Source organism: Zeugodacus cucurbitae, chromosome 3 (genome assembly GCF_028554725.1).
Source record: "Zeugodacus cucurbitae isolate PBARC_wt_2022May chromosome 3, idZeuCucr1.2, whole genome shotgun sequence".
Taxonomy (NCBI): domain Eukaryota; kingdom Metazoa; phylum Arthropoda; class Insecta; order Diptera; family Tephritidae; genus Zeugodacus; species Zeugodacus cucurbitae.
In genome coordinates this window covers 38,232,992-38,377,170 of record NC_071668.1, presented here as the reverse complement: position 1 = coordinate 38,377,170, position 144,179 = coordinate 38,232,992, and the positions used below count along the sequence as shown (strand labels likewise).

Below are 144,179 nucleotides of genomic sequence, written 5' to 3'. Positions count from 1 at the left end.
CATTCGATTAGTTTAGTTTAGTTTTAACAAAAATGAGTTCCGTCGGAACTCGTTCAATAAATATTTATAAGAATTTGAACTCTCAATTTCGAACAGAAAAATAAAGAACATATTCAGTCTGTAAATATATATTTCGTTTACAGGTTAATAATTGTTGTATATAATGGAAATATTTAACAGGCACAACCTTGCCTCTAATAGACTGTGAACAGATTTGATTAACCACTCTGCAAGACAGGTACCTCGGTGAAAAGCCAGGTACAATGAAAGTTTTTATGCGATTCTTAAGGACGATCCCTAATGGGATCCTATGTTCCAAATTTCACTTTCATAACTTTATTTATGGCTTAGTTATGACACTGTATAGGTTTTCGGTTTCCACCATTTTGTGGGCATGGCAGTGGACCGATTTTGCCCATTTTCGAAAGCAACCTCCTCAGGGTGCCAAGGAACATGTGTTCCAAGTTTCATTAAGATATCTTAATTTTTACTCAAGTTATCGCTTGCCCGGACAGACGGACGGACAGACATCTGGATTTCAAATCCACTCGTCATCCTGATCATTTATGTATATATATTAAGTAAAAGGAATATACAATATGAAAGGTATAAGGTTTTAAATGATAATTAAACAAACATATTTTTATTAATTTTCAATTTGATTTAGGCATTAATAGCAGAAAATGTCTTTGAACTTGAAGAATGAGTATGGAAATCTATTGAAAGCAGCCAGCATAGAGTAAATCAAAACATCTTCTTTTTATTTTTTAATTATTTCTTCAATGTATTATATCTTATTTTTATACTCTCGCAACAAAGTTGCAACGAGAGTATTATAGTTTTGTCCACATAACGGTTGGTTGTAAGTCCTAAAACTAAACGAGTTAGATATAGGGTTATATATATAACAAGTAAGGAAGGGCTAAGTTCGGGTGTAACCGAACATTTTATACTCTCGCAATTTATTTATTTAACTTTATTAATATTATATAATATACAATTTGACCCAAATATTCGTCATATATATTGTATAAATTCCATTGAAAGTTGGAAACCATAATATTAGGTTAGAAGCACCGAGGTCCCCGTGTTCGATATATGGGGCCTTGAAAACCTATGGTCCGATTTTGGCGACTTTTAAAATGGGACTGCCACACTATAAACATAGTATTTGTGCAAAGTTCTGCACCGATATCTTCACTAGTGCTTACTTTATATATTGTAAAGTAAACGATTCGGATCGACTTCAAAGTTCTGGTATATAGGAAGTAGGCGTGGTTGTGAAGCGATTTGGCCAATTTTCACAACATATTATTGGGAGATAAGGAAACTATTACAAACCAAGTTTCATTGAAATCGGTCGAGTAGTTCATGAGATATGGTTTTTGACCCATAAGTGGGCGATGCCACGCCCATTTTCCATTTTGTAAAAAAACCTGAGTGCAGCTTCCATCTGCCATTTCTTATGTGAAATTTAGTGTTTCTGACGTTTTTCGTTAGTGAGTTAACCCACTTTTAGTAATTTTCAACCTAACCTTTGTATGGGAGGTGGGCGTGGTTATTATCCGATTTCAACTATTTTCATGGGGTGGGGTGGGGTACGTGAGAGAATCGACTACCGAAAGTTTGGTTTATATAGCTTTATTGGTTTACGAGTTATATACAAAAAACCTATTTGTCACGCCCTCCCTAATGTGATCCTATGTTCCAAATTTTATTTTCATAACTTTATTTATGGCTTGGTTATGACACTGTATAGGTTTTCGGTTTTTGCCATTTTGTGGGCGTGGCAGTAGACCGATTTTGCCCATTTTTGAAAGCAACCTCCTCAGGGTGCCAAAAAATGTGTGTTCCAAGTTTCATTAAGATATCTTAATTTTTACTCAAGTTATCGCTTGCACGGACAGACGGACGGACAGACATCCGGATTTCAAATCCACTCGTCATCCTGATCATTTATATATATATAACACCATATCTAACTCTTCTATTTCTTGGTGACACAAACAACCGTTATGTGAACAAAACTATAATACTCTGTGCAACAGGTTGCGAGAGTATAAAAATTATCAGGGTGACGTGAAAAGTTCAAATCCGGATGTCTGTCTGTCCGTCCGTCCGTGCAAGCAGTAAAAATAAGATATCTTGATGAGATATCTTGATGAAACTTGGAAGACGTATATCTTGGCACCATAAGAAGGTTAAGTTCGAAAATGGGCGTAATAGGACCACTGCCACGCCCACAAAATGTCGAAAACCGAAAAAAATTTGGTATGAAGGATAGCACTATGAAGGGGCATATGTGGATGTATTTTTTTTGGGAAGTGGGCGTGGCCCCGCCCCCTACTAAGTTTTCTGTACATATATCGGAAACTACTTAAGTTATATCAAGGAAACTTTCTAGAGTCGTTTCTTTTAGGTACTACCTTAAACAGGCCAAAAATGGAGGAAATCGGATTATAACCACCATGTTGAAAACTACTAAAAGTGGGTTAACTCACTAACGCAAAACGCCAGAAACATTAAATTTCACATAAAAAATGACAGATGGAAGCTGCACTCAGATTTTTTACAAAATGGAAAATGGGCGTGGCATCACCCACTTATGGGTCAAAAACCATATCTCAGGAACTACTCGACCGATTTCAACTTGGTTTGTAATAGTTTCCTTAGATCCCAATGATATGTTGTGAAAATAGGTCAAATCGCTTCACAAACACGCCTACTTCCTATATACCAGAACTTTGAAAACGATCTGAATCGTTTACTTTACAATATATAAAGTAAGCACTAGTGTAGATATCGGTGCAGAACTTTGCACAAATACTACGTTTATAGTGTAGCAGCCCCATTCTAAAAATTGCCGAAATCGGACCATAGGTTTTCACGGCCCCATATATCGAACATGAGGACCTCGGTGATTCTAACATAATATTATGGTTTCCAACTTTTAATGGATTTTATACAATATATATGACGAATATGTGGGTCAAATTGTATAATATTAATAAAGTTAAATAAATAAATTGCGAGAGTATAAAATGTTCGGTTACACCCGAACTTAGCCCTTCCTTGTTATAAAATGAATCAAAATAATTATTTCTAAGTTTATTGCGAAGTTTGCAAATATCTGAAAAGGGTAATAAAAAGAGAAAAGTAAGCTGGATATAAAAGTATATTCTAAAAAAAATTTCCGATTTCTTTAATTTTTGGACTGCATTAGGAAGTGGCTAAAAAAACGACTGCAGAAAGTTTGGTTTATATAGCTCTATTGGTTTGCGAGATATGTACAAAAAACTTAGTAGGGGCGGGGCCACGCCCACTTTTCCCAAAAAATTACATTCAAATGTGCCCCTCCGTAATGCGATCCTATGTTCCAAATTTTATTTTCATAACTTTATTTATGGCTTAGTTATGACACGGTATAGGTTTTCGGTTTCCGCCATTTTGTGGGCGTAGCTGTGGACAGATTTTGCCTATTTTTGAAAGCAACCTCCTCAGGGTGCCAAAAAATGTGTGTTCCAAGTTTCATTAAGATATCTTAATTTTTACTCAAGTTATCGCTTGCACGGACAGACGGACAGACGGACGGACAGACATCCGGATTTCAAATCCACTCGTCATCCTGATCATTTATATATATATAACCCCATATCTAACTCTTTTATTTCTTGGTGACACAAACAACCGTTATGTGAACAAAACTATAATACTCTGTGCAACAGGTTGCGAGAGTATAAAAATGATCAGGGTGACGAGAAAAGTTCAAATCCGGATGTCTGTCTGTCCGTCCGTCCGTGCAAGCTGTAACTTGAGTAAATAAAGATATCTCATCTTTTTGAAACTTGGAAGACTTATATCTTGGCACCATAAGAAGGTTAAGTTCGAAAATGGGCGTAATCGGACCACTGCCACGCCCACAAAATGTCGAAAACCGAAAACACTTAAAGTGTCATAACTAAGCTATAAATAAAGCTATGGAAGTAAAATTTGGTATGAAGGATAGCACTATGAAGGGGCATATGTGGATGTATTTTTTTTGGGAAGTGGGCGTGGCCCCGCCCCCTACTAAGTTTTCTGTACATATATCGGAAACTACCTAAGTTATATCAAGGAAACTTTCTAGAGTCGTTTCTTTTAGGTACTACCGCAAACAGGCCAAAAATGGAGGAAATCGGATTATAACCACCATGTTGAAAACTACTAAAAGTGGGTTAACTCACTAACGAGAAACGTCAGAAACACCAAATTTTACATAAGATATGGCAGAAAGAAGCTGCACTGAGATTTTTTTACAAAATGGAAAATGGGAGTGGCGTCGCCAATTATGGGTCAAAAACCATATCTCAATTCGGTATATAACACTTTCTTGACACCCTGATGACACTGGTGGAATATGGGCGAAATCGGTTCACAACAACGCCTACTTCCCATATAACTCAATTTTGAATCCTTCTGATTCGTTCACTTTATAATGTATTCATAAGGAACCAATGAAGATAGCGGAATAAAACTTTACACAAATACTGTATTTGAGCTGTGACATCACTTGTGGAAAAATTGTCAAAATCGTACCATGACTTTTCAAGGCCCCTGATATCGAACAAGAAGAACTCAGTGCCTAAGGTTAAATTTTCACCGAAAATATAGGTAAATCCCTCAGATATTTTAATGTAATTCATTCCCTCTGAATTTTTTTCTTATAACAGTTTCTCCCTGTACTTGAAATGGTAAAAATCGGGTCATAACTTGCCCCAGATCCCATATACCTAATTATAAGTAATATTAAATAAAGTGAGCGTATAGTCTTCGATACATTGTATCTTGGTGGTGAAAACGAGTGAAATCGGTTTATGAATTACCACAGTCCCCATATACTATTTATGATGATTTTCGTTATTCTATTCGACCCTTTATGCCGAATATATGGGTCGAATTGTGTTATCTTTACAAAATTACAAAATTAATTGCGAGAGTATAAAATGTTCGGTTACACCTGAACTTAGCCCTTCCTCACTTGTTATGTATGTTTTTTTTAAGCAATGAATATTAGAACAAAAATTATAGGTGTTATAAAATGAATCAAAAGAATTATTTCTACACTTTAAAGGAATTTTCAATTTTGACAGGTTTTCATTCATAACTGACAAGTTTCACATTTGATAAATTCATGGTCAGTACTATAAAAGACAGAGACTGAAGAGTACAGATGTATATTTCATTAATTCCAAATAGTAATGTGTTGGAGAGAGTTGCACTGTCACACGTATACGTTTGTTTACATCAGTGTGTTCACGATACCCTTAAGAAAATGATAGAAACTTTGTTCTACGTGCTGACGTAATTTTGATCAGCTTTTGACTATCATATGAGCGGCAATCTAATCTGTTTCTATCAGTCCTATGATTGGAGACGCTGTTGTTGAAGTATCGTTGTGTCACTATTAAAGCAATGTCTAAGGTGGTATCCAGCTTAAGTTTAAGTTTTTACGAAGTTTGCAAATATCTGAAAAGAGTAATAATAAAAAGAGAAAAGTAAGCTGGATATAAAAGTATATTCTAAAAAAAGATTTTATGTTTAGTACAACACCAGGAGATAGCGAACCCGATCCCCCAATCGATGACGATGGAACAGATGTTCTATTACCCGACCATGAAGAAATTCGAATAGCAATTACCCGCGTGAAGAACAACAAAGCAGCGGGGGCCGATAGATTACCGGCAGAACTATTCAAATACGGCGGCGAAGAACTGATAAGGTGCATGCATCAGCTTCTTTGCAGAATATGGTCGGAAGAAAGCATGCCTGACGATTGGAATCTCAGTGTGCTCAGCCCAATCCATAAAAAGGGAGATCCCACAATCTGCGCCAGATACCGTGGGATCAGCCTCCTAAATATCGCATACAAGGTTCTATCGAGCGTACTGTGTGAAAGACTAAAGCCCACCGTCAACAAACTGATTGGACCTTATCAGTGTGGCTTTAGACCTGGAAAATCGACAACTGACCAGATATTCACTATGCGCAAAATCTTGGAGAAGACCCGTGAAAAGAGTATCGACACACACCACCTTTTTGTCGATTTTAAAGCTGCTTTCGACAGCACGAAAAGGAACTGCCTTTATGCCGCGATGTCTGAATTTGGTATCCCCGCAAAACTAATACGGCTGTGTAAGTTGACGTTGAGCAACACCAAAAGCTCCGTCATGATTGGGAAGGACCTCTCCGAGCCGTTCGATAACAAACGAGGTTTCAGACAAGGTGACTCACTATCGTGCGACTTCTTTAACCTGATGCTGGAAAAAATTATAAGAGCTGCAGAGCTAAACCGAGAAGGTACAATCTTCTACAAGAGTGTACAGCTCCTGGCGTACGCCGATGATATTGATATCATCGGAAGCAACAACCGCGCCGTTTGTTCTGCTTTTTCCCGCATGGATAAGGAGGCGAAGCGAATGGGTCTGGAGGTGAATGAGGACAAGACGAAATATCTCCTGTCATCAAACAAACAGTCGGCGCATTCGCGTCTTGGCTCCCACGTCACTGTTGACAGTCATAACTTCGAGGTCGTAGATAATTTCGTATACCTGGGAACCAGCATCAACAACACGAACAATGTCAGCCTCGAAATCCAGCGCAGAATAACTCTTGCCAACAGGTGCTACTTTGGACTGAGTAGGCAATTGAACAGTAAAGTCCTCTCTCGACGAACCAAATTCAAGCTCTACAAGTCGCTTATCATTCCTGTCCTGCTTTACGGTGCAGAATCTTGGACGAAGTCAACATCAGATGAGACAACACTAGGAGTTTTCGAGAGGAAAATTTTGCGCAAGATTTACGGTCCTCAGAACATTGGCAACGGCGAATACCGCAGACGATGGAACGATGAGCTGTACGAGTTATACGACGACATTGACATAGTTCAGCGAATAAAAAGACAGCGGCTACGCTGGCTAGGTCAGGTTGTCCGAATGGACGAAAACACTCCAGCCCTGAAAGTGTTCGATGCAGTACCCGCCGGAGGAAGCCGAGGAAGGGGAAGGCCTCCACTCCGTTGGAGGGACCAGGTGGAGAGCGACCTGGTTACACTTGGGATCTCCAACTGGCGCCGAACTGCGAAGGAGAGAGAGAGGTGGCGCACTATCGTCGATTCGGCTATAACCGGCTAAACGGTTGCAACGCCAATCACATATACATATGTAAGGTTTGATATTATCAACTCACCCATCTGCCTAAAGTGGCATACTCCTTGTTCTGCTTCTCTTTTTAGTTTTGCATGTTTGTGTTTGCATGTACGCACCAGATGTGCGTTGCAGCTCGCTTTGCCTTCCAAGACAATTTTCTGCAGTTATATTCCTTTAAAATTTCCTGCAGCACCCACTCAAACATAGTACCGCTCTGTATATTTAATATAAATATAAAATAATATCGGTAACAAATTATTAATATGCGGCCATGGCGTCGACTAACTACCGAGAATCCTATTTAAATACAAATAGTTAGTATTGTGTACATATGTGTTGTTAAAAGCTGAAAAACATGTGTAGTGTAGTATGAGTTAGCTCCGTATTGTAGGGATTGAACTAGAGGCATTGCCAGTTCATCGTTTATTCATTCATAATGATTAGGTTTTTCCAAAAAAAGTAGTTATGTTGGAATTACGGGATAATGCGTTCTTGCGTTATTGTAAACTGTTTGTAAATTATATAATGCAACTCTGGTCATCAGCTTTTTTATTGTCTTGTTCGTTGCATTCGATTAGTTTAGTTTAGTTTTAACAAAAATGAGTTCCGTCGGAACTCGTTCAATAAATATTTATAAGAATTTGAACTCTCAATTTCGAACAGAAAAATAATGAACATATTCAGTCTGTAAATATATATTTCGTTTACAGGTTAATAATTGTTGTATATAATGGAAATATTTAACAGGCACAACCTTGCCTCTAATAGACTGTGATTTGATTAACCACTCTGCAAGACAGGTACCTCGGTGAAAAGCCAGGTACAATGAAAGTTTTTATGCGATTCTTAAGGACGATCCCTAATGGGATCCTATGTTCCAAATTTCACTTTCATAACTTTATTTATGGCTTAGTTATGACACTGTATAGGTTTTCGGTTTCCACCATTTTGTGGGCGTGGCAGTGGACCGATTTTGCCCATTTTTTTTGCCCTCCTCAGGGTGCCAAGGAACATGTGTTCCAAGTTTCATTAAGATATCTTAATTTTTACTCAAGTTATCGCTTGCCCGGACAGACGGACGGACAGACATCTGGATTTCAAATCCGCTCGTCATCCTGATCATTTATGTATATATATTAAGTAAAAGGAATATACAATATGAAAGGTATAAGGTTTAAAATAATAATTAAACAAACATATTTTTATTAATTTTCAATTTGATTTAGGCATTAATAGCAGAAAATGTCTTTGAACTTGAAGAATGAGTATGGAAATCTATTGAAAGCAGCCAGCTTAGAGTAAATCAAAACATCTTCTTTTTATTTTTTAATTATTTCTTCAATGTATTATATCTTATTTTTATACTCTCGCAACAAAGTTGCAACGAGAGTATTATAGTTTTGTCCACATAACGGTTGGTTGTAAGTCCTAAAACTAAACGAGTTAGATATAGGGTTATATATATAACAAGTAAGGAAGGGCTAAGTTCGGGTGTAACCGAACATTTTATACTCTCGCAATTTATTTATTTAACTTTATTAATATTATATAATATACAATTTGACCCACATATTCGTCATATATATTGTATAAATTCCATTGAAAGTTGGAAACCATAATATTAGGATAGAAGCACCGAGGTCCCCGTGTTCGATATATGGGGCCTTGAAAACCTATGGTCCGATTTTGGCGACTTTTAAAATGGGACTGCCACACTATAAACATAGTATTTGTGCAAAGTTCTGCACCGATATCTTCACTAGTGCTTACTTTATATATTGTAAAGTAAACGATTCGGATCGACTTCAAAGTTCTGGTATATAGGAAGTAGGCGTGGTTGTGAAGCGATTTGGCCATTTTTCACAACATATTATTGGGAGATAAGGAAACTATTACAAACCAAGTTTCATTGAAATCGGTCGAGTAGTTCCTGAGATATGGTTTTTGACCCATAAGTGGGCGATGCCACGCCCATTTTCCATTTTGTAAAAAAAACCTGAGTGCAGCTTCCATCTGCCATTTCTTATGTGAAATTTAGTGTTTCTGACGTTTTTCGTTAGTGAGTTAACCCACTTTTAGTAATTTTCAACCTAACCTTTGTATGGGAGGTGGGCGTGGTTATTATCCGATTTCAACTATTTTCATGGGGTGGGGTGGGGTACGTGAGAGAATCGACTACAGAAAGTTTGGTTTATATAGCTTTATTGGTTTACGAGTTATATACAAAAAACCTATTTGTCACGCCCTCCCTAATGTGATCCTATGTTCCAAATTTTATTTTCATAACTTTATTTATGGCTTGGTTATGACACTGTATAGGTTTTCGGTTTTGCCATTTTGTGGGCGTGGCAGTGGACCGATTTTGCCCATTTTTGAAAGCAACCTCCTCAGGGTGCCAAAAAATGTGTGTTCCAAGTTTCATTAAGATATCTTAATTTTTACTCAAGTTATCGCTTGCACGGACAGACGGACGGACAGACATCCGGATTTCAAATCCACTCGTCATCCTGATCATTTATATATATATAACCCCATATCTAACTCTTCTATTTCTTGGTGACACAAACAACCGTTATGTGAACAAAACTATAATACTCTGTGCAACAGGTTGCGAGAGTATAAAAATTATCAGGGTGACGTGAAAAGTTCAAATCCGGATGTCTGTCTGTCCGTCCGTCCGTGCAAGCAGTAAAAATAAGATATCTTGATGAGATATCTTGATGAAACTTGGAAGACGTATATCTTGGCACCATAAGAAGGTTAAGTTCGAAAATGGGCGTAATAGGACCACTGCCACGCCCACAAAATGTCGAAAACCGAAAACACTTAAAGTGTCATAACTAAGCTATAAATAAAGCTATGGAAGTAAAATTTGGTATGAAGGATAGCACTATGAAGGGGCATTTGTGGATGTATTTTTTTTGGGAAGTGGGCGTGGCCCGCCCCCTACTAAGTTTTCTGTACATATATCGGAAACTACTTAAGTTATATCAAGGAAACTTTCTAGAGTCGTTTCTTTTCGGTACTACCTTAAACAGGCCAAAAATGGAAGAAATCGGATTATAACCACCATGTTGAAAACTACTAAAAGTGGGTTAACTCACTAACGAAAAACGCCAGAAACATTAAATTTCACATAAAAAATGACAGATGGAAGCTGCACTCAGATTTTTTACAAAATGGAAAATGGGCGTGGCATCACCCACTTATGGGTCAAAAACCATATCTCAGGAACTACTCGACCGATTTCAACTTGGTTTGTAATAGTTTCCTTAGATCCCAATGATATGTTGTGAAAATAGGTCAAATCGCTTCACAAACACGCCTACTTCCTATATACCAGAACTTTGAAAACGATCTGAATCGTTTACTTTACAATATATAAAGTAAGCACTAGTGAAGATATCGGTGCAGAACTTTGCACAAATACTACGTTTATAGTGTAGCAGCCCCATTCTAAAAATTGCCGAAATCGGACCATAGGTTTTCACGGCCCCATATATCGAACATGAGGACCTCGGTGATTCTAACATAATATTATGGTTTCCAATTTTTAATGGATTTTATACAATATATATGACGAATATGTGGGTCAAATTGTATAATATTAATAAAGTTAAATAAATAAATTGCGAGAGTATAAAATGTTCGGTTACACCCGAACTTAGCCCTTCCTTGCTATAAGATGAATCAAAATAATTATTTCTAAGTTTATTTCGAAGTTTGCAAATATCTGAAAAGAGTAATAAAAAGAGAAAAGTAAGCTGGATATAAAAGTATATTCTAAAAAAAATTTCCGATTTCTTTCATTTTTGGACTGCATTAGGAAGTGGCTAAAAAAACGACTGCAGAAAGTTTGGTTTATATAGCTCTATTGGTTTGCGAGATATGTACAAAAAACTTAGTAGGGGCGGGGCCACGCCCACTTTTCCCAAAAAATTACATTCAAATGTGCCCCTCCGTAAAGCGATCCTATGTTCCAAATTTTATTTTCATAACTTTATTTATGGCTTAGTTATGACACGGTATAGGTTTTCGGTTTCCGCCATTTTGTGGGCGTAGCTGTGGACAGATTTTGCCTATTTTTGAAAGCAACCTCCTCAGGGTGCCAAAAAATGTGTGTTCCAAGTTTCATTAAGATATCTTAATTTTTACTCAAGTTATCGCTTGCACGGACAGACGGACGGACAGACATCCGGATTTCAAATCCACTCGTCATCCTGATCATTTATATATATATAACCCCATATCTAACTCTTTTTTTTCTTGGTGACACAAACAACCGTTATGTGAACAAAACTATAATACTCTGTGCAACAGGTTGCGAGAGTATAAAAATGATCAGGGTGACGAGAAAAGTTCAAATCCGGATGTCTGTCTGTCCGTCCGTCCGTGCAAGCTGTAACTTGAGTAAATAAAGATATCTCATCTTTTTGAAACTTGGAAGACGTATATCTTGGCACCATAAGAAGGTTAAGTTCGAAAATGGGCGTAATCGGACCACTGCCACGCCCACAAAATGTCGAAAACCGAAAACACTTAAAGTGTCATAACTAAGCTATAAATAAAGCTATGGAAGTAAAATTTGGTATGAAGGATAGCACTATGAAGGGGCATATGTGGATATATTTTTTTTGGGAAGTGGGCGTGGCCCCGCCCCCTACTAAGTTTTCTGTACGTATATCGGAAACTACTTAAGTTATATCAAGGAAACTTTCTAGAGTCGTTTCTTTTAGGTACTACCGTAAACAGGCCAAAAATGGAGGAAATCGGATTATAACCACCATGTTGAAAACTACTAAAAGTGGGTTAACTCACTAACGAGAAACGTCAGAAACACCAAATTTTACATAAGAAATGGCAGAAAGAAGCTGCACTGAGATTTTTTTACAAAATGGAAAATGGGAGTGGCGTCGCCAATTATGGGTCAAAAACCATATCTCAGGAACTACTCGACAGATTCGAATGAAATTCGGTATATAACACTTTCTTGACACCCTGATGACACTGGTGGAATATGGGCGAAATCGGTTCACAACAACGCCTACTTCCCATATAACTCAATTTTGAATCCTTCTGATTCGTTCACTTTATAATGTATTCATAAGGAACCAATGAAGCTAGCGGAATAAAACTTTACACAAATACTGTATTTGAGCTGTGACATCACTTGTGGAAAAATTGTCAAAATCGTACCATGACTTTTCAAGGCCCCTGATATCGAACAAGAAGAACTCAGTGCCTAAGGTTAATTTTTCACCGAAAATATAGGTAAATCCCTCAGATATTTTAATGTAATTCATTCCCTCTGAATTTTTTTCTTATAACAGTTTCTCTCTGTACCTGAAATGGTAAAAATCGGGTCATAACTTGCCCCAGATCCCATATACCTAATTATAAGTAATATTAAATAAAGTGAGCGTATAGTCTTCGATACATTGTATCTTGGTGGTGAAAACGAGTGAAATCGGTTTATGAATTACCACAGTCCCCATATACTATTTATGATGATTTTCGTTATTCTATTCGACCCTTTATGCCGAATATATGGGTCGAATTGTGTTATCTTTACAAAATTACAAAATTAATTGAGAGAGTATAAAATGTTCGGTTACGCCTGAACTTAGCCTTTCCTCACTTGTTATGTATGTTTTTTTTAAGCAATGAATATTAGAACAAAAATTATAGGTGTTATAAAATGAATCAAAAGAATTATTTCTACACTTTAAAGGACTTTTCAATTTTGACAGGTTTTCATTCATAACTGACAAGTTTCACATTTGATAAATTCATGGTCAGTACTATAAAAGACAGAGACTGAAGAGTACAGATGTATAGTTCATTAATTCCAAATAGTAATGTGTTGGAGAGAGTTGCACTGTCACACGTATACGTTTGTTTACATCAGTGTGTTCACGATACCCTTAAGAAAATGATAGAAACTTTGTTCTACGTGCTGACGTAATTTTGATCAGCTTTTGACTATCATATGAGCGGCAATCTAATCTGTTTCTATCAGTCCTATGATTGGAGACGCTGTTGTAGAAGTATCGTTGTGTCACTATTAAAGCAATGTCTAAGGTGGTATCCAGCTTAAGTTTAAGTTTTTACGAAGTTTGCAAATATCTGAAAAGAGTAATAATAAAAAGAGAAAAGTAAGCTGGATACAAAAGTATATTCTAAAAAAAGATTTTATGTTTAGTACAACACCAGGAGATAGCGAACCCGATCCCCCAATCGATGACGATGGAACAGATGTTCCATTACCCGACCATGAAGAAATTCGAATAGCAATTACCCGCGTGAAGAACAACAAAGCAGCGGGGGCCGATAGATTACCGGCAGAACTATTCAAATACGGCGGCGAAGAACTGATAAGGTGCATGCATCAGCTTCTTTGCAGAATATGGTCGGAAGAAAGCATGCCTGACGATTGGAATCTCAGTGTGCTCTGCCCAATCCATAAAAAGGGAGATCCCACAATCTGCGCCAAATACCGTGGGATCAGCCTCCTAAATATCGCATACAAGGTTCTATCGAGCGTACTGTGTGAAAGACTAAAGCCCACCGTCAACAAACTGATTGGACCTTGTCAGTGGGGCTTTAGACCTGGAAAATCGACAACTGACCAGATATTCACCATGCGCCAAATCTTGGAGAAGACCCGTAAAAAGTATCGACACACACCACCTTTTTGTCGATTTTAAAGCTGCTTTCGACAGCACGAAAAGGAACTGCCTTTATGCCGCGATGTCTGAATTTGGTATCCCCGCAAAACTAATACGGCTGTGTAAGTTGACGTTGAGCAACACCAAAAGCTCCGTCATGATTGGGAAGGACCTCTCCGAGCCGTTCGATACCAAACGAGGTTTCAGACAAGGTGATTCACTATCGTGCGACTTCTTTAACCTGATGCTGGAAAAAATTATAAGAGCTGCAGAGCTAAACCGAGAAGGTACAATCTTCTGCAAGAGTGTACAGCTCCTGGCGTACGCCGATGATATTGATATCATCGGAAGCAACAACCGCGCCGTTTGTTCTGCTTTTTCCCGCATGGATAAGGAGGCGAAGCGAATGGGTCTGGAGGTGAATGAGGACAAGACGAAATATCTCCTGTCATCAAACAAACAGTCGGCGCATTCGCGTCTTGGCTCCCACGTCACTGTTGACAGTCATAACTTCGAGGTCGTAGATAATTTCGTATACCTGGGAACCAGCATCAACAACACGAACAATGTCAGCCTCGAAATCCAGCGCAGAATAACTCTTGCCAACAGGTGCTACTTTGGACTGAGTAGGCAATTGAACAGTAAAGTCCTCTCTCGACGAACCAAATTCAAGCTCTACAAGTCGCTTATCATTCCTGTCCTGCTTTACGGTGCAGAATCTCGGACGAAGTCAACATCAGATGAGACAACACTAGGAGTTTTCGAGAGGAAAATTTTGCGCAAGATTTACGGTCCTCAGAACATTGGCAACGGCGAATACCGCAGACGATGGAACGATGAGCTGTACGAGTTATACGACGACATTGACATAGTTCAGCGAATAAAAAGACAGCGGCTACGCTGGCTAGGTCAGGTTGTCCGAATGGACGAAAACACTCCAGCCCTGAAAGTGTTCGATGCAGTACCCGCCGGAGGAAGCCGAGGAAGGGGAAGGCCTCCACTCCGTTGGAGGGACCAGGTGGAGAGCGACCTGGTTACACTTGGGATCTCCAACTGGCGCCGAACTGCGAAGGAGAGAGAGAGGTGGCGCACTATCGTCGATTCGGCTATAACCGGCTAAACGGTTGCAACGCCAATCACATATACATATGTAAGGTTTGATATTATCAACTCACCCATCTGCCTAAAGTGGCATACTCCTTGTTCTGCTTCTCTTTTTAGTTTTGCATGTTTGTGTTTGCATGTACGCACCAGATGTGCGTTGCAGCTCGCTTTGCCTTCCAAGACAATTTTCTGCAGTTATATTCCTTTAAAATTTCCTGTAACACCCACTCAAACATAGTACCGCTCTGTATATTTAATATAAATATAAAATAATATCGGTAACAAATTATTAATATGCGGCCATGGCGTCGACTAACTACCGAGAATCCTATTTAAATACAAATAGTTAGTATTGTGTACATATGTGTTGTTAAAAGCTGAAAAGTGTAGTGTAGTATGAGTTAGCTCCGTATTGTAGGGATTGAACTAGAGGCATTGCCAGTTCATCGTTTATTCATTCATTCGTGGCATCACCCACTTATGGGTCAAAAACCATATCTCAGGAACTACTCGACCGATTTCAACTTGGTTTGTAATAGTTTCCTTAGATCCCAATGATATGTTGTGAAAATAGGTCAAATCGCTTCACAAACACGCCTACTTCCTATATACCAGAACTTTGAAAACGATCTGAATCGTTTACTTTACAATATATAAAGTAAGCACTAGTGAAGATATCGATGCAGAACTTTGCACAAATACTACGTTTATAGTGTAGCAGCCCCATTCTAAAAATCGCCGAAATCGGACCATAGGTTTTCACGGCCCCATATATGGAACATGAGGACCTCGGTGATTCTAACATAATATTATGGTTTCCAACTTTTAATGGATTTTATACAATATATATGACGAATATGTGGGTCAAATTGTATAATATTAATAAAGTTAAATAAATAAATTGCGAGAGTATAAAATGTTCGGTTACACCCGAACTTAGCCCTTCCTTGTTATAAAATGAATCAAAATAATTATTTCTAAGGTTATTTCGAAGTTTGCAAATATCTGAAAAGAGTAATAAAAAGAGAAAAGTAAGCTGGATATAAAAGTATATTCTAAAAAAAATTTCCGATTTCTTTCATTTTTGGACTGCATTAGGAAGTGGCTAAAAAAACGACTGCAGAAAGTTTGGTTTATATAGCACTATTGGTTTGCGAGATATGTACAAAAAACTTAGTAGGGGCGGGGCCACGCCCACTTTTCTCAAACAACCGTTATGTGAACAAAACTATAATACTCTGTGCAACAGGTTGCGAGAGTATAAAAATGATCAGGGTGACGAGAAAAGTTCAAATCCGGATGTCTGTCTGTCCGTCCGTCCGTGCAAGCTGTAACTTGAGTAAATAAAGATATCTCATCTTTTTGAAACTTGGAAGACGTATATCTTGGCACCATAAGAAGGTTAAGTTCGAAAATGGGCGTAATCGGACTACTGCCACGCCCACAAAATGTCGAAAACCGAAAACACTTAAAGTGTCATAACTAAGCTATAAATAAAGCTATGGAAGTAAAATTTGGTATGAAGGATAGCACTATGAAGGGGCATATGTGGATGTATTTTTTTTGGGAAGTGGGCGTGGCCCCGCCCCCTACTAAGTTTTCTGTACATATATCGGAAACTACTTAAGTTATATCAAGGAAACTTTCTAGAGTCGTTTCTTTTAGGTACTACCGTAAACAGGCCAAAAATGGAGGAAATCGGATTATAACCACCATGTTGAAAACTACTAAAAGTGGGTTAACTCACTAACGAAAAACGCCAGAAACATTAAATTTCACATAAAAAATGACAGATGGAAGCTGCACTCAGAAGAAAGCATGCCTGACGATTGGAATCTCAGTGTGCTCTGCCCAATCCATAAAAAGGGAGATCCCACAATCTGCGCCAAATACCGTGGGATCAGCCTCCTAAATATCGCATACAAGGTTCTATCGAGCGTACTGTGTGAAAGACTAAAGCCCACCGTCAACAAACTGATTGGACCTTATCAGTGTGGCTTTAGACCTGGAAAATCGACAACTGACCAGATATTCACCATGCGCCAAATCTTGGAGAAGACCCGTGAAAAGAGTATCGACACACACCACCTTTTTGTCGATTTTAAAGCTGCTTTCGACAGCACGAAAAGGAACTGCCTTTATGCCGCGATGTCTGAATTTGGTATCCCCGCAAAACTAATACGGCTGTGTAAGTTGACGTTGAGCAACACCAAAAGCTCCGTCATGATTGGGAAGGACCTCTCCGAGCCGTTCGATACCAAACGAGGTTTCAGACAAGGTGATTCACTATCGTGCGACTTCTTTAACCTGATGCTGGAAAAAATTATAAGAGCTGCAGAGCTAAACCGAGAAGGTACAATCTTCTACAATAGTGTACAGCTCCTGGCGTACGCCGATGATATTGATATCATCGGAAGCAACAACCGCGCCGTTTGTTCTGCTTTTTCCCGCATGGATAAGGAGGCGAAGCGAATGGGTCTGGAGGTGAATGAGGACAAGACGAAATATCTCCTGTCATCAAACAAACAGTCGGCGCATTCGCGTCTTGGCTCCCACGTCACTGTTGACAGTCATAACTTCGAGGTCGTAGATAATTTCGTATACCTGGGAACCAGCATCAACAACACGAACAATGTCAGCCTCGAAATCCAGCGCAGAATAACTCTTGCCAACAGGTGCTACTTTGGACTGAGTAGGCAATTGAACAGTAAAGTCCTCTCTCGACGAACCAAAATCAAGCTCTACAAGTCGCTTATCATTCCCGTCCTGCTTTACGGTGCAGAATCTTGGACGAAGTCAACATCAGATGAGACGACACTAGGAGTTTTCGAGAGGAAAATTTTGCGCAAGATTTATGGTCCTCAGAACATTGGCAACGGCGAATACCGCAGACGAAGGAACGATGAGCTGTACGAGTTATACGACGACATTGACATAGTTCAGCGAATAAAAAGACAGCGGCTACGCTGGCTAGGTCATGTTGTCCGAATGGACGAAAACACTCCAGCCCTGAAAGTGTTCGATGCAGTACCCGCCGGAGGAAGCCGAGGAAGGGGAAGGCCTCCACTCCGTTGAAGGGGCCAGGTGGAGAGCGACCTGGTTACACTTGGGATCTCCAACTGGCGCCGAACTGCGAAGGAGAGAGAGAGGTGGCGCACTATCGTCGATTCGGCTATAACCGGCTAAACGGTTGCAACGCCAATCACATATACATATGTAAGGTTTGATATTATCAACTCACCCATCTGCCTAAAGTGGCATACTCCTTGTTCTGCTTCTCTTTTTAGTTTTGCATGTTTGTGTTTGCATGTACGCTCCAGATGTGCGTTGCAGCTCGCTTTGCCTTCCAAGACAATTTTCTGCAGTTACATTCCTTTAAAATTTCCTGCAACACCCACTCAAACATAGTACCGCTCTGTATATTTAATATAAATATAAAATAATATCGGTAACAAATTATTAATATGCGGCCATGGCGTCGACTAACTACCGAGAATCCTATTTAAATACAAATAGTTAGTATTGTGTACATATGTGTTGTTAAAAGCTGAAAAGTGTAGTGTAGTATGAGTTAGCTCCGTATTGTAGGGATTGAACTAGAGGCATTGCCAGTTCATCGTTTATTCATTCATTCGTGGCATCACCCACTTATGGGTCAAAAACCATATCTCAGGAACTACTCGACCGATTTCAACTTGGTTTGTAATAGTTTCCTTAGATCCCAATGATATGTTGTGAAAATAGGTCAAATCGCTTCACAAACACGCCTACTTCCTATATACCAGAACTTTGAAAACGATCTGAATCGTTTACTTTACAATATATAAAGTAAGCACTAGTGAAGATATCGATGCAGAACTTTGCACAAATACTACGTTTATAGTGTAGCAGCCCCATTCTAAAAATCGCCGAAATCGGACCATAGGTTTTCACGGCCCCATATATGGAACATGAGGACCTCGGTGATTCTAACATAATATTATGGTTTCCAACTTTTAATGGATTTTATACAATATATATGACGAATATGTGGGTCAAATTGTATAATATTAATAAAGTTAAATAAATAAATTGCGAGAGTATAAAATGTTCGGTTACACCCGAACTTAGCCCTTCCTTGTTATAAAATGAATCAAAATAATTATTTCTAAGGTTATTTCGAAGTTTGCAAATATCTGAAAAGAGTAATAAAAAGAGAAAAGTAAGCTGGATATAAAAGTATATTCTAAAAAAAATTTCCGATTTCTTTCATTTTTGGACTGCATTAGGAAGTGGCTAAAAAAACGACTGCAGAAAGTTTGGTTTATATAGCACTATTGGTTTGCGAGATATGTACAAAAAACTTAGTAGGGGCGGGGCCACGCCCACTTTTCCCAAAAAATTACATTCAAATGTGCCCCTCCGTAATGCGATCCTATGTTCCAAATTTTATTTTCATAACTTTATTTATGGCTTAGTTATGACACGGTATAGGTTTTCGGTTTCCGCCATTTTGTGGGCGTAGCTGTGGACAGATTTTGCCTATTTTTGAAAGCAACCTCCTCAGGGTGCCAAAAAATGTGTGTTCCAAGTTTCATTAAGATATCTTAATTTTTACTCAAGTTATCGCTTGCACGGACAGACGGACGGACAGACATCCGGATTTCAAATCCACTCGTCATCCTGATCATTTATATATATATAACCCCATATCTAACTCTTTTATTTCTTGGTGACACAAACAACCGTTATGTGAACAAAACTATAATACTCTGTGCAACAGGTTGCGAGAGTATAAAAATGATCAGGGTGACGAGAAAAGTTCAAATCCGGATGTCTGTCTGTCCGTCCGTCCGTGCAAGCTGTAACTTGAGTAAATAAAGATATCTCATCTTTTTGAAACTTGGAAGACGTATATCTTGGCACCATAAGAAGGTTAAGTTCGAAAATGGGCGTAATCGGACTACTGCCACGCCCACAAAATGTCGAAAACCGAAAACACTTAAAGTGTCATAACTAAGCTATAAATAAAGCTATGGAAGTAAAATTTGGTATGAAGGATAGCACTATGAAGGGGCATATGTGGATGTATTTTTTTTGGGAAGTGGGCGTGGCCCCGCCCCCTACTAAGTTTTCTGTACATATATCGGAAACTACTTAAGTTATATCAAGGAAACTTTCTAGAGTCGTTTCTTTTAGGTACTACCGTAAACAGGCCAAAAATGGAGGAAATCGGATTATAACCACCATGTTGAAAACTACTAAAAGTGGGTTAACTCACTAACGAAAAACGCCAGAAACATTAAATTTCACATAAAAAATGACAGATGGAAGCTGCACTCAGAAGAAAGCATGCCTGACGATTGGAATCTCAGTGTGCTCTGCCCAATCCATAAAAAGGGAGATCCCACAATCTGCGCCAAATACCGTGGGATCAGCCTCCTAAATATCGCATACAAGGTTCTATCGAGCGTACTGTGTGAAAGACTAAAGCCCACCGTCAACAAACTGATTGGACCTTATCAGTGTGGCTTTAGACCTGGAAAATCGACAACTGACCAGATATTCACCATGCGCCAAATCTTGGAGAAGACCCGTGAAAAGAGTATCGACACACACCACCTTTTTGTCGATTTTAAAGCTGCTTTCGACAGCACGAAAAGGAACTGCCTTTATGCCGCGATGTCTGAATTTGGTATCCCCGCAAAACTAATACGGCTGTGTAAGTTGACGTTGAGCAACACCAAAAGCTCCGTCATGATTGGGAAGGACCTCTCCGAGCCGTTCGATACCAAACGAGGTTTCAGACAAGGTGATTCACTATCGTGCGACTTCTTTAACCTGATGCTGGAAAAAATTATAAGAGCTGCAGAGCTAAACCGAGAAGGTACAATCTTCTACAAGAGTGTACAGCTCCTGGCGTACGCCGATGATATTGATATCATCGGAAGCAACAACCGCGCCGTTTGTTCTGCTTTTTCCCGCATGGATAAGGAGGCGAAGCGAATGGGTCTGGAGGTGAATGAGGACAAGACGAAATATCTCCTGTCATCAAACAAACAGTCGGCGCATTCGCGTCTTGGCTCCCACGTCACTGTTGACAGTCATAACTTCGAGGTCGTAGATAATTTCGTATACCTGGGAACCAGCATCAACAACACGAACAATGTCAGCCTCGAAATCCAGCGCAGAATAACTCTTGCCAACAGGTGCTACTTTGGACTGAGTAGGCAATTGAACAGTAAAGTCCTCTCTCGACGAACCAAAATCAAGCTCTACAAGTCGCTTATCATTCCCGTCCTGCTTTACGGTGCAGAATCTTGGACGAAGTCAACATCAGATGAGACGACACTAGGAGTTTTCGAGAGGAAAATTTTGCGCAAGATTTATGGTCCTCAGAACATTGGCAACGGCGAATACCGCAGACGATGGAACGATGAGCTGTACGAGTTATACGACGACATTGACATAGTTCAGCGAATAAAAAGACAGCGGCTACGCTGGCTAGGTCATGTTGTCCGAATGGACGAAAACACTCCAGCCCTGAAAGTGTTCGATGCAGTACCCGCCGGAGGAAGCCGAGGAAGGGGAAGGCCTCCACTCCGTTGAAGGGGCCAGGTGGAGAGCGACCTGGTTACACTTGGGATCTCCAACTGGCGCCGAACTGCGAAGGAGAGAGAGAGGTGGCGCACTATCGTCGATTCGGCTATAACCGGCTAAACGGTTGCAACGCCAATCACATATACATATGTAAGGTTTGATATTATCAACTCACCCATCTGCCTAAAGTGGCATACTCCTTGTTCTGCTTCTCTTTTTAGTTTTGCATGTTTGTGTTTGCATGTACGCACCAGATGTGCGTTGCAGCTCGCTTTGCCTTCCAAGACAATTTTCTGCAATTATATTCCTTTAAAATTTCCTGCAGCACCCACTCAAACATAGTACCGCTCTGTATATTTAATATAAATATAAAATAATATCGGTAACAAATTATTAATATGCGGCCATGGCGTCGACTAACTACCGAGAATCCTATTTAAATACAAATAGTAAGTATTGTGTACATATGTGTTGTTAAAAGCTGAAAAACATGTGTAGTGTAGTATGAGTTAGCTCCGTATTGTAGGGATTGAACTAGAGGCATTGCCAGTTCATCGTTTATTCATTCATAATGGTTAGGTTTTTCCAAAAAAAGTAGTTATGTTGGAATTACGGGATAATGCGTTCTTGCGTTATTGTAAACTGTTTGTAAATTATATAATGCAACTCTGGTCATCCGCTTTTTTATTGTCTTGTTCGTTGCATTCTTTAGAACGTTTAGTTTTAACAAAAATGAGTTCCGTCGGAACTCGTTCAATAAATATTTATAAGAATTTGAACTCTCAATTTCGAACAGAAAAATAAAGAACATATTCAGTCTGTAAATATATATTTCGTTTACAGGTTAATAATTGTTGTATATAATGGAAATATTTAACAGGCACAACCTTGCCTCTAATAGACTGTGAACAGATTTGATTAACCACTCTGCAAAACAGGTACCTCGGTGAAAAGCCAGGTACAATGAAAGTTTTTATGCGATTCTTAAGGACGATCCCTAATGGGATCCTATGTTCCAAATTTCACTTTCATAACTTTATTTATGGCTTAGTTATGACACTGTATAGGTTTTCGGTTTCCACCATTTTGTGGGCGTGGCAGTGGACCGATTTTGCCCATTTTCGAAAGCAACCTCCTCAGGGTGCCAAGGAACATGTGTTCCAAGTTTCATTAAGATATCTTAATTTTTACTCAATTTATCGCTTGCCTGGACAGACGGACGGACAGACATCTGGATTTCAAATCCACTCGTCATCCTGATCATTTATGTATATATATTAAGTAAAAGGAATATACAATATGAAAGGTATAAGGTTTAAAATAATAATTAAACAAACATATTTTTATTAATTTTCAATTTGATTTAGGCATTAATAGCAGAAAATGTCTTTGAACTTGAAGAATGAGTATGGAAATCTATTGAAAGCAGCCAGCTTAGAGTAAATCAAAACATCTTCTTTTTATTTTTTAATTATTTCTTCAATGTATTATATCTTATTTTTATACTCTCGCAACAAAGTTGCAACGAGAGTATTATAGTTTTGTCCACATAACGGTTGGTTGTAAGTCCTAAAACTAAACGAGTTAGATATAGGGTTATATATATAACAAGTAAGGAAGGGCTAAGTTCGGGTGTAACCGAACATTTTATACTCTCGCAATTTATTTATTTAACTTTATTAATATTATATAATACACAATTTGACCCACATATTCGTCATATATATTGTATAAATTCCTTTGAAAGTTGGAAACCATAATATAAGGTTAGAAGCTCCGAGGTCCCCGTGTTCGATATATGGGGCCTTGAAAACCTATGGTCCGATTTTGGCGATTTTTAGAATGGGACTGCCACACTATAAACATAGTATTTGTGCAAAGTTCTGCACCGATATCTTCACTAGTGCTTACTTTATATATTGTAAAGTAAACGATTCGGATCGACTTAAAAGTTCTGGTATATAGGAAGTAGGCGTGGTTGTGAAGCGATTTAGCCAATTTTCACAACATATTATTGGGAGATAAGGAAACTATTACAAACCAAGTTTCATTGAAATCGGTCGAGTAGTTCCTGAGATATGGTTTTTGACCCATAAGTGGGCGATGCCACGCCCATTTTCCATTTTGTAAAAAAATCTGAGTGCAGCTTCCATCTGCCATTTCTTACGTGAAATTTAGTGTTTCTGACGTTTTTCGTTAGTGAGTTAACCCACTTTTAGTAATTTTCAACCTAACCTTTGTATGGGAGGTGGGCGTGGTTATTATCCGATTTCAACTATTTTCATGGGGTGGGGTGGGGTACGTGAGAGAATCGACTACAGAAAGTTTGGTTTATATAGCTTTATTGGTTTACGAGTTATATACAAAAAACCTATTTGTCACGCCCTCCCTAATGTGATCCTATGTTCCAAATTTTATTTTCATAACTTTATTTATGACTTAGTTATGACACTGTATAGGTTTTCGGTTTTGCCATTTTGTGGGCGTGGCAGTGGACCGATTTTGCCCATTTTTGAAAGCAACCTCCTCAGGGTGCCAAAAAATGTGTGTTCCAAGTTTCATTAAGATATCTTAATTTTTACTCAAGTTATCGCTTGCACGGACAGACGGACGGACAGACATCTGGATTTCAAATCCACTCGTCATCCTGATCATTTATATATATATAACCCCATATCTAACTCTTTTATATCTTGGTGACACAAACAACCGTTATGTGAACAAAACCATAATACTCTGTGCAACAGGTTGCGAGAGTATAAAAATTATCAGGGTGACGAGAAAAGTTCGAATCCGGATGTCTGTCTGTCCGTCCGTCCGTGCAAGCAGTAACTTGAGTAAAAATTGAGATATCTTGATGAAACTTGGAAGACGTATATCTTGGCACCATAAGAAGGTTAAGTTCTAAAATGGGCGTAATCGGACCACTGCCACGCCCACAAAATGTCGAAAACCGAAAACACTTAAAGTGTCATAACTAAGCTAGAAATAAAGCTATGGAAGTAAAATTTGGTATGAAGGATAGCACTATGAAAGGGCATATGTGGATGTATTTTTTTGGGAAGTGGGCGTGGCCCCGCCCCCTACTAAGTTTTCTGTACATATATCGGAAACTACTTAAGTTATATCAAGGAAACTTTCTAGAGTCGTTTCTTTTAGGTACTACCTTAAACAGGCCAAAAATGGAGGAAATCGGATTATAACCACCATGTTGGTAACTACTAAAAGTGGGTTAACTCACTAACGAAAAACGCCAGAAACATTAAATATCACATAAAAAATGACAGATGGAAGCTGCACTCAGATTTTTTACAAAATGGAAAATGGGCGTGGCATCACCCACTTGTGGGTCAAAAACCATATCTCAGGAACTACTCGACCGATTTCAACTTGGTTTGTAATAGTTTCCTTAGATCCCAATGATATGTTGTGAAAATAGGTCAAATCGCTTCACAAACACGCCTACTTCCTATATACCAGAACTTTGCACAAATACTACGTTTATAGTGTAGCAGCCCCATTCTAAAAATCGCCGAAATCGGACCATAGGTTTTCACGGCCCCATATATCGAACATGAGGACCTCGGTGATTCTAACATAATATTATGGTTCCCAACTTTTAATGGATTTTATACAATATATATGACGAATACGTGGGTCAAATTGTATAATATTAATAAAGTTAAATAAATAAATTGCGAGAGTATAAAATGTTCGGTGACACCCGAACTTAGCCCTTCCTTGTTATAAAATGAATCAAAATAATTATTTCTACACTTTAAAGGAATTTTCAATTGTGATAGGTTTTCATTCATAACTGACAAGTTTCACATTTGATAAATTCATGGTCAGTACTATAAAAGACAGAGACTGAAGAGTACAGATGTATAGTTCATTAATTCCAAATAGTAATGTGTTGGAGAGAGTTGCACTGTCACACGTATACGTTTGTTTACATCAGTGTTTTCACGATACCCTTAAGAAAATGATAAAAACTTTGTTCTACGTGCTGACGTAATTTTGATCTGCTTTTGACTATCATATGAGCGGCAATCTAATCTGTTTCTATCAGTCCTATGATTGGAGACGCTGTTGTTGAAGTATCGTTGTGTCACTATTAAACCAATGTCTAAGGTGGTATCCAGCTTAAGCTTAAGTTTTTACGTAGTTTGTAAATATCTGAAAAGAGTAATAAAAAGAGAAAAGTAAGCTGGATATAAAAGTATATTCTAACAAAGGATTTTATGTTTAGTATATACATATGTAAGGTTTGATATTATCAACTCACCCATCTGCCTAAAGTGGCATAATCCTTGTTCTGCTTCTCTTTTTAGTTTTGCATGTTTGTGTTTGCATGTACGCACCAAATGTGCGCTGCAGTTCGCTTTGCCTTCCAAGACAATTTTCTGCAGTTATATTCCTTTAAAATTTCCTGCAGCACCCACTCAAACATACTACCGCTCTGTATATTTAATATAAATATAAAATAATATCGGTAACAAATTATTAATATGCGGCCATGGCGTCGATTTTGAACGGTTCATTGTAGTACCTGCATCTCTTTCTTATACATACCAAAATTCTGGTTAATGAATGTTGCCACCCTAACTACCGAGAATGTGTAGTGTAGTATGAGTTAGCTCCGTATTGTAGGGATTGAACTAGAGGCATTGCCAGTTCATCGTTTATTCATTCATAATGGTTAGGTTTTTCCAAAAAAAGTAGTTATGTTGGAATTACGGGATAATGCGTTCTTGCGTTATTGTAAACGGTTTGTAAATTATATAAGGCAACTCTGGTCATCAGCTTTTTTATTGTCTTGTTCGTTGCATTCTTTAGAACGTTTAGTTTTAACAAAAATGAGTTCCGTCGGAATTCGTTTAATAAATATTTATAAGCATTTGAACTCTCAATTTCGAACAGAAAAATAAAGAACATATTCAGTCTGTAAATATATATTTCGTTTACAGGTTAATAATTGTTGTAAATAATGGAAATATTTAACAGGCACTACCCTGCCTCTAATAGACTGTGAACAGATTTGATTAACCACTCTGCAAGACAGGTACCTCGGTGAAAAGCCAGGTACATTATATACATATGTATAACGTATTGAATAGTTGAAAAAATTTTGCTATCGGACAAAGGCTGGAGGAAGAGTGGCGAATGTCAAATACCCCATGCGGCCTGGAAATGTAAACTGCGCACATTATGTGAGCACTCTTTTGGTTTCTTTAGTAGTTTTTGTAAGATCAGTTCTTGCATTAATTTCCCTAGTACTAGATTCATCCAATTTCTGGGAGGAGGGTTTCTATAAAATTTGTAGTAAAATTTGAACTTTTACAACATAAAAGTTTGTGATAATTACCTTATGTTTCAGGAATTCTAAATCTAGCACGGGCAACGTTCTAGTCTTAACATCCATACTCGTGCTGTAGTATTTCCATTGAACTAATTTCGGTGAATCCATGTCCTTGTAAAGCGATACAACAACATCAACGTGATTCATCAATACAAGGTGAAAATGAATCAAAAAAGTCCTCCTAATTAAACATACAAGAAGTTTTTAAATTTCTATGATCACAAACATTAACTTAAATTTACCCTTTAATATCTGTGTTTTAGCTGCTAATGGCACTGCCAACTGTGGTGCCGGTAAGTCCAAAAATACTGCCCTCTAGCTCACTGGCAAAACCCAGTTGACACACGTCTCGATGATAAACGGTTACAAAAGCACCTAAACCATGTCGTTCCACTTCTTCACATGCATGTGTTGACCAAAAAGTTTAATTGCACGTAAAAAAAGTGACATTAAACCTAATATCTCGTGTGTAAATGATTTGTGTCCGTTTGCATCCATAGTTCTGGATTTGCTTGCAGCACATATTCCAACGCTTCGAAAGTTCTACACTGCTACTATAAGTGATACCAATTAGGTTGCGTAACTTTAACGCGCCGTATTAGGTTTGAAATATCTGTATGGAAAATTAATTAGAATTTAAGGCAAGATAATATTAGCTGCCATCGATTGGTGACGTCTCTGCTCGCTATCTTTGGGCGCTGCTCGCCTGTCAAAAATTTTACATGTGAAAGCAACAACAAAGATATCTAGTTGAATTCGTGCTGGAGAGTATGCGAATACCTCATTAAAATTTCAATCGTCGCTTGCTGAGTGCTACCAAGTTTTGTTTTACACATTTTATAACCATTTTACTATTGTGAACGGCTCAAAGGACAAATTACTGTTAAAATAAAAAAAATTGTTATACACAAATTCGAAATTGAAAATGGCAGGGGAAGATAAATCGTAAGTATTTTTGTATTGAATTTATTGTATAATAAACTGTAATAAAAATTAAATTTGTTGTAGAAAACGTAAGACGTGGACGGTGGTAGAAACCAAGGGGCTACTAAAATGCTACTTAACCGGAAGAGAAGAATTTCTCCATCAAAGAAAAAACGCAACGCATACGCTCATATTTTGGAGGACATGCTGGCACAAGGCTTCACCGTAAGTTAAAAGTTTATATATATATTTTTGTAAAAACTGTATGTAATTATTTTCATTAGAACTCTTCAACAACAGTGATAGCATTAGCAGAATAAAATGCGCACTTTGCTATCGGCGTATAAAACGGCCAAAGACAATGCCAGGAGAACGGGTGCATCTCCCTGTATTGCTCCATATATGGAATAATTCTCTATAAAGACAAGTGGAAGTCTCTTTTTTATAATACATGACAGACTAGCAATAATTTCAAAAAGTGCAGAGAATAATTTTTCCATGTTATTCTTACGGGAAATAGAAACACGCGATGCGGACAGTCTTAATATTAATATTAAGGGCTCAAATTTTAACTGGCATCTTATTTCGTTGAATTGAAACTTTTAAGCCTGTTTGCAAGAATTTTTTTTTTTTTTTTACTCACCCTAGTATATATCAATATTAATGAATTTTTGTTACTTTTTTAATGTGTATATAGCAATTCTAATGAATTTTTGATATTTTTTTATAGTTTTTATGTGTATATATCAATATTAATGAATTTTTGTTACTTTTTTAATGTGTATATATATAGAATTTAAATGAATTTTTGATAAGTTTTTATAATTTTAAGATAATGAATTCATGAAATTTTTATTTTGTTTCATTCATGTAATGAATGTAATAAACCAATTTGAAATAAAAAGAAGTTGTTTTGTTTAAATTTCATGTTTTTATTTATATTAAGTTATGGTGTTGCAAATATTGAAATAATTCATCTCGCCTACTACTATTTGTTTGTTGATCAACTTCATGGGACTCATCTTGTAAACTGTTTTCTAAATCTTCATCTTGGTCATTTTCAATACTTAAATCATCGAGAGTTATACATATATTATGGAGAACACAAGCACTAACAATTATATTCACTACAAAACAAATATTTGATTGTTCAGTAAAATGTAATATTCTTCTAAATCTTGTTTTTAACAAACCAAAAGCATTTTGCTTCAGCTATACCAACCAATTTGTAGCAGGATATGCTGAATCGCCCAAAATGAAAGCTTCATTTGGAAATAGTCTCTCTGAATCTGTCTGCGCTAATGCAAAAATATGCGATCTACGAAGAACTCTGCTGTCATGAAGAGAACCAGGTTCACCACAAGTTACATCTTCGAATCTTTTATCAGCATCCACAACTGCTTTAAGCACTATACTATAGGTATGCTTTCTATCGAAATAATTTTCTTTATTTTCTCTAGGAGCTTTTATACGGATATGAGTGCAGTCTATACAACCGATAACATTTGGTAAACCACATCTTGCCTCAAACTTTCTTTTTGTTGCAACTGCGAGAGTACTGTTAGCCACCGAACGTATTCGTGAGAAATCGATATAACCCAACTAGTCACACCCGATACTATAGTCCAAGCAGTTGAAGAAGACACTCCGAACAAATTAGCAAGCTGCCGAAAAGTGACGGTGTTACTGATGTACCAAATATAAATATACATTTTTTTTCTAGGTGGTACAATTTCTCTTCCATCAGTACTTGTTTTGGGCTCAATGCTATTTGTATATTTCTCTGAAAGAAAGAATGCCCAATTAAATTTGTTAAGTCAATAAAAAGAAAATATGCGTCCATAAATACATGTATGTATATATGTATGTTATTGGCATTCAACCGTTTAGCCGGTTATAGCCGAATCGCTGAGAGCGCGCCACTCTTCTCTTTCCTTCGCAGTTCGACGCCAGTTGGAGATTCCAAGTGTAACCAGGTCGCTCTCCACCTGGTCCCTCCAACGGTGTGGAGGCCTTCCCCTTCCTCGGCTTCCTCCGGCGGGTACTGCATCAAACACTTTCAGGGCTGGAGTGTTTTCGTCCATTCGAACAACATGGCCTAGCCAGCGTAGCCGCTGTCTTTTTATTCGCTGTACTATGTCAATGTCGTAGTATAACTCGTACAGCTCATCGTTCCATCGTCTGCGGTATTCGCCCTTGCCAATGTTCTAAGGACTATAAATCTTGCGCAAAATTTTCCTCTCGAAAACTCCTAGTGTCGTCTCATCTGATGTTGACTTCGTCCAAGATTCTGCACCATAAAGCAGGACGGGAATGATAAGCGCCTTGTAGAGTTTGATTTTGGTTCGTCGAGAGAGTACTTTACTGTTCAATTGCCTACTCAGTCCAAAGTAGCACCTATTGGCAAGAGTGATTCTGCGCTGAATTTCGAGGCTGACATTGTCGGTTTTGTTGATACTGGTTCCCAGGTATACGAAATTCTCTACAACTTCAAAGTTATGACGGTCAACAGTGACGTGGGAGCCAAGACGCGAGTGTGCTGACTGTTCGCTTGATGACAGAAGATATTTCGTCTTGTCTTTCCATGCGGGAAAACGCAGAACAAACGGCGCGGTTGTTGCTTCCGATGATATCAATATCATCGGCATACGCCAGGAGCTGTACACTCTTGTAGAAGATTGTACCTTCTCTATTTAGCTCTGCAGCTCGTATTATTTTTTCCAACATCAAATTAAAGAAGTCGCACGATAGTGAATCACCTTGTCTGAAACCTCGTTTGGTATCGAACGGCTCGGAGAGGTCCTTCCCAAATATGGCGGAGCTTTTGGTGTTGCTCAACGTCAACTTACACAGCCGTATTAGTTTTGCGGGGATACCAAATTCAGATATCGCGGCATAAAGGCAGCTCCTTTTCGTGCTGTCGAAAGCAGCTTTAAAAGCGACAAAAAGGTGGTGAGTGCCGATCCTCTTTTCACGGGTCTTCTCCAAGATTTGGCGCATGGTGAATATCTGGTCAGTTGTCGATTTTCCAGGTCTAAAGCCACACTGATAAGGTCCAATCAGTTTGTTGACGGTGGGTTTAAGTCTTTCACACAGTACGCTCGATAGAACCTTATAGGCGATATTTAGGAGGCTTATCCCACAGTAATTGGCACAGTTTGTGGGATCTCCCTTTTTATGGATTGGGCAGAGCACACTGAGATTCCAATCGTCGGGCATGCTTTCTTCCGACCATATTTTGCAAAGAAGCTGATGCATGCACCTTATCAGTTCTTCGCCGCCGTATTTGAATAGCTCAGCCGGTAATCTATCGGCCCCTGCCGCTTTGTTGTTCTTCCGGCGGGTAATTGCTATTCGAATTTCTTCATGGTCGGGTAATGGAATATCTATTCCATCGTCATCGATTGGGGAATCGGGTTCGCCATCTCCTGGTGTTGTACTTTCACTGCCATTCGGCAGGTCGGAGTAGTGTTCCCTCCATAATCCCAGTATGCCCTGGACATCGGTTAAAAGATTACCACCTTGGTCTCTACATGAGGATGCTTCGGTCTTGAAACCTTCGTTAAGTCGCTTCATTTTTTCATAAATTACCTCTGGCTGCCAGCTTCTCAAGCTCTTCGTACTCACGCATTTCGGCCTCTTTCTTTTTTTGTCTGCAGATGCGTCTCGCTCCCCTCTTCAGCTCTCGATATTTATCCAATCCCGAACGTGTTGTGGTCGTTTGCAACGTTGCGAGGTAGGCAGTCTGTTTTCACTCCGCTGCGAGGCGGCATTCCTCATCGTACCAGCTGTTTTTTTTTACTTTTCCGAAAGCCAATGGTTTCGGTTGCAGCGGTACGCAGTGAGTTTGAGATGCCGTTCCACAGTTCCCTTATACCGAGATGCTGATGAGTGCTCCCAGAGAGCAGGAGTGCAAGTCGAGTAGAGTATTTCGTGGCTGTCTGTTGCGATTGCAGCTTTTCGACGTCGAACCTTCCTTGTGTTTCTAAAACACTGGAGACATGTCTTCCGTCAGCCAAGTAACTTAGTGTATTTTCTTATGCTGGAATCTGGTACTACAGACGACCATATTACGGGCCCCAGCGAAGTCGATCAGCGTCAGGCCGTTTTGCGATGTTTCGTCATGGAGGCTGAATTTTCCGACTGTTGTGCCAAAGACACCTTCTTTACCCACCCTGGCGTTAAAATCGCCAAGCACGATTTTGACATCGTGGCGGGGGCAGCGCTCGTAGGTACGTTCTAGGCGCTCATAGAAAGCATCTTTGGTCACATCGTCCTTCTCTTCCGTTGGGGCGTGGGCGCAAATAAGCGATATGTTGAAGAACCTCGCTTTTATGCGGATTGTGGCTAGACGTTCATCCACCGGGGTGAATGCCAGGACTCTCTCCCACCACAAATCCAACACCAAATTTGCGCTCATTTATATGGCCGCTGTAGTAGATGTCACAAGGACCCACCTTCTTCCGTCCTTGTCCCGTCCATCGCACTTCTTGGATGGCGATGATGTCAGCCTTTAGTTGTATGAGGACATCAACCAGCTGGGCAGAGGGATCCTTCCCAATTAAGGGTCCGGACATTCCAGGTGCATGACCTTAAATCCTTATCCTTAAAACGTTTGCAGGGGTCGTCATCAAAAGGGGGGTGTCTCATCCGAGGCTTTCGTCGATTTTTCATTGGTACTTCGTTTTTATGTGGTGGGTCCCAAACCCTACGCACAACCGCGGGAGCGGGGTCGCCTTCTCACTTTAGCTCGCCTTCCAAAATGCCAAGGTCGAACGCCGCAATCTCATGTGCGATTTGAATTCATTCTCACCATAGCCATCAATGATTCCGCAAAAGTTTTGTCATTTAGAGGTTTCCTCCCTTTCCGATTCCTCAGAGCTTGATGAAGATTCCGAGCTGGAGCTAGATGGCACTTCATCTAAAAATGCTAGTATACCAGCACTCCCAATCGTAAGCTCCTCTTCATTTTGTAAATACTGAGAAACCTGCACAATAATTTATTAGTAAAAATACAATACATTACATATGTTTAAAAAACTTTCTTACCAAATTAAAATACAAAAAATGTTTTCCATTTTCGTTTTTAACATAAAACTATTCTATCTTTTCCAACTTTGAAAATTAAATTGTTTTGTTAGCGAACTGTCAAAGACTTCAGTGCGCCCAAGTATAGACAATTCGATTTCAGTGTTGCCAGTTCGTATAAAAATTTGGAAAGTTTGTTCGATTGGCTTGTCTATAGCAGTTAGCCAATCGATGACAGCTATTATTATATTCACCATTTATTTAAGTATTCAATTGTTTCGTCCTTGATGTTTACCATTGTCGGCGTAGCTTCTATTGCGTGCTTCGAATTGACAGTGCGATGAGGTATTACTGTATCACCCTCTTCAATTCCATATTTTGGCTTTAGAAAACTTTTATTTTACGTTTTACTTATTTAAAAATGCATTATTCAATAATTTAAACTTTATTTAGGCTGCAGATCTCTGATTTAAATAAAACATGCAAAATAATACTTCGCAATTAACCACGATATAGCTCAAAACAAAACTTGTTCAAATACACGAGAACTTTGTTTCTTTCTATCATTCAGGGAGCTGTACGAGAGAAGATTTGAGGTAAATGTTTATGCACATTTTGCCGTTTGTTGCATATGTGTGGTAAAACAATTATTTCATTGTCAAATATCATAAAAGGCTAATTTTAAATTATTACATTGCCCAAATTAACTATAATTTATGTGGGATGGCCGAATAAATTGTTGAGTAAAAACACCACATTTTATATAAAAGAATTAACAATTACAACTTTATTTAATTATTGGTATGACCGCAAAGAAATAATAAAAGGTAAAAAATTAATAAGCGATCACGTCCGCTGTGATCTGCTGTGGTCTTGCGCGGTCCGTGGTTGTCGGTGGTCTGTCTGTTTGTCTGTCCTTAATTAGTCTTCGTTTCTACTGTTTCTTTGTCATTCCAGTCCGTTCACTACTGTCACATCTGTTCCCTACACAGTGTTGTATTTATATTTGAGTCTTATTGTCCGTTTACACAGTCCTATATTCGGCTATCCTGGCTGTTCATTCGGCCCCGAATGATGGGTTCCACTTCTTCATAAATTCAGCAACTGTTATCGTCCATCTTGGTCGTTCATGATCACCGATCTTCTCGACTTCATATCTTCCATGTGCCATCTTCTTTACAATTCTATATGGCCCGAAGAATTTTGCTTTAAGTCTCAATCCTGCTCCATACTGCGTTCGCTTGATGGCTACTAGCTCGTTTTTATTATAGTCGACCTCTGTTCTTCGCCTTTTGTTGAATGTTCTCCTATTTTCCTGCTGAATCCTAGCGATATTATGTCGGGTCTCCCGACGAATTACCTCGCGTTCTGCATCGAGTTCTTCGATGGCTGATTCCTCCAGCAGTTCGAGTAAATGTGGTATTCCTTTCAATCGCATCTTAAGTCCAGTCACAATTCTAAAACGTGATTGTTTGGTGCTTCTTGGCGGCGTGCTGTTGATTATTTTCTGCACACGATCCACGTGCTTGTACCAGTTTCCAGAACTCTCGTTTAACAACTTAGCTATCATTGGAATAATAATCTGGTGCATGCGCTCTACTTGCCCATTTGCTCGTGGCACTCCCGTAGCTATTAATAAATGCTGGATTTCCTCATCCTCGCAGTACTGTTTGAAAAAATTCGACGTAAAGGCCTCGCCTCTGTCTGTTTAAATATTTTTTTCCACTGCTTCTTCCGTTTTCTTGATGGAAAAGTGTCCTTGCCTATGTGCCATGTTGATGATTTCGTTTTCCATAACTGATGGAACTACCAGGAGTTCTCTTATTGAATTCTTATACAGTACACCAGTCTTGTAGGAACACTGCCCAACGAGAACCTCTTAATGGCACATCTTGTTTCCGCATCGTCATTGCGAATGCATTACAATCTGTTACTATCTTAAAACTTATCCACAACAAATATACTCTCCACTTCTTAAGTACTTCTATAATCGCTAGTACCTCGAGTTCGTACGAATGGTACTTTTCCTATGCTGGTTTTGTCTTCGGATTCATGTATTGAACTGATCGTCGAAATCCTTCTGAAGTAGCACTGCTCCATACCCAGACATACAATCGTCTGTATGTACCTCAGTCACTGCTTTCGGATTGTATAACATTAGGGCTGGTGTGCTGATCAATGCTGACTTCCACTTCTGTCAGCGCAACTCGAACTTAGCCTCTTTCCTGAGTAGATCCAAATCTTCTAAAGTATGAAGTCAATCCCAGGAATATCAGCAAAGCCTTCTGATCATGTGGCAATGGGAAATTCCTAATCGATTTCGATTTTGCATCAGAGGGTTTTATTGAACCTATAACATAGCCTAGAAAGTCTATTTTACTTATAAGAAACTGACATTTGTCCCATTTTATCCGCAAACCAAATTCTTCAGCTCTTTGTAGAACTCGTTCTAAACTGTGTACGCCTTCAGTGTAATCCTTCGAGGGAATAACTAAATCGTCCATGTAAGCCACCACAGTATCGTCTTGTATAAGATCTTTAAATACTGCTGAAATAAATCTTGCAAAATCTTTCGGTGAATTCGAAAGGCACGTATTGGAATTCATATTGTCCATTGTGTGTAATGAATGCGGTGTACTTCCTCGAAGTTGGCTCCACTGGGACATGGAAAAATCCATTCCAAGATCTAGTGTCTTAAAAACATTAGCACCCTGAAACTTTTCGATAACATCGTCGATATTTGGCATCGGGATGTTATCGCGAACTATCTTTCTGTTTAATCGCCGATAATCGCAACACAAACGTTTCCTTCCATCTTTCTTCGAAACTAACACCACTGGTGACGCATAATTTGCATTGCTGGGTTTAATGATCCCATCCTTCAACCACTCCTTAACTTTTTCATCCACTTCCTGTCTATCGGTGTGTGACATCCGTCTGTGATTTTCGTATACTGGGGTGTCATCTGAAAGTAAGATCTTCATCTCTACTGACAAATTCGAATTGCTTGTAGGCTTATAATTCGCTCCCATTCTTTTTACTATAGTTGCTTGCTCTTTGTTGAGGTGTGAAAAATCGCATAGGTACCTTCTACATTCCTGCGACCGTACACAGGGTTCCAAACTCTTCGCTCAGTTCAGCAATCCTGTTATCACCTTCATCAATTGGGTTGTTCCTAGCGTCAGTGCCTATCTCCGCAGTCTTATGAACCAACTTCGAGCTCGCTTCTGAAATCTTGAACTCTCTTGGCTCCTTAGCCACAACAACGCCCTCGCTCTCATTGGTTGCTACTTCCAAAGCCCTTCTATCATGGATTCGCTTGCGATACTTCCTCACAGCTTCCATATACTGCTCCTTACTTCACGCACCCTGCCAGGCTCCTCGCAGGGTTCCTTTAGCCAAACGTGAAGTTGTAAGCCCGACTATACGTGAAATGAGCGATAGTGGCATAATTGAACTATCATCGAGTCGATGGAGTTCACTTGTATTACTTGCGAAGAAGAAAAATGGTAACATGAGGTTCTGCGTGGACTACAGAAAGTTGACGTCACGAAGAAAGACAGTTATCCATTACCTAGAATAGATGACACTCTAGACTCGCTATCAGGCACGAATTGGTTTTCAACACTCGATTTGAAAAGTGGCTATTGGCAAGTGGAAGTAAACGAAGAAGACAAAGAAAAGACGGTTTTCAGCGTTGGAGATGGTTTATGTCAATTTACTGTAATGCCCTTTGGGTTATTTAACGCTCCTGCCACTTTTGAGAGACTTATGGATCAAGTGTTAAAAGGATTGCACTGGAAGACATGTTTGGTATACCTTGACGATATCATTGTGTTGGGTAAGAGTTTTGATGAGCACCTCAAGAACTTGGAAGAGGTTTTTTAACTCAGAGCCAGCGCTGGCTTAGAACTGAGCCAGAAGAAGTGTTCACTATTCAAGAAGGAAGTGAGTTATTTAGGACAGAAAGTCACAACGAAGGGCAATTGGTACAGCTCAAGAAATGATAGAGGCAGTAAAGGATTGGCCCAGACCTCAAAATTTACATGAATTGAGGAGTTTCCTTGGACTTACCGACAATTCGTTCCAAATTTCGCCAGCATAGCTAGAAGCCTCCATGAACTCACGAAGAAGAACAAAGCCTTTGAATGGAATTGACCTTCCAAACTCGGAAGGAGAGATTATGTACTGCGCCAATGTTAGCATATCCAATTCCAGGCTCAACGTTCGTCTTGGACACGGATGCTAGTGGCTATGCAATAGGAAGCGTTCTATCACAAGTGATTGACGGGAATGAGAAAGTGGTCGCGTATTATAGCCTGACGATAAGTAAGCCAGAGAAGAATTATTGCGTAACGAGAAGAGAATTACTGGAATATGTGCATCAATAATTGGGTAACAAGGTATGGTGTTCCAATAGAAGTACAGTCTGACCAAGGAAGGAATTTCGAATCAGCTCTAATCCAGGAAATGTGCCAAAAATTGGGTATTTGGAAAACTCATACAACAGCCTTACATCCACAATCCGATGGAATGGTAGAACGTTTCAATCGAACTTTAGAAGAACATCTAAATAAGGTGGTAAACAAGTATCAAAACCCACAACGGAAGAAAGGACTGTCTCCTAAATTTCAATGCAGTTGGGAAGGACCATACCAGGTTGTTAAACGGATAAAATATGTAGTGTACCGCATACAAACAATTTGTAGACCTTGGAATAAAATGAAGGTGGTTCATCTAGAACGGCTTGCAGCATTTGGTTCTGGAAGTATGTCTAATCGGGACGATCAGACTTAAGTGGAGGACAGTGTAACGAAAATTACACCAGAACAAACTAGAATTGACAATTGAAATCGATAACTTGCCAGATCAATCTTCACATCGATATTCGTAGTTGCCAGAATGTTCGAGTGGCGATGTATCGCTTACAATCGACTATATAAGGGCTGCCGGACTAGCAGCAACACACAGTTCTAATTAGAGAGTTGCCGAGTAATGTGCAAGAAATTAGAAGTAAGGAGTTGTAAACTAGTATAACGAGTATTAAAGTGTTAAGTTATTTGAATTAGAAGTAAAGATTAGTGTATAGCCATTAAAGTGTGATGTGCTGAACACATAGAAGACGACAAGCGACGAGCGACATCTGTCAAATATTAAAATACACGCGTTCTTATGGGCACAGATTTTTTGACAACAGCACGACTACGCGACAACAGGATTGTAGTTGTCGTTGTCGCCAAATTAGAAATGTTTCTAATCTTGCCGACGACAATGGCCGCTGTTGAGCTGCCACTAATATGTGAAATGTAAAAGTGTTCAAAATTCTCACAAGTATGACGTTATTTTGCCAGCAGAAACGTAAAATAGCTTTGATATGTCATTTAAAATAACAATCGATTATTTAAAACAAATAAATCGACCATTTTTTGCGTAAATAATTTCACTTTAAACTAAATATGAAAATTTTATTGAATTGAGAGTGTTAGTACGGCAAAAATGAAATTGCTGCTTGATATGTCGCTGCCGTCTTCAAAATGTTCAAGACGCTGGCTTCAAAGCGACATTTGTGATCAGCCGTCGCTACGTCGTGTCGTGTCGTCGTCTTTGTGTTCAGCACTTGACTTTTATTTGACAATCCGGTGATCGAACTCAAGGTAGAGTTTCAGCGTTAACGATTTATTTTGGAAATCCGTTACAATATTTATTTTTGCTATTGTACGAAATCTGGAGGAAGAGTGGCAAATGTCAAATTCTCCGTGTGGCCTGGAAAACTAGGCGACGCCTATTATGTGAGGACTCTTTCGGTTTCTTTAGAAGTTTTAGACTAGAACTAGATTCATCCAATTTCTGGGAGGAGGGTTTCTATAAAATATAAAGTAAAATTTGAATTTTTACAACATAAAAGTTGGTAATAATTACCTTATGTTTTAGGATTTCTAAATCTAGCACGGGCAAAGAAGTTTTTTATGATCACAAACATTCACTTAAGTTTACCCTTTAATTTCTGTATTTTAGCTGATAATGGCACGACCAACTGAGGTGCCGATAAGTCCAAAAATACAGCAACTGTTTTGCCCTCTAGCTAATTGGCAAAACCCAGTAGATACACGTCGCGATGATAAACGGTTACTAAAGCACCTAAGGGGCCATCCATAAATTACGTCACACGAATTTAAGGACTTTTTAACCCCTCTCCCCCTCCTTGTCACATTTTGAACTCAACCAAACACCCCCCCCCCCCCCCAGAGCCAGACCAGCCAGTCGTCCAGCACCCAGGTCCGCAGCAGAGCGTTATACGATATTGCCCTAAATTTTGAAATGTGATGTCACAAAGCTTTTGATTATGCACATTTTGCCCTTTTTTGCATATGTGTGTATGTAGTGCTGATATTAACATTTCTTTAAATGTGTTGGAGTTTCAGTACCCATGACTTGCTGGACATGTAGCGATATGGTTAGCCAAAACTTAACTAATAAACGTCACCTATAAGCTCAGTATATATAGAAGAAAACCTTTGGTTTGTTTACATTATTTTTCATCTTTTAACACATAACCCAGGCGTACTTGGGTTGTGTGCTACGCTGTTTTTGCTGCAATTGAGGTAATTAGGGCGATGTGCTAGCATTTAATCTTCAAAAAAAATTTAAAATCTGCCCTACAAGACGGAGCTGACTCATACACCACTACACATGCAAATTTGTTCAGCTTTTACCAATACATACACATTGCTAACATTTTGTAGTTAAGTGGCAATCTCGGTAGTTAGAGCAGCAAAATTCATTAACCCTAATTTTTGTATGTGTAAGAGAGAGATACAATGAACCGTTCAAAAATCGCCGACATGGCCGCTGTTTATTTGAAAATTAAATTTTAAGTGAGTGGATGTAAGTGCGTTTTAAATATTTCTTTTATTTTGTTAAGTGTTTTTGGAATATATAACAACAACAATGGAAAATAACATGGTAAATATAAATGCGTATATGTGCATGTTGAGTTAGTGCGTATTAAGATGTACATACATATGTACAATTACATACATATGTGTTAAAAAGTTGTTTATTTTTTGTTTAGTTATTACAAGCATTAAGCTCTGTAGATATATATATATATATATATATATACGTTTGTTTTTCAGCATTACTTATATTTTCATTATCCATTTCAGATATTGAAAACACAAATCTGCTTACGCGGTTATAGCCGAGTCCACAACAGCGCGCCACGCATCTCTCCTTTTGTTAGTTAGGCGTCAAATGGTAATTCCAAGTGAAGACAGGTCCTTCTTCACCTGGTCCTTCCATCGGAGTGAAGATCTCCCTCTTCCTCGGCTTCCACCAGCGGGTACTGCATCTAACACTTTCAGAGCTGGAGCATTTTCGTCCATTCGAACAACATGACCTAGCCAGCGTAGCCGATGTCTTTTTATTCGCTGAACTATGTCAATGTCGTCGTATAAATCGTACAGCTCATCGTTCCATCGTCCGCGGTATTCGTCGTTGCCAATGTTTAAGGGACCATATATCTTCCGCAAAACCTTTCTCTCGAAAACTCCTAGTGCCGTCTCATCGGATGTTGACACCGTCCACACTTCTGCACCATAAAGTAGGACGGGAATGATGAGGGACTTGTAGAGTTTAGTTTTTGCTCATCGAGAGAGGACTTTACTTTTCAATTGCCCACTCAGACCATAAACACAAATACTTTGCACAAATGGAGAATTACAATAGCTACAACTTTCCTAAGGTTTGTACTACTAATACAAATATATTCATATTTTCTAATCGTTAATAACAATTTATATTTATAATATTTTTTAGGCATGATAAACAAGACAACAACAAATCCCATCGGACATTTAGATTAGCAGTTGCACAACCTCTTTCCGACGAGCTGAACCCTTTTATGATGTTCATATGAGATAGGATTGTGTGGAATTGACATCAAACAATATTGGTTGAGTAGTTTCGTTGGAACCTTACAGAATAGTTATAAGGAAATCGTTCGCGTTTAGTACTAATGTATTCATTTTGAATTATGAATTGATATAAATTATGAATTAAATTTAAATGTAAAATATTGTTAAATTATACAAATGAATGTTCGAATACTAATAACAGTCGTAATAGTAGTTGAATTTTATTTGTATTGTGTAACAACAACTACAAAAAATAAAAATTTAAGAATTAATACTAACTTTATTTGTAAAATATTAAATTTATAAATGATAGTTGCAAAAACGTTTGTAAAAATTAAAGTTCACTTTGTACTGAAATGCTAACATTTAAAAATTAATCTATAATGATTATTAAAATTTTAAAATATTATACCATACTAATTTATAAATGTAAATACATCATACAATTATAATAAATAAATAAAAATAAAAATAAAGCAATTTACATTTTTAATTTTAAAACGGAAAAGTAGGTGACGTATTAATGAAGACCAATGAACCAAATTTAAGTAACGAAACGGTGACCCAACAAATGACCAATACCTGTGATTAAAGGGTTACCCTGCAAATGATAAATCGAACAGTCTCCACTGATAGATGCCTCATTAAAAAAAAACTACTACAGGGGGCTCTGCTAACCACAGAGTGACATATGTATGCCTTTCCAAAACAAAGAAAAATTAGAGCAGAAAGACATATGCAGCATTGGTACCAAAATCAATGAGAGAGAGCGAGCAAGATAATATCACCGACATGCCGTAAAAGAGGAGAAATAGTAACTTTTTTCCTGCTGCTAGAACAAAAGAGACCAAGAAAATAATACAAGCTTTCTTTACCGATAACCAATATTCCATAACAAGAGTAACTCTACTCGTCTTGCAGGGTGATGTACAGCACTTAAATAATAATGTCACTGTAGTATTATATGTTATTTATTGCTAAGATAGTAATATTTTAGGTTTATATGTATAATGCGATTCAAGTATTTGTTGAATATTAAATTTAAAAAAATCATACCTGGGTTGGTAGTACTCCATTTGGCCCCTTAAATTTTTTTAAATTGAATATTACCAACGGTTATAGTATTTATATTAGTACCTCGGTGATGGTAGGCACCTTGTCGTTAGTGCAGAGGCTTAGCCGCACACACCTCGCCATCGGCTGAGTGTGAGTGTGGTGACCAAGAGCTATCACCTCCCAATCCAGGGTGTTATGCGTACCGATTGGCCGATTTGCAGCCGGGAGGTAAATTCGGCTGTAATATAACGGCGTCTTCTCAATACCGGGCCACCTTGGGAAGTAACTGTGGCCTTACCGCGCTACGGGGCGCTGGCGCGGCGGATTTTTGGATTCCCCATCAGAAACTTAGACCGCGATGCTCGGCTACACCCCCAAAGGTAACGGAAACAGCAAGGATAAAGGACTAAAGGAAAAACCAACCCACCCAGTAGTGTCGTCTAAGGAGGCAGCTAAGGGGGAACCACCCGTACACCAGGAGAGGCTGGTGTCAAAAGGCGTCAATTCCTCGAGCGACTTACGTCTGAAGAGAGATCTCTCTTTGAGGAACACGCCAGGGATGATGAGCTTCCCTCTACTCGCAAGAAGCCGGTAGACTCGTCGCCACAGACTACACCTGCAAGCAAAACCCGGAATAGGTCAAGGAATCAGAGGAGAGAAAAACCGATTCAAATTCCGGCGGATGGTTGCCCAGGGGGGTACGACGACCCCATAAGAGCTGGTATGAGCGGGGCCAGCGTTAAGTGGTACCTCAGGCATCTGAGTAAGGGTAAATCCCCTAGTGAAGCTAGAGCGTTCACTCTGGAGAGAGATAGAGATGTCTCGGAGACTGGCAGTGGGAAGTCCCATAACAGTCAGACACTAAGTGGCCGCTACTCTGATGCCGTCAAAAGCATCAGGATGGCGGTTCTTCCGTGTAACTACCCAGAGGAAGCTATGGAGCCCAAAATACTAACCACCCTTCAGGAGCTAATTATGGATGAAGTGCTCAAAGGCTGGAAACAACCTCTGACGTTTTCGGGCATCTTCTTCCGACTACTGCTGCAGACTACTGCTGATCGACTGCAGAGATGAGCAAACCGCATCCTGGCTGTCGGAGACTGCTCCGCGCCTACAAGGATGGACTGGGCCCTCACTCTGCACCAGGCGAGGAGATGACATACCCAGCACTTACAACATGACGGTATTTCTCCCAAGATGCGCCGGCAAGACTTCGGAATATGTGTTCGGTCTGCTGAAAGCACAAAATGAGGGCCTTAGCACCTCGGCCTGGAAGGTCATCAGCGATAACGATGAGGAAGCGGGGCTCCGACTGAACATCGGCATCGACGAAAGGGTGCAGAGTTAAAGGATGACAAAACCAAAACGGTTGCCGAGGTCAGTGCTCCGCCCGTTGCGCCATCTAGCCTTGGGTACGCTGCACCAGGCAATCCGGAGGAGCAGTCCGATGGGAGTAATCAGAACGCACTGCAAACCACCCAAGAGCTCTTGGACGGACTTGCTCCGGAGGCCATGTAGGTTGACAAGAACTGCGAGGAGAGTGCGGGTATGCAGGGTAACGAGACCTGTGAGGAGAAGGAACTACTCCTAGAGAAACCGGTTCTATGATCCCAACCCTCATGTCGATAGCCCAAGTGAACCTGCATAGAGCTAAGGCAGCCTCGGATGTCATCTCTAACAGGTTCATCTCGGATAACTTGGGTGCCCTCCTAATACGGGAACCATGGGCTTTTAAAGGAGAGGTTAAAGGCCTCACAGATATCAACAGGAAGGTAATTTGAGATCTCTCAAGTGAAAGACCCAGGGCCTATGTGGTCAAAAGAAAAGATATTGACTTCTTTTGTCTTTCAGAATTACTAACATGAGTGAGGTGGTCTTTGCTTCAGCCTACTTTCCGGGAGACTCGTCCGTGGAGCCGCCGGCTGAAGTACAGAGGCTGGTCGAATACTGTTGCTCGGCAAATCTTGCCTTGATACTAGGCTGTGATGCGAGGGTGCATCAATGGGAGTGGGGGAGCAGCGATTGCAATACGAGAGGTGAGTCCTTATTAGAGTTTATAGTTGAGTGCAACCTAGAAATAAGCAATGTGGGCTGTCAGCCAACATTCATCACTAGGGCTAGGGAAGAGGTACTTGATGTTACCCTTAGCAACCACCCTGCGAATTGTCTGGTCTCTCAGTGGAGAGTCTCCTCTCAACCTTCTTTGTCAGACCATAGGATCATTCGATTTGAGGTGGGGGTAGACCTTCGGTACGGAACCCTAGGAATATAAACTGGTCCAAGTATGACGAAATACTTAGACTAAACGCTTTAAAAATTGTGCAAAACGGTGGTGAAAATAAGTGTCAAGGGATCGAGGATAGGGCAGAACTCACAGATGCGTTTCACGAGAGCTGCCCGCTGACCCGCCCAAGACCAAAAAACAGAAATCCATGGTGGTCTAAGAGACTTTCATCACTAAGGAAGTCAGTACGTCGACTGGACAGGAGAATGGAATGAATACAGGAGAAGTCTTACTGAATATAGTGAGGAAATTAGAATTGCTAAAAGAGATAATTTCGGGAAGTTTTGTGAAAACGTCTCTACAACCCACCCTGCAGCAGCCAGTCTCCACAAACCCTAGCCAAAGGAGCAATAGAGGCGAAGTTAGCTATCAGGAAGCCTGATGGTATGTACACAACTAGTTTGGAGGAAAGCGCGAGACTTCTACTTCAGACGCACTTTCCAGGTGCGATCTCTACGGAGCAGTTAGTCCCTACGGAGAATCACAAACCGGGCCAACCAGACTGGAAGATGGCCACGGAAATCTTTCATGCAGGCTCTGTAAGGTGGGCCTTGGGAACCTTTAAGAGATATAAATCACCAGGAGTAGATGGTATCTTTCCAGCGATACTCCAACGTGGTCAGGAACATATCCTCATTCTCCTTGTTAGGCTGATGAGAGATAGTTTAGCACATGCCATCCCGAAAAAATGGAGAGTTGCACTAGTTGTGTTCATACCGAAAGTAGGAAGGAGGGACTACTGCTTGGCTGAATCCTACAGGCCAATCAGTCTTACCTCTTTCCTTCTGAAGGAGATGGAGAAGATCGTGGACAACTACATCAGGACTGTAGCATTAGAGCACTACCCCCTGCACGCAAGTCAGCATGCATATAGGGTTGGCACATCTACAGACACTGCTCTGTACAGCTTAGTAACAGAGGTCGAAGACGCTCTGGAAAATGGGGAGGTGGTATTGTGTGCCTTTCTAGATATATAAGCCGCGTTTGACAATATCTCCCACTATAGTGCCACCAGAGCGCTACACAGGAGGCGGATCGATGATTCGATTATAAGATGGGTAGATGCAGTCCTTAGCACATCAACAGCATACGACTGGGCACAACTAATGGATGCGCCCAAGGAGGTGTACTATCGCCGCTTTTGTGGAGCATAGTCGTGGATGAGCTTTTGGAGATATTGACAGAGAACGGGATACGATGTAAGGGTACGCGGATAATATCGTAATTATAGCAAGAGGTAAATTTGAGAGCACGCTTGGAGACATTGTCCAGAGAGGATTAAACCTCGCTACAAGGTGGTGCGTTAAGGTCGGATTTAACATCAATCCCTCCAAAACGGCCATTATCCCATTTACAAGGAGAAGAACACTCCCAGCCCTGGGTACCAGTATCCAGGGTGGAGGAAATAAAGTATCTAGGACTAACACTAGATTCAAAACTTAGGTGGAAGAAGCATGTGGACTCCGCGGTTGCTAAAGCCACCAAAGCGATGATGGTGTGCAAACGCTTAGCAGGAAAAACCTGGGGATGCAACCCGTACATACTGCGATGGATGTACACCACGATCATCATGCCCATACTCTCTTATGGAGCGGTGGCTTGGGTATCTAGGATCTCCCTGTCAACAGCAGAGAAACAGTTGACAAAACTGCAGCGGTTGGCCTGTATATGTAAAAAATCAATTTGATGTTTAGTGTGTGATTTATTTATTATAATATAAAGTTTAATTTTATTAAGTTTAATTTTAATAAAAAAATGTTGGCTGCTTCGCTGGAAAATTCGACTTCCTTTCTCTTCTTCACTTGCCGCAATCTCGTGTGTTTTTTAGCGTTCTTCAGCGTTACCAACCAACTTAAGGTTGCCACCGTTTAACAACATTACAGTCGGTCATCCTGCTCGTCATCTGTCCCAGATGACATGTCTTCATCAACCTCGAAATGTGCCCAAAGCTTCATATTATCCACACTAGTTGATGTAACATTAGGTCCCGTAAAGTCTGCTGCTTTTTCAACGGCATATCTGCCATTACGTTTTATTTCAATGACTCTGTACGGACCATTAAATTTGTTCGATAATTTTTTATTCAAAAATTGAGTTATTTTTACTGCAACCAAGTCTCCTTTTTGGTAGTCTGTGCCGCTTTTGCGTTTTTTGTCGAAGTTTCTTTTATACGCTTCCTGAGCTTTTTGAATATTCTTATTCTTGTTTCTCCTCTCAGAGCACGACGATCTTCTTGGAATACTTCCAACCATTTTTCTTGGAGTAGTTTTATAATGTCAGTTGACATTTCGCTTTTCATTTTTACGCCAAACATAATCTCGTATGGTGTAAATCTCGTTGATGAGTGTACGTGTGCATTTATAGCTTTTTGCACCATCGATGTATAATTATACCACTTAGCTGGATCATTATTTGATAACTTCGCCAACATAGAAAGGATTACCCTATTGACTCGTTCAATTTGGCCATTGCCTCTCGGGACGCCTGTGGTTATTTTTATATGCTCAATTTTATTTTCGTCGCAAAAATTCTTGAATGCATTTGACAAGAATGCTGCGCCTTTACCACTAATAATACGTTGTGGGTTTCCAAAAACTGTCACCCATGTACTCAAATGCTTTATTACTTCTTGAGCGTCTGTAGTTTTGGTCGAAAATAGCCAAACAAATTTAGAAAAACCATCAACTAAAGCGAGAATATACTTATAGTTCTTCGACGTAGGATCTAAGATACCCAAATGATCGATATGGATAGTTGCAAGTGGACAATCACCCTTGTCTATAGAATGTAAGAACACTTCTTGCTTACCTGCTTTACGATTCTGTATTATGCACTCAACGCAGTTTGATATGTGCTTCTTCATCTTTTTTTCTAAATGTGCTATGAAGAAATTGGTGAACGTTTCGTATTATATCTTTTTCCATATTCCTCGGTACTACCAGTAGCTCCTGACCATTCCACTGTTTAAATAACACTCCGTTTTTCATGACGTAATCTGCGTATGGTATTTCGTCGAGAATTGTAGCTATCGCTTTTAGGTGCTCGTCATTTTGCTGTGCCTTCTGAATCTGTACTTGCATCTGTGATGTAACGACCATAACCGGATAACGACTTAAGCTCTCAACGTGTTTCATTCTCTCTCCCGCTCGGTGTTCAATATTGTAGTTAAAATCTTGTAAATACATAAGCCATTGGACAACTTCTCTGGATATGTCTTTTTTCGCGGCAGTCTGCTTAAATGCCGGAAAATCGGTGACTAAATCAAAGTGGATTCCCATTAAATAGTGGCGTAACCTCTTTGTAGCTAAGTACGCAGCTTTGACCTCTAGAAAGTAACTGTGTAGCCTCTCTTCTTGAGGTGAAGTCTTTCGACTCCAATAAAACACAGGATGCCACTTCCTATCATGTTCTTGTACTAATGTTGCGCCAAACCCATATTTCGAAGCATCTACATGAAGTTGAGTTTTACCGTTTTGCTTAAAAATTTTCAAAACAGGCTCTTGCGTAAGTGCTGATTTCAACTCGAGTATTGCTTGTTGCTGTGCAGGACCAATTTGAAATTCTGCGTCTTTCTTCAGCAACTGTATTAGTGGTCTAGCTATGACGGCATAGTTTTGAATAAACTTCCGAAAATATCCCGTCAATCCTAGGAAAGCTTGGATGCCTCTGATATTTTTGGGAACAATGAAATCTTTAACAGCTTTTATTTTATCTCTTCCAGGAGAAACGCTACCATTTCATGACCCAGAAAGCTAATTTTCTCTTTTAAGAACTTGCATTTGGACCATTTTATTTCCAAACCGAAACTTTGAGCCTTCTGTAAAACTATTTCGACATGCTTCAAGCATTCATCCGCTGTATGTCCGAAAACAACTATGTCGTCTACGTATAATTCCATAATACCTTCGTTTATCATTTGCCGAAAAATGTATGTTTACATACCGCATGAATACTGCTGGCCAATATCAAAAACCAAATGGTGCCTTAGCAAATTCAAATAAACCCTCTTTGGTTACGAATGCTGTATATTTTTGACTACTCTCTTCAATAGGTACGTGAAAGAACCCATTTCTCAGGTCCATTACTGAATTTCGTTTATCACGCTTTAGCAAGTTTACAATTATTTTTTGGCTTTCACAATTTTTCGCTATGTGACCGTTGCATTTAAAGCATTTTTTCTGCTTTACATTCTGCACGTATATGTGTAGATAACCCACAGTTGAAGCAATGTTTATTTATTACGCGATTTTCTTCATCATCGTCTCTAACCTTATGCGCAGGCTTTGTACAGTTTTGTTTTTGTACTGCGCCACTGCTGCTCTGCTTGGCACTCATATGCTGTATGGTCTCGAAACGCTCTTTTAGCTCATTAAATGTTTTTGAACTATACAATGGATATTTCAGATCTTCACGTACCTTTATTCCGCCCACGATGTAGCGAATAATCACTTCGTCTTCTATCGAACCCAATGCTGCCAGTTTTCTCATTTGTAGTACATATTCGTGGAAGTTCTCCTCGTTTTTCTTGCGTCTTTGCATAAGCTTCTGATCACAGTACATACAGTACAAAACCTTATTCGTGGGGAATTCTCGGTGGTAAGATAGCCGCCATCTTGGAAAAACGCAGTGATGTTTATATTGAGTACTTCATTTTAGTAAAACTTTAGTCATAAAATAGCAAATATTATGTATATAGCTGTCTTATATAAAGCGAAATTATTTATTTATACTATATTTCAATTATAGAAGATTTTAACATCAATGTGTGCCATATTATTGCAAAAAAAAATATTAAATGTTGATGAGATATTTCATAAGTGGTGAGAATAAAATACAGCTCTCATACAAGTACTTCTCTGTGGTACGTTATTTTTGGCCACATTTATTTAAACTTAACTGGCACAAAATTAGCAAAAATCCTTTGCTAGTTTTTACTTAAACTATTACAAACAATTATATTTGAAATACTTTGAATTGCATAGCTTGGAAGTACACAATAGTTTTATAAGCTTCAAATGATACGTGGTTGCCTCCTTATTAAACATTTTTAAAACAAAATATGTCATGATCCTATTGAATAGGCATTTCAAACCATTGGGTCCAAGGTAACAAGAAATTTAATACTAATATAAGTTTTTTTATGAAATTTATAAAAAGCTCAAGAGCTTTTACTAAGTTTGACGAATCCTACACTTTTTATTTTGTAAAAGTATAGGCGTCTTTAGAGATCTACCCTTTCTCGAATAATGTTAAAGACAGCAAACAATTGTGCATTTTAAAATATTCATTATACATATAACCATATAAATATGAAAATGAATTTCTCTGAAGGAAATCGTTTTCAATTATATCAATTTCCATACAATGTCTAATAGATTGCTGACTATCTATGGAAGACATTGCCAATGCTTGCAAAGTTTGCCAAGAACTATCTTGAACCAGACAAACATACTCTTTCAAGGCTATTTAGTGAAAATTATTCAAATTGTTTAATAGTAATATTAAATCTTTTAAAATTTGAAAGCGCCAAATACAGTGTTACCAACCCAGGGATATATTTATTTTAATACAATATTTAAAAATTAGTTGAATCGCGTATACACTTGTACATAAAATATAACTAACTTATCAATAAATAACACTTAATACCACATAAAATTTAATAAATATCCGAAATAATTTTAAATAATTCCAATAATAATGAAAAAAATTATTTTATTTAATAATTATTTAAGTACTGTTCATCGGACTTTAAAAGTTTTGTGAAGATTAAATGCTAGCACAACACCCTAATTACCACAATTGTAGCAAAAAAAGCGTAGCACACAACCCAAGTACGCCTCGGTGGTGTGTTAAAAGATGAAAATTAATGTAAACAAAAAAAGGTTTTCTACTGTATATACTGAGCTTCTGATGTATACCGGCACTGTTGTGTTTTACGTCGAAATCCTGTATTAGTTCTTCACACAAAGCTTCGTAGTTTGAAACGCACACTGTTTCTAGGAACAGTTTTGCCGTTCCTTTCATTTTGTTCCTCGCATTTACGTATTTTTGCTTCTCTGAGAGTTCGTATGCATCTGCATTCTCATTGAAATTTTGCAACCATTTTCTAATTGGAATCGATACACCATCATATTCTGGCACGATTTTTGCAAATTGGTCGACTGACACGTTCTTATAGGAGTCGAGTGTTTTTAACAACTCCAATAAATCAATTGGATTTATCAAATTTCCGGACACACTTCGACTTTGCATTCCGCTGGTTTTTTCAACTTCTGTCTCAACTTTATGCGAACCTTCTCCGCTTTCAACTTTTTCGGCTTCTTGGCTCCTTCCTGCTGTCTCCTTATTTTTTTGCTCGATCTGCAGACGGGCATCATTTTCACGACTAATTTCGCTTATACGTTCTGAGGTTGAGCCCTCATGTAAAAAATCAATTTGATGTTTAGTATGTGATTGATTTATTATAATATAAAGTTTAATTTTAAAAAGTTTAATTTTAATAAAAAGATGTTGGCTGCTTCGCTGGAAAATTCAACTTCCTTTCTCTACTTCACTTGCCGCAATCTCGTGTGTTTTTTAGCGTCATTCAGCGTTACCAACCTACTTAAGGTTGCCACCGTTTAACAACATTACATATATGCATCACTGGTGCTATGCGAACTTGTCCGACCGCAGCATTGGAGGCAATCCTGAACCTAACCCCACTCCAAATGATGATTGGCTCTACGGCAAACAGCACTTTACTGTCCCAGACGAGACCAGGACCAGGAAGCAGCAGGATGGTAAACGCCCGACAATTGGAGATCATAGGGAGAAAACTTTCAATGGCTCTCCTTCCAAGGGACGACATTACCAAAAAGGTGCACTTTGAAAGGAAATTCAAGTTAGTATTGAATAACAAAAGAGTTTGGGAGGACTCCTCCCTTAAGGAAGTCATTAGCAAAAGCACCCAGCAATGGTACACTGATGGGTCTAAGGCCACAGATGGTATATGTGCCGGGCTCGCGGGACCACGTATAAATCTGTCAATGCCCTTGGGACACTTTCCCAGTATCTTTCAGGCTGATTTCTATGCTATTAGCAAATCCGCTGAAATAATATCAGTCAGGAACTATCACGCCGAACGAATTGCCATAATCAGTGATAGCCAGGCGGCTCTCCAGGCACTATCATCCTTCGAAATAAACTCGGGATTGGTCCTGGACTGCATTGGAAAACTCAATAGAGTGTGCAGCAACAACAAACTAGCACTGTCCTGGGTACCGGGACACAGAGGTATACAAGGCAACGAACTCGCAGACCAGCTAGCTAGAAAAGCCGCGGCTACCAGACCGGTGGGGCCAGTGCCCTTCATTGCCGTTGGTCCGCAAGCTCTGAGAAATGGACTACTCGAAGGCGAATTAGAAAGTAGGAATCGCTACTGGATGCGGCTGCAGGGACTTCGCCACTGCAAACTGTTCCTAGTGGGGTGCAACAATAATAAATCTAATCTAAGCTATTTATATTAGTGGATTGTTCAAATCTTATTAGATTAGATGTTCAAATCTTCTATAAGGAAAATATATCATAAATAAATAATTTCGCTTTATATAAAACAGCTACATATATATATAAGCAGAATCGTAAAATAGCTTTGATATATCATTTATAATAACAATCGATTATTTAAAGCAAATAAGTCGACAATTTTTACATTTTTTGCACAAATATTTCACTTTAAACTAAATATGTAAATTTTATGAAATTGCTGTTTGATATGTCGCTGCCGTATTCAAAATGCTCAAGACGCTGGCTTCAAAGCGACATTTGTGATCAGCCGTCGCTACGTTGTGTCGTCGTCTTTGAGTTCAGTACTTAAGGTTTTCTACTGTATGTACTGTGCCTATAAGTTTTATTTTAGAAAGGGACAAACTGTTTTCCTCGAAAGAGAGAAAACAATTGAACGAGTAGGGCAGAGTGTTAGTTATGCCCCATCCTATGAACAAAAGTAATTCGGCCCTCAGACGTTGCGACGGTTGTACAAACAAGTTGAATGCTTAGGCCTCAAACAATAAAACGTAGCCGTACAACTTCTTGGTACAATCTGAAGGAGAAGGAAGAGAAACAAATATTAAAAAATAAAGGCCGTTGGTCAAAAATGGGTAACTAATAAAGAACAGTTGCAGAGAAGTGAACCTAAATACTATAAAAATTTAATGCCAATGAACGATTAAACTTTTTATGAGCTTTTAACGAAAGTAGATATTTATATTAAAAAACATTTAAAATATTAAACTTTCAAAATTAACAAATTGTAATATATAATTTCAGGATATAAAAAGATTTTAAATTTCAACTTGAATTTTATTTTTCTTTCTTTTCGAATTTTTCAAGCATGTTGACAAATAATAAGTGTTACATTTAATCACTTCACAAATTTACCCTGTTCTCACTGCCATTGTAGATTTATAAATCAGCTGTTTTTGACTCATATAAGTAAGATTGTTTCTGTACTGCTAGCTAGCAAAGTTTATGCTGTGAAACTATAAAAACACAAATTATGATAGTTAGAACTAATTAGAATATAAAAATACGTTAATTAAAGAATTAATTTTTTTATTTAAAGTCATTCATTGGTTTTAGCTTAAAATATCTTCATAAGTGATACCCGAGACACACATGTACATAGTAACATACGAATGTATGTGGTATTCTTCATACGTGTGTCACCAATACCAGCACTTCACCATGTGATCAATGTAGTATTTTGCTGGTAACAATTAGGCGATTCACAAGCTTTGTTGTATGTCTTATGTCATATTTTAATATATATATATTTGGCGTAGGAACCGCTTTAAGCGATTATAGCCGAATCCACCAGAGCGCGCCACTCATTCCTCCTTTTTGCTTTTTGGCGCCAACTGGAAGCACCAAGTGAAGCCAGGTCACTTTGCACTTGGTCTTTCCACCGGAGTGGAGGTCGTCCTCTTCCGCGGCTTCCTCCAGCGGGTACTGCATCGAATACTTTCAGAGCTGGAGTGTTTTATTCCATCCGTACAACATGACCTAGCCAGCGTAGCCGCTGTCTTTTTATTCGCTGAACTATGTCAATGTCGTCGTATAAATCGTACAGCTCATCGTTCCATCGTCTGCGGTATTCGCCGTTGCCAATGTTTAGAGGACCATAAATCTTGCGCAAAACCTTTCTCTCGAAAACCCCAAGAGTAGTCTCATCGGATGTTGTCATCGTCCACGCTTCAGCGCCATACATCAGGACGGGAATAATGAGCGACTTATAGAGTTTGCTTTTGGTTCGTCGATAGAGGACTTTACTTTTCAATTGCCTACTTAGTCCAAAGTAGCACCTGTTGGCAAGAGTGATTCTGCGTTGGATTTCAAGGCAGTTAATGCTGGTTCCCAGATAAGCGAAATTATCTACAACTTCAAAGTTATGACTGTCAACAGTGACGTGGGAGCCAAGACGCGAGTGCGCTGACTGTTTGTTTGATGACAGGAGATATTTCGTCTTGTCCTCATTCACCACCAGACCCATACGCTTCGCTTCTTTATCTAGTCTGGAAAACGCAGAACAAACGGCGCGGTTGTTGCTTCCGATGATATCAATATCATCGGCATACGCCAGGAGCTGTACACTCTTGTAGAAGATTGTACCCTCTCTATTTAGTTCCGCAGCTCGTATTATTTTTTCCAGCAATAGATTGAAGAAGTCGCACGATAGTGAGTCACCCTGTCTGAAGCCTCGTTTGGTATCGAACGGTTCGGAGAGGTCCTTCCCGATCCTGACGGAGCTTTTGGTGTTGCTCAACGTCAGCTTACATAGCCGTATTAATTTTGCAGGGATACCAAATTCAGACATCGCGGCATAAAGGCAGCTCCTTTTCGTGCTATCGAAGGCAGCTTTAAAATCGATAAACAGATGGTGAGTATCGATTCTTCTCTCTCGGGTCTTTTCCAAGATTTGGCGCATGGTGAATATCTGGTCCATTGTGGATTTTCCAGGTCTAAAGCCACACTGATAAGGTCCAATCAGTTCGTTGACAGTGGGCTTTAGTCTTTCACACAGTACGCTCGATAGAACCTTGTATGCGATATTTAGGAGGCTGATCCCACGGTAATTGGCGCAGATTGTGGGGTCTCCCTTCTTATGGATTGGGCAGAGCACACTAAGATTCCAATCGTCAGGCATGCTTTCTTCCGACCATATTCTACAAAGAAGCTGATGCATGCACCTTATCAGTTCTTCGCCGCCGTATTTGAATAGCTCGGCCGGTAATCCATCGGCCCCCGCCGCTTTGTTGTTCTTCAAGCGCGTAATTGCTATTCGAATTTCTTCATGGTCGGGTAATGGAACATCTATTCCATCGTCATCGATTGGGGAATCGGGTTCGCCATCTCCTGGTGTTGTACTTTCACTGCCATTGAGCAGGTCGGAGAAGTGTTCCCTCCATAATCCCAGTGTGCTCTGGACATCCGTTACTAGATTACCTTCTCGGTCCCTACATGATAATGCTCCGGTCTTGAAACCTTCTGTTAATCGCCTCATCTTTTCATAAAATTTTCGAGCATTACCCATGTCGGCTAGCTTTTCAAGCTTTTCATACTCACGCATTTCGGCCTCTTTCTTTTTACGTCTGCAAATGCGTCTCGCTTCCCTCTTCATTTCTCGATATCTATCCCACCCCGAACGTGTTGTGGTGGATCGCAACGTTGCGAGGTAGGCAGTCTGTTTTCTCTCCACTGCGGAACGACAATTCTCATCGTACCAACTGGTTTTTTGGCGTTGCCGGAGACCAATTGTTTCGGCTGCAGCGGTATGCAATGAGTTTGAGATGACGTTCCACAGCTCCCTTATATCGAGATGCTGATGAGTGCTCTCAGAGAGCAGGAGTGCAAGTCGAGTAGAAAATCGTTCGGCTGTCGGTTGTGATTGCAGCTTTTCGACGTCGAACCTTCCTTGTGTTTGTTGACGGGCGTTCTTTGCTGCACAGAGGCGAGTGCGTATCTTTGCTGCTATTAGGTAATGGTCCGAGTCAATGTTTGGTCCTCGGAGCGTACGCACGTCTAAAACACTGGAGACATGTCTTCCGTCTATCACAACGTGATCGATTTGATTGCGCGTGTTTCGATCAGGGGACAGCCACGTTGCTTGATGAATTTTTTTATGCTGGAATCTGGTACTACAGACAACCATATTTCGGGCCCCAGCGAAGTCGATCAGCCTCAGGCCGTTTGGCGATGTTTCGTCATGGAGGCTGAATTTTCCGACTGTTGTGCCAAAGACACCTTCTTTACCCACCCTGGCGTTAAAATCGCCAAGAACGATTTTGGCATCGTGGGGGGGGGGCAGCACTCATAGGTGCGTTCTAGGCGCTCATAGAAAGCATCTTTGGTCACATCGTCCTTCTCTTCCGTTGGGGCGTGGGCGCAAATCAGCGATATGTTGAAGAACCTCGCTTTGATGCGGATTGTGGCAAGACGTTCATCCACCGGGGTGAATGCCAGGACTCGGCGACGTAGTCTCTCTCCCACCACAAATCCAACACCGAATTTGCGCTCCTTTATATGGCCGCTGTAGAAGATGTCACAAGGACCCACCTTCTTCCGTCCTTGTCCCGTCCATCGCACTTCTTGGACGGCGGTGATGTCAGCCTTTAGTTGTATGAGGACATCAACCAGCTGGGCAGAGGCACCTTCCCAATTAAGAGTCCGGACATTCCAGGTGCATGTCCTCAAATCATGATCCTTAGTACGTTTGCAGGGTTCGTCATCAAAAGGGGGGTTTCTCATCCGAAGCTCGGTGTTTGTTTTCATTGGGGAGATTTTTTTATGTGGTGGGTCCCAAGCCCTACGCACAACCGCACAAGCGGGCTTCGCCTTCTCACTTTAGCTCGCCTCCAAACGGATGTCTGTTAGCTACCCAGGGGATACTTGGTCTAAACCGGAAGTCGTGAGCTGCTTGAGTCATAGGCAAAAGAATCGTTCCTGGCCACTCCCAAGTGAATGGCAATCAGAAACTTTCCTCACTTGCGTGAACTTCTACATATGACCCCATCCCCCAATATGTCATATTTTGTCATATTTTTACACTTAATCAGCTGATAGTAAAAATTAAGAAGACAGAAATGCTATATATCCGCTATAAAAAATCATCAATATACATACGCGATCATCCGATTTTGGCCTTAGCAAAAAAAACATAGCGATTTTTGCTGAGGCCAAAACCAGATATATGTCCGTATCTTCCAGATATATACAATGTGCGGTGTAAATCGGTTGAGAAGTGTTCGGGCAGAAGGGCAAGAGCAATACCGACCACTAACCGATCCAAAAAAACCGGTTCTTCACAGAAAACCGACTACCCATCGTCGATGTTTTGCCCCAAAACGCCCCAAAGCCTTACCCACCGACCGCCCACACAGCCACGAGTGTGTCCCAAAAAAAAAACCGGTTACTGCAGTACTAGGCATATGCCGCAAAAAACCAAAAAAAATTCGGCAGCAAGTGGGTAGGGGTATAAAATAGCGAACTCAAGAAACATACCACGAAGTTATGAGTCATAAAAAAATATGAGAATATGACGATATGACACACTATGACACCTTGTGAATACCCTAATCATCAGCAAATTTTTGTGGTATTTTACTAAACACGGCTAAAAATAAGTTTAAGAGAGAGCTTATATACAAAAGCTTTTCAAAATATTTTATCAAAATAGCATATCAAATATAACAAAATGGAAAATAATGTAACGGATTTCCAAAATCTGTCGTTTACTCTAAAACTCTACCCTGAGTTCGATCACTGGATTGTCAAATAAAAGTCACATTTTAATGGCTATACACTAATCTTTATTTCCAATTCCTTATAACTTAAAACTTTATTACTCAATACTCTACTTTATAACTCAAACTTATATCTTGTTTACACTTTACTCGACAACTCTCTCTTTAGAATTGTCCTCACTCGACAACTCTCTTATCAGAACTGTGTCTTGCTGCCAGCCCGGCAGCCCTTATATAGTCGATTGCTAGCATGTTATTGTCACTCGAACATTCTGGCAACTACGAATATCGATGTCTAGATACATCTGTCAAGTTTTCGCTTTCGATTGTCTATTCTAGTTTGTTCTGGTGCCATTTTCGTTACAATAAGAAATTTTTCAGAATTTTTTTTTCAAAAACGGCAAGGCCCTGTACCACTTTATTTTGTTAATGTGAATGTCTATGAAACAAAAATCTAGTATTTGGGTTTATTACAAATCGATGTGTGTCAATAAATAATCAACAAATAATAGCTGTCATCGATTGGCTAACTGCTATAGACAAGCCAATCGAACAAACTTTCTAAATTTTCATACGAACTGGCAGCACTTAAATCGAATTGTCTATACTTCGTCGCACTAAACTTTTCTACCACCCTCCATTTCTTACGTTTTCTGTAGCAAATAGAATTTTTATTAAAGTTTTTTATTCAATAAATTTAATACAAAAATAGTTGATTTATCTTCACCTGCCATTTTCAATTTCAAATTTGTGTATAACAATTTTTATTATTTTGACAGTAATTTGTCCTTTGAGCCGTTCACAATAGTAAAATGGTTCTAAAATGTGTAAAACAAAACTTGGTAGCACTCAGCAAGCGACGAGTGAAATTTTAATGAGGTATTCGCATACTCTCCAGCACGAATTCAATTAGATATCTTTGTTGTTGCTTTCACATGTAAAATTTTTGACAGGCGAGCAGCGCTCAAAGATAGCGAGCAGAGAAGTGACCAATCGATGGCAGCTAATATATTGCTAATGATAATTATTTTGTGACGACAATAAAACTCAGCTAGTTTATTTGGCGGGAAAATGTTACTTTTGCATAGTCTATGCTAGGTATTAGTAGCATTATATCGCATTCTTGTTTATCGATTCGGTTTGTAACTTTGTAGCAAGGGACAATTACATCTCGTAAAATAATATATTTATATTATGCTTCGTAACCTTGGTACTATATTTGGCGTTTATAGGCGCATTGTTTTGTGCCACCGTGAGAAAACTCTACATGGAATTCGAAGGAGTCATGTGTACGTTACTGTATTTGTGATATTATTTTCCACAATGTTACGTAAATATATTGCAGAGTTTCATATCGAGAGGTTCCAGCCAAGCAATCTAAAATTACTACGATTGGTGCTGAAATTGTTGGAGCTGGAATGTGGTGGTGGATTTTATGGCATCTGTGGCACGAATCGGAACATATTACGGTAATTACTGTCTCATCTGCCATGGCAACATCTTACAATTAATTCATAAGTTTTACTTGAGTTTATGGTTGGATAGAGGAGATCCCCCAGATTAAGAATTTATATAAATATAGCGCAGGAGACTTATAGTTTTCGCAGTTCTCTATTAGATATTCGCGTTTAAAGTTTAAAATTGTTTAATTTTAACACATAATTTCTCGCTATATTGGATAACTACAAGACCCGGCCACACGTTTTTGTGGCTTAGGTATACATTAAATTAAGTTGGTCCAATCTTGGCTTCGGCGACGATATTGATTACTCGAGGTTGATTTATGTTACGCAGCATGATTACAACTCACACTACTTTTAATTTACTACGTCATCCTGGTTAGTAGCTGTGTCAACTCTCTTGGACCGAAATTCTAAATTGTCGCATTAAGATAATCGCTATTTTTTTTTTACCACCAATATCAATTCAATCAGTCATTTATGGTTATCATATTGAGGTTTCATGTCAGGAAAACTTCTCTTTCGAGTCAATGGAGTGAATGAAATCTGTTGGAAATGCTATTAATCCATCGAAGTGTCAACTGCCAACTATTTCTACAATCGCAATTTGGTATTGTTGCAAAAACACTCATATGTTAGTTGTTAATTGGCGATTCTTTATGTGTCGCCACAAATTAAATGATTTTAGGCATGCGATTAGCCCGTCAGTAACAGTTGATCCAGGAATAATTGGAAGAGTCTGGCGTAAATCACCTACTAACAGAATCCTGGCTCCACCAAAAACGTTCATCGACAATCAAGATCTTTTTTTTGTTTCACAAAAACGGAATTCGGCGGCGCATCAAGTGTTTGCTTTATACTCTGGCGTCGATGAGATGGTTGAGAATTTTAGCCATGAACGCATGTGCTGGCACTCGCTGCCACCTCAACTGCCAGTACATTTGAATATTTGCGTCGCCACCTGGCGGTGAGTAACTCAGCCATATGATTTGGCACATGATCGGCCATATGATGGTTGCGATGTGTTGCCCCCTAGGTGTGAGAAATTGTACCATGCAGAATATTATAGTGGACAAGAGTGTGCAATATTTGGATATTGGTGTGCAATTTTGGTAATTATGAAAAATTTATTTTTTCAAATTTTAATTGAAAACCGATTATCAAAAATGGGACTTAGCATGGATTTTTGGAAAACCGATTACCCACTTGGTGTGTAATTTTGTAAAAAATAGAAAATTTTTGTTAAAAAATAGGAAAAAAATGGGACTTTTGTTAAAAAAAATAGGAAAATTTGTTTAAAAAATTGGAAAATTTTGGAATAAACCGATTACTCAGTTCACTCGTGGAGATAATTTTTGGTAGAATTTTGGAGAAAAAACCGGTTTTTTTGAATTTTTATTAAAATTTTGTTGAAAAAATAAGAATTTTGTTAAAAAAAAATTGGAAAATTGTTTAAAAAATTTGAAAATTTTGGAAAAAAAAACCGATTACTCAGTTCACTCGTGGAATTAATTTTTGGTGGAATTTTGGACAAAAAAACCGGTTTTAACCGGTAAAGCCTATAAGCATAAACGGCAAATACTCTACTCGAGGTAAATTCTGAATTGAATTCAATTGAGGGCTACCACGTATTATAAATATGTCCGTATTTTCCAGATATAAGGGGTGTGCGGCATAAATCGGTTGAGAAGTGTTCGGGCAGAAATGCACGAGCAAAACTGACCAATGACCGACCCGGTTTTTCTACGTTTTTGCAAAAACCGGTTTTCGCTACACCATCCGACTATCCACAGTGCCACGGGTGGGCCGCAAAAAAAAAACGCTGCCAAAAAGTAACCAATAACCGGTTACTGTAGTACTACACAGTACCAGGCGTTTGCCGCAAAAATTCGGTAGTAAGTGGGGTAGGGGTTTTCATTTCATGATTTGACGTTCAACTTAACTCTAAATCCGTTTATGCATCCGAGTTAACTCGTCTACATACGTAAAGAAAATGTGTATATTCTATCCGAGTAGATCATCTCGTGGTGAAAAATTTTATAGGTATGTGGGTTGAACTTAGCCGTGTATAATATAACCGAGTAGAAATGAAGCATAAACGTAGTAATAGTAATGCAATCGGTTTAGACCTTGGCAATATAGTTAAGTGATAATATTTTGATATATTTCAATGCGCATAGTCGAACTACAGGGGAATGTAAGGCATTACAAGTAGCAATCCGTTACTAAGTGAATTGCGTTGCCAACGGCAATCGGAATTCTAAAAAGTGTTGTACTGTTTTTCCGTTCACAGATTTCCAAGAGATTTTACATTACTAATCGATATAAAATGGAACATGATGATTGTGGAAAACACTAGCAAAGTGCTCAAAATAGACTGAGCACGAGCAACTGTTCACATGAGATGTAAGTGTTCTTTATTAATATTTAGTTTAAACTAACTACTAGACAGAAAAATAAAGATTGATACCGTTAGAAAGAACTTACATTTTTATTGTACTATACCTACTTTCTTGTACTCGCGAATTTTGAAGGTAAATCAAAAGTTAATACAGTTGTTAAAAATGTGAGCACTTATTTGAGTAGCGGTATATTTAAAATCTCCCCACATAACCAGAGAGAATTGTTCTCTATACGTCATGATTCCGTCATATTCAGAGTTGTTATGGAATCCAAGACAGATTTAATTAAGCCTCAGAGGTATTCTTTTTTTTGGAACTAACTGGTGTAACCTGTCTGTGTAGACCTCTATGGGATTTCTATGGAATATGATTTACATCATAAATTGATAGGCGACATATTCTATTGATTGATACTCAATACAGAATATTGGCAATAAATATATATATATTGTTTGATATAAATTGCAATGCGCAAATAGTAAACTTCAAAAGGCTGTATGAAAATAAAGACTTAACCTAACAGAAAGTAATAAGTGGAATTTAGTATTTAGCTAAGTATAACTAAGTATGAAAATATTTTAGTCCATATAAGACCTAAAATATATTAGAAATATTAATTTTGGCTGATTTTGCATGATTCATTAAATGTTTTGCGGTTACAGATAGAGCTGATGACCTGATGGTAAGTATTCGCTATAATTTTCTATTACGATATACTATGATATGGGTCAAGCATTGTGGCAAGTACATCTTACCGCTATACTGTCAGTACATCATTTCTATAATTGCTACTACAGACCACTCCGGCTTCGCACGTGTTTAAACAAACATTTCAAAAGTTATAAGTTTTACATACTTATATACACCCTCCCATACATTGTATGTATGTACTTTGCCGTTTTTGCGTGGGTTCATTTTAAAAAAGCAAAATGAAAATTCGAACATGAAATTATACACTCAATTTTTTTTTTTATATACAAATTTTTGGGCAAATTTCAACAGTCAGTCCGTTCGAAAAAAAATTTCGTACAAGAAATCGATAAAGAAGGAAATTATAGCTCCTAGTGTCAAGTTTTTTGATTAGGACTTTAAAAATATTTAACCTCTGCGTTTTTTGAGTAATCGTAAACCAGCAACAATAAATTTTTTTTTAGTTTTATAGGATCAGATACTTTGCTCATTTAGCTTTAATTTGGTTTTTTGAAGACCTCGATACGTCCACTTCTCGCCGAGATATCGGTCTTCAAATGGAAAAGGATCCTTTTGTCTTTGATTATCGATATCTCAGCAAACAATGATCGCACAGAAAGTTAAAGGTAGGTTTCAAGAACTTGAATGTGTTCTCATTAACGACTAGCCATTGCTTTTCCGAAAAAAAAAAATTCTTATTGTCACATGAATTTTAAAAATGCAACAAAAAAGTGCTTTTGGTGTTTTTTTGGAAAATCGAGCGCTAGATCGAAAATATTGAGGAAACCAATAATGTTAAGTGTGCCTTTTACAGTTTAATATGTCCACAAAAACCGTACACAAAATTAAATTAATTCAGCCAGCCGTTTTTTGTTTCACTCGATCGAATTTTTGAAAAAATTAAAGGATCACGTTTTTTGCTCTGAAAAGCTCATAATTTTAAAAAATGAGAAAAAAATCGTTTTTCCTAGCTTTTTCCACATTTTTGCTCCAGAAAAAGTTTAAATTTAAAACCAAAAAAAACAAGTTAAGGAAACGATTGTATTGGTTCGTCTCTTGGTATCTGGCAAAAGTATCCGATCCTTATAGTGGTTAAGCTAAAAAGATTTTTTCCACGCCCGTAGACCAAAAAAAAAACTAAAAAAATTTTGAAATTTTTTTTGTAGCAGATTTTTCTACGATTACTCAAAAACCGCAGAGGTTAAAAAATTTTAAAGTTCTAATCCAAAAACTAGACACTAGGAGCTATAATTTCCATCTTTATCGATTTCTTGTACGACCATTTCTTTCGAAATGTTGAAATTTGCCCAAACATTTGGAATTTTTTTTTCCCTTAATTTTTTCCAGTAGTGTATATTATTTGCAATGAGCTAAAGCTTGATTACGACCTCTATTTTTTGGTGTCCGATGTCTTGTTCTCTGATTATGAATGCGTTGGGAACGCTCAGAGTACGACGCCCTAGTGCGAGCTTGTATACTTATAATATTTTGTTCTTCAAGCCGTTGCAAGTGCGTACTTGAGAGGTTTTGAAATTTTGTTCAACAAGCAGCTGTGATCAGACGTTACTCGACTCTCTGGCACGTGATTGCGATGCGAAGAGAATGACTTGCAAGACGATTTTCAGTTTCAGATTAAGATTCTACATCACGTATTTTTTTTTGATACCCTCACCTGGAAACTATTTCCAGAAAGTTAAGATCCTTGCAAAAAATATAACCTATATTACTCGGGGTGAATGTAGTTATCCAATGGTGAAAGAATTTTTGAAATCGGAACAGTAGTTTTTGAGTTTCTTCATTACAAACATACATATAAATCCTTCCTTTTTATAATAGTAGTATAGATATACAAATTGCATATATGAAGAGACATTTTGGATTCTGAGTTTTTAATTTATAAAGTAGATTTCATACAAATTTTCAAAAATCGTATATTTTTTAGGGTGAATTTCCATATCCCAGTACTTCTGCATGGACTAATTCTGAATTGGGTGTACCAGCGGTGAAATAATAAAGGTAATTTTTGTTTTAATGTAATGTCGTTATGATCCACAACAAATTATTGATTAATTGTCCTATATTTCAGGGGATTTGACATCATACTTAAACAGTTTTGTTAAGCTGTATATTGCAGGTTGGATGGAATTAATATGTGAACATAAAATTAAAAATATATATAATTTCTAAAATAGAAAACCGAATTTTTCATTACCTTATGTATATATTATAGTGCTCTTTTTGCGCTCCTTGTTTGTGCATGTTAGTGACACTCAACGTGTTGCATGTATAATTCTCTATCTGTCTTTCCGCGCAAACGATAACTAGTGTAATAATTTATTGTTTTTCACATCAGTTTGGTTTTTAATCAATTATGTTTACATATAGTATGTATTTAAAGGGAATTGATGCAAAAAATGCAAAAACCAACCAAGAACAACAGAAAACAGATATTATTAAATTTTCTTAGCGTCAAGAAACTCTATTCATATTTCGTTTTTGTTTATTTCTTAGAATGTGTTGCACAATTGACAGTACTTTATAGTCCTTCGTAATTTAAAACGAACTTGTGACTTACAGTGGCTCAGCAAAATGATGCAGCATCGAAAAAAATCGCTTAGTAAAAAATCATGGTTATATTTCGAAATTAAAAGCTTAAAAAAACGCAAAATTTTTTTTATTTTTTACAAGCGTTAAGTAAAAACATGTTCGTATACCGAAATACAAGCTCACAGCCAAAATGATGCACAATATTACGATATTATTTTAGGTGTTCTGCAAATCGTACGATTTAATTTGATTTAGAATTTCAATTCGAAACAGCTGTTTTCTCTGTGACAGTTTGACAAAAAAAAAAAAATAAAACAGAACTTGTTTATAGATAGAGGGATAGAGCTGGCAGAACAGATAGACAATTCAACATTCTACAATTAATGACGAAGCCCCCACCAGAATTATGAGCACTTGCAGCAGCTCGCCAGACATCACCATTTCTAGCGGTGGTCTGATAAACTGCATAACCTGGCGACCTATGCTAACTTTTGAATTAGATCATCTGCCCATAATTATCTCGATTGAAAAACCTCCAGACTTTATTTCTGCTTTAACGTTAATAAAGCTAACCATGACGCCTTCCCGACTCATAAAATCATCTATCTCCTCGATCTTGCTCTGGAGTTCGTTGCAGTTAAATTGTAAAAGTCGGGTGTGTCGTGGTGTGTCGCACTTCGGTGTTGTTTGACGACTCCCATGTTGTTGGTTGCGGACTCCTATTACAGCATGTGGCAACGTACGATACACTCCACTCACGTGTGGTGCGCATGTCGAAAAACGTCGGAAAATGACACCAGCCAGTGCAGGAATTGCATCTGACTGAGGTCACGTTCCGACGTATTACGGTCTGATACACGGAACAAACTGTGCGAGGGATCAGGAGTTGCCTTGAGGACTCGATGCCTGCCCAGAGCAAGAGGATGTGGAGCAACCCTGCTGCAAGGCGTTACTCCAATGACGTACAACTAGATTTAAAACTTACCGATCCTAACATGGTAAGATCGTCGAAAGTGCAGCCCTTGACCGGATAAAATCCGGGTCATAGCTTTATTTAGGGCACATTATGTGTTTTCGGTTTACGCCATTTTGTGGGCGTGGCAGTGATCCGATTTTGTCCATCTTCCTATGTTTCCAAGAAACACTTGTACCAAGATATCTTAACTTTTTCTCAAGTTACAGCTTGCACAGACGGACGGATTTGAACTCCACTCTTCACCCTGATCACTTTGGTATATATAATCCTATATCTAACTCGTTTAGTTTTAGGTGTTACAGACAACCGTTATGTGAACAAAACTATTATTATGATTGAAATCTGAATTGTCTAGTGATTCGCGCCATTCAAATCTCTCCACTTGATTTTTACAACGGAGTTGTAGACTTCTTCCTTTGCTTCCACCAGCGGTGTTTCAAAGCTGGAGTGCTTTCATCCATTCGGACAAATTAACCTAGCCAACGTAGCCGCTGGCCGAACTATGTCAATGTCGTCGTATAACTCATACAGCTAATCGTTTCATCGTCTCCGTACCAATGTTTAAAGGATCATAATTCTTCCGCAAAACCTTTCTCTCATAAACTCGCTAGTGTCTTCTCATTGGGTGTTGACATCGTCCGTGCTACTGCTCCATAAAACAGAACGAGAATAATGAGCAACTTGTAGGGTTTTAGGGTTGGTTCGTCGAGAGAGGACTCTACTTTTCAATTGCCTTCTCAGTCTAAAATATACGAAATCGGACCATAATAAGAGGGATGCTATATATATTTCTGGCCTAATAATGAAAATAGGAATATTTATCAAAGAAAATGGTTTTATTGTTTTTCAAGATTTATATACTTTTGCATGCGCTCAAACCAATTTTCGAAGCACTTTTTCCACTCCGATTGAGACACCTCCAAAACATAGTTTTTGAATGCTTCAACAGCATCTTCTGGCGACGAAAATCGTTGACCACGCGTTATTTTCTTGATGTGTGGGAATAAAAAGAAGTCATTGGGTGCCAAGTCAGGCGGATGACCCATCAATTCGACGTTTTGGCCGTTCAAAAAGGCGCTGGTTTGAGCCGATGTGTGAGAGCTCGCATTGTCATGGTGCACAATGATTCGTCTTCTCTTGTTCGTTTTTCGAATTTCTCAGAAGACTTCAGGCAAACAAATGGTGGTGTACCACTCATAATTGACCGTCTTACGTTGCTCAAGCGGAACAGTCGCCATATGACCAGTTTCGAAGTGCTTCTTCCACGAACAACTTTCGTTGGATTTGGCTCGTCTTGGAAGACCCACATGGTCGATTGCTGTATTGTTTCGGGCTCATACGCATATATCCATGATTCGTCACCTGTGACGATCTTATAAACGTCTTTTGAAGCACCGCGATCGTATTTTTTCAGCATTTCTTTACACCAATCCACACGAGCCTTTTTTTGAGCGATTGTCAAATTGTGCGGGATCCATCGAGAACAAACCTTTTTTACGGCTAGGTGTTCATGCAATATCGAATGTATGCTGGTGGGAGAAATGCATAGGCATGCTCTATCTGAAGGTATGTTACATGACGGTCTTGCATTATCAGTTCACGTACGGTATCGATGTTTTCTGGCACAACGGCTGTTTTTGGACGACCTTCACGGAATTCGTCTTTGAGCGAGCGTCGGCCACGATTGAATTCGATGTACCAGTTTTTCACAGTGCTATTCATAGCCATACAAAGATTTTAGTTCATCGATGCACTCTTGTCGCGATAATCCACGTCGAAAGTTGTGAAAAATGATCGCACGAAAATGTTCACGAGTTAATTCCATTTTTTGGCCGAGATTAATTTTTTAATTCCCTGTAAATAAAACAATTCACGATTAAATGACTAAACGTTCTGTGTGATGTTATGCTAAAAAATGTAAAACTTTCCAATGGAAATGTCAGATTGCACCTGGCAACACTTAGTGTTGCCTAGGCCAGAAATATATATAGCAGCCCTCGTAACATTTAGAATGGGTTTTCACCGAAAATATCAATACGTTTTTTAGATATATTTATGAAATCCATAGTGTTTTTTTTTTTACATTAATTAAATCTATCATTTAGCGCATATACCACTGATATATTAAATATCGTTCCATGGGTTGAAATTTATACCTAGTTGTCGTATCGTTTGAGTTTATATACATAGGTATTAGTTCAAGAAATTTTAAATTGGTAGAAAAACATATAACAATTTGCTTTCTCAAAGCAAAGCCCAGATATAAACCCAATTGAAAATTTATGGTCTATCGTTAAAAATGGGTTGAAAATTAACAATATTAGGGACGGGAACAACTTTCTAAAGGAAGTGCCAGAAGTTACCCCCAAACCTTACGAGAAAGTTGTGGAAATCAATGCAAAGGCGATTGTACGAAGTTATTAAACAAAAATTATATCTCACTAAGTACTAATTTTAATTTATGATATTGATTACAGGTATAAGTTATGGGTGTACGAATACGGATTTTGCGTGGGTTTATGCTATATTTTTTAGTTTTTGTGGAAATATTATTAACTTTTACATAAAAATTAATACATTATGCAGTCATTTTTCATCCAAATCTAGTTTTTGTTTTAAAAATTGGTTTGAAAATGTCTATTTTCGCTGAAAAAAAGGGTGTACGAATACGGATTTTGTATACTGTATGTTAATAATTCTTTAGCAATTTTGTGGAAAACAATGAATTTTTGGAAACACTTATATTTCTGCAATATGTTTTCGTTCATATAGACTTTCCTCTAGCCCCAATATATACTACGTTTATGCTTCATTTTTACTCGGTTATATTCTACATGGGTAAAGCCTATAAGCATAAACGGCAAATACTCTACTCGAGGTAAATTCTGAATTGAATTCAATTGAGGGCTACCACGTATTATAAATATGTCCGTATTTTCCAGATATAAGGGGTGTGCGGCATAAATCGGTTGAGAAGTGTTCGGGCAGAAATGCACGAGCAAAACTGACCAATGACCGACCCGGTTTTTCTACGAAAACCGACTACCCACTCGTCGATGTTTTTTGCAAAAACCGGTTTTCGCTACACCATCCGACTATCCACAGTGCCACGGATGGGCCGCAAAAAAAAAAAAAACGCTGCCAAAAAGTAACCAATAACCAGTTACTGTAGTACTACACAGTACCAGGCGTTTGCCGCAAAAATGCGGTAGTAAGTGGGGTAGGGGTTTTCATTTCATGATTTGACGTTCAACTTAACTCTAAATCCGTTTATGCATCCGAGTTAACTCGTCTACATACGTAAAGAAAATGTGTATATTCTATCCGAGTAGATCATCTCGTGGTGAAAAATTGTATAGGTATGTGGGTTGAACTTAGCCGTGTATAATATAACCGAGTAGAAATGAAGCATAAACGTAGTAATAGTAATGCAATCGGTTTAGACCTTGGCAATATAGTTAAGTGATAATATTTTGATATATTTCAATGCGCATAGTCTAACTACGGGGGAATGTAAGGCATTACAAGTAGCAATCCGTTACTAAGTGAATTGCGTTGCCAACGGCAATCGGAATTCTAAAAAGTGTTGTACTGTTTTTCCGTTCACAGATTTCCAAGAGATTTTACATTACTAATCGATATAAAATGGAACATGATGATTGTGGAAAACACTAGCAAAGTGCTCAAAATAGACTGAGCACGAGCAACTGTTCACATGAGATGTAAGTGTTCTTTATTAATATTTAGTTTAAACTAACTACTAGACAGAAAACTAAAGATTGATACCGTTAGAAAGAACTTACATTTTTATTGTACTATACCTACTTTCTTGTACTCGCGAATTTTGAAGGTAAATCAAAAGTTAATACAGTTGTTAAAAATGTGAGCACTTATTTGAGTAGCGGTATATTTAAAATCTCCCCACATAACCAGAGAGAATTGTTCTCTATACGTCATGATTCCGTCATATTCAGAGTTGTTATGGAATCCAAGACAGATTTAATTAAGCCTCAGAGGTATTCTTTTTTTTGGAACTAACTGGTGTAACCTGTCTGTGTAGACCTCTATGGGATTTCTATGGAATATGATTTAGATCATAAATTGATAGGCGACATATTCTATTGATTGATACTCAATACAGAATATTGGCAATAAATATATATATATTGTTTGATATAAATTGCAATGCGCAAATAGTAAACTTCAAAAGGCTGTATGAAAATAAAGACTTAACCTAACAGAAAGTAATAAGTGGAATTTAGTATTTAGCTAAGTATAACTAAGTATGAAAATATTTTAGTCCATATAAGACCTAAAATATATTAGAAATATTAATTTTGGCTGATTTTGCATGATTCATTAAATGTTTTGCGGTTACAGATAGAGCTGATGACCTGATGGTAAGTATTCGCTATAATTTTCTATTACGATATACTATGATATGGGTCAAGCATTGTGGCAAGTACATCTTACCGCTATACTGTCAGTACATCATTTCTATAATTGCTACTACAGACCACTCCGGCTTCGCACGTGTTTAAACAAACATTTCAAAAGTTATAAGTTTTACATACTTATATACACCCTCCCATACATTGTATGTATGTACTTTGCCGTTTTTTGCGTGGGTTCATTTTAAAAAAGCAAAATGAAAATTCGAACATGAAATTATACACTCAATTTTTTTTTATATACAAATTTTTGGGCAAATTTCAACAGTCAGTCCGTTCGAAAAAAAATTTCGTACAAGAAATCGATAAAGAAGGAAATTATAGCTCCTAGTGTCAAGTTTTTTGATTAGGACTTTAAAAATATTTAACCTCTGCGTTTTTTGAGTAATCGTAAACCAGCAACAATAAATTTTTTTTTAGTTTTATAGGATCAGATACTTTGCTCATTTAGCTTTAATTTGGTTTTTTGAAGACCTCGATACGTCCACTTCTCGCCGAGATATCGGTCTTCAAATGGAAAAGGATCCTTTTGTCTTTGATTATCGATATCTCAGCAAACAATGATCGCACAGAAAGTTAAAGGTAGGTTTCAAGAACTTGAATGTGTTCTCATTAACGACTAGCCATTGCTTTTCCGAAAAAAAAAAATTCTTATTGTCACATGAATTTTAAAAATGCAACAAAAAAGTGCTTTTGGTGGTTTTTTGGAAAATCGAGCGCTAGATCGAAAATATTGAGGAAACCAATAATGTTAAGTGTGCCTTTTACAGTTTAATATGTCCACAAAAACCGTACACAAAATTAAATTAATTCAGCCAGCCGTTTTTTGTTTCACTCGATCGAATTTTTGAAAAAATTAAAGGATCACGTTTTTTGCTCTGAAAAGCTCATAATTTTAAAAAATGAGAAAAAAATCGTTTTTCCTAGCTTTTTCCACATTTTTGCTCCAGAAAAAGTTTAAATTTAAAACAAAAAAAAACAAGTTAAGGAAACGATTGTATTGGTTCGTCTCTTGGTATCTGGCAAAAGTATCCGATCCTTATAGTGGTTAAGCTAAAAAGATTTTTTCCACGCCCGTAGACCAAAAAAAAACTAAAAAAATTTTGAAAATTTTTTTGTAGCAGATTTTTCTACGATTACTCAAAAACCGCAGAGGTTAAAAAATTTTAAAGTTCTAATCCAAAAACTAGACACTAGGAGCTATAATTTCCATCTTTATCGATTTCTTGTACGACCATTTCTTTCGAAATGTTGAAATTTGCCCAAACATTTGGAATTTTTTTTTTAACCTTTAATTTTTTCCAGTAGTGTATATTATTTGCAATGAGCTAAAGCTTGATTACGACCTCTATTTTTTGGTGTCCGATGTCTTGTTCTCTGATTATGAATGCGTTGGGAACGCTCAGAGTTCGACGCCCTAGTGCGAGCTTGTATATTTATAATATTTTGTTCTTCAAGCCGTTGCAAGTGCGTACTTGAGAGGTTTTGAAATTTTGTTCAACAAGCAGCTGTGATAACTCGTTACTCGACTCTCTGGCACGTGATTGCGATGCGAAGAGAATGACTTGCAAGACGATTTTCAGTTTCAGATTAAGATTCTACATCACGGAGTTTTTTTGATACCCTCACCTGGAAACTATTTCCAGAAAGTTAAGATCCTTGCAAAAAATATAACCTATATTACTCGGGGTGAATGTAGTTATCCAATGGTGAAAGAATTTTTGAAATCGGAACAGTAGTTTTTGAGTTTCTTCATTACAAACATATATATAAATCCTTCCTTTTTATAATAGTAGTATAGATATACAAATTGCATATATGAAGAGACATTTTGGATTCTGAGTTTTTAATTTATAAAGTAGATTTCATACAAATTTTCAAAAATCGTATATTTTTTAGGGTGAATTTCCATATCCCAGTACTTCTGCATGGACTAATTCTGAATTGGGTGTACCAGCGGTGAAATAATAAAGGTAATTTTTGTTTTAATGTAATGTCGTTATGATCCACAACAAATTATTGATTAATTGTCCTATATTTCAGGGGATTTGACATCATACTTAAACAGTTTTGTTAAGCTGTATATTGCAGGTTGGACGGAATTAATACGTGAACATAAAATTAAAAATATTTAAAAAATTTCTAAAATAGTAAACCGAATTTTTCATTACCTTATGTATATATTATGGTGCTCTTTTTGCGCTCCTTGTTTGTGCATGTTAGTGACACTCAACGTGTTGCATGTATAATTCTCTATCTGTCTTTCCGCGCAAACGATAACTAGTGTAATAATTTATTGTTTTTCACTTCAGTTTGGTTTTTAATCAATTATGTTTACATATAGTAAAGGGAATTGATGCAAAAAATGCAAAAACCAACCAAGAACAACAGAAAACAGATATTATTAAATTTTCTTAGCGTCAAGAAACTCTATTCATATTTCGTTTTTGTTTATTTCTTAGAATGTGTTGCACAATTGACAGTACTTTATAGTCCTTCGTAATTTAAAACGAACTTGTGACTTACAGTGGCTCAGCAAAATGATGCAGCATCGAAAAAAATCGCTTAGTAAAAAATCATGGTTATATTTCGAAATTAAAAGCTTAAAAAAACGCAAATTTTTTTTTATTTTTTACAAGCGTTAAGTAAAAACATGTTCGTATACCGAAATACAAGCTCACAGCCAAAATGATGCACAATATTACGATATTATTTTAGGTGTTCTGCAAATCGTACGATTTAATTTGATTTAGAATTTCAATTCGAAACAGCTGTTTTCTCTGTGACAGTTTGACAAAAAAAAAAAAATAAAACAGAACTTGTTTATAGATAGAGGGATAGAGCTGGCAGAACAGATAGACAATTCAACATTCTACAATTAATGACGAAGCCCCCACCAGAATTATGAGCACTTGCAGCAGCTCGCCAGACATCACTATTTCTAGCGGTGGTCTGATAAACTGCATAACCTGGCGACCTATGCTAACTTTTGAATTAGATCATCTGCCCATAATTATCTCGATTGAAAAACCTCCAGACTTTATTTCTGCTTTAACGTTAATAAAGCTAACCATGACGCCTTCCCGACTCATAAAATCATCTATCTCCTCGATCTTGCTCTGGAGTTCGTTGCAGTTAAATTGTAAAAGTCGGGTGTGTCGTGGTGTGTCGCACTTCGGTGTTGGTTGACGACTCCCATGTTGTTGGTTGCGGACTCCTATTACAGCATGTGGCAACGTACGATACACTCCACTCACGTGTGGTGGGCAGGTCGAAAAACGTCGGAAAATGACACCAGCCAGTGCAGGAATTGCATCTGACTGAGGTCACGTTCCGACGTATTACGGTCTGATACACGGAACAAACTGTGCGAGGGATCAGGAGTTGCCTTGAGGACTCGATGCCTGCCCAGAGCAAGAGGATGTGGAGCAACCATGCTGCAAGGCGTTACTCCAATGACGTACAACTAGATTTAAAACTTACCGATCCTAACATGGTAAGATCGTCGAAAGTGCAGCCCTTGACCGGATAAAATCCGGGTCATAGCTTTATTTAGGGCACATTATGTGTTTTCGGTTTTCGCCATTTTGTGGGCGTGGCAGTGATCCGATTTTGTCCATCTTCCTATGTTTTCAAGAAACACTTGTGCCAAGATATCTTAACTTTTTCTCAAGTTACAGCTTGCACAGACGGACGGATTTGAACTCCACTCTTCACCCTGATCACTTTGGTATATATAATCCTATATCTAACTCGTTTAGTTTTGGGTGTTACAGACAACCGTTATGTGAACAAAACTATTATTATGATTGAAATCTGAATTGTCTAGTGATTCGCGCCATTCAAATCTCTCCACTTGATTTTTACAACGGAGTTGTAGACTTCTTCCTTTGCTTCCACCAGCGGTGTTTCAAAGCTGGAGTGCTTTCATCCATTCGGACAAATTAACCTAGCCAACGTAGCCGCTGGCCGAACTATGTCAATGTCGTCGTATAACTCATACAGCTAATCGTTTCATCGTCTCCGTACCAATGTTTAAAGGATCATAATTCTTCCGCAAAACCTTTCTCTCATAAACTCGCTAGTGTCTTCTCATTGGGTGTTGACATCGTCCGTGCTACTGCACCATAAAACAGAACGAGAATAATGAGCAACTTGTAGGGTTTTAGGGTTGGTTCGTCGAGAGAGGACTTTACTTTTCAATTGCCTTCTCAGTCTAAAATATACGAAATCGGACCATAATAAGAGGGATGCTATATATATTTCTGGCCTAATAATGAAAATAGGAATATTTATCAAAGAAAATGGTTTTATTGTTTTTCAAGATTTATATACTTTTGCATGCGCTCAAACCAATTTTCGAAGCACTTTTTCCACTCCGATTGAGACACCTCCAAAACATAGTTTTTGAATGCTTCAACAGCATCTTCTGGCGACGAAAATCGTTGACCACGCGTTATTTTCTTGATGTGTGGGAATAAAAAGAAGTCATTGGGTGCCAAGTCAGGCGGATGACCCATCAATTCGACGTTTTGGCCGTTCAAAAAGGCGCTGGTTTGAGCCGATGTGTGAGAGCTCGCATTGTCATGGAGCACAATGATTCGTCTTCTCTTGTTCGTTTTTCGAATTTCTCAGAAGACTTCAGGCAAACAAATGGTGGTGTACCACTCATAATTGACCGTCTTACGTTGCTCAAGCGGAACAGTCGCCATATGACCAATTTTGCCGAAGAAACAGGCGACCATTTGCTTCGAAGTGCTTCTTCCACGAACAACTTTCGTTGGATTTGGCTCGTCTTGGAAGACCCACATGGTCGATTGCTGTATTGTTTCGGGCTCATACGCATAGATCCATGATTCGTCACCTGTGACGATCTTATAAACGTCTTTTGAAGCACCGCGATCGTATTTTTTCAGCATTTCTTTACACCAATCCACACGAGCCTTTTTTTGAGCGATTGTCAAATTGTGCGGGATCCATCGAGAACAAACCTTTTTTACGGCTAGGTGTTCATGCAATATCGAATGTATGCTGGTGGGAGAAATGCATAGGCATGCTCTATCTGAAGGTATGTTACATGACGGTCTTGCATTATCAGTTCAAGTACGGCATCGATGTTTTCTGGCACAACGGCTGTTTTTGGACGACCTTCACGGAATTCGTCTTTGAGCGAGCGTCGGCCACGATTGAATTCGTTGTACCAGTTTTTCACAGTGCTATTCATAGCCATACAAAGATTTTAGTTCATCGATGCACTCTTGTCGCGATAATCCACGTCGAAAGTTGTGAAAAATGATCGCACGAAAATGTTCACGAGTTAATTCCATTTTTTGGCCGAGATTAATTTTTTAATTCCCTATAAATAAAACAATTCACGATTAAATGACTAAACGTTCTGTGTGATGTTATGCTAAAAAATGTAAAACTTTCCAATGGAAATGTCAGATTGCACCTGGCAACACTTAGTGTTGCCTAGGCCAGAAATATATATAGCAGCCCTCGTAACATTTAGAATGGGTTTTCACCGAAAATATCAATACGTTTTTTAGACATATTTATGAAATCCATAGTGTTTTTTTACATTAATTAAATCTATCATTTAGCGCCTATACCACTGATATATTAAATATCGTTCCATGGGTTGAAATTTATACCTAGTTGTCGTATCGTTTGAGTTTATATACATAGGTATTAGTTCAAGAAATTTTAAATTGGTAGAAAAACATATAACAATTTGCTTTGTCAAAACAAAGCCCAGATATAAACCCAATTGAAAATTTATGGTCTATCGTTAAAAATGGGTTGAAAATTAACAATATTAGGGACGGGAACAACTTTCTAAAGGAAGTGCCAGAAGTTACCCCCAAACCTTACGAGAAAGTTGTGGAAATCAATACAAAGGCGATTGTACGAAGTTATTAAACAAAAATTATATCTCACTAAGTACTAATTTTAATTTATGATATTGATTACAGGTATAAGTTATGGGTGTACGAATACGGATTTTGCGTGGGTTTATGCTATATTTTTTAGTTTTTGTGGAAATATTATTAACTTTTACATAAAAATTAATACATTATGCAGTCATTTTTCATCCAAATCTAATTTTTGTTTTAAAAATTGGTTTGAAAATGTCTATTTTCGCTGAAAAAAAGGGTGTACGAATACGGATTTTGTATACTGTATGTTAATAAGATAATGAATAGTATTATAATTCTTTAGCAATTTTGTGGAAAACAATGAATTTTTGGAAACACTTATATTTCTGCAATATGTTATGATAAAATTTCGTTCATATAGACTTTCCTCTAGCCCCAATATATACTACGTTTATGCTTCATTTTTACTCGGTTATATTCTACATGGGTAAAGCCTATAAGCATAAACGGCAAATACTCTACTCGAGGTAAATTCTGAATTGAATTCAATTGAGGGCTACCACGTATTATAAATATGTCCGTATTTTCCAGATATAAGGGGTGTGCGGCATAAATCGGTTGAGAAGTGTTCGGGCAGAAATGCACGAGCAAAACTGACCAATGACCGACCCGGTTTTTCTACGTTTTTGCAAAAACCGGTTTTCGCTACACCATCCGACTATCCACAGTGCCACGGGTGGGCCGCAAAAAAAAAAACGCTGCCAAAAAGTAACCAATAACCGGTTACTGTAGTACTACACAGTACCAGGCGTTTGCCGCAAAAATGCGGTAGTAAGTGGGGTAGGGGTTTTCATTTCATGATTTGACGTTCAACTTAACTCTAAATCCGTTTATGCATCCGAGTTAACTCGTCTACATACGTAAAGAAAATGTGTATATTCTATCCGAGTAGATCATCTCGTGGTGAAAAATTGTATAGGTATGTGGGTTGAACTTAGCCGTGTATAATATAACCGAGTAGAAATGAAGCATAAACGTAGTAATAGTAATGCAATCGGTTTAGACCTTGGCAATATAGTTAAGTGATAATATTTTGATATATTTCAATGCGCATAGTCGAACTACAGGGGAATGTAAGGCATTACAAGTAGCAATCCGTTACTAAGTGAATTGCGTTGCCAACGGCAATCGGAATTCTAAAAAGTGTTGTACTGTTTTTCCGTTCACAGATTTCCAAGAGATTTTACATTACTAATCGATATAAAATGGAACATGATGATTGTGGAAAACACTAGCAAAGTGCTCAAAATAGACTGAGCACGAGCAACTGTTCACATGAGATGTAAGTGTTCTTTATTAATATTTAGTTTAAACTAACTACTAGACAGAAAAATAAAGATTGATACCGTTAGAAAGAACTTACATTTTTATTGTACTATACCTACTTTCTTGTACTCGCGAATTTTGAAGGTAAATCAAAAGTTAATACAGTTGTTAAAAATGTGAGCACTTATTTGAGTAGCGGTATATTTAAAATCTCCCCACATAACCAGAGAGAATTGTTCTCTATACGTCATGATTCCGTCATATTCAGAGTTGTTATGGAATCCAAGACAGATTTAATTAAGCCTCAGAGGTATTCTTTTTTTTGGAACTAACTGGTGTAACCTGTCTGTGTAGACCTCTATGGGATTTCTATGGAATATGATTTACATCATAAATTGATAGGCGACATATTCTATTGATTGATACTCAATACAGAATATTGGCAATAAATATATATATATTGTTTGATATAAATTGCAATGCGCAAATAGTAAACTTCAAAAGGCTGTATGAAAATAAAGACTTAACCTAACAGAAAGTAATAAGTGGAATTTAGTATTTAGCTAAGTATAACTAAGTATGAAAATATTTTAGTCCATATAAGACCTAAAATATATTAGAAATATTAATTTTGGCTGATTTTGCATGATTCATTAAATGTTTTGCGGTTACAGATAGAGCTGATGACCTGATGGTAAGTATTCGCTATAATTTTCTATTACGATATACTATGATATGGGTCAAGCATTGTGGCAAGTACATCTTACCGCTATACTGTCAGTACATCATTTCTATAATTGCTACTACAGACCACTCCGGCTTCGCACGTGTTTAAACAAACATTTCAAAAGTTATAAGTTTTACATACTTATATACACCCTCCCATACATTGTATGTATGTACTTTGCCGTTTTTTGCGTGGGTTCATTTTAAAAAAGCAAAATGAAAATTCGAACATGAAATTATACACTCAATTTTTTTTTTATATACAAATTTTTGGGCAAATTTCAACAGTCAGTCCGTTCGAAAAAAATTGTCGTACAAGAAATCGATAAAGAAGGAAATTATAGCTTCTAGTGTCAAGTTTTTTTGATTAGGACTTTAAAAATATTTAACCTCTGCGTTTTTTGAGTAATCGTAAACCAGCAACAATAAATTTTTTTTTTAGTTTTATAGGATCAGATACTTTGCTCATTTAGATTTAATTTCGTTTTTTGAAGACCTCGATACGTCCACTTCTCGCCGAGATATCGGTCTTCAAATAGAAAAGGATCCTTTTGTCTTTGATTATCGATATCTCAGCAAACAATGATCGCACAGAAAGTTAAAGGTAGGTTTCAAGAACTTGAATGTGTTCTCATTAACGACTAGCCATTGCTTTTCCGAAAGAAAAATTTCTTATTGTCACATGAATTTGAAAATGCAACAAAAAAGTGCTTTTGGTGGTTTTTTGGAAAATCGAGCGCTAGATCGAAAATATTGAGGAAACCAATAATGTTAAGTGTGCCTTTTACAGTTTAATATGTCCACAAAAACCGTACACAAAATTAAATTAATCCAGCCAGACGTTTTTTGTTTCATTCGATCGAATTTTTGAAAAAATTAAAGGATCACGTTTTTTGCTCTGAAAAGCTCATAATTTTTAAAAATGAGAAAAAAATCGTTTTTCCTAGCTTTTTCCACATTTTTGCTCCAGAAAATGTTTAAATTTAAAACAAAAAAAAAAAAACAAGTTAAGGAAACGATTGTATTGGTTCGTCTCTTGGTATCTGGCAAAAGTATCCGATCCTTATAGTGGTTAAGCTAAAAAGATTTTTTCCACGCCCGTAGACCAAAAAAAAAAACTAAAAAAATTTTGAAAATTTTTTTGTAGCAGATTTTTCTACGATTACTCAAAAACCGCAGAGGTTAAAAAATTTTAAAGTTTTAATCCAAAAACTAGACACTAGGAGCTATAATTTCCATCTTTATCGATTTCTTGTACGACCATTTCTTTCGAAATGTTGAAATTTGCCCAAACATTTGGAATTTTTTTTTTTCCCCTTAATTTTTTCCAGTAGTGTATATTATTTGCAATGAGCTAAAGCTTGATTACGACCTCTATTTTTTGGTGTCCGATGTCTTGTTCTCTGATTATGAATGCGTTGGGAACGCTCAGAGTACGACGCCCTAGTGCGAGCTTGTATATTTAGAATATTTTGTTCTTCAAGCCGTTGCAAGTGCGTACTTGAGAGGTTTTGAAATTTTGTTCAACAAGCAGCTGTGATCACTCGTTACTCGACTCTCTGGCACGTGATTGCGATGCGAAGAGAATGACTTGCAAGACGATTTTCAGTTTCAGATTAAGATTCTACATCACGGAGTTTTTTTGATACCCTCACCTGGAAACTATTTCCAGAAAGTTAAGATCCTTGCAAAAAATATAACCTATATTACTCGGGGTGAATGTAGTTATCCAATGGTGAAAGAATTTTTGAAATCGGAACAGTAGTTTTTGAGTTTCTTCATCACAAACATACATATAAATCCTTCCTTTTTATAATAGTAGTATAGATATACAAATTGCATATATGAAGAGACATTTTGGATTCTGAGTTTTTAATTTACAAAATAGATTTCATACAAATTTTCAAAAATCATATATTTTTTAGGGTTAATTTCCATATCCCAGTACTTCTGCATGGACTAATTCTGAATTGGGTGTACCAGCGGTGAAATAATAAAGGTAATTTTTGTTTTAATGTAATGTCGTTATGATTCACCACAAATTATTGATTAATTGTCCTATATTTCAGGGGATTTGACATCATACTTAAACAGTTTTGTTAAGCTGTATATTGCAGGTTGGATGGAATTAATATGTGAACATAAAATTAAAAATATATATAATTTCTAAAATAGTAAACCGAATTTTTCATTACCTTATGTATATATTATAGTGCTCTTTTTGCGCTCCTTGTTTGTGCATGTTAGTGACACTCAACGTGTTGCATTTATGAACAGAACAGAACAGTGTGTACACTTGAACACATATACATATGATATATGGGGTAGAAAAGTGTGTACACTTATACATGCTATCGGGTGCGTCCGGGTGGTGGCTCAAACGCTTTGGAGCGCGACAATCATATGAGTACCATAAAAACCGAATTTTTCACTTTGACACGCTCGTGAGGATCGGGTGCGTCCGGATGGTGGCTCAAACGCTTTGGGCCACCTAGTAGGTTCCATTGGCTACCATTAGAGCCATTGGTAGCGAACTTAGCGTCACCAGGAGCGCGACAATCATATGAGTACCGATAAAAACCGATTTTTTCACGACGCGACAATGTATCAAAATGCACCAAAAAACACCAAAAAATACCAAAAAAGTGGTGAAAGTGAGTAGGGGATCCACCCCTTCTATTTAGTTCTATTTATACATGTTAGTGCTATCGAGCACTAACTTTTTCATTCATCCACCATCAATCCACGATCACCAGGAGCGCGACAATCACCAAAAAACCGATTTTTTCACAACGCGCCAATACACCAAACAGCATCAAAAAACACCAAAAAAGTGGTGAAAGTGGGTAGGGTATCTGTCTTTCCGCGCAAACGATAACTTGTGTAATAATTTATTGTTTTTCACTTCAGTTTGGTTTTTAATCAATTATGTTTACATATAGTATGTATGTGACAGTTTGACAAAAAGAAATAAAACAGAACTTGTTGGTTCAAAATTTTAAATAATTTGAAATTAAACATTTTTTATTACAGAAACAATGTTTTTTATGACCATTAAAAATTTGGAATACTAGGAGTGATAGGACGCATTGATAGTACTCATGCAGCTATGGTAAAATAAACAAAAATTTTTTTTAACAGAAAAGGTTTTTTCAGCATTGAGTGATATCTTATTTTGTTTCTAAACACTTTCTTGAGGTTCGGAAACATGTAGTGGATTTTCAACTCTTGGGGTAAATACGGGTTTGCTGCCTGTCTTGGGACATTCTGCTTCCGATTCACTAACTTTCTACTCCAAAAACTTATAGAATCTTAAATGCCCCCAACGACAGCGGAAAATTTCACAAATCTTAGCAACACATGCTTATATTATGTTCCCACAGACGCTAATCACCGAAGTTTAGGCTGTTGAGACGTTTAACTCACTAAACCGCTGGATTTAACAAGATTTCGCCATACAAAAATGACACTTCATAATCACTTTACCGAAGCGATTTGAAGCTGAACTACTCTAAATCACCCTATGCGACTCTGATTTTGCGCCATCTGTTGGTTACATTTGTTTAATCGCAGCTGATTTTGACACTACAAACTGTCAAAGTGAAAAAATAAACACACAATCTTAAAATAAGAGAAAGTAACAGACAAAAGTTCAAATCAAAAAACAAAAAAGTGCAAATAAATATAAATAAAATTATAAAATAAAACAAAATAATGGCAACATGCGTAAAAAAGAAACGTGTGGTTTGGAGTGAGGCTGCCGAGGCCGATTTAATTCAGCTGTGGTAAGAAAAAATGCCACAGCTTCGTTCTGCAAGGAAGAACAGCCACATATATGAGGAGATGTCCTGTGCCATGGTATATGTTGGCCATATATATACCGCGCAGGAAATAAAAATTAAATTACATAATTTTACAAACAAATACAGGTAGGTAATAAATTATGCAGTAAACGTATGTACATCATTGAGTATTATTTTTTATAATTTTAGGCAAGAGAAACAAAAAATTGGACCATCGGGTGGCTCCCCGAGTATGTGGAAATTGTACGAAGCGGTACACCAAGCGGTAGGCGGCTACAAGAGCTTTTGTTCCGCCGAGCTTGTGGAGGACAGCATCGAGGGTAAGTTTTAAATGTATTGGAGGTTCCATAATTCGAAATGAAAAACGTTTATGGAATGTTTTTTATGCTTTTATTTGTTTGCAGAAAGTTTTTAATATGTATGCATATTTTCAGGTGATATGGAGACGATTTACCTGGAGGAAGAAGGGGAGTCGCCGCTCCCGAGCCCTGACGTTGGCCCTTCTACATCGGGTAGCTCGACTCGGCCATCGTCAAATGAGGCTAGTAGAAAGAAAAAAACGGCTGTGATGGTAAAGGAGGAGATGAGGGACGATTTTCTAAAGGCGACTGAGGCGATGAAGGAAGCCGATTAAAAGCGTCTGGACATGTTGCAAATGTATGTGAACGATGTCAGAGAAATGAAGGACGCTTTCATCGACTTCCTTCGTCGCCAAAACTAGATTTAAGTAGAAATTAAGTTTTAGTTTTAAGATGTGTAAATAAAAAATGTAAATGAATTTAAAAAATTAATATAAATTTAAGTTTTAGTTTTAAGATATGTAAATAAAAATGTAAATGAATTTAAAAAATGAAGATAATTTTAAGTTTTAGTTTTAAGATACATACATATGTAAATAAATGAAAATGAATTGAATAAATGAATATAATAAAAAGAATGTATGAATTGGAAAATATTAATATAAATAAACTTAAAAAATGTATATATTATATATGTGTATATAAAATTTAGAAATATTGGTTTTTTGTTGTGGAATAAATAAATAAATAATTTCAAATAATTACTGACCGAAATATGAAACAAACGCTTGTCTTATTTCCTCTGCTCTTGGGTTAACATTTCCACAAACGTAAGAGACGTTTTCTGGCAACTGTCGAGTTTCGTTTTCGATTTGTTGTGCTGCAATCCACTTTTCATTAATTTCATCATTTTCCTCATTTAAAAAGTTATGCAAAACGCAGCACGCTTTGATAACAGCTCTCGTGTTGACCATGTGGTTATCCAAGCCTTTGCCAATGCGTCTAAACCTTGCCTTTAAATGACCGAAAGCATTCTCCACCACTATTCGACATTTCGAGAGAACATAGTTAAATTTTTTTTTATCCGAAGGTTGGTTTACACAAAAAGGGTAGGGTTTCATCAAATGTTCATCTAGTTTGAACTTTGAGAAGAGTCGCCCAATAAAACTACTGGTACATTAATTGACGAAATTTGTCTACTCATGTCTTTAAATAAACTAGATTGTGCCAACTGGCTTTTTAAAGATGAACTCTCAAATATTGAAGAGTCATTACAACGGCCTGAACTACCAACGTTGATGTATATAAAGCGGCATCTATAACATTAAAGAAATACATTAGGTGTTAAAAGAGCTTCATGAAAAAACTTACCTTGCATCTACTAAAGCCAAAAGAACTGTGGAATACCAGCCTTTGTAATTGTAGTAGTCAACAGCATCTTCTGCTGCTGGGCGAACTTCTATATGACAACCATCTAAAACTTAAAAATATATAAAAAGTCCGTCGGTAAAAATTTAACCTATTACCTATAGCTCCTAACACTTGAGGGAAACCCAATGACTCAAAACCATTTATATACTCCCGCACTTGAAATTCGTTCATTGGGAATTTCTTCAAATACAATGGCCACAAACATCGCCTGACATCATGGCAGAACTCAATTAGAATGGAGCAGACAGTGCTTTTACCAATTCCGAACATATTTCCAATTGTTCGGTATACTGCAGAAGAGCCAAGAGCATATAAAGCAATAGCAATGCGTTTTTCTAATTGAATTGTTTTCCGGTAGTTGGGGGTTTTCTTCTCCAAGCCTTTCAACATAATGCACAATTTATTGAATGATTTGCGCTTCATTCGGAAGTTGCTTTTAAAGAATGCATCTGAATTCACCTGGCAATCGACTTCCCAAAACATTTGGCCACGAGTCGGAATTATATACACATTATAATAAACGAATTACATTATAATATGCACATATAATACCAATATTTATATACACATGTATGTACCTTCATCCAAATAGACCTTGTTGAATTTGCTCCATGTAGACTACCCATTTTGAGTATTATGTGTGCATGCAACAAACGTTTCATTGCTAGGCGGTTCAAATCAAACAATTCCTCAATTATTTCCATTGAGTGGAGAATATTTATAAAAAAAAGACAATTTTTATAACAAAGTACGACATTACAATATTTTCCTTTAACCCTCTGTGACTGATGTGGTAGTCTAGCAGACTTCAACAGACACAAAAGAGTATTTTGTACCGTTATTTTCCATACATCTACTCTCTCGTTCTCTGTACCTTCTTATTGTGTACTTATGCCTATGTTAGTTTGTTCAGATCAATTGATGCACGCACACGTGTCATTTTAAGCGAAAAAGTGTCTGCGAGTCAACCACATCAATATTAAGGTAGGTGTCTGAGAGACAATAACATCAGTATTTTTGTTATATTTTCATAGTGTCTCCTAAACAACACGTCAGTTAATGCCTTTGTCTTATATCAAATGTGTACTGACAGTGATCTAAAAATGAGAAGAAAAACATTTATGCTCAATCTGGCAAGAGAATTGGTGCTGGACCACATGAAATTCCGGGTGTACAATGAAAGGTTGCCACGAGAACTAAGAATGATGCTCACCAAGGTACTTGACCAAGATCTACCCCCTCCTCCACCAATTATTCAATCTAATCCACCAAGTGGTAGAAAATTGTGTTCAATTTGTCCCCAAAAAATAAAAAGGGTAACAAGGTACTGCTGTTGTGATTGCTTAAAGTTAATTTGCCTCCAGTGCTCCAAGCCTCTTTGTGAAACCTCCCAGGAAAAGTTGTAGTTTTTATACATATATAGATACATATGATCTCAAGTCTTAAGACTGTTTAAATAAATGCAAATTAAGCAAAATTTAAAATTTTTGCTACATAAATTATAACATGAAATATTTTTTGTTTGTTAAGTTAGAAGCTTTAATGTACCATTTAACATGTTTGTTAATTTTTTTTTTACCACTGGATTTATAACTTTTTGTTATCAACTGTTAAATTGAAGTCTAAATAATAAAAAATTAAAAACTTTTGTTCAAAAAAATTTATTTTTGAGTTGTTTTTTATATTTTGTATTTATATAATAATATTTGGTGTTTATGCCTGAATGTCAAAAACAGCTGATTCGTAAATCTCCAACGGCAGTGAGAACAGGGTAATTTTGTTGAGCGTTTAAATGTAATCTAATTACTTCAATTTTTCTGTGGGAACATAATATTAACTATTTGTTAATATATCCCAATGAACATTTTTGTTGATTCTCAAATTGAGATGCGTTTGAGAATCAACCTTAATTTCAAATCTCAAACGTTTGTTCTCAAAGTCATTTAAATTTGAAAACAAAGCCATTCTCAAACAAAACAGCACATTTTTAATATGAAATTTTCCTTTGTTCTCAATTTGAGAATGTCAAAATCTCAAACATTTTCTCAAATATGAAACGGAATAGAACGAATTCCAATTACATTAATTGAAGTTGCCACTGATTTAAAAATAAGAACTGGTTGAAATTAAGTTTTGAAATTGATTTTTATTTTTATTAGAATTTTAGAATAATATAAGAACTAATAAATCTACGATGACATATTTATTTTGTTTTCGCATTCAATTCTTTTTTTTATTCTGTTGCTGGCGTGTTGGAAAAAATTCAATGTAGTCCGCTCGAATTCCATATCCGTGGCAGCGGTAGGGAATTTTTGATGGTATGCCTCTATAATAGGAAAAAATTACAAATAAAAATAAAGCAATAAAATAAATATTACGCCTTAATGCTGTCGTCACACTAAGTGCTTTTGCCGATTTTTCGTCTTCGTTCCTTTCCAGGAGTATATCTGGGCAACATCGTCCGTAAAAACTATAAAAATATATAGAAAAATTATTGATATAATAATATAAATGAGAATTTACCAAATCCTTAAATTTTGTTTCGGAATATTGAATTTTGTCTTCTACGATTTAATTAAAATATCAAAAAACGATATAGTATTACCCACTTGCTTGATTTAGTGGTTTGGTCACATCCAATCGATATAAACGAGCTATTGAAATGCATCTAATTGTGAATAAGAGGAATAAATACATATTGACTACATTCAAAATTACTAAGCAAGATCTGATAGACGCAACTTGAAATTTTATTGGTGTAATAAAGAAGTCATTCAAATTGATAACTTCCACGGATGAAATTTTTGATACACCATTTTCCTGTGAAAAATTTATGACTTTAAAAATCTTATTTTTTGTTTTTTTTAAGGATAAATAAAATGAATTTGTATTTAATGACTTCATTGGCTGATTTTGCTTTACATTTGCATCCTCAAAATTATCATTACTGAACAAACTTTCCTCAACTAAACGATTATAAATTTGGGCAGCAATATGAGTTTTACTATTACATTTACGTTTAAGCTTGGACAAAAAGTTCTCGAACTTAAATGCGCTAATAGATTCTAATCCTCCATAATTTAATGCATCAGAATGTAAATGAGTAGACAGTGGCCTCTGAACTGGGATAACCTTGGGACCATTTAAAGGCGGCTACCTTTCCGGGAGATGGATAGCGGCCCTGAGTGGGGACCCTTTTAAATAATGAACTAACTAAAGACAACAAAAACGGAAGAGGGAGATGGAAAGTCGGAACCGACTTTTAAAACGGACAGTGTCCCGATATGTTCACTGCCGGCGGCGACGGAACCGTCTGCCGCGAAAGTCGGTGAAATAACAAAACCTTCGCAGGTGATACCCCCCGGAAAGGGCAAAAAGTTAGGCGCTGTCGACGGAAGCCTGCCGAAAACAGCGGATAGTATGGCGGGGGTGCGAGGCGAAGTCGCCAGCACTAGTAAGGGAGCCTCTGCTAAGCTCACAGGAGTTCCGGGATCCGGAGCTAATGCAAAGAGACACGTGTCGGCGTCTAAAAAGTTGAAGTCGGACCGCCGCATGGCAGCCAAGATCTTGGAACGCTACGGTGGCGAGTGCACACAAGAGTGGGCTAGGAAGGTACTTAGCGACGGTGGCGATGGTAAACCGGTGGGATTGGGTGAAACCCGGTGGGAGAGGTCTGGAAGGGGGCAAAGCTCGAGGCGGTGGCTAAGGAAGAACTTCCACCTCGTGTTCGGGTGTGGCTCCCCGCCGAACACTCCACTCCAGGAGAGATCGAGGAAATTTTGCGTTAGATAGATAGATAGATAATGAATTTGAGGTAAGCACCACGACCAGTGGTCTATTGTGCCCTCTCCAAGTCTACAGCGACTCCATAAGACCCAGTACCCTGAAAAATTCCAGGATAGTATTAGGACTTAGCGATACGATGGGCCCCTCTGTCGGGATGGTATATCCTAAAATTTTGCTCCTGCTTCTGTGAAGCGCTGGACATTCCAGCAGTAAGTGCAGGGGAGTTTCGTCCTCCATGTCACAGAAGCGACAGGTCCGCGACGAGACCAAGCCCAGATTATTGAGATGTGTCCTGAGTTTACAGTGGCCCGTGTATATACCAACCAATACCCTTAGTTTGCACCTTGGGCGGTTAATTAAGCACTTGAATCTTCTGGTGTTATAACCTCCCAATAGGCCTTTTGAATGACGCAAACCAGCTGAGTGATGCCAATGCTCCTCCCTAATTCGTTTTTCCTCTGCCCGGAATATATCCCGGATAGTGTGGGGGCCCACTGCAGGAAGGGTTCTGGCCCGGTCGGTATAGTTGCAGCAGCTGTACGAGCGAGCTCGTCTGCAATTTCGTTACCTTCTATCCCCTTATGTCCCGGCACCCAAATGAGGTGAACTTTGTTGCACGATGATAGATAATTTAGTCATCCATGCACTCTCTAACCAGGCGGGACTTTGTTTCGTATGAGGAAAGCGCTTTTAGTGCCGCCTGGCTGTCGCTCATGATAGCAATTCTCTCGTTATGATACCTACGCTGAATGTTTATTTCAGCGCACCGGTATATTGCATAAACTTCTGCCTGGAAAATGCTAGGAAAAGCACCCAGTGGCACAGAGAGTTTAGTGCGAGGGCCTGTTATTCCCGCACCTATGCCATTAGACGTCTTGGAACCGTCAGTATACCAATGCAGCGAGTTGCTTTCCAATAAAGTTCAAAGGCCTGACTGTTCCAATTGTCAATTTTTCCTAGGGTGATCTCGAATCTCCTAGTGAAGTTTGTTTCTCGGATGGTATCATCTCTAGGAAAGAGTGCTAGAGGAAGTCTCTCGCCAATCTCCATCATATTCCTGGATGATATTACTTTACCTTTACCATAACCGTCCGCTGTAATTTGGTCTGGTCGGAGCAGTGCTTGATCACAAAGTGCAGTGGGTGAGGTTTAGGATAGCCTCCATCGCTGCTGTGGGACATGTCCTCATCGCTCCGCATATGCAAACACAGGCTAGCCTTTGCAGTTTGGCCAGCTTTAGCTTCACTACAGAGAGGGAAGCCTTGTCAGCCCATGCCACTGCTCCGTATGTGATAATTGGTCTTACTATCATGGTGTACATCCATCTAATAATGTGCGGGCTGCAGCCCCAAGTCCTGCCAGCCAGACATTTACACACCATGAGTGCTTTGGTTGCCTTGGTAACCATATTATCCACCTGATTATTCCAGCGAAGAGAAGCGTCCAAGGTTACTCCTAGGTACTTCACTACGCTGGAGAATTCAATATCCCTGCCGCTTAGTTTGATGGTCCTTAGAGACAGCAGTGTTGTCCGTCTAGTAAAAGGGAATGGTTGTTTTGGCAGGGTTGATGACCAGTCCAACCTTGTCGCACCAACGTTTTGCTAGACTAAGACCTCTCTGAATGATATCACAGAGGGTACTTTCGAATTTACCTATTGCCAGTATCACGCTGTCATCAGCATAGCCTTGACACCGGATTCCGTTTTCAGATAGTAGTACTAGGAGATCATCCACCAGGAGGCTCCAGAGCAGAGGGGACAGTACTCCCCCTTGAGGGCAGCCCCTAGTGGTGCCGATTCGAATTTTGCTTTCCCCTGAGATAGTCTCAGCGATCCTCGAGCTAAGCAGCGCTTCCGACCATCTGCAGATTGGATCGGCAATTTGCTGCTTTTTCATGGCATTGATAATGCTAGAATGTATGTATAGAGGCATTATCGAATGCTCCCTCGATGTCTAGGAAGGCACACAGTGCTACTTCTCCGTCATCTAGAGATTTCCGGATATCAGTCGTTAGCTGGTACAGGGCAGAGTTGGTTGACCTACCAGGTCTGTACACATGCTGATTTCCGTGCAAAGGTTGCACCTTGAGTGCCTTTGCCCTAATCTCATTATCTACTATCTTCTCCATACTTTTTAGCATGAAGGACGTTAACCTAATCGGCCAGAAAGATTTGGCTAAAGTGTAATCCTTCCTATCTAGTTTGGGAATGAAGATAACCCTAGCTATCCTCCAGGAGAGCGGAATGTAAGCTAATGCAAGGCTCGCTCTCATCAACCCCACCAGGTGAGTCAGTAAGGATTCTCCTCCATACTGTAGAAGGTCCGGGAAGATCCCGTCCGCTCCTGGCGCTTTGAGTTTTTTAAAAGATCCCAAAGACCAATTCACTGAGTCTACTGTGAATATCATTCCCGCGAGTGCCCAATCAGTGCGTTTGGGGTGGTAAGGACCTTTCTCCACAACCTGAATTTCTGGGATTGATTCCGGGAAGTGTGTACTCAACAGCACTCTTATCCTGTCTTCTGCGCTGGTTGTATAAGTTCCGTTAGGGAGTTTGATAGCTAATGTAGTATCGCTTTTCCCCCTGACTAGGGCCTTATGCAATCTCGCAGCCTCTGGCGCCGAGGAGACGCTTTCACAAAAATTTCTGAAACTGTCTCTCTTTGCCTGTCTGATCTCCTTGTTATAGTTGGTCAGACTTGTCCTATACTCCAACCAGGATCCCGTGCGTTTCGCCTTGTTTGCGCACAGAGGTTCTGAGTTTTGAGAGTTTGCTGTTCCACCATTTGCACGATTGTATGCCGGTGGACTTACTAATAGGGCATGAATTCTGAAAGAGACTCACCCCTTGGGTTGCAGTCCGAGCTACCCCATTCCACATGGTGTGCATTGGCATCACATCCTAGGATAAGTGGAAGCTTGTGTACCCTGCAGTAGTCCAGTAATTTCTCCACAGTTGAGGAGGGCACAACTGTGATACCTCCTGGGAAATAGGCTGACACTACGACAACTTCCTTTTCCTCCTTGTCCCTTGTTTGTACATCCACCAGGTCCTGTGTTAGAAACTCTGAAATGCAGAAGAAATCAATGTCTTTCTTCAGAACAATACAGGCTCTAGGTCTGTCACTGGATAAGTCCCAGAATACCTTCTTGTTGTCAGTGTTTAATCCTCTGACCTCCCCTCTGAAAACCCAGGGTTCCTGGGCTAAGATGATGCTCAGTTTGTCTTTAAGGAACCTGCTGGCGATAACCGCCGATGCAGCCATTGCATGATGCAGGTTCACCTGAGCAACTTCTAAACTGGAGTCCATCATAGTATGGGCTCGCTTGCTTTACTATCTGCTGCGACTAGCTCCTCCATCCCCTCCAAAAGCTCCTGAGTAGAGGGTGCCACCTCTGTTGACTCTTTAGGAAGCGCTTCCGTGGTGTCCATGACATCGGCAGTAGACACCTGCACGGCGGGAACCAAGGGGGCGGATTTTACATTCGTCTCCGCTCCACCTTGCACTTTGGCGCCTTCCTTCCCCCTTTCTTCCGCGGGCTTGGGCCGCCAAGGGCGCATGTGGACAGCGCTAAACCTGAAGTTTAGGCGGAAACCCGCCTTCTGGAGTATTTTATAAAATACGTCGTCTATCCCGACGTAGAGTCTTATACTGGAGTCTTCTTTTTTACTGTCTAAGATTCGCCAAGCTGAGGTGTTAATTCCCTCATTTTGTGCCGTTATCAGCTCCATGGTGAATTCAAGAGGCTCATCAGCGCTACCGTTTCATAATACGGTTTTGGAGGACGGTAAGTTGGGCCGGGACCAGAGCTATCTCTGGGTAGTTAAGCGGCAGTACTGCAATGCGTACGCTCATAAGAGTGTCCGCATACCTGCGCTGGCTATCTACTACCCTGGACGCTTCTTCGGAACTAGCTTGCCCGCTCGACTCCGGAACCGTGGCTGGTCTACGCCGTTTTGAATTTGGTAATTCTTGTGGCGTTACCTGGCTTCTGTCACGTTTGCCAGCTCTTTCATCTCTGACTTGCCGCCTGGTGCCAGTGTTATCCTGCGAGCCTTTTGTTACAGGCGATTTTTTGGCGTTGTTTCCTCCGTTGCCTCGTATTCTGCCAAGGGCAAGTTCCTTGACTACTTCAGGCGATTTTCCCTCGTCTTAGTGTCGAAGGTACCACTTTACAGTGGCCCCGCTCATTCCAATTCTACGGGGATCGTCTGGACCACCTGGACATCCTGCCTCAGGTAGCGGAGGGTACTTACCCCTCCTGTGCCTCCGTCTCCTGTTGGGCTCAGTTTGTTTTTCTGGCCGTTTCTTCGCCGGCTCCTTGCCTTTATCTTCTGCGATAGAGGGTACATTGTTGGGGTTCGTACTCGCTCGAACCTCCATTGGGTTATTTCCCGCCTGGGATGCCTGGAGTAGTGGCTTGCCTACTCTGCCGCTGCTCGTTGAGGGCACGTCGTCATCTTTCGCGTACTCCTCGAACAGCGAACGCTCCTCTGCCGTTAGAGCATCAAGGAAGCGTGGTATTCTCCCTGAGCTGGGAGTACCCTTATCGCTGCTTGGTTTTGTTTGTTGTTTTGTTTTTTGTTTGATTTAGCCATACTGATTCTTACGACCATTTGGCTAACATAAAGTTAGCCTCCTGGACTATTTTTACTGTGGGGAAGGGGTAGGTCCGCCACGCCAGAGCCCCACGACGTGGTAAGGCCACAGTTACTTCCCAATGCGGCCTGGTGTTGGGAAGGCTCCGTTAGAATACAGCCGGATGTTCCTCCTGGCTGCAAACCATCCAATGGGCACGGGAGTCGCATAACACCCTGGATTAGGAGGTGGCAGATCTTGGTCATCGCAGCTCCCACGGCTACCACCTGACTAGACACAAAGACCCTATTAGAATTTCCATGGCAGTCAGATGGCAGCCGGCTGAGCAACGACTAAGCCCCTGCACCGCGACAAGGTATCAATTCCCTTTTGGGCATCAATTCCCTCCATGGAGGATGATGATCCTGCAAAATAATCTCCAACATGCAAAGGCGGCATCCGCCAACCTATTGCTTCGTCTAGGAATGGACAATCTTTTACCCAGATTAGAGGGTGATGCCGGAGAACTCTGGCTAATCTCGGCTTATATGCCGCACGACGACGAGGTGGAACTACCTCCCGTTTTACTGAGAGAGGCTCTCTGGGAGGCCAGGCGTAGGAGAGTCAACGCCATCATTGGCTCGGATGCCAACTCAAGACATACGGTCTGGGGAAGCTCGGACATAAATGTTAGAGGTGAGTCGCTCTTTGATTTTATTAGTAGTGTTGACTTATTTATATGCAATAGGGGGAACTCCCCTACGTTCGTGACTGAGGGTAGGGAGGAAGTCCTCGACCTTACCTTGGTATCTAGAGACATCGTACATTTGATCTCGGGGTGGAATTTTCTCAATGATCACTCCTTCTCAGACCATAGGTATATCAGTTTCAACCTGGACAGAGCTTGTCCAGCTTCTAGTCGAAGATTCTTCAATAAAGCCCGTAAAAGTGGTCTAGCTGACGACTGGGCTTTGTATAAGGTCGGACTTGCCATTTTTAAGTCCGAAATAAAGAAGGCCAAACGATCTTCTTGGAGAGCCTACTGCGAAGGCGTATTCTGTCCAAGAGCCCAATATCCGTGGGTTAATTGAGGAACGGTGCTGGTGAGTGGACCTCGAGCAGTGAGGAGTCACTAAAGCTACTTTTGGATGCTCATTTCCCAAAAAACCAAATAGCGGAAAGAGCTTCCCTCGGAGAGCTTCAAGGAGGTGAAAGCGCCTTCGAAAGCCTTCTGGATGATCGCCACCTAACCTGGTCGTTGAACTCTTTCAAACCTTTCAAGTCCCCCGGACTAGATGGCATTATACCTGCGCAGCTACAGCGACCAAGGTATCATGCAGCTGGCTGGCCCCGATCTTCGCGAATTGCGTCAGATTGGGTCATATTCCGGAGGCTTGGAGGCAGGTTAAGGTGTCTTTCATCCCAAAGGCTGGAAAAAGCTCTCATGTTACTGCAAAAGATTTCAGGCCTATTAGCCTCTCCTCGATCCTCTTGAAGACGCTGGAGAGGCTCATGGATCTGTACATAAGGGGCAAAATCCTCAGAAATAAATTTATTAAAGTTCAACACGCCTACTGTAAGGGTAGGTCGGTGGACACCGCCTTACACTATGTAGTGTAGTGGATAGAAGAAGCCCTCTTAAATAATGATTACGCGGTAGGTACCTTCCTCGATATCGAGGGGGCCTTTAATATTGTTAGACCGGAAGCGGTCATTGGTGCATTAGACGATTTTGGGGTAGAAGCGAACCTTAAGCATCTCATCTACAGTCTGCTCAGCGACAGAACTGTCTTTGCAGAGTGGGGAAGTGCAAATGCGCTTCGGACTGTAAATAGGAGTACCCCGCAAGACGGCGTTCTCTCCCCTTTGCTCTGGATCCTGGTAGTGAACGACCTACTGGGGGAATTGGGGGAAAATCAAGGCTGTCGATCGTTCTCTATGGAACGTAAGCGGTCCTTTCAACTGCTTTCTCTGGACAGGGTCTATCTTAGCGTCATCATGGGTGTGCTTACTGACATTGTCCAATGGGTACCCATGCGGTCAGACTTGGGATCGTGACAGATGCAAGTTGCCAAAGCTGTATGGAGGAAGGCGAGATGGAATCATCTAAGCATTTCCTTCTTCATTGTCCAGCTTTTGCCAGACTGAGGTTGAAACACCTCGGAAGGCCCTCTTTCGGCGATCCTAGCGAATTGGCTAGAATCGATATTAGCCGTCTTAAGAAATTTGTATCGGATTCCAAGCGTTTTGCTGAATCCTAAAGGTCTTTGATCCACAGAGAGTTTTATTGGTACCACAATGGATAGCGCCAAGACTGTCTAAGTGAGATCTTCTGTTTTTTACAGAGATCTGCCTACAAACCTAACCTAAGACAGTGGAAGTTAATAGTTAAGAATGAATCGTCATAAAGTCAAGAAATGTTTTTGACGAATTCATTTAAAAAAATTTTCGCACACTCATTATTTTCGATGCAAGAGGTTTCATTTAATAAAATTCCCATACCCAAACTAAGTAGCAAAAAGTGATTGTACCTTTCAGCGTCTAAAATATCAGCTAGTAAAACAATTCCAGTATATAATAGAAACTGCATTAGTTCTGTAGCCTTAAACCTCTCAATTTCTTGTAGGGCACGTGGATGTCGAGCAAATTCATTTGGACCCTGATTACTTAAAAAGAGTATTTTAGAATTTAATGAATTAATTCGGGCTGGTTTTAAAGAATACAATCTATTTTTGTGCCTAATCCAGCCAAGAAGTAAGCTTTTCATGACACCTAAACACACCACATGTATATAGTCATATGGAAATGACTTCACAATGTCGATTGGCAAATTTTCAATAGCTATTTGGTCCAATATTTTATGTTGATTTACATTCGTGAGCGAAAATCTGTATCTGTTCTATTAGGATAGATTTCACTACGGAAAATTATCCGATGTCCAACAGATTCGCCTTTTTGAGTGCATTTTATGCAACAAAAAAGCCAGTGTATCCTTTAACACCCAATACATAGGATCTTGCTGGTGCATCACAAATAAAAGACCGGCAATAAATTTAAAAATGTTTACCATTGAAGTTTAAACCATGTTCTAATCCACAAATCGTTGCAAGAAGGTGTTCGGGCAGAGGGCCTTACTATTTCCGCAATATGCTCCCACAACCATGACAACTGGTTCCTCATTTACATTTATTAAAATAGGCCAAGCTTGCAAATTTCAACTTTTTGCGAGTGGAAGGCCATCAATATTAATGTTGAGGTGAATTTCGGTGGAATGAAATGATTTCCTCAATAAACAAAACTGTCAGGGAGTCTTCTATGCCGTAGTCTGTTCCAATTTTCTCTATGAGTGGAATCTTAGGAGTACACTTTAAAGTTCGTGCATCCTTTGGAATATCTCTAATATATTTTTGTAGAATTCCTAACATTTCATATACGGAATCATCACTTTCTATATCACTAAACTCATATTCCACCCTATTGGAAGTAGAAGGACTTTCCTCCATAGTCGCATCTACACATTATCTGTGAGCAAGTCAAATATCTGCCTCACTTCACTTTTTATTTTCTTTGTAGTAGGTAAGCATTTTCTGTTCGAAATATCACAATTATAACAAATATTTATAATATTATACTTCCTTTCACTTGTATTCTTCAAAATTGCTGCACTTCACGATTACGTGTTTCTAATTATGAATACTTTTTGACAGATGATTGATTGATTATTGAACGCAATGAAACGGCATGCCATATATTTGAGAAAATGATTTTTCTCTAATTGTAAAACGATGGCAACAATTTTGAGAAATACCCAGCAAGTCATGGGTACTGAAACTCCAACACATTCAAAGAAATTTTAATAACACCACTACATACACACATACGCAACAAAGGGTAAAATGTGCATAACTCAACTCTTCTCTCATACAGCACCCTGAATGATAGAAAGAAACAACCAAAGTTCTCGTGTTTGAACAAATTTTGTTTTGAGTTATATCATGGCTGCTTGTGAAGTATTATTTTGCGTGTTTTATTTAATTCAGTGATCTGCAGCCTAATTAAAGTTTAAATTATAGAAGCACGCATTTTTAAACAATTAAAACGTAAAATAAAAGTTTTCTAAAGCCAAAATATGGAATTGAAGATGTTGATACAGTAATACTTCATTACACTGTCAATTCGAAGCACGCAATAGAAGCTACGCCAACAATGATCAACATCAATGGCGAAACCATTGAATACGTAAATAATAGTTGAATATAATAATATTATCTTGCCTTAAATTCTAATTAATTTTCCACACAGATATTTCAAACCTCATATGGCGCGTTAAAGGTACACAAACTTATTGGTGTCACTTATTGTAGCAGCGTAGAACTTTCGAAGCGATTGAATATGTGCTGCAAGCAAATTCAGAAGTATGGATATGCTACATGGAACGCAAATCATTTACACAGCAGATATTAAGTTTAATGTCATTTTTTTACGTGCAATTAAACCTTTTGGTCAACACAAGCACGACAATTCGAACATGGAATTGGACATGGTTTAGGTGCCTTTGAAACCGACGTGTGTCAACTGGGTTTTGCCAATGAGCTAGAGGACAAAGCAGTTTCAGTATTTTTGGGCTTATCGGCACTTGGCCGTGCCATTAGCAGCTACAACACAGAAATTAAAGGATAAATTTAAGTGAATGTTTGTGCTCATAGAAATTTAAAAACTTTTTGTATGTTTAATTAGGAGGACTTTTTTGATTCATTTTCACCTTGTATTGAGGAATCATAAAGTTGTTGTATCGCTTTACAAGGACATAAATTCACCGAAGTTAGTTCAATGAAAATAATACAGCAAGAGCATGGATGTTAAGACTTGAACGGTGCCGTGCTAGATTTAGAATTCCTGAAACATAAGGTAATTATTGCCAACTTTTATTACAAACTTTATAAAAATTAAAATTTTACTTTATATTTTATAGCAACCCTCCCTCCCAGATGAATCAAGTACTAGTGAAAATAATGAAAGAACAGATCTTATAAAAACTCCTAAAGCAACCAAAAGAGTTCTCACATAATGTGCGCAGCTTACACTTCCAGCCCGCACGGGGTATGTGAGATTTGCAACTCTTTCTCCAGCCTTTGTCTGATTGCAAAAATTGTTCAACTATTCAATTCTTTATACATATGTATATAGCGTAGTACGATAATATATGTATAAAGTAAATATAATAATAAACACCTAAATGGCATAATATTTTTAATAAATATGTAATATAATTAATGATTTTGTTATTAAATTCTCATTTGGGATTTTGGTAGAACTAACCGAAAATATCGGGTATAGTTTCTGGGCTTTTGTGATCGCAGTACTGAAAGTGCACCTGGAGTTTTGGTTCGCAGTTTTGGGTCTTTCATCTGTAATAGTACCAAGAACAGTACTGAAAGTGCACATGTAGTTTTGGTTCGGAGTTTTGGGTCTTTCATCCGTGATTGTACCAAGATCATTCACATAATCGTGCAAGAGGTATATATAAATTGCTAAATGATGAATGTAATGTGCAAGAAAGAGATGAACGATCACTCGTACACAATAGTTTCGGGTACTTTTGACAATTCTCCCTTAAGAATGGCATAGAAACTTTCATTGAAACTGCTAGTACCGCTCCCTGGCATTTCACCGAAGAATTCGCCGGTACCTGTCTGCAGGGTAGCCTTTGAGAAAATGTTGTCTTTCAAATTTAATAAATGATGATTTCAAATTGAAAATTAATATTTTCTCTAACGTTTGAGAATTTCGACTCAAGTGTTTGTTGGGTTGCTTAGTTTTATATAATGATATTATTTTTAGTTTTTTTTATTAAATACGTACATTTTAATAAATGTTTCTTAAACAAAAATTTAAGTTGGATTCAAAATCGCTATCATTTATCTTGCCTAATATGAAATCGGAAATTTGTAACGATTCCGAAAAGCAGAACAGGGCGACAAAACGATTTGATGATGTTCGAAAAAAGCAATAACGGAACGATTTACAGAACATGTCAAACGATTAGAACCGATTTTAATGAAATTTTGCACATGTCTGCTGTTTGGCCCAACTTAAAAGATAGGATAGTTTATATTTTAAATTTTAATGGCAATGTTTATCCGCTTGCCCATTCGGTCAAGCGATAATTTGAATTGAAATCTATATACCTTAATAAAATTTCGCAAACATTACAACAAGCAATATCAGAGTGTATTGTAGATAGGCAAAAACCGGACAAATGCAAAAAATTAAAAAAAAAACAAGTAAGGAAAGGCTAAGTTCGGGTAGAACCGAACATTTTATACTCTCACAATTTATTGAAGAAATTTTATTAAGATAACATACAAATTAACCCATAAATTCGGCATAAAGTTTAATAGAATAACGAAAATCTTAATATCTACTATATGAGGGCTGAGGTAATTCTAATATTAACCATTACATATATACCAATAATTAGGTATATGGAGATGTTATGACCCAATTTTAATAATTTTTTTAACAGAACACTATATTTCCTATGAATTACATTAAATTATCTGAGAGATTTACCCAAATTTTCTGTTAAAATTTACCCTTAGGCGCTGAGTTCAACATGTTCGATATCTGGGGCCTTGAAAAGTTATAGTCCGTTTTCGACAATTTTTTCACAAGTGAAGCCAGAGATGATATGCACTATTTGTGTAAAGTTTTATTCCGCTATCTTCATTGGTTCCTTATGTTTACATTATAAAGTGAGGGAATAAGATGGAATTCAAAATTGAGTTACAAGGAATGTAGTCGTAGTTGTAAACCGATTTCGCCCATTTTTTGTCCATGTTATCAGGGTATCAAGAAAATATTATATACCGAATTTCATTCGAATCGGTCGAGTAGTTCCTGAGATATGGTTTTTGACCCATAAGTGGGCGATGCCACGCTCATTTTCCATTTTGTAAAAAAATCTGAGTACAGCTCCCTTCTGCTATTTCTTCTGCAAAATTTAGTGTTTCTGACGTTTTTCGTTAGTGAGTTAATCACTTTTAGTAATTTTCAACCTAACCTTTGTATGGGAGGTGGGCGTGGTTATTATCCGATTTCAACTATTTTCATGGTGTGTGGTGGGGTACGTAAGAGAACCGACTGCAGAAAGTTTGGTTTATATAGCTTTATTGGTTTGCGAGTTAAATACTAATAACCGATTTGTGGGTGGGGCCACGCCCACTTCCCCAAATAAATTACATCCAAATATGCCCCCTCCTAGTGCAATCCTTTATTCCAAATTTTATTTTTATAACTTCATTTATGGCTTAGTATTGACACTTTATGTGTTTTTAGTTTTCGGGGTGCCATTTTGTGGTGGCAAGGAATATTTGTGCCAGGTTTCGTCAAGATATTTTAACTTTTACTCAAGTTACAGCTTGCACAGATGGACAGACGGACGGACAGACATCCGGATTTCAAATCTACTCGTCACCCTGATCACTTTGGTATAAATGACTCTATATCTAACTCTTTTAGTTTTAGGTGTTACAAACAACCGTTATGTGAACAAAACTATAATACTCTCGTAGCAACTTTTGTTGCGAGAGTATAAAAATAAGAAAAACAAGTAAGGAAGGGCTAAGTTCGGGTGTAACCGAACATTTTATACTCTCGCAATTTATTTATTTAACTTTATTTATATTATATAATACACAATTTGACCCACATATTCGTCATATATATTGTATAAAGTCCATTGAAAGTTGTAAACCATAAAATTAGGTTAGAAGCACCGAGATCCTGGTGTTCGATATATGGGGCCTTAAAAACCTATGGTCCGATTTCGGCGATTTTTAGAATGGGGCTGCCACACTATTAACATAGTATTTGTGCAAAGTTCTGCACCGATATCTTCACTAGTACTTACTTTATATATTGTAAAGTAAACGGTTCAGATTGTCTTCAAAGTTCTGGTATATAGGAAATAGGCGTGGTTGTGAAGCGATTTGGCCTATTTTCACAACATATTATTGGGATGTAAGGAAACTATTACAAACCAAGTTTCATTGAAATCGGTCGAGTAGTTCCTGAGATATGGTTTTTGACCCATAAGTGGGCGACGCCACGCCCATTTTCCATTTTGTAGTAAAATCTGAGTCTACCATTTCCTATGTGAAATTTAGTGTTTCTGACGTTTTTGGTTAGTGAGCTAATGCACTTTTAGTAATTTTCAACCTAACCTTTGTATGGGAGGGGGGCGTGGTTATTATCCGATTTCTGTCATTTTTGGACTGTATAAGGAAATGGCTAAAAAAACGACTGCAGAAAGTTTGGTTTATATTACTCTATTGGTTTGCGAAATATATACAAAAAACCTATTTTGGGGCGGGGCCACGTCCAGTTCCCCAAAAAAATTACATCCAAATATGCTTCTTCATAGTCCGATCCTTCATACCAAATTTTATTTCCATAGCTTTATTTATGGCTTAGTTATCGCACTTTATGTGTTTTCGGCAACCTTCCTATGGTGCTAAGAAACAAGTGTGCCAAGTTTCATCAAGATATCTTAATTTTTACTCAAGTTACAGCTTGCCCAGACGGATGGATGGACGGACGGACAGACAGACATTCGTATTTGAACTCCACTCTTCACCCTGATCACTTTGGTATATATAACCCTATATCTAACTCGTTTAGTTTTGGGTGTTACAAACAACCGTTATGTGAACAAAACTATAATACTCTCTTTAGCAACACTTGTTGCGAGAGTATAAAAATAGTCGTTTGGAACAGATATTCACAGCACGGAAGGACATTAGGATTTACACAATTTTAGGTAAATGGTCGTGGTCACAGCTCAACATCCGTCTTTCCGGTCGGCCGTTTGGTCAAAAGATAATTTGATCTGGATATCCTAATAAAATTTAGCTAAAACTTAAACATTGATACTATGAGAAGGTTGGTATTCTTGATGGCCAAAATCGGACCTGTGCAACAACTAAATAATAGTAATTAAACAAACAGGGATATAACAAAGCTACAATTTAAGTTATACAATTAATTTCACTTTATCAAATAGTTAATCAGAATAGAATTTAACATACATATACCTTATCCACAGCAATGCGTGGCCCGACCACTAGTACTGAGAAATGTGAGCTATCCTGGAATGATATTTAAAAGTTTTGACATTTTGGTATTGTCATTTGTAAAGGATATTTTAAAATAGGCCGCAAACGCAGTATTGAAGTGTGCGAGTTAATCCTAAGAATTATAAAGACGGAAAAAGTCAACGCAACGTCGCGTAAATGACGAAACTGATTCAAGGAACTATTCGGCATATCATTTAATGCTATGTTATTGAAAATCGTGTCGCAAATAAAATAAATCGACTCATAATAAAACATTTAACGAATGTGACTCCCGTTGGATAGCACGGAAAATACGAGAATATCCCCATTTAAGTGCTGCAGGTTTAAGCAACGAAATGGAAAAAATCCTTGGAAAGAACAGTCATCCCAAAACCACAAGAATAATGCTCAGAAAAGCTGATTTAAATGACCGCACAGCCCGAAATAAACCACATCAATGCAAAAACTCGAAGTGCAATGTTGAAGGTTGCAAACGAACAGTTGAATTTTTGCAGATGAGAGTAATTTCAACCTCTTTATATCGGATAGAAATAGATATGTATGGACAAAACCAATTGCTGAGCTACAACCGCAAAATCTACGTATTACCGTAAAACATGGTAGAGAGCATGTAATGGTGTGGGGATGAAAATTATTTTTTATTGTTATATGGGTGGGTTTTTAAAAAGAACACGACTCGCGCGATTCTAGTGAGTCGTAATAACTAAACTGAATTTCTTTATTGATTGTTCTTTTATACAGTTATTTTCTTAAGCCTGGATACAGAGCTTCATCTTACATTCTAGGAAGTGCAGAGCTTAGGTGTTATAATATATAAGTTAAAGAATGAAATATTAAATAAAGCAAGCTTTGCAATTTATTTCCTAAAAGAATGAAACAATTAACGAAATGCAAGCTCTGCAATTAATATTTCGTAATAACAAAAAATGCAAGCCCAGCCTAAAAAACTAGCACGGAAATAAGCCAGCGAATCAAGAAACGCGCACACCGAATTGATCAGCAGCGTCGCACGTTTATATAGGGCTAGGTTTAATATAATTAAATAGTTATAATTTAGTAGTAGTAACAAATAGTCTTAATTTAGTTGTAGTTATGAATAGTCAGTGGAAATGGTCATAAAAAAATTAAAGATTAAAAACACCCATTTTCGTGTTATAATTATTTTATACTCTCTCAACCTGTTGCACAGAGTATAATAGTTTTTTTCACATAACGGTTGTTTGTGTCACCAAGAAATATAAGAGTTAGATATGGGGTTATATATACATAAATGATCAGGATGACGAGTGGATTTGAAATCCGGATGTCTGACCGTCCGTCTGTCCGTGCAAGCGATAACTTGAGTAAAAATTAAGATATCTTAATGAAACTTGGAACTCATGTTCCTTGGCACCCTGAGGAGGTTGCTTTCGAAAATGGGCAAAATCGGTCCACTGCCACGCCCACAAAATAGTTTAAACATAGTTATGAAAATTAAATTTGGAACATAGGATCCCATTAGGGAGGGGCACATTTGGATGTAATTTTTTTGGGGAGGTGGGCGTGGTCCCGCCTTCAAATTGGTTTTTTGTACATATCTCGGAAACCAATAGAGCTATATAAACCAAACTTTCTGCAGTCGTTTTGTTTAGCCACTTCTTAGTACAGTCCAAAAATGAAAGAAATGAAATGAAAAATCGGATAATAACCACGCCCACCTCCCATACAAAGGCTACTTCCTATATACCAGAACTTTGAAGTGGATCTGAATCGTTTACATTACAATATATAAAGTAAGCACTAGTGAAGATATCGGTGCAGAACTTTGCACAAATACTATGTTTATAGTGTGGCAGCCCCATTCTAAAAATCGCCGAAATCGGACCATAGGGTTTTAAGGCCCCATATATCGAACACGGGGACCTCGGTGCTTCTAGTCTAATATTATGGTTTCCAACTTTCAATGGACTTTATAAAGGGTGATTTTTTAAGAGCTTGATAACTTTTTAAAAAAAAAAACGCATAAAATTTGCAAAATCTCATCGGTTCTTTATTTGAAACGTTAGATTGGTTCATGACATTTACTTTTTGAAGATAATTTCATTTAAATGTTGACCGCGGCTGCGTCTTAGGTGGTCCATTCGGAAAGTCCAATTTTGGGCAACTTTTTCGAGCATTTCGGCCGGAATAGCCCGAATTTCTTCGGAAATGTTGTCTTCCAAAGCTGGAATAGTTGCTGGCTTATTTCTGTAGACTTTAGACTTGACGTAGCCCCACAAAAAATAGTCTAAAGGCGTTAAATCGCATGATCTTGGTGGCCAACTTACGGGTCCATTTCTTGAGATGAATTGTTCTCCGAAGTTTTCCCTCAAAATGGCCATAGAATCGCGAGCTGTGTGGCATGTAGCGCCATCTTGTTGAAACCACATGTCAACCAAGTTCAGTTCTTCCATTTTTGGCAACAAAAAGTTTGTTAGCATCGAACGATAGCGATCGCCATTCACCGTAACGTTGCGTCCAACAGCATCTTTGAAAAAATACGGTCCAATGATTCCACCAGCGTACAAACCACACCAAACAGTGCATTTTTCGGGATGCATGGGCAGTTCTTGAACGGCTTCTGGTTGCTCTTCACCCCAAATGCGGCAATTTTGCTTATTTACGTAGCCATTCAACCAGAAATGAGCCTCATCGCTGAACAAAATTTGTCGATAAAAAAGCGGATTTTCTGCCAACTTTTCTAGGGCCCATTCACTGAAAATTCGACGTTGTGGCAGATCGTTCGGCTTCAGTTCTTGCACGAGCTGTATTTTATACGGTTTTACACCAAGATCTTTGCGTAAAATCTTCCATGTGGTCGAATAACACAAACCCAATTGCTGCGAACGGCGACGAATCGACATTTCACGGTCTTCAGCCACACTCTCAGAAACAGACGCAATATTCTCTTCTGTACGCACTGTACGCATTCGTGTGGTTGGTTTAATGTCCAATAAAGTAAACTGAGTGCGAAACTTGGTCACAATCGCATTAATTGTTTGCTCACTTGGTCGATTATGTAGACCATAAATCGGACGTAAAGCGCGAAACACATTTCGAACCGAACACTGATTTTGGTAATAAAATTCAATGATTTGCAAGCGTTGCTCGTTAGTAAGTCTATTCATGATGAAATGTCAAAGCATACTGAGCATCTTTCTCTTTGACACCATGTCTGAAATCCCACGTGATCTGTCAAATACTAATGCATGAAAATCCTAACCTCAAAAAAATCACCCGTTACAATATATATGACGAATATGTGGGTCAAATTGTGTATTACATAATATAAATAAAGTCAAATAAATAAATTGCGAGAGTATAAAATGTTCGGTTACACCCGAACTTAGCCCTTCCTTACTTGTTTTTTATTTTATTCTTTTAAATAAGAATAAAATTAACTTATATATTCAGTAAGTTTTCAATTTGTGTTGATAATTTTATTAACATTTCCTATTTTTCCTTTGATTTTTTAATTTTGATATTTAATATAATATATGGTAATAAATATCCTATTATGATTATCAATAATAAAGTACTAAATGTCCACCAAATAGGATTTCTTTTTATTTCCTTTTTTATTGGGGATAGCATATTAGTGTTTTCCATTCTTAAATCAATATTTGTTGTTTCAATATATTCTTTTTCAAGAATTGGCTTCTTTAATATAGTTAAAATTTTTTTCCCGTAGGATTTTCATATTTTATATCATCTATTATTACATTGTCTTCAATAGTTGTCAAATATACTCCTTCTATTGTATGAATATTAACAGTATGTTTTTCCGAAACTATTATCGCGCCGTCTTTTACAATATTTATTACTTTATTATTATTAATCTTAGTACAATTATATATATATATATATATTTGGCGTAGGAACCGCTTTAAGCGATTATAGCCGAATCCACCAGAGCGCGCCACTCATTCCTCCTTTTTGCTTTTTGGCGCCAACTGGAAACACCAAGTGAAGCCAGGTCACTTTGCACTTGGTCTTTCCACCGGAGTGGAGGTCGTCCTCTTCCGCGGCTTCCTCCAGCGGGTACTGCATCGAATACTTTCAGAGCTGGAGTGTTTTATTCCATCCGTACAACATGACCTAGCCAGCGTAGCCGCTGTCTTTTTATTCGCTGAACTATGTCAATGTCGTCGTATAAATCGTACAGCTCATCGTTCCATCGTCTGCGGTATTCGCCGTTGCCAATGTTTAGAGGACCATAAATCTTGCGCAAAACCTTTCTCTCGAAAACCCCAAGAGTAGTCTCATCGGATGTTGTCATCGTCCACGCTTCAGCGCCATACATCAGGACGGGAATAATGAGCGACTTATAGAGTTTGCTTTTGGTTCGTCGATAGAGGACTTTACTTTTCAATTGCCTACTTAGTCCAAAGTAGCACCTGTTGGCAAGAGTGATTCTGCGTTGGATTTCAAGGCAGTTAATGCTGGTTCCCAGATAAGCGAAATTATCTACAACTTCAAAGTTATGACTGTCAACAGTGACGTGGGAGCCAAGACGCGAGTGCGCTGACTGTTTGTTTGATGACAGGAGATATTTCGTCTTGTCCTCATTCACCACCAGACCCATACGCTTCGCTTCTTTATCTAGTCTGGAAAACGCAGAACAAACGGCGCGGTTGTTGCTTCCGATGATATCAATATCATCGGCATACGCCAGGAGCTGTACACTCTTGTAGAAGATTGTACCCTCTCTATTTAGTTCTGCAGCTCGTAATATTTTTTCCAGCAATAGATTGAAGAAGTCGCACGATAGTGAGTCACCCTGTCTGAAGCCTCGTTTGGTATCGAACGGCTCGGAGAGGTCCTTCCCGATCCTGACGGAGCTTTTGGTGTTGCTCAACGTCAGCTTACATAGCCGTATTAGTTTTGCAGGGATACCAAATTCAGACATCGCGGCATAAAGGCAGCTCCTTTTCGTGCTATCGAAGGCAGCTTTAAAATCGATAAAAAGATGGTGGGTATCGATTCTTCTCTCTCGGGTCTTTTCCAAGATTTGGCGCATGGTGAATATCTGGTCCATTGTAGATTTTCCAGGTCTAAAGCCACACTGATAAGGTCCAATCAGTTCGTTGACGGTGGGCTTTAGTCTTTCACACAATACGCTCGACAAAACCTTATATGCGATATTGAGGAGACTTATACCACGGTAGTTGGCGCAGATTGTGGGGTCTCCCTTCTTATGGATTGGGCAGAGCACACTAAGATTCCAATCGTCAGGCATGCTTTCTTCCGACCATATTCTACAAAGAAGCTGATGCATGCACCTTATCAGTTCTTCGCCGCCGTATTTGAATAGCTCGGCCGGTAATCCATCGGCCCCCGCCGCTTTGTTGTTCTTCAAGCGGGTAATTGCTATTCGAATTTCTTCATGGTCGGGTAATGGAACATCTATTCCATCGTCATCGATTGGGGAATCGGGTTCGCCATCTCCTGGTGTTGTACTTTCACTGCCATTGAGCAGGTCGGAGAAGTGATCCCTCCATAATCCCAGTGTGCTCTGGACATCCGTTACCAGATTACCTTCTCGGTCCCTACATGATAATGCTCCGGTCTTGAAACCTTCTGTTAATCGCCTCATCTTTTCATAAAATTTTCGAGCATTACCCATGTCGGCCAGCTTTTCAAGCTTTTCATACTCACGCATTTCGGCCTCTTTCTTTTTACGTCTGCAAATGCGTCTCGCTTCCCTCTTCAGTTCTCGATATCTATCCCACCCCGTACGTGTTGTGGTCGATCGCAACGTTGCGAGGTAGGCAGTCTGTTTTCTCTCCACTGCGGAACGACAATTCTCATCGTACCAACTGGTTTTTTGGCGTTGCCGGAGACCAATTGTTTCGGCTGCAGCGGTATGCAATGAGTTTGAGATGCCGTTCCACAGCTCCCTTATATCGAGATGCTGATGAGTGCTCTCAGAGAGCAGGAGTGCAAGTCGAGTAGAAAATCGTTCGGCTGTCGGTTGTGATTGCAGCTTTTCGACGTCGAACCTTCCTTGTGTTTGTTGACGGGCGTTCTTTGCTGCACAGAGGCGAGTGCGTATCTTTGCTGCTACTAGATAATGGTCCGAGTCAATGTTTGGTCCTCGGAGCGTACGCACGTCTAAAACACTGGAGACATGTCTTCCGTCTATCACAACGTGATCGATTTGATTGCGCGTGTTTCGATCAGGGGACAGCCACGTTGCTTGATGAATTTTTTTATGCTGGAATCTGGTACTACAGACAACCATATTTCGGGCCCCAGCGAAGTCGATCAGCCTCAGGCCGTTTGGCGATGTTTCGTCATGGAGGCTGAATTTTCCGACTGTTGTGCCAAAGACACCTTCTTTACCCACCCTGGCGTTAAAATCGCCAAGCACGATTTTGACATCGTGGCGGGGGCAGCGCTCATAGATGCGTTCTAGGCGCTCATAGAAAGCATCTTTGGTCGCATCGTCCTTCTCTTCCGTTGGGGCGTGGGCGCAAATCAGCGATATGTTGAAGAACCTCGCTTTGATGCGGATTGTGGCAAGACGTTCATCCACCGGGGTGAATGCCAGGACTCGGCGACGTAGTCTCTCTCCCACCACAAATCCAACACCGAATTTGCGCTCCTTTATATGGCCGCTGTAGTAGATGTCACAAGGACCCACCTTCTTCCGTCCTTGTCCCGTCCATCGCACTTCTTGGACGGCGGTGATGTCAGCCTTTAGTTGTATGAGGACATCAACCAGCTGGGCAGAGGCACCTTCCCAATTAAGAGTCCGGACATTCCAGGTGCATGCCCTCAAATCATAGTCCTTTATACGTTTGCCGTGGTCGTCATCAAAAGGGGGGTTTCTCATCCGAGGCCTGTGTTTCTTATTCACTGGTTATTCGTTTTTATGTGGTGGGTCCCAAGCCCTACGCACAACCGCACAAGCGGGCTTCGCCTTCTCACTTTAGCTCGCCTCCAAACGGATGTCTGTTAGCTACCCAGGGGATACTTGGTCTAAAACCGGAAGTCGTGAGCTGCTTGAGTCATATGCAAAAGAATCGTTCCTGGCCACTCCCAAGTGAATGGCAATCAGAAACTTTCCTCACTTGCGTGAACTTCTACATATGACCCCATCCCCATCCATACAATTAGCATGTCCATTATTTAACATGTCTGATAAACAAGTATTATTTCTTTTCATCATACAAAATGCATTATTTAACTCTTTTTGACAAAATTGAACTGGATAAAATTTGTTTTCGCATTTTATTATTTCATTTTCGATTAGTAATTGTCTATCTTTTTGTGATACGGGTATGGCTTTAAAGAGTTTACAAATGTTTTGTATTTTTGGATATTTACAGCCCTATTCTGTGCACATTACAAATTCAACAAATTTCTAATTTATAAAAATTTTAACTTTATCAAGCATTTCGTATTCTGTGTCTAAAATAAAAAGTTTTTTTCTTTATAAATTATTAAGAAGTAAAATGCTCTTGACAAATAAAATATTTCGTTGTGGTATTTGTTGTAATGGAGATATTTTACTTTTGTCGTTATTTTATACAAAGAGGAAAAATATGAACATGTTGATGGCTCGCTTATTGAGCCGTTTCTATATTAAGAAGTTTATTTTTCCCTTTTTTGTATACAAAAATTAAGATAATGAGGTTAACTTTGACGAAATTTTTTCTATATATTGCATGCGATTACAGTTTAGTCAATAAAGCGAATATATAGCCTCTTCCATCAGATTATCAATCAATATCATTTACGCGCGGCACTCCCTATTTGGTTAGGGAGGTTAACGAGGCTCTGGCGACCGAGTAAATGCGGTATAACCTTATCATCTATATAGAGTCAATGGGGTTGTAAAATCAAACCAAATACTTTGCATCAGGTCTGGGAAGCTTCAGTCGATATCTCGACATCAGAATCGGACAGATAATCGGTCAATCGTAAACCAAACTTATCAACGAAGCCACAATGAATTCTCGGTTAAAAAAAACACTCATCCAAATAAAGATATTTTGCATAAAAAATAGGGCCAGATTCGGAGCATGAAATATTTGGCGACTCTCAGAAACTTCACGTCTAGACCAAGAACAAAGAATTTATTGTGAAATTGAAGTTTAATTATTAACTTTTTTGCAACAAATATTGAAATGCTTGTGAAAACTTACGTTATGGAATAATTAAAAAAAATCAATTCAATATACATAATTGGGCAGAAATCAGCTGTTTCTGTTTACATTATTTTATTTCCGACACGTGTGGGGAAAAGCTATGCGTACTAAAGCTTTTTATTTTATCAAAATTGTCACAGAATACCAAAAAATGTCTTACTTGATGAAAATCTGAAAAATTTTTCAAAGTTTTTGTTGCAACTATTAGGTTATTTTTCTGTGCAATTTTAAGTTCTGAAACATCAATATGATCTGATATTGTTACGCAAATTTTTTCATTGATTACTGCCATATCTAAAATTAAGGGTTTCAAAATTCCCAGTTTTGATATTGTAATTGTTTGTATTGTGTTTTCAAGTTCAGTAATTATTAGTTAATTTCTTTGTCTTAATAATAGTTTTTTCGTTCGAGCTGCCTTGTAATTGTTTTATTATTTCTGTTAATTCCCCAATTGTTTTAAATATTTGTGAGTTAGTTAATTGTTGATTATTATTTTCAATTAGATCATTTACTTTGTTATTTTCATAAAATCATCATGGTCTGGTGTACCTGAAATCCATTTCCATACTGTACCTAATTGATTAAGGCCTCTTTTTCGACTGCTATTTTCGATTTTTAATTGTCTTAATAATGTTTCTATTATTTGTATTTCAAAGTCCATACTTGAATTGTCAATTAATATTATTTCTTCATTAGTTTTATATATATCTTCTTGACAATTTTGTCATCAACAAAGTATCGAAAATCAATTTACGTATTGAAGATAGCTCAGATTTAAGCTCTGATCATTCACCAGTGTTACTAACCCTATGTGAAAAACCAGTAATTTCGTCCGGCACATCTTCTTTATCTAATAAACATACTGATTGGTATAAATTTAAGACTGAATAAAGTCGATTTTAAGCTAAATATCGCATATCGACAGATGTTGACTTAGGGTACCTGCAGAGTGGACGCTCAAAGCCGAGCCGAGCGCAACGCCGATGAATGCTAGAAATAAGCTTCAAAGCTGTGCGCATACATTTTCTTACAAAATCACACAGTTAGAACAGAGTGGAAGTTGACCGAGGCAGAGCGTAACGCTGATCAACGAGAGAAAAATAGTTTTGTAGAGCAAAGTACACATTAAAAAGTTGTTTACCTGTTACTGAGTGTATTGTATTACTATATTGTTGAGCCGCCCTAATAATGTCTTCAAAGTTACTAATCTATACTAATATTATAAAGAGGAAAGGTTTGATTTTTTGTTTGTTTGCCTCGAATAGGCTCCGAAACTACTGTACCGATTCTTTCACCGTTGGAAAGCTATACTATCCCTGAGCGACATAGGCTATATTTAGTTAAAAATAGGGTTCCTTACCAAAACTCCGATAATGTAAAAAAATACCGAAAAACTTCCTATAATCGAGAATGCTGCGAAAACGATTGAAGATATAACAAAGTGATGTACTACAATTTTGTAGAACTTATCATTATCTACAAAAAACATTATTTTATATAAAACAAGTAAGGTAGGGCTAAGTTCGGGTATAACCGAACATTTTATACTCTCGCAACTTATTTATTTAACTTTATTTAAATTATATAATACACAATTTGACCCACATATTCGTCATATATATTGTAAAAAGTCCATTGAAAGTTGGAAACCATAATATTAGGTTAGAAGCACCGAGGTCCTCGTGTTCGATACATGAGGCCTTAAAAACCTATGGTCCGATTTCGGCGATTTTTAGAATGGGGCTGCCACACTATAAATATAGTATTTGTGCAAAGTTCTGGTATATAGGATGTAGACGTGGTTGTGAAGCGATTTGGTCTATTTTCACAACATATCATTGGGATGTAAAGAAACTATTACAAACCAAGTTTCATTGAAATCGGTCGAGTAGTTCCTGAGATATGGTTTTTGACCCATAAGTGGGCGACGCCACGCCCATTTTCCATTTTGTAAAAAAATCTGAGTGCAGCTTCCATCTGCCATTTCTTATCTAAAATTTAGTGTTTCTGACGTTTTTCGTTAGTGAGTTAACCCACTTTTAGTAATTTTCAACCAAACCTTTGTATGAGAGGTGGGCGTGGTTATAATACGATTTCTTTAATTTTTGGATTATATTAAGAAGTGGCTAAAAAACGACTGCAGAAAGTTTGGTTTATATAGCTCTATTGGCTTCCGAGATATGTACAAAAAACCTGTTTGGGGGCGGGGCCACGCCCACCACCCCAAAAAAATTACATCCAAATATGCCCATTCATACCAAATTTTATTTCCATCGCTTTATTTATGGCTTAGTTATGGCACTTTATGTCTTTTCGGTTTTCGCCATTTTGTGGGCGTGGCAGTGGTCCGATTTTTCTCAATTTCGATATACAGTTTTAAAGTTTGAGATACTGCCACTGCCACGCCCACAAAATGGCGAAAACCGAAAACACATAAAGTGCCTTAACTAAGCCATAAATAAAGCTATGGAAATAAAATTTAGTATGAAGGATCGCACTATGAAGGGGCATATTTGGATGTAATTTTTTTGGGGAAGTGGGCGTGGCCCCGCCCCAAATCGGTTTTTTGTGTATATCTCGCAAACCAATAGAGCTATATAAACCAAACTTTCTGAAGTCGTTTTTTTCAGCCATTTCCTTATACTGTCCAAAAATGACAGAAATCGGATAATAACCAGTCCCCCCTCCCATACAAAAGTTAGGTTGAAAATTACTAAAAGTGCGTTAACTCACTAACAGAAAACGTCAGAAACACTAAATTTCACATAAGAAATGGCAGATGGAAGCTGCACTCAGATTTTTTTACAAAATGGAAAATGGGCGTGGCGTCGCCCAGTTATGGGTCAAAAGCCATATCTCAGGAACCAATGATATGTTGTGAAAATAGGCCAAATCGTTTCACAACCGCGCCTACTTCCTATATACCAGAACTTTGAAGACTATCTGAATCGTTTACTTTACAATATATAAAGTAACCACTAGTGAAGATATCGGTGCAGAGCTTTGAACGAATACTATGTTTATAGTGTGGCAGCCCCATTCCAAAAATCGCCGAAATCGGACCATAGGTGTTTAAGGCCCCATATATCGAACACGAGGACCTTGGTGCTTCTAACCTAATATTATGGTTTCAAACTTTCAATGGACTTTATGCACTATATATCACGAATATGTGGGTCAAATTGTGTATTATTAATATAAATAAAGTTAAATAAATAAATTGCGGGAGTATAAAATGTTCTGTTACACCCGAACTTAGACCTTCCTTACTTGTTTTAAATAAAAAACAAAAACCAAAAAAAAAACAAAAAAAAATTAAAAATTTAAAAAATTCAAAAAAATTAAAAAAAATATTAAAAAATAAAAAAAAAAAAACAAAAAGGGATTATATGTCTGCTACGTCCACGTCGTTAATCCTGTGTTACGCTAAATGCAGAGAATAAAAGTGCATAAATCAATGATTTTTCATCATGTTCTGAGTTGGTTTTTTATTTGTAGCTCTTACAAATATTGCTGTCCCAAAACTCCCTTTGGGTGGTAAAAAGGTGATGAAATAAGGAATATTTTAAGATATTTTCGATATTTCTAAAGGGTTAAAAATTAAAAGAAAAAAAATTTTCATTTTTTGCTATGAAATATTAATTTTAAAAATTTTTACGATACACAGTTTTAAAGATTGAGAAATTCTGTACAAAAAGTCACATGGTGTTTTAAAATCTGTTCATTAGTTTTAAAGTTATGGCGGTTCGAAAATTTTTTTGCAAAAAACTTTGGCCCCTTACAGTATGGAAACCCCGCGTTACACAGAACTAACACCATATTTTAGGTTTTACATATACTATAAGATATATCATTGCCAAAGAAAATAAAGAACTTTTTTTTCAAGTGGCTTTTTTTCCAGAGAATGCCTCATATGAGTGTTTTTGCAACAATATCAAATTGCGATTGTAGAAGCAGTTGGAAATGGTAGGGTCGCAGTTGACATCTCGATGGATTAATAGCATTTCCAACAGATTTCTGTCACTTCATTGACTCGAAAGAGAAGTTTTCCTGAAATGAAACCTCAATATGATAACCATAAATTACTGATTGAATGACCTATATTGGCGGTAAAAAAAAGATATCGATGATCTTAATTTAGAATTTCACTCACTTTGCAATTAAAAGTAGTGTGAGTTGTCATCATGCTGCGTAACATAAATCAACCTCGAGTAATCAATATCGTCGCCGAAGCTAAGATTGGACCAACTTAATTTAATGTATACCTTAGCCACAAAAACGTGTGGCCGGGTCTGCTAGTTAAACTATATTCCTGTTTTAAATATCTTCAAATCTCTATTAATGTCGAATGAACCCTTTCTATTTGTCCATTACTAGTACTGTGGCGTGGTGTACAGTAATAAATTTGTATATAATCGTTCCATTAAGGATTTCAATAGAATTGTAATTAAAATTGTAATGTCCAAGCCCATTTTCCATTTTCTAAAAAAATCGGAGTGCAGCTTCCATCTGCGATTTCTCGATGTGAAATTTAGTGTTTCTGACGTTTTTCGTTATTGAGTTAACCCACTTTTAGTAGTTTTCAACATAACCTTTGTATGGGAGGTGGGCGTGGTTATGATCCGATTTCTTTAATTTTTGGACTGTATTAGGAAGTTGCTAAAAAAAAACGACTGCGGAAAGTTTGGTTTATATAGCTCTATTGGTTTGCGAGATATGTACGAAAAACTTAGTAGGGAGCGGGGCCACGCCCACTTCCCCAAAAAAATTACATCCAAATATGCCCCTTCATAGTGTGATCCTTCATACCAAATGTTATTTTCATAGCTTTATTTATGGCTTAGTTATGGCACTTTATGTGTTTTCGGGTTTCGCAATTTTGTGGGCGTGGCAGTGGTCCGATTTTTCTTATTTTCGAGAGCAACCTTCCTATGGTGCCAAGAAATAAGTGTGCCAAGTTTTATCAAGATATCTTAATTTTAACTCAAGTAGCAGCTTGCACAGACGGACGGACGGACGGACAGACAGACATTCGGATTTGAACTCCATTCTTCACCCTGATCACTTTGGTATATATAACCCTATATCTAACTCGTTTAGTTTTGGGTGTTACAAACAACCGTTATGTGAACAAAACTATAATACTCTCTTTAGCAACATTTGTTGCGAGAGTATAAATATTAAAAATTTAAAAAAAAAAAAGGGATTAAATGTCTGCTACGTCCACGTCGTTAATCCTGGGTTACGCTAAATGCAGAGAATAATAGTGCATAAATCAATGACTTTTCATCATGTTCTGAGTTGGTTTTTTATTTGTAGCTCTTACAAATATTGCTGTCCCAAAATTCCCTTTGGGTGGTAAAAAGGTGATGAAATAAGGAATATTTTAAGATATTTTCGATATTTCTAAAGGGTTAAAAATTAAAAGAAAAAAAATTTCATTTTTTGCTATGAAATATTAATTTTAAAAATTTTTACGATACACAGTTTTAAAGTTTGAGAAATTCTGTACAAAAAGTCACATGGTGTTTTAAAAACTGTTCATTAGTTTTAAAGTTATGGCGGTTCGAAAATTTTTTTGCAAAAAACTTTGGCCCCTTACAGTATGGCAACCCCGCGTTACACAGAACTAACACCATATTTTAGGTTTTACATATACTATAAGATATATCATTGCCAAAGAAAATAAATAACTTTTTTTCAAGTGGATTTTTTTCCAGAGAATGCCTCATATGAGTGTTTTTGCAACAATATCAAATTGCGATTGTAGAAGCAGTTGGAAATGGTAGGGTCGCAGTTCACATATCGATGGATTAATAGCATTTCCAACAGATTTCTGTCACTTCATTGAATCGAAAGAGAAGTTTTCCTGAAATGAAACCTCAATATGATAACCATAAATTACTGATTGAATGACCTATATTGGTGGTAAAAAAAGATATCGATGATCTTAGTTTAGAATTTCACTCACTTTGCAATTAAAAGTAGTGTGAGTTGTCATCATGCTGCGTAACATAAATTAACCTCGAGTAATCAATATCGTCGCCGAAGCCAAGATTGGACCAACTTAATTTAATGTATACCTTAGCCACAAAAACGTGTGGCCGGGTCTGCTAGTTAAACTATATTCCTGTTTTAAATATCTTCAAATCTCTATTAATGTCGAACGAACCCTTTCTATTTGTCCATTACTAGTACTGTGGCGTGGTGTACAGTAATAAATTTGTATATAATCGTTCCATTAAGGATTTCAATTGAATTGTAATTAAACCTGGTTCAGTGTCGATAACTATACTTATTACATCTAAGAATGACTGTAAAAGTTCTAAAATTTTTTCTTCTATTTATCTTCAATATATTTTATTGTTAAAAATGTTGGATAAGAATCAATGAACGAGTTTTAGTTTTTGTGCCAAAAAAATGTCTGTTCTTCCTCTTTTTGTGGTATAGGTGCTTCCCCTATTGGAATTTTTTTTTGGTGCCTTTCATATTTATTTGTGTTACACATGCAACAATTTTTCGCATATTTTTCGAATTGCTTTATCATTAAAGGCCAATAATATTGTTGTCTTATTTGGCCAAAATTTCCCTGTAATTTCTATGCGCTCTGTTATGGGTTTGTTCAATTATTGCTTCTTGATCTTCTTTATTAGTAATACCATTCGGGGATAGTTTGGTATATAAAAATTTTATTGTCAGAAATGCTTCTTTTAAAATATTTTTGTAAGAGCTACAAATAAAAAACCAACTCAGAACATGATGAAAAATCATTGATTTATGCACTTTTATTCTCTGCATTTAGCGTAACCCAGGATTAACGACGTGGACGTAGCAGACATATAATCCCTTTTTGTTTTTTTTTTATTTTTTAATATTTTCTTTAATTTTTTTGAGTTTTTTAAATTTTTAATTTTTTTTTGTTTATTTTTTGGTTTTTGTTTTTTATTTAAAACAAGTAAGGAAGGTCTAAGTTCGGGTGTAACAGAACATTTTATACTCCCGCAATTTATTTATTTAACTTTATTTATATTAATAATACACAATTTGACCCACATATTCGTCATATATATTATATAAAGTCCATTGAAAGTTGGAACCCCTAATATTATTTTAGAAGCACCGAGATCCTCATGTTCGATAGATAGGGCCTTGAAAACCTATGGTCCGATTTTGACGATTTTTAGAATGGGGCTGCCACACTATAAACGTAGTATTTGTGCAAAGTTCTGACCGATATCTTCACTAGTGCTTACTTCATATGTTGTAAAGTAAACGATACAGATAGTCTTCAAAGTTCTGGTATATAGGAAGTAGGCGTGGTTGTGAAGCGATTTGGCCTATTTTCACAACATATCATTGGGATGTAAGGAAACTATTACAAACCAAGTTTCATTGAAATTGGTCGAGTAGTTCCTGAGATATGGTTTTTGACCCATAAGTGGGCGACGCCAAGCCCATTTTCCATTTTCTAAAAAAATCGGAGTGCAGCTTCCATCTGCGATTTCTTATGTGAAATTTAGTGTTTCTGACGTTTTTCGTTATTGAGTTAACCCACTTTTAGTAGTTTTCAACATAACCTTTGTATGGGAGGTGGGCGTGGTTATGATCCGATTTCTTTAATTTTTGGACTGTATTAGGAAGTTGCTAAAAAAAAAACGACTGCGGAAAGTTTGGTTTATATAGCTCTATTGGTTTGCGAGATATGTACAAAAAACTTAGTAGGGAGCGGGGCCACGCCCACTTCCCCAAAGATTAAATGTCTGCTACGTCCACGTCGTTAATCCTGGGTTACGCTAAATGCAGAGAATAATAGTGCATAAATCAATGACTTTTCATCATGTTCTGAGTTGGTTTTTTATTTGTAGCTCTTACAAATATTGCTGTCCCAAAATTCCCTTTGGGTGGTAAAAAGGTGATGAAATAAGGAATATTTTAAGATATTTTCGATATTTCTAAAGGGTTAAAAATTAAAAGAAAAAAAATTTCATTTTTTGCTATGAAATATTAATTTTAAAAATTTTTACGATACACAGTTTTAAAGTTTGAGAAATTCTGTACAAAAAGTCACATGGTGTTTTAAAATCTGTTCATTAGTTTTAAAGTTATGGCGGTTCGAAAATTTTTTTGCAAAAAACTTTGGCCCCTTACAGTATGGCAACCCCGCGTTACACAGAACTAACACCATATTTTAGGTTTTACATATACTATAAGATATATCATTGCCAAAGAAAATAAATAACTTTTTTTTCAAGTGGATTTTTTTCCAGAGAATGCCTCATATGAGTGTTTTTGCAACAATATCAAATTGCGATTGTAGAAGCAGTTGGAAATGGTAGGGTCGCAGTTCACATATCGATGGATTAATAGCATTTCCAACAGATTTCTGTCACTTCATTGACTCGAAAGAGAAGTTTTCCTGAAATGAAACCTCAATATGATAACCATAAATTACTGATTGAATGACCTATATTGGCGGTAAAAAAAAGATATCGATGATCTTAATTTAGAATTTCACTCACTTTGCAATTAAAAGTAGTGTGAGTTGTCATCATGCTGCGTAACATAAATCAACCTCGAGTAATCAATATCGTCGCCGAAGCCAAGATTGGACCAACTTAATTTAATGTATACCTTAGCCACAAAAACGTGTGGCCGGGTCTGCTAGTTAAACTATATTCCTGTTTTAAATATCTTCAAATCTCTATTAATGTCGAATGAACCCTTTCTATTTGTCCATTACTAGTACTGTGGCGTGGTGTACAGTAATAAATTTGTATATAATCGTTCCATTAAGGATTTCAATAGAATTGTAATTAAAATTGTAATGTCCAAGCCCATTTTCCATTTTCTAAAAAAATCGGAGTGCAGCTTCCATCTGCGATTTCTTATGTGAAATTTAGTGTTTCTGACGTTTTTCGTTATTGAGTTAACCCACTTTTAGTAGTTTTCAACATAACCTTTGTATGGGAGGTGGGCGTGGTTATGATCCGATTTCTTTAATTTTTGGACTGTATTAGGAAGTTGCTAAAAAAAAACGACTGCGGAAAGTTTGGTTTATATAGCTCTATTGGTTTGCGAGATATGTACGAAAAACTTAGTAGGGAGCGGGGCCACGCCCACTTCCCCAAAAAAATTACATCCAAATATGCCCCTTCATAGTGTGATCCTTCATACCAAATGTTATTTTCATAGCTTTATTTATGGCTTAGTTATGGCACTTTATGTGTTTTCGGGTTTCGCAATTTTGTGGGCGTGGCAGTGGTCCGATTTTTCTTATTTTCGAGAGCAACCTTCCTATGGTGCCAAGAAATAAGTGTGCCAAGTTTTATCAAGATATCTTAATTTTAACTCAAGTAGCAGCTTGCACAGACGGACGGACGGACGGACAGACAGACATTCGGATTTGAACTCCATTCTTCACCCTGATCACTTTGGTATATATAACCCTATATCTAACTCGTTTAGTTTTGGGTGTTACAAACAACCGTTATGTGAACAAAACTATAATACTCTCTTTAGCAACATTTGTTGCGAGAGTATAAATATTAAAAATTAAAAAAAAAAAAACAAAAAGGGATTAAATGTCTGCTACGTCCACGTCGTTAATCCTGGGTTACGCTAAATGCAGAGAATAATAGTGCATAAATCAATGACTTTTCATCGTGTTCTGAGTTGGTTTTTTATTTGTAGCTCTTACAAATATTGCTGTCCCAAAATTCCCTTTGGGTGGTAAAAAGGTGATGAAATAAGGAATATTTTAAGATATTTTCGATATTTCTAAAGGGTTAAAAATTAAAAGAAAAAAAATTTCATTTTTTGCTATGAAATATTAATTTTAAAAATTTTTACGATACACAGTTTTAAAGTTTGAGAAATTCTGTACAAAAAGTCACATGGTGTTTTAAAATCTGTTCATTAGTTTTAAAGTTATGGCGGTTCGAAAATTTTTTTGCAAAAAACTTTGGCCCCTTACAGTATGGCAACCCCGCGTTACACAGAACTAACACCATATTTTAGGTTTTACATATACTATAAGATATATCATTGCCAAAGAAAATAAATAACTTTTTTTTCAAGTGGATTTTTTTCCAGAGAATGCCTCATATGAGTGTTTTTGCAACAATATCAAATTGCGATTGTAGAAGCAGTTGGAAATGGTAGGGTCGCAGTTCACATATCGATGGATTAATAGCATTTCCAACAGATTTCTGTCACTTCATTGAATCGAAAGAGAAGTTTTCCTGAAATGAAACCTCAATATGATAACCATAAATTACTGATTGAATGACCTATATTGGTGGTAAAAAAAGATATCGATGATCTTAGTTTAGAATTTCACTCACTTTGCAATTAAAAGTAGTGTGAGTTGTCATCATGCTGCGTAACATAAATTAACCTCGAGTAATCAATATCGTCGCCGAAGCCAAGATTGGACCAACTTAATTTAATGTATACCTTAGCCATAAAAACGTGTGGCCGGGTCTGCTAGTTAAACTATATTCCTGTTTTAAATATCTTCAAATCTCTATTAATGTCGAATGAACCCTTTCTATTTGTCCATTACTAGTACTGTGGCGTGGTGTACAGTAATAAATTTGTATATAATCGTTCCATTAAGGATTTCAATTGAATTGTAATTAAACCTGGTTCAGTGTCGATAACTATACTTATTACATCTAAGAATGACTGTAAAAGTTCTAAAATTTTTTCTTCTATTTATCTTCAATATATTTTATTGTTAAAAATGTTGGATAAGAATCAATGAACGAGTTTTAGTTTTTGTGCCAAAAAATGTCTGTTCTTCCTCTTTTTGTGGTATAGGTGCTTCCCCTATTGGAATTTTTTTTTGGTGCCTTTCATATTTATTTGTGTTACACATGCAACAATTTTTCGCATATTTTTCGAATTGCTTTATCATTAAAGGCCAATAATATTGTTGTCTTATTTGGCCAAAATTTCCCTGTAATTTCTATGCGCTCTGTTATGGGTTTGTTCAATTATTGCTTCTTGATCTTCTTTATTAGTAATTTATGCACTTTTATTCTCTGCATTTAGCGTAACCCAGGATTAACGACGTGGACGTAGCAGACATATAATCCCTTTTTGTTTTTTTTTTATTTTTTAATATTTTTTTTAATTTTTTTGGATTTTTTAAATTTTTAATTTTTTTTTTTTTTTTTGGCTTTTGTTTTTTATTTAAAACAAGTAAGGAAGGTCTAAGTTCGGGTGTAACAGAACATTTTATACTCCCGCAATTTATTTATTTAACTTTATTTATGTTAATAATACACAATTTGACCCACATATTCGTCATATATATTATATAAAGTCCATTGAAAGTTGGAACCCCTAATATTATTTTAGAAGCACCGAGATCCTCATGTTCGATAGATAGGGCCTTGAAAACCTATAGTCCGATTTTGACGATTTTTAGAATGGGGCTGCCACACTATAAACGTAGTATTTGTGCAAAGTTCTGACCGATATCTTCACTAGTGCTTACTTCATATGTTGTAAAGTAAACGATACAGATAGTCTTCAAAGTTCTGGATATAGGAAGTAGGCGTGGTTGTGAAGCGATTTGGCCTATTTTCACAACATATCATTGGGATGTAAGGAAACTATTACAAACCAAGTTTCATTGAAATCGGTCGAGTAGTTCCTGAGATATGGTTTTTGACCCATAAGTGGGCGACGCCAAGCCCATTTTCCATTTTCTAAAAAAATTGGAGTGCAGCTTCCATCTGCGATTTCTTATGTGAAATTTAGTGTTTCTGACGTTTTTCGTTATTGAGTTAACCCACTTTTAGTAGTTTTCAACATAACCTTTGTATGGGAGGTGGGCGTGGTTATGATCCGATTTCTTTAATTTTTGGACTGTATTAGGAAGTTGCTAAAAAAAAAACGACTGCGGAAAGTTTGGTTTATATAGCTCTATTGGTTTGCGAGATATGTACAAAAAACTTAGTAGGGGGCGGGGCCACGCCCACTTCCCCAAAAAAATTACATCCAAATATGCCCCTTCATAGTGTGATCCTTCATACCAAATGTTATTTCCATAGCTTTATTTATGGCTTAGTTATGGCACTTTATGTGTTTTCGGGTTTCGCAATTTTGTGGGCGTGGCAGTGGTCCGATTTTTCTTATTTTCGAGAGCAACCTTCCTATGGTGCCAAGAAATAAGTGTGCCAAGTTTTATCAAGATATCTTAATTTTAACTCAAGTAGCAGCTTCACAGACGGACGGACGGACGGACAGACAGACATTCGGATTTGAACTCCACTCTTCACCCTGATCACTTTGGTATATATAACCCTATATCTAACTCGTTTAGTTTTGGGTGTTACAAACAACCGTTATGTGAACAAAACTATAATACTCTCTTTAGCAACATTTGTTGCGAGAGTATAAATATTAAAAATTAAAAAAAAAAAAACAAAAAGGGATTAATTGTCTGCTACGTCCACGTCGTTAATCCTGGGTTACGCTAAATGCAGAGAATAATAGTGCATAAATCAATGACTTTTCATCATGTTCTGAGTTGGTTTTTTATTTGTAGCTCTTACAAATATTGCTGTCCCAAAATTCCCTTTGGGTGGTAAAAAGGTGATGAAATAAGGAATATTTTAAGATATTTTCGATATTTCTAAAGGGTTAAAAATTAAAAGAAAAAAAATTTAATTTTTTGCTATGAAATATTAATTTTAAAAATTTTTACGATACACAGTTTTAAAGTTTGAGAAATTCTGTACAAAAAGTCACATGGTGTTTTAAAATCTGTTCATTAGTTTTAAAGTTATGGCGGTTCGAAATTTTTTTTGCAAAAAACTTTGGCCCCTTACAGTATGGCAACCCCGCGTTACACAGAACTAACACCATATTTTAGGTTTTACATATACTATAAGATATATCATTACCAAAGAAAATAAATAACTTTTTTTTCAAGTGGATTTTTTTCCAGAGAATGCCTCATATGAGTGTTTTTGCAACAATATCAAATTGCGATTGTAGAAGCAGTTGGAAATGGTAGGGTCGCAGTTCACATATCGATGGATTAATAGCATTTCCAACAGATTTCTGTCACTTCATTGAATCGAAAGAGAAGTTTTCCTGAAATGAAACCTCAATATGATAACCATAAATTACTGATTGAATGACCTATATTGGTGGTAAAAAAAGATATCGATGATCTTAGTTTAGAATTTCACTCACTTTGCAATTAAAAGTAGTGTGAGTTGTCATCATGCTGCGTAACATAAATTAACCTCGAGTAATCAATATCGTCGCCGAAGCCAAGATTGGACCAACTTAATTTAATGTATACCTTAGCCATAAAAACGTGTGGCCGGGTCTGCTAGTTAAACTATATTCCTGTTTTAAATATCTTCAAATCTCTATTAATGTCGAATGAACCCTTTCTATTTGTCCATTACTAGTACTGTGGCGTGGTGTACAGTAATAAATTTGTATATAATCGTTCCATTAAGGATTTCAATTGAATTGTAATTAAACCTGGTTCAGTGTCGATAACTATACTTATTACATCTAAGAATGACTGTAAAAGTTCTAAAATTTTTTCTTCTATTTATCTTCAATATATTTTATTGTTAAAAATGTTGGATAAGAATCAATGAACGAGTTTTAGTTTTTGTGCCAAAAAATGTCTGTTCTTCCTCTTTTTGTGGTATAGGTGCTTCCCCTATTGGAATTTTTTTTTGGTGCCTTTCATATTTATTTGTGTTACACATGCAACAATTTTTCGCATATTTTTCGAATTGCTTTATCATTAAAGGCCAATAATATTGTTGTCTTATTTGGCCAAAATTTCCCTGTAATTTCTATGCGCTCTGTTATGGGTTTGTTCAATTATTGCTTCTTGATCTTGTTTATTAGTAATACCATTCGGGGATAGTTTGGTATATAAAAATTTTATTGTCAGAAATGCTTCTTTTAAAATATTTTTTATTGCGTACAGTACATCAGGTGTGCAGAATATTCCAGAAACTACTTTTGGGTTTATATATTCTTTTAAAATATCAACTATATTTTCTGGTATGTCGTATTCAATCAAAAATCTTTTGTTATTAAAATAAGAAATTGTCTCTAAGGCAGATATTTTTGCCCCATAATGGATTACTATTTGTTGCTTTAAATGATTTAAAGGCTTTTTGTTTCAAGAATTTCGTATTCATCGATGGGTTTCTATTATTGAATTGTTCACCTGAACTAGTTAAATTATTTAAAATTTGTCTTGACAGTGCGTCAGCAACTGCATTTGTTGCTCCTTTTTTTGGAGAAAATTCTTCAATGAAAGTTCTCCATCTCTTCATTTTTACGTTTGATTTTTTTCAGACATTAAGAATGCCATGCTGGTGATCCATATGGATTTCCAAGTCCTTTACTGCAAAAAGATAATGTCGTTATGTTTTAATGCCCATACTATGGCAAATAATTCTTTTTCATTTGTTGCATAATTTTGTTCGGTAGGATTTAGTGTTTTTGAAATGAATGTAATTGGTCTTATTTCTTGAGATAAGACTTCACCTACAGCTACATTTGAAGCATCAGAGGTTAGAATTAATTTTTTTTCAAAATCTGGTTGCACAAGTTCAATTTGTTCTTATAATGTTTTTTTTTTTCAAAGTTTCGCAAGCAGCTATTCCTTCCGGTTCAAGGTTAATAACCGTTTTCTTTGACATATATTGTGATATTTTCCCATTTTTTCCTTTTAAATGCTTGGTAAATCTTTAGTAATTGTTGCGTAGTTTTCAATAAATTTCCTGTAATATCCCGTTTTCCGTAAAAATACTCTAATATTATGTTCCCGCAAAAACTAATCCGCGAGGTTTAGGCTATTGAGTAGTTTAACGCACCAAACCGTTGGATTTAACCAGATTTCGCCATACGAAAATGACAGTTCATAATCACTTCACGGAAGTGATTTGAACCTGAACTACTCTAAAACCTCCTGTCCGACTCTGATTTAGCGCCATCTGTTGGTCACATTTGTTTAATCAGAACTGAGTTTTACTGCAAACTGTCAAAAAAAATTCACAGCTTCGGTCAACAGCTGCGAACTTTATTTACAGCTAGTAGGTGCTGGGTACTGTTGGAAGAAGAGTACCAACCGCATTATATTTTTAAAATGTATCAATATAATATTGAATAAATTACTTGGGAATGTATTTTAAACTAAAGCCAATGATTGACAATAAAAAATTAATTAATTTTTATAATGACTCATAATTTGTGTTTTCATAGTTTCACAGCAGAAACTTCGTTATCTAACATTACAGACACACTCTTACGTATATGAGTCAAAAACAGCTGATTTATAAATCTCCAACGGCAGTGGGAACAGGGTAGTTTTGTGAAGCGTTTAAATCTAAACTAATCACTTCAACTTTTGTGTCGGAACATGACATAAGTTGCCTTAGCGTCTTGGGGTTTGGATAATTCTTTATCGTTTCTACCTTTTTGGGGTCTTTTTTATTACTTTTTGGGATACAATGTATCCTAAAAATTCAACCTCGGCTGCTATAAACTTTGAATTTTCCATGGATATTTTCATATGGACCTTTTCAAGTGTTGGTACTTTATATTTTAAATGAAATATATGTCCTTTTATAGTATACTATAATATCGTCAATATAGACGTGACAAAACTTTCCGATGCATTCGTGTACTTGGAGCATGTTTTAACCCAAATGGTATTCTCAAATATTCCATTATTCACTGAAAATGCAGTTTTTTCAATATCATTATCTTCCATTAATATTTGTTGAAATCCGGACTCGAGGTCTATCGTAGAGAAATATTTAGATTCTCAAATATCTAAATTAAAGAGTATAACTTTTGGATTAAACATTGGATACCTATCATTGTTATTTCGTTTGATTTTTTAAAGTCGATAACCATTATTAATTTCGGGCTACCGTCCTCATTTATTCCTTTTTTATTTCCGTTTTGATATCTGTTCTGAAGGGTAAATCCATGTTTATGTTTTCATTGGTTTTATTTATAATGTTGATAACATCCTTTCTAAGCAATGGGATGTTAATATTTTTAATTTCGTTATTGTTGATTTTATATTTTCTGCAAATTCTTTGAAATTATTATCATCAGTAATTTTAATTTATTGCCTGTATTACCTTCGACTGGTGTCTTAGGTATTTCTTGTCCCGAGTGTTTTAAATATCCTTTTTTAATATTCTCTTTTGGTTTTTTACCATTCGTGTTTTCTTTATTTTGCCGGTAGGAACTTCGCCTGCCGCCTTGGGATATTCTGGTCCCAAGTGTTTTAAATTTTTTTCTTTAATGTTCTGTTGTGATTTTTTACTATGCTTATTTGTTTTTGTTTTGCCGGTGGAAGCTTCGGCTGTCGTCTTGGACTTTCTTGTTCCAATGGGTTTAATAAAATGAAATCATTGTGAAAATATATTTTATCTCTTTTATTATTATATTTTATTTGAATACCTATTGTGGCTCGATTTTATTTAAGAAATTGATTCCAATTAAGAGATCGCTTTCTAGGTTATCTATATCAGAAACGATTCTTCTCCACATGGTTCAAGCAGCTCACGACTTCCGGTTTTAGACCAAGTATCCTCTGGGTAGCCAACAGACATCCGTTTGAAGGCGAGCTAAAGTGAGAAGGTGAAGCCCGCTTATGCGGTTGTGCGTAGGGCTTGGGACCCACCACATAAAAACGAAATACCTATGAAAAATCTACGAAAGCCTCTGATGAGACACCCTTCTTTTGATGACGACCCCTGCAAACGTTTTAAGGATAATGATTTAAGGGCATGCACCTGGAATATCCGGACCCTTAATTGGGAAAGTGCCTCTGCCCAGCTGGTTGATGTCCTCATACGACTTAAGGCTGACATCACCGCCATCCAAGAAGTGCGATGGACGGGACAAGGAAGGAAGAAGGTGGGTCCTTGTGACATCTACTACAGCGGCCATATAAAGGAGCGCAAATTTGGTGTTGGATTTGTGGTGGGAGAGAGACTCCGTCGCAGAGTCCTGGCATTCACCCCGGTGGATGAACGTCTTGCCACAATCCGCATCAAAGCGAGGTTCTTCAACATATCGCTGATTTGCGCCCACGCCCCAACGGAAGAGAAGGACGATGTGACCAAAGATGCTTTCTATGAGCGCCTAGAACGCACCTATGAGCGCTGCCCCCGCCACGATGTAAAAGTCGTGCTTGGCGATTTTAACGCCAGGGTGGGTAAAGAAGGTGTCTTTGGCACAACAGTCGGAAAATTCAGCCTCCATGACGAAACATCGCCAAATGGCCTGATTCTGATCGACTTCGCTGGGGCCCAAAATATGGTCGTCTGTAGTACCAGATTCCAGCATAAGAAAATACATCAAGCTACTTGGCTGTCTCCTGATCGAAACACGCGGAACCAAATCGATCACGTTGTGATAGACGGAAGACATGTCTCCTGTGTTTTAGACGTGCGTACGCTTCGAGGACCAAATATACACTCGGACCATTATCTGGTCGCAGCGAAGATACGCACCCGCCTCTGTGCAGCAAAGAATGCCCGTCAACAAACACAAGGAAGGTTCGACGTCGAAAAGCTGCAATCGCAACAGACAGCCACGAAATACTCTACTCGACTTGCACTCCTGCTCTCTAAGAGCACACATCAGCATCTCGGTATAAGAGAACTGTGGAACGGCATCTCAAACTCACAGTGTACCGCTGCAGCCGAAACAATTTATTTTCGGCAACGACAAAAAACAAGCTGGTACGATGAGGAGTGCCGTCTCGCAGCGGAGAGAAAACAGACTGCCTACCTCGCAACGTTGCAAACGACCACAATACGTGCGGGTTGGGATAGATACCGAGAGCTGAAGAGGGAAGCGATACGCATCTGCAGACAAAAAAAGAAAGAGGCCGAAATGCGTGAGTACGAAGAGCTTGAGAAGCTGGCAGACAGAGGATTTTCGAATGCTCGAAAATTTTATGAAAAAATGAAGCGACTTAACGAAGGTTTCAAGACCGGAGCATCCTCATGTAGAGACCAAGGTGGTAATCTGGTAACCGATGTCCAGGGCATACTGGGATTATGGAGGGAACACTTCTCCCACCTGCTGAATGGCAGTGAGAGTACAACACCAGGAGATGGCAACCCGATCCCCCAATCGATGACGATGGAACAGATGTTCCATTACCCGACCATGAGGAAATTCGAATAGCAATTACCCGCTTGAAGAACAACAAAGCAGCGGGGGCCGATAGATTACCGGCAGAACTATTCAAATACGGCGGCGAAGAACTGATAAGGTGCATGCATCAGCTTCTTTGCAGAATATGGTCGGGAGAAAGCATGCCTGACGATTGGAATCTCAGTGTGCTCTGCCCAATCCATAAAAAGGGAGATCCCACAATCTGCGCCAATTACCGTGGGATCAGCCTCCTAAATATCGTATACAAGGTTCTATCGAGCGTACTGTGTGAAAGACTAAAGTCCACCGTCAACAAACTGGTTGGACCTTATCAGTGTGGCTTTAGACCTGGAAAATCGACAACTGACCAGATATTCACCATGCGCCAAATTTTGGAGAAGACCCGTGAAAAGAGGATCGACACACACCACCTTTTTGTCGTTTTTAAAGCTGCTTTCGACAGCACGAAAAGGAGCTGCCTTTACGACGCGATGTCTGAATTTGGTATCCCCGCAGAACTAATACGGCTGTGTAAATTGACGTTGGGCAACACCAAAAGCTCCGTCATGATTGGGAAGGACCTCTCCGAGCCGTTTGATACCAACCGAGGTTTCAGACAAGGTGACTCACTATCGTGCGACTTCTTTAACCTGATGCTGGAAAAAATTATAAAAGCTGCAGAGCTAAACCGAGAAAGTACAATCTTCTACAAGAGTGTACAGCTCCTGGCGTACGCCGATGATATTGATATCATCGGAAGCAACAACCGCGCCGTTTGTTCTGCTTTTTCCCGCATGGATAAGCAGGCGAAGCGAATGGGTCTGGAGGTGAATGAGGACAAGACGAAATATCTCCTGTCATCAAGCAAACAGTCGGCGCATTCGCGTCTTGGCTCCCACGTCACTGTTGACAGTCATAACTTCGAGGTCGTAGATAATTTCGTATACCTGGGAACCAGCATCAACAACACGAACATATATATATATATATACAAGATGGCGCCATTCGTTTACAGTTAGCTTTTTTGGGTTTTAATTTCCTGTTGAGTGACGCACTCACGACCCCCATACACGCGAGCAAAACAAAAAACGAAAGAAAAACTGACAAATTGCACGATAGTACAAAACAAAACCAAAACAAAGCGTTGAAGTCAAGGCTAGTGCCTAACTATTATTTAAAATTCTTAGTGAAAAATTTATTAACTTGAAAAAGAAGTGCGCAATGGCGGAATTTAACAACAATAGTACAAAAAAGTCGTATATAAAGAGAAGATTTGGCATGGGGATAGTCTGATCAACCTGATCTTCTGTATGTATATATAAATATTTGGCATATGCACCTGTTATGCGATTATAGCCAAATCTATTTTAGCGCGCCATTCATCTCTCCTTCATGTCATTTGACGCCAATTGGAAGTACGAATAGAAACCAGGTCACTTTCCACCTGGTTATTTCAATGGAGTGGAGGGTTCCATGTCCCTCTGCTCACACCAGCGGGTACTGCATCGAGCACATTCAAAGCTGGAGCGTTTTCGTCCCTTCGAACCAAATGACCTAGCCAGCGTAGCCGCTGTCTTTTTATTCGCTTCCGTTGAATAACTCATACAGCTCATCGTGCCATCGTCAATTTTTTATCTCACTTTAATTATCACAGAATTAATAATTTAGGACAATAAAGACAAATAAATTAAATTAATAGTATACGTTTTATGAATTGCCAGGAGAGAGACAAAATCAGTTTGCGAATCCAGTACACCGCCCAATCGCTCCACAATATCTGAATTACACCGCTCAAACGGATTTCACGATTAGTATTGCTGGGGCTGAAATAAGCCCTAGAGCACATTTTTCAATGCGTCCACCTTAGAATTTATGTTCGGACCAGCGGAATAAAAATTTGGCAGGGTAGATACATAAGAAAAGCGGGACAAAAGTTAATTTTAAAAGGTATATGAAATAAACAAAATAATTTTTCTTTTATTTTACAATACTTAATTTTAATTATTTTACTTCCGAATGAACTTTGTTTAGGTTTAGCATCTCATACAAAAAATATATGTATTGTCCGAAACTTAAATAAAAAGTAGCAAGGGGACAAGCCAGGGATACTTTTTTAGACTTTGTAAGGAAAATGGTTTTAATTATACATTAAATTGTAATGTTATTAACTTATTATTACTTTAATAATGTGATGTAGCTTAAATACTAGTTATTTGCTGTCTTTTTATATATTTAATATAGCAATAATCGGCTTGATACTAGAGGAATTATTTCCCATGTGATTTGTAAATGTATATAATAATTACTTACAGCTAACTTTCTGTTGTTGAAGTTGTTGTCTCTGTTATTGCTAATTGCTCTGTCGCTTGTTTACTGCTAACTTGTTATTGAAGTTGTTGTCTCTGTAATTGCTCTGCCGCTTGTTTACTGCTACTTTATCTTCAATTAAATTAGTCTACCAGTTGGATTAGCAACGTATTTTGATTATGTTGTCTGTTGATTTGTTTTTGCTCGTTTACTTAATGATGTTGTTCATTTTCAATAACTTCTTCCACTGTCTATGTTTCTACGATTACACTTATATATTTCTTCAAAATGTTTTAGTTCTTTTCAGATTATTTAGATTATTTGAACTATGCGAGCTTATTATTTTGTTTTCTTTCCGTAACTGGTGTGTGCGCGTCGCACTACTTTGCATTTGTGTAAAAAATAGATTTTTGGTTTATCTTTTCTCGCGATATTTGAATGCGTTTGTTTTTTTTTAACTGGACCTTTTAAATTATTTTGGTTATCTGAATTTCTTTATTGATTGTTCATTTATACAGTTATTGATTTAAACCTAGATACAGAGCTTCATCTTATATTCTTTGGTGTTAGATGATGTGCTGTTCTACTTAAGCGCGCCATTAGTGATAGCTGATGGCCGCTTCCTAATATCGATGTGTCATTGACATATTTGACACATTGACTTAGTAGTGTAATTATATTATTATTGTTTATTTTATACCTAAGTGCTGTTAGGTATTGGTGGCGTTAACTTGCCTTTCGTCTCCTGGTGTCGGGAATTTGGAGTTCATCGATTGTAATATGTACAAGAGTATGTACCTGGACGTTTTGAAATGAAATTTGCTACAAAATGCCGCGAAATTAAATACTTTTCGTACTCGTAAGTTTCGGTACTATCAAGATGAAGATCCGAAGCACAAATTCAGTGTTGTGCAAAGTTGGCTTATTTGGAACTGCCCACATAGTGCAATAACCGGGGCAATTTTCAGATTTGTATTTAACAAAATATTTGACCACGAAGAGGCACCAAAAAAATGTTAAATACAATTAATTTTACAGCGAGTAAAGTTCCAATAGTTTCGCACTTTATTTGATGGTTCGACCGTTTTAATTGATATTAGAAGGATTAACATGTACGTGTATCTCCTGTATGAATTTGAAATCCTGTAACTTTGAATACTCAGAAACAAGTACGCAACGAAATAAACATAGGTAAAGATATTATCAGACTGGACTTATAACAATTAGGAACAAACTTAAACTATTAACCTTAAACACATTTTTTTTTGTTGCTATGGGTTTGGTTTTGCATTGCATTTATACAGTTTGTAAACTTATTCTTTGTTATTAATAAAAAATAAATGTGACTTTCATTCTAAAATAAAAAAAATATTGGAATGAATTATTTGAGAAAAAGCTTGGTAAGTACCTCGAGGCACTTAGGCGAAATTCATTTAAGTGCTTTTCCAGCTTAAGTGTTTCAAAAGTCTTTCATGTTGAGAAGGGGCACTTAAGCGGGGATTACTGTGGAAAAAAATTAACTTCGGCATGAAATTTCTATAAAAGGTTTAGTTTTTTATGATTTTTCTTTTACAGTATTATTAAAAGATATATCTAGTGATAGAATATGTTAAAAAACAACAAAAGTAAAAAAAAAAAAACAAGTAAGGAAATGCTAAGTTCGGGTGCAACCGAACATTTTATACTCTCGCAATTTATTTAGAGATTTAACTATATTTTCGGTGAAAAATTACCCTTAGACACTGAGTTCTTCATGTTTGATATCAGGGGCCTTGAAAAGTCATGGTTGGATTTTGACAATTTTTCCACAGGTGATGTCACAGCTCAAATACAGTATTTGTGTAAAGTTTTATTTCGCTATCTTTATCGGTTCCTTAGGTATACATTATAAAGTGAACGAATCAGAAGGATTCAAAATTGAGTTATATGGGAAGTAGACGTAGTTGTGAACCGATTTCACCCATATTCCACCTGTGTCATCAGGGTATCAAGAAAGGGTTATATACCGAATTTCATTGAAATCTGTCGAGTAGTTCTTGAGATATAGTTTTTGACCCATAAGTGTGCGACGCCACGCCCATTTTCCATTTTGTAAAAAAATCTCAGTGCAGCTTCCTTCTGCCATTTCTTATGTAAAATTTGGTGTTTCTGACGTTTCTCGTTAGTGAGTTAACACACTTTTAGTAATTTTCAACCTAACCTTTATATGAGAGGTGGGCGTGGTTATTATCCGATTTCAACTATTTTCATTGTGTGTGGTGGGGTACGTAATAGAATTGACTGCAGAAAGTTTGGTTTTTATAGCTTCATTGGTTTGCAAGATATATACAAAAAACCTATTTGGGGGCGGGGTCACACCCACTTTTCCCAAAAAATTACATTCAAATGTGCCCCTCCCTAATGCGATCCTATGTTCCAAATTTTATTTTCATAACTTTATTTATGGCTTAGTTATAGCTCTTTATGTGTTTTTGGTTATCGCCATTTTGTGGGGGTGCCAGTGGTACGATTCCGCCCCGAACTTAACCTTCTTATGGTGACAAGGAACACATGTTCCAAGTTTCATTAAGATATCTCAATTTTTACTCAAGTTACAGCTTGCACGGACATCTTACAGCTTTGAACTTTACTCGTCACCCTGATCACTTTGGTATATATAACCCTATTTCTAACTCCTTTAGTTTTAGGCCTTACAAACAACCGTTATGTGGACAAAACTATAATACTCTCTTAGCAACATTTGTTGCGAGAGTATAAAAACATAAGATAGGCCTCGAATAAGCAAAAGCAACAAACGCCCAATTGTCAATGAATTCTTTGCAAGTCGAAGAGAGATTTATGAGAAATAAACTAGACATTCTTTCAAAATAAAAACCATCAGTTGTTCTTCTGGGAATATTCTCGCATATATTCATGTTTCGAATTGCCCATATCTAATTGGAAATACAGATCTAATTGAAAATCAGAATTGCCATGCAAATGAGTTCATGAGAAATTTAAAAAATAGGTAGGTAAAAAAAAAGGTTTTTAATATAAGCTAAGGACTATATACAATATTATTCAGGTGCAAAAAAATAAAATATATTGCATTTGAATGACTCTGGAGGCAAACTTTCATAGCTTTCACTTTGGGATTTTTCTTAAATATGATAATAAGTAGATAAAAACCCCAAAAATTTGCCTGAAAGAGTTGGGGGAAAAATATAAAAAATATTGCAACAACAATAGTAACCATGAGGAAGTGCGAAGAGTGTTAAATCTTCCCCAGTACTCGTCCCATGTGGCCAGGAAAAAGCCACCGAATACCATTATCACTTCGTGCCCAGTTTCCACCCAAGTATCTTATAAGCATGTCGGAGTCCACTGGAGGCTTCATTGACTTTTGGGCTTTCCAAAGGGAGTTTCGTTTGCTTGAATTTAAACACAATTTCTTTATATAGTTTTGAGTGCAGTAATGAGATGTTATGTGGGCTTGCCAGAAGATATTATACCAAGGTTATTGTGGTTGTTCATAATGGTTTGGTACAGCTGGCGTCCTTTCGAATTAATAAGACGTGAACCCCAGTACATGAGTTTTGCAGTATAATCTCCTGCTAGAAATCTATGAACTAGTGTTCCCAAAAAGTTTTAAATTCGCTTCGGTAATTTTAAAACGAGGTGGTTGCCGTTCGATTGAGGTCAGAACCCCGATTTTTCAAAAATATTGTTGTAGCTTGTAACTGGACTGTGGCATGAGATTCCAGAGCATAGTAGTTTAACCAATTTCTAACCAACACTGCCGTTTCGCCATGCGCTTTTCCATCCGGGTGATTCGTAACATACAGTCTAAATCCCGGAATTTTGAAATTGGTTTTGTTTGTTAGGTGAGTCTTTGCACTACATCTATATTTTTATGCTGGTTAATACCTTTAGCATTCCATATACAGATATTTAGTACGCACAGATTTTAATTAATAAAGTTTGCAGCATTTGGTTTTGTGATTTTATTAAATCTTGTATCATATTTTGCATAGTAGACATAAATTGTGTCATACATTGCGTGAGATTAGTATCATAGTTTCAATACCTCATTTGGATTTGGAAGATTTTTCGTTTGTACAGTGTTGCCTTTTACCACATTTGCATAGCTTCCTTGCATAACATTATTTTTAAAATTAATAGGATTTGGATTCTGGTATGGGATTGCTATAATTTCAAAACGGGGAGTATGTAACATATGACAACCCCTGTAGTTGGCAGTGTGACCTCCTCCATAATTGCTGCATGTAAATCACCACATACCACACAAACACTGCGTAGAGCCCAATATGATTTGGTATGCCATTACGCATTATACCGCACCGTTTCTTTTGTGAGGTTCTTATACGATTCCTCTACGGTGCAGTAAATGTATTAAATTATAATTGGATGGGTTAGTATTGGTCAGTTCTATTTTGAACATTGGTTGTGGGACTTTATTTCTGTTAAAAATATTTACAACAATTTTATTTCCAAAGCCGCATCCGTCGAGAGCTTCTTTGATTTCACTAGAGTCTACGGAAAACTCTATACCTTTAATTACTACAGCTAGCCCCTTGGACCCTTCAGCTGATAGGAATAATAATTTTTGTTTTTATCTGTCAAAGGCTTTACATTTTAGCTTCTTTCATATACATATTTGCTTAAAAATGAATTGTATTGTCTTCCATACGCCTATTTTTTATTTTCTCTCACTTAGAATTTTTTTTTGGTTTGTTAACGTGTTCGGCGTTATTGACTCACGCTTGGCTTAATGCAATTTTTAAATTGTTTTGTTTATTATGTATTTTCTTTTAATTTTTTGTTCTAGAGAATTATCACGGAGGGGTTCAAAATCAAGTCCGTATAGGTTAAAAGCACTCTCAATATGAATTGTTTGATGATAGAAGATGTTTCGTCTTGTCCTTATTCGCATCCAGTCTGGAAATAGTAGAACTAACGCGGTTGTTGCTTCCTATGATATCAATCGTCGTACACCAGCAGATGAACACTCTTATAGCAGATTGCACCTTTTCTATTTAGCTCTTCAGCTCGTATTATTTTTTCCAGTATCTGGTTAAAAAAGTCAGACGTTAATGAGTCACCTTATTTGAATCGAACAGCTTTTGGCGTTGCTTAACGTCAGCTGAAAAAGCCGTATTAGCTTTGCCGGGATACCAAATTCAGCATAAAGCATAAATCGGCATAGAGGCAGCTCCGTGCTGTCAAAAGCAGGTATGCTTCAGTTCTTCGCCGCCGTTTTAAATAGCTCAGCCGGTTATCCATCGGCCCCGCTTCATTGTTGTTGTTCTAGCGGGTAATTGGTATTCGAATTTATGGGTCGGGTAATGGAACCCCTGTTGAATCCCTGGTATTGTACTTCCACTGCCATTCAGCAGGTCGGAGAAGTGTTCCCTCCATAATCCCAGTTACCTCGCCCTCAGTGACCAGATTACCGTCTTGGTCTCTACATGAGGAAGCTCCGGTCTTGAAACCTTCGTTAAGTTATTATTCATACGTCTTGTTTTTCAAAAAGTCGCACATATTCGATAAAGGCACACGTTGTATCTGATTAAGGATTCGCCATGTAGTAGCAGGATACTTTGATCTTGTACATGCCTGGAAGTGAAATCTGTTTATCCATTATTGACCACCCTTCTCGCACCATTTCGGCTGAATTAACAACGGTTGGACTATTCAACATTGTTTTGGATTACGTATAAAGGCTAAAAAGGTCATATTACATGTTCCAATTGGTTAATTGTTAGTTGTATATTGCATAACATCTTACGAACCAATTGTGTTATTCAAAATATGTAGGTCATTAGGTCGTCGATAATGACGGATGAAATTTTCCCTTATGAAAATGGCCGCAAAACTTTATATACAATAATATTTGACGACCAATAAAATATGTCATTTACAGCCGGTTTCAAGAAATTTTTATACTCTCGCAACAAAGTTGCTAGCAACAAGTTGCTACGAGAGTAAAATAGTTTTGTTCACATAACGGTTGTTTGTAACACCCAAAACTAAACGAGTTAGATAGAGAGTCAAATTCAAAGAGATCAGGGTGACGAGTAGATTTGAAATCCGGATGTCTGTCCGTCCGTCCGTCTGTGCAAGCTGTAACTTGAGTAAAAAGTAAGATATCTTAATGAAACTTGGAACACATTAAGTAAAATTTGGAATAAGGGATCGCACTAGGAAGGGGCATATTTGGGTGTAGTTTTTTTTGGGGAAGTGTGCGTGCCCCCGCCCACAAATCGGATATATATATATAACTCGCAAACCAATAAAGCTACATAAACCAAACTTCTGCAGTCGGTTTTCTTACGTACCCCACCACACACCATGAAAATACAGTGGAGTCTGGATATAATGAACTAATTTCTGCAAGGCCTGTTCGCAGTATCGAGGTTGTTCACTATATTAAGGTTAACATTTTTTTTAACTTGGTTTATTAGCTTTAAATTCATGTTTGTTTATGTAAACAAAACATGGTGAAAATGAAAGAATTACCTCAGCCCACATATAGTATATATTACGATTTTCTTTATTATACTCTCGCAACAAAGTTGCTAAGAGAGTCTCTCTCTAGAGGCATATCCTTTAGGCATTTCGTTATACTGTCCAAAAATGGGTGAAATCAGATTATAACCACGCCTACCCTCCATACAAAGGTTATGTTGAAAACTACTAAAAATGCTTTAATTCTGTAAGGAAAAACCCTAGAAACCTTAAATTTCATAGTAAAGATAGTACAGAAGAATTACAGTCAAATTGGTATACAAAATTTGAAATGGGCGTGGTTCCGCCCACTTATGGGTCAAAAACCATATCTCCGAAATCACTCGACCAATTTCACCCAAATTTAGTTCGAACCATTTCCTTGACCTCCCAGTGCTATGGTTTGAAAATTAGGGAAATCGGTTTACAACCAAGCCTACTTCCCATATACCAAAATTTTGAAGTTCATCCGTTTCGTTCAGCTTACAATATATGTATATGTAGCTTAAGTGCCAGTGAAGATATCGGACCCGACTGTTGTACAAATACTATATCCTAGTGTGGCAAAGTCCGTATAAAAATCGCCGAAATCGGACTATAACTTTGCAAGGTCCTAGATATCGAGCATGAGGACCTCAAAGCTTGTGATTTATTTCTATATTCTTTAACGAAAAATTACAGAAAAAATTATTTTTATTGGAATATAGTACCATAGGGAAACATGTGACCCCGTATAAAAAATGAACACCGCCCACTTTTGAGTCGAATCCCATATCTCAGTGCTACAGCATTTTTTTGATATCCTAAGATCACATTTTTAAAATTTTTAAATGGCCTACTTTCTATATACCTGAATTTTAAATTGAACTTTTAATTTTGTAATATATGTATACAGTGGAACTTATCTAACTCGAATTACCATAATCCACAAAAAACTTCGAGTTAGAGAGACTTCCGAGTTACAGAATGTAATTTGTATGAATTTTGACTTCTATTGCCAATTCAATAGTTCGAATTATGGAGAACTTCGAGTTAGAGCAGTTCGAGTTATCGAAGTTCAACTATAAATCTAGAACCAATGAAGACACCGGAATCGGACCATAAGTTTTTAAGGGTCCAGATACCTTATATGAGAATCGCGGTTTCCACACCGAATTCAGTTTATACTGAAAATATCGTATGATTTGTAAGCCATGTTAAGAAATTAATGGGCTTTTCCTGGCAACAATGTGATCTGGACATAAAAATTTGTAAAGTAATTCCACGTATTCATTTCGATTAGCATTACGCCATTTGGTAATAAATGTACTTTCTTACAGAACTAATAATGATAAGTGTACGTTACTTTTAAATGTTTTGTGTTCTATAATATAAATTAATAAGATTCCAAATATGATTGCACAATATCTTCGAATAACGAATATTGAATTGACTTCGATTTTTTTATATGTGCAACTAATTTCAGTTTTGTGACACATTTTAATATACAGGTAGTAAATTGAACCGTACTTAATAAAATTATATTTCAAATCGCTTTGTATAAATATTTGTAAGTTATATAATGTTTTATTTGGAAAAAGCGGGTTTTACCCAGGCTTACATAAGAACTAAAGAAGTAAGTAACATATTTAATCATAGAGAATACAATGTAGTGGTTGTCATTTATTTTGCCTAACACGTCCATGACCTTCAAATGCCGTTCGGTAAATCCCTTATATTAGTATAAGCAACAAATTCCGAGAAGGATTTTTACGGGTAAATGTTTCGAAATACATTTCTTAATAAATATAATAATATATATGAATTACTAAGTTTTGTGTTATTATTTAGACTTCCAGTAGATAACTTGTGCAGTGCAGTGAAGAAGAAAGTTCGTTTAAAAAATATTATAATAGTTTTTTTAAAACTACGTATTTTAATTATATTATATATTGTGTATGTATCAGAGAACTGCAAAAATCACTATTTTCTTGATTTACTCATACGCGAAATTCTTCATTCACTTCAACTCACTGAAAAAAAACAGAGTGATGAGTAAAAATCAACTCATTTTGCCGTACACATCATTCCGAAGATTTTGAGTCCTCGGTTCAAAATTTCTCACTCAATTCAACTCACTGAACAAAAGTCAGCGTTCAATAAAATGAACATATGTTGACGAAAGCATCATTCTGTTCAATTTGAGTTGATCGATTATGAGTAAACGATTGGCGACAAGACGGCACGATGTGAGCGTTACGACTGCATGTGCCGTAACAATTTCTATGCAGTTTGTTGTTGTAGCTTGTCTTGTTCTTCTTCTCACATTTCATCTGTGCAGAAAAAGTGCCGCTTGCTGCGCGCATGAGTAAAATCATACGAGTTGATTTTTGCGAGTTGAGTGTTGTTCTTGTTCAAAACTATGATTGTTGAACCGAATGAGCAAGCGCCCGAAATCATTATATTGAACACGAGCCGAACAAACTCGGAGTGAAACAAAAAATCGCACACAGACGAGTGAATTTAAAATCAACAACGAAAATGTGAGCTCAGGCAAGTTTGATCGGCTGATCCGAACGGTGTGATTATTCGGCTGTTGAGCGCGTACGAATGTTTTTCATTCAGCAAATGCCATTCTCTGGTATGTATGTATACATCGGTCAATTCCTAAAAAGAAGCTGAAAACTAGAAAGACCAGCAAAGGATTCAAACACGCTGATAGTGGACCAGAGGCCAAGATCACACTCAAATCTCGAAAGGACGGACCCATAGTATTATTATCTTCACTATTTATTGTTAACTATTTTGGTAAGACAGTTTAATTTTTAATTCATTATGCCTAGAATAAGTAAAAGATCTCTGATAACAAATCGTATTGAAAATAGAAGACGCATGCAACTTCTACGGACAAACAATGCGTATAGAATTAGCGAGCATAGTCGAGATATCAAGCACATAGCTTCCGGCGCGAAAATCCCGAGGAACGCTCTGAAGAGCAAAGTAGGAATACTCTAGAACGTAGGGCTAGGAGGCAAAATCCTCAAATTCGCTCCGAAGAGCAAGTAAGAGATGCCCAAGGACATAGAACTCGGCGGGAAAATCCCGAGCTACGCTCTGAAGAGCAGAGTAGAAATACTCTAGTACGTAGGGCTTGGAGGCAAAATCCTCAAATTCGCTCCGAAGAGCAAGTAAGAGATGCCCAAGGACATAGAACTCGGCGCGAAATTCCCGAGGTACGCTCTGAAGAGCAAAGTAGGAATACTCTAGAACGTAGGGCTAGGAGGCAAAATCCTCAAATTCGCTCCGAAGAGCAAGTAAGAGATTCTCAAGGACATAGAACTCGGCGTGAAAATCCCGAGGTACGCTCTGAAGAGCAAAGTAGGAATACTCTAGAACGTAGGGCTAGGAGGCAAAATTCTTAAATTCGCTCCGAAGAGCAAGTAAGAGATGCCCAAGGACATAGAACTCGGCGGGAAAATCCCGAGCTACGCTCTGAAGAGCAGAGTAGAAATACACTAGAACGTAGGGCTTGGAGGCAAAATCCTCAAATTTGCTCCGAAGAGCAAGTAAGAGATGCCCAAGGACATAGAACTCGGCGGGAAAATCCCGATCTACGCTCTGAAGAGCAAAGTGGAAATACTCTAGAACGTAGGACTAGGAGGCAAATTCCTCAAATTCGCTCCGGAGAGCAAGTTAGAGATGCTCGAGATCATAGAACTCGGCGCGAAAATCCCGAGCTACGCTCTGAAGATTAGAGTAGAAATACTCTAGAACGTAGGAGACGGAGGCAAATTCCTCAAATTCGTTTCGAAGAGCAAGTTAGAAATACTCGATTTAGAACGCCTGCATGGATAAGGATAGAGGAACGTTATAGGGAAACAAAACGTCGACTGCTTATCAGGAGGGGTGCAAGGGAAGATGTTTTAAATCAGAGACGGCGTCGACAAAGCCAAATTCGCCTTCATAGGGATATCCTGGCAAATAGGCAAAGTCAAAACGAAAGGCAGTCTCAGCGAAATAGATTAAACAGAGAAAATAATGTTGTAGAATCTGATAGTGGTAATTCACATAACGGTTGTTTGTAACACCCAAAACTAAACGAGTTAGATATAGAGTCAAATTCAAAGAGATCAGGAAGACGAGTAGATTTGAAATCCGGATGTCTGTCCGTCCGTCCGTCTGTGCAAGCTGTAACTTGAGTAAAAAGTAAGATATCTTAATGAAACTTGGAACACATGAAGTAAAATTTGAAATAAGGGATCGCACTAGGAAGGGGCATATTTGGGTGTAGTTTTTTTGGGGAAGTGTGCGTGCCCCCGCCCACAAATCGGTTATATATATATAACTCGCAAACCAATAAAGCTACATAAACCAAACTTCTGCAGTCGGTTTTCTTACGTACCCCACCACACACCATGAAAATACAGTGGAGTCTGGATATAATGAACTAATTTCTGCAAGGCCTGTTCGCAGTATCGAGGTTGTTCACTATATTAAGGTTAACATTTTTTTTAACTTGGTTTATTAGCTTTAAATTCATGTTTGTTTATGTAAACAAAACATGGTGAAAATGAAAGATTAACCTCAGCCCACATATAGTATATATTACGATTTTCTTTATTATACTCTCGCAACAAAGTTGCTAAGAGAGTCTCTCTCTAGAGGCATATCCTTTAGGCATTTCGTTATACTGTCCAAAAATGGGTGAAATCAGATTATAACCACGCCTACCCTCCATACAAAGGTTATGTTGAAAACTACTAAAAATGCTTTAATTCTGTAAGGAAAAACCCTAGAAACCTTAAATTTCATAGTAAAGATAGTACAGAAGAATTACAGTCAAATTGGTATACAAAATTTGAAATGGGCGTGGTTCCGCCCACTTATGGGTCAAAAACCATATCTCCGAAATCACTCGACCAATTTCACCCAAATTTAGTTCGAACCATTTCCTTGACCTCCCAGTGCTATGGTTTGAAAATTAGGGAAATCGGTTTACAACCAAGCCTACTTCCCATATACCAAAATTTTGAAGTTCATCCGTTTCGTTCAGCTTACAATATATGTATATGTAGCTTAAGTGCCAGTGAAGATATCGGACCCGACTGTTGTACAAATACTATATCCTAGTGTGGCAAAGTCCGTATAAAAATCGCCGAAATCGGACTATAACTTTGCAAGGTCCTAGATATCGAGCATGAGGACCTCAAAGCTTGTGATTTATTTCTATATTCTTTAACGAAAAATTACAGAAAAAATTATTTTTATTGGAATATAGTACCATAGGGAAACATGTGACCCCGTATAAAAAATGAACACCGCCCACTTTTGAGTCGAATCCCATATCTCAGTGCTACAGCATTTTTTTGATATCCTAAGATCACATTTTTAAAATTTTTAAATGGCCTACTTTCTATATACCTGAATTTTAAATTGAACTTTTAATTTTGTAATATATGTATACAGTGGAACTTATCTAACTCGAATTACCATAATCCACAAAAAACTTCGAGTTAGAGAGACTTCCGAGTTACAGAATGTAATTTGTATGAATTTTGACTTCTATTGCCAATTCAATAGTTCGAATTATGGAGAACTTCGAGTTAGAGCAGTTCGAGTTATGGAAGTTCAACTATAAATCTAGAACCAATGAAGACATCGGAATCGGACCATAAGTTTTTAAGGGTCCAGATACCTTATATGAGAATCGCGGTTTCCATACCGAATTCAGTTTATACTGAAAATATCGTATGATTTGTAAGCCATGTTAAGAAATTAATGGGCTTTTCCTGGCAACATTAAATTTGTAAAGTAATTCCACGTATTCATTTCGATTAGCATTACGCCATTTGGTAATAAATGTACTTTCTTACAGAACTAATAATGATAAAGTGTACGTTACTTTTAAATGTTTTGTGTTCTATAATATAAATTAATAAGATTCCAAATATGATTGCACAATATCTTCGAATAACGAATATTGAATTGACTTCGATTTTTTTATATGTGCAACTAATTTCAGTTTTGTGACACATTTTAATATACAGGTAGTAAATTGAACCGTACTTAATAAAATTATATTTCAAATCGCTTTGTATAAATATTTGTAAGTTATATAATGTTTTATTTGGAAAAAGCGGGTTTTACCCAGGCTTACATAAGAACTAAAGAAGTAAGTAACATATTTAATCATAGAGAATACAATGTAGTGGTTGTCATTTATTTTGCCTAACACGTCCATGACCTTCAAATGCCGTTCGGTAAATCCCTTATATTAGTATAAGCAACAAATTCCGAGAAGGATTTTTACGGGTAAATGTTTCGAAATACATTTCTTAATAAATATAATAATATATATGAATTACTAAGTTTTGTGTTATTATTTAGACTTCCAGTAGATAACTTGTGCAGTGCAGTGAAGAAGAAAGTTCGTTTAAAAAATATTATAATAGTTTTTTTTTAAACTACATATTTTATTTATATTATATATTGTGTATGTATGTATACATCGGTCAATTCCTAAAAAGAAGCTGAAAACTAGAAAGACCAGCAAAGGATTCAAACACGCTGATAGTGGACCAGAGGCCAAGATCACACTCAAATCTCGAAATAACGGACCCATAGTATTATTATCTTCACTATTTATTGTTAACTATTTTGGTAAGACAGTTTAATTTTTAATTCATTATGCCTAGAATAAGTAAAAGATCGCTGATAACAAATCGTATTGAAAATAGAAGACGCATGCAACTTCTACAGGCACACAATGCGTATAGAATTAGCGAGCAAAGTAGAGATACTCAAGCACATAGCTTCCGGCGCGAAAATCCCGAGGAACGCTCTGAAGAGCAAAGTAGGAATACTCCAGAACGTAGGGCTAGGAGGCAAAATCCTCAAATTCGCTCCGAAGAGCAAGTAAGAGATGCCCAAGGACATAGAACTCGGTGGGAAAATCCCGAGCTACGCTCTGAAGAGCAGAGTAGAAATACTCTAGTACGTAGGGCTTGGAGGCAAAATCCTCAAATTCGTTCCGAAGAGCAAGTAGAAATACTTTAAAACGTAGGACTAGGAGGCAAATTCCTCAAATTCGCTCCGAAGAGCAAGTTACAGATGCTCGAGATCATAGAACTCGGCGCGAAATTCCCGAGGTACGCTCTGAAGAGCAAAGTAGGAATACTCTAGAACGTAGGGCTAGGAGGCAAAATCCTCAAATTCGCTCCGAAGAGCAAGTAAGAGATTCTCAAGGACATAGAACTCAGCGTGAAAATCCCGAGGTACGCTCTGAAGAGCAAAGTAGGAATACTCTAGAACGTAGGGCTAGGAGGCAAAATCCTCAAATTCGCTCCGAAGAGCAAGTAAGAGATGCCCAAGGACATAGAACTCGGCGGGAAAATCCCGAGCTACGCTCTGAAGAGCAGAGTAGAAATACACTAGAACGTAGGGCTTGGAGGCAAAATCCTCAAATTCGCTCCGAAGAGCAAGTAAGAGATGCCCAAGGACATAGAACTCGGCGGGAAAATCCCGATCTACGCTCTGAAGAGCAAAGTAGAAATACTCTAGAACGTAGGACTAGGAGGCAAATTCCTCAAATTCGCTCCGAAGAGCAAGTTAGAGATGCTCGAGATCATAGAACTCGGCGCGAAAATCCCGAGCTACGCTCTGAAGATTAGAGTAGAAATACTCTAGAACGTAGGACACGGAGGAAAATTCCTCAAATTCGTTTCGAAGAGCAAGTTAGAAATACTCGATTTAGAACGCCTGCATGGATAAGGATAGAGGAACGTTATAGGGAAACAAAACGTCGACTGCTTATCAGGAGGGGTACAAGGGAAGATGTTTTAAATCAGAGACGGCGTCGACAAAGCCAAATTCGCCTTCATAGGGATATCCTGGCAAATAGGCAAAGTCAAAACGAAAGGCAGTCTCAGCGAAATAGATTAAACAGAGAAAATAATGTTGTAGAATCTGATAGTGGTAATTCAAGAGATTTTCAAAGCATTTATTTTGAAAATATAAAGAAGGGTCCTACCGAAGTATGCAGTTGCTGTGGGGGATTATGGTTTTCACACCAAATTCGCAAGTTAAATTTTGAAATTATTACTCAATGTCATCCCAATGCTGCATATTAGAGCTCTTGGTATTCGACTAATCGACTAACCGAATTAACCGAATAGGGCATTATTCGAATAATAATATTCGGTTTGCACTATTCGGATAGTCGTCAGTCATCGGCTATTCGATTAACCGCCCGTTTTCGACTATTAGGTTAACCGTTCGTTGTCGACTATTCGAATAGTGCAAGTTCATTAATTTTCTTATTTTTATTGAAAAAAGTGAAACATTGAAACTAACAAAAAACTCGCCATTTTTTATGACTGTCATACCAACACTATTGTTGTTTCACATGCAAAATTAAAATATGACTGATACAACACTGCGTGGTATGTTTCTTGAGTTCGCTATTCTATACCCCTACCCACTTACTGCCGAATTTTTTCGGTTTATTGCGGCATATGCCTAGTACTGCAGTAACCGGTTACTTTTTGGAACCGTTTTTTTTTTGGACACACTCGTGGCAATGTGAGCGGTCGGTGGGTGGGGCTTTGAGGCATTTTGGGGCAAAACTTCGACGAGTGGGTAGTC

General features: G+C 37.8%; 1 protein-coding gene and 4 long non-coding RNA genes across 6 annotated transcripts; 3 read left to right on the top strand and 2 right to left on the bottom strand.

The window, feature by feature from the left end:
• Positions 1-57,400: 57,400 nt before the first annotated feature.
• On the top strand, positions 57,401-58,177 carry LOC128920205 (uncharacterized). The gene is made up of 2 exons (XR_008470324.1): positions 57,401-57,769; positions 57,844-58,177. It is a non-coding gene; the product is annotated as an uncharacterized LOC128920205 (long non-coding RNA).
• A 9,440-nt stretch (positions 58,178-67,617) lies between these two features.
• Positions 67,618-71,713, top strand: LOC128920204 (uncharacterized). The gene is made up of 3 exons (XR_008470323.1): positions 67,618-68,687; positions 71,316-71,389; positions 71,460-71,713. It is a non-coding gene; the product is annotated as an uncharacterized LOC128920204 (long non-coding RNA).
• A 9,752-nt stretch (positions 71,714-81,465) lies between these two features.
• On the bottom strand, positions 81,466-84,414 carry LOC128920203 (uncharacterized). Of its 2 annotated transcripts, XR_008470322.1 has the most exons (4): positions 82,976-84,414; positions 82,821-82,923; positions 82,219-82,765; positions 81,466-81,692 (listed from the first exon to the last, which is right to left on the bottom strand). XR_008470322.1 is itself a non-coding variant. In XM_054226957.1 (3 exons), the coding sequence occupies exons 1-3, from the start codon at positions 83,361-83,363 to the stop codon at positions 82,582-82,584; spliced, it is 675 nt and encodes a 224-aa protein (XP_054082932.1). In that variant the 5' UTR covers positions 83,364-84,414; the 3' UTR covers positions 82,159-82,581. The 2 variants fall into 2 exon arrangements, 1 of the variants encoding a protein (XP_054082932.1); XM_054226957.1 differs by lacking the exon at positions 81,466-81,692 and having other exon boundaries at positions 82,159-82,765.
• A 575-nt stretch (positions 84,415-84,989) lies between these two features.
• On the bottom strand, positions 84,990-93,839 carry LOC128920495 (uncharacterized). Its single transcript, XR_008470557.1, has 4 exons — positions 89,813-93,839; positions 89,512-89,733; positions 85,259-85,350; positions 84,990-85,206 (listed from the first exon to the last, which is right to left on the bottom strand). It is a non-coding gene; the product is annotated as an uncharacterized LOC128920495 (long non-coding RNA).
• Positions 93,840-95,152: 1,313 nt separating this feature from the next.
• LOC128920377 (uncharacterized) lies at positions 95,153-96,444 on the top strand. Its single transcript, XR_008470436.1, has 3 exons — positions 95,153-95,485; positions 95,549-96,154; positions 96,219-96,444. It is a non-coding gene; the product is annotated as an uncharacterized LOC128920377 (long non-coding RNA).
• Positions 96,445-144,179: the final 47,735 nt, after the last annotated feature.

Excerpts from the sequence above, each read along its gene's own strand:
- LOC128920203 (XM_054226957.1), bottom strand. The coding sequence starts at position 83,363 with ATGTTTTGGGAAGTCGATTGCCAGGTGAATTCAGATGCATTCTTTAAA. Across the intron at positions 82,924-82,975 it reads TCAAGTGTTAGGAGCTATAG|ATGGTTGTCATATAGAAGTT; the intron begins GTAATAGGTTAA and ends TTTAAGTTTTAG. Across the intron at positions 82,766-82,820 it reads TTGGCTTTAGTAGATGCAAG|ATGCCGCTTTATATACATCA; the intron begins GTAAGTTTTTTC and ends TTAATGTTATAG.